Source organism: Ammospiza caudacuta, chromosome 1 (genome assembly GCF_027887145.1).
Source record: "Ammospiza caudacuta isolate bAmmCau1 chromosome 1, bAmmCau1.pri, whole genome shotgun sequence".
Taxonomy (NCBI): Eukaryota; Metazoa; Chordata; class Aves; order Passeriformes; family Passerellidae; genus Ammospiza; species Ammospiza caudacuta.
This window is the reverse complement of record NC_080593.1, coordinates 137,110,890-137,254,477: the sequence shown is the minus strand read 5'-3', so window position 1 is coordinate 137,254,477 and position 143,588 is coordinate 137,110,890. Positions and strand designations below refer to the sequence as shown.

At 39.8% G+C, this 143,588-nt stretch overlaps 6 protein-coding genes across 8 annotated transcripts; 3 read left to right on the top strand and 3 right to left on the bottom strand.

Annotated features, from left to right (window-relative positions):
- Positions 1-43,608: 43,608 nt before the first annotated feature.
- On the bottom strand, positions 43,609-62,544 carry LOC131559408 (ATPase family AAA domain-containing protein 2B-like). The gene is made up of 15 exons (XM_058807783.1): positions 62,508-62,544; positions 62,085-62,183; positions 60,938-61,016; positions 60,008-60,176; positions 59,677-59,792; positions 56,133-56,307; positions 55,482-55,570; positions 55,011-55,170; positions 53,767-53,857; positions 53,019-53,324; positions 51,184-51,299; positions 46,640-46,775; positions 46,296-46,414; positions 43,916-44,044; positions 43,609-43,713 (listed from the first exon to the last, which is right to left on the bottom strand). The coding sequence occupies exons 1-15, from the start codon at positions 62,542-62,544 to the stop codon at positions 43,609-43,611; spliced, it is 1,926 nt and encodes a 641-aa protein (XP_058663766.1).
- A 6,283-nt stretch (positions 62,545-68,827) lies between these two features.
- On the bottom strand, positions 68,828-76,309 carry SLC7A13 (solute carrier family 7 member 13). Its single transcript, XM_058818158.1, has 4 exons — positions 75,535-76,309; positions 72,975-73,106; positions 70,953-71,317; positions 68,828-70,210 (listed from the first exon to the last, which is right to left on the bottom strand). The coding sequence occupies exons 1-4, from the start codon at positions 76,256-76,258 to the stop codon at positions 69,965-69,967; spliced, it is 1,467 nt and encodes a 488-aa protein (XP_058674141.1). The 5' UTR covers positions 76,259-76,309; the 3' UTR covers positions 68,828-69,964.
- A 2,326-nt stretch (positions 76,310-78,635) lies between these two features.
- Positions 78,636-97,483, top strand: LRRCC1 (leucine rich repeat and coiled-coil centrosomal protein 1). The gene is made up of 19 exons (XM_058812089.1): positions 78,636-78,806; positions 78,888-79,093; positions 79,444-79,509; positions 80,264-80,431; positions 82,242-82,411; positions 82,512-82,721; positions 83,542-83,744; positions 84,454-84,625; positions 84,948-85,096; positions 86,136-86,340; positions 88,673-88,812; positions 90,092-90,293; positions 91,392-91,577; positions 92,753-92,927; positions 93,624-93,787; positions 94,626-94,834; positions 95,014-95,151; positions 96,484-96,619; positions 97,228-97,483. The coding sequence occupies exons 1-19, from the start codon at positions 78,730-78,732 to the stop codon at positions 97,357-97,359; spliced, it is 3,108 nt and encodes a 1,035-aa protein (XP_058668072.1). The 5' UTR covers positions 78,636-78,729; the 3' UTR covers positions 97,360-97,483.
- A 3,361-nt stretch (positions 97,484-100,844) lies between these two features.
- On the top strand, positions 100,845-115,391 carry E2F5 (E2F transcription factor 5). Of its 2 annotated transcripts, XM_058800722.1 has the most exons (9): positions 100,845-101,032; positions 106,910-107,019; positions 107,666-107,829; positions 109,070-109,111; positions 110,919-110,983; positions 111,928-112,195; positions 112,921-113,121; positions 113,555-113,599; positions 114,659-115,391. In XM_058800722.1, exons 1-9 carry the CDS (start codon positions 100,907-100,909, stop codon positions 114,766-114,768), a joined length of 1,131 nt encoding a protein of 376 aa, XP_058656705.1. In that variant the 5' UTR covers positions 100,845-100,906; the 3' UTR covers positions 114,769-115,391. The 2 variants fall into 2 exon arrangements, with proteins under 2 accessions (XP_058656705.1, XP_058656713.1); XM_058800730.1 differs by lacking the exon at positions 112,921-113,121.
- Positions 113,307-121,010, bottom strand: RBIS (ribosomal biogenesis factor). The gene is made up of 3 exons (XM_058800743.1): positions 120,866-121,010; positions 117,355-117,471; positions 113,307-115,514 (listed from the first exon to the last, which is right to left on the bottom strand). Exons 1-3 carry the CDS (start codon positions 120,983-120,985, stop codon positions 115,446-115,448), a joined length of 306 nt encoding a protein of 101 aa, XP_058656726.1. The 5' UTR covers positions 120,986-121,010; the 3' UTR covers positions 113,307-115,445.
- An 821-nt stretch (positions 121,011-121,831) lies between these two features.
- Positions 121,832-142,882, top strand: LOC131562170 (carbonic anhydrase 13-like). Of its 2 annotated transcripts, XM_058811747.1 has the most exons (8): positions 121,832-121,906; positions 129,210-129,407; positions 131,123-131,158; positions 133,119-133,237; positions 136,476-136,571; positions 137,712-137,774; positions 138,618-138,773; positions 140,847-142,882. In XM_058811747.1, the coding sequence occupies exons 1-8, from the start codon at positions 121,876-121,878 to the stop codon at positions 140,958-140,960; spliced, it is 813 nt and encodes a 270-aa protein (XP_058667730.1). In that variant the 5' UTR covers positions 121,832-121,875; the 3' UTR covers positions 140,961-142,882. The 2 variants fall into 2 exon arrangements, with proteins under 2 accessions (XP_058667730.1, XP_058667722.1); XM_058811739.1 differs by lacking the exon at positions 131,123-131,158.
- The last annotated feature ends 706 nt before the right edge of the window (positions 142,883-143,588 follow it).

Here is a 143,588-nt window from a genome sequence, read left to right as displayed (position 1 = left end):
ACAGAGAAGAAGGACTTACAAACATGCTGGAATGGTGATACCATCAAAGGAATTGCTATTAGAGGAGACAAAAAGAAAACTTGAGAAATTTAGTGACTCTAAGGAAATGGCCCGGGATTATATCAGCCGCAGTGCAAAGGACCAAAACATGCCAAAACTAAGCTCACAGATGTTGCAAAAGCAGAGGAAAATGTCAAGGAGGAAGTCACAACTTGGAGCGAAGATATGAGGGACATGGCATGGATACTTACAAAAGAGAAAAAATCTTTCCCAAAGTCAAAGACAACAAAATGCAGGCAGGCCATACGCCATCAAGTGCAGGCACATGCAGCAATGCTTGTGAAAATTGGTCCCCACTGAAGGCCAAAACAGAGAAAAAGGACTTACAAACATGCTGGAATGGAGATACCATCAAAGGAATTGCAGTTGGAGGAGAAAAAAATAAAATTTGGGAAATTTAGTGACTCTAAGGAAATGGCCCGGGATTATATCAGCCGCAGTGCAAAGGACCAAAACATGCCAAAACTAAGCTCACAGATGTTGCAAAAGCAGAGGAAAATGTCAAGGAGGAAGTCACAACTTGGAGCGAAGATATGAGGGACATGGCATGGATACTTACAAAAGAGAAAAAATCTTTCCCAAAGTCAAAGCCATCAAAAGGCATGGCATGCCAGCAAGGGCATGGACATGCACCAAAGATTCCTCTATTGGTCCCCATTGAAACCGCAAGATTCCTTTTCCCTTCCCGAAAGGAAATGAAATTTCCTTTCGGGAAGGGAAAAGGAATCTTGCGGACTCAAACAGAAAGGCTTACAAACACTCTGGAAAGGAGATAGGTTCAAATGAAATGCAATTGAAAAAAGCAGAAAATCGGGAATTTTAGTGTCTTCAAAAAATAGGCTGTCAGGAAATCAGCTGCATTGCAAATGACCACAACATGCCAAAACTAAGTTCACAGATGTTGAAAAGCAGGGGAAAAAGTCAAGCAGGAAGACATCACTTGCAGAGGAAGATATGAGGGACATGGCATGGATACTTAAAGAAAAGAAAAAAATCTTTCCCAAAGTCAAAGACAACAAAATGCAAGCAGGCCATACGCCATCAAGTGCAGGCACATGCAGCAATGCTTGTGAAAATTGGTCCCCACTGAAGGCCAAAACAGAGAAGAAGGACTTACAAACATGCTGGAATGGAGATACCATCAAAGGAATTGCAGTTGGAGGAGAAAAAAAGAAAATTTGGGAAATTGAGTGACTCTAAGGAAAGGGCCCAGGATTATATCAGCCGCAGTGCAAAGGACCAAAACATGCCAAAACTAAGCTCACAGATGTTGCAAAAGCAGAGGAAAATGTCAAGGAGGAAGTCACAACTTGGAGCGAAGATATGAGGGACATGGCATGGATACTTACAAAAGAGAAAAAATCTTTCCCAAAGTCAAAGCCATCAAAAGGCATGGCATGCCAGCAAGGGCATGGACATGCACCAAAGATTCCTCTATTGGTCCCCATTGAAATCGCAAGATTCCTTTCCCCTTCCCGAAAGGAAATGAAATTTCCTTTCGGGAAGGGAAAAGGAATCTTGCGGACTCAAACAGAAAGGCTTACAAACACTCTGGAAAGGAGATAGGTTCAAATGAAATGCAATTGAAAAAAGCAGAAAATCGGGAATTTTAGTGTCTTCAAAAAATGGGCTGTCAGGAAATCAGCTGCATTGCAAATGACCATAACATGCCAAAACCAAGCTCACAGATGTTGCAAAAGCAGGGGAAAAAGTCAAGGAGGAAGGCACAACTTGCAGAGGAAGATATGAGGGACATGGCATGGATACTTAAAAAAAAGAAAAAAAATCTTTCCCAAAGTCAAAGCCATCAAAATGCAGGCTGGATATACGCCATCAAGTGAAGGCACATGCAACAATGCTTGTGAAAATTGGTCCCCACTGAAGGCCAAAACAGAGAAAAAGGACTTACAAACATGCTGGAATGGAGATACCATCAAAGGAATTGCAGTTGGAGGAGAAAAAAATAAAATTTGGGAAATTTAGTGACTCTAAGAAAATGGCCCGGGATTATATCAGCCGCAGTGAAAAGGACCAAAACATGCCAAAACTAAGCTCACAGATGTTGCAAAAGCAGAGGAAAATGTCAAGGAGGAAGACACAACTTGGAGCGAAGATATGAGGGACATGGCATGGATACTTACAAAAGAGAAAAAATCTTTCCCAAAGTGAAAGCCATCAAAAGGCATGGCATGCCAGCAAGGGCATGGACATGCACCAAAGATTCCTCTATTGGTCCCCATTGAAATCGCAAGATTCCTTTTCCCTTCCCGAAAGGAAATGAAATTTCCTTTCGGGAAGGGAAAAGGAATCTTGCGGACTCAAACAGAAAGGCTTACAAACACTCTGGAAAGGAGATAGGTTCAAATGAAATGCAATTGAAAAAAGCAGAAAATCGGGAATTTTAGTGTCTTCAAAAAATAGGCTGTCAGGAAATCAGCTGCATTGCAAATGACCACAACATGCCAAAATAAGTTCACAGATGTTGCAAAAGCAGGGGAAAAAGTCAAGGAGGAAGACATCACTTGCAGAGGAAGATATGAGGGACATGGCATGGATACTTAAAAAAAAGAAAAAAAATCTTTCCCAAAGTCAAAGCCATCAAAATGCAGGCTGGATATACGCCATCAAGTGAAGGCACATGCAGCAATGCTTGTGAAAATTGGTCCCCACTGAAGGCCAAAACAGAGAAGAAGGACTTACAAACATGCTGGAATGGAGATACCATCAAAGGAATTGCAGTTGGAGGAGAAAAAAATAAAATTTGGGAAATTTAGTGACTCTAAGGAAATGGCACGGGATTATATCAGCCGCAGTGAAAAGGACCAAAACATGCCAAAACTAAGCTCACAGATGTTGCAAAAGCAGAGGAAAATGTCAAGGAGGAAGACACAACTTGGAGCGAAGATATGAGGGACATGGCATGGATACTTACAAAAGAGAAAAAATCTTTCCCAAAGTCAAAGCCATCAAAAGGCATGGCATGCCAGCAAGGGCATGGACATGCACCAAAGATTCCTCTATTGGTCCCCATTGAAATCGCAAGATTCCTTTTCCCTTCCCGAAAGGAAATGAAATTTCCTTTCGGGAAGGGAAAAGGAATCTTGCGGACTCAAACAAAAAGGCTTACAAACACTCTGGAAAGGAGATAGGTTCAAATGAAATGCAATTGAAAAAAGCAGAAAATCGGGAATTTTAGTGTCTTCAAAAAATAGGCTGTCAGGAAATCAGCTGCATTGCAAATGACCACAACATGCCAAAACTAAGTTCACAGATGTTGCAAAAGCAGGGGAAAAAGTCAAGAGGAAGGCACAACTTGCAGAGGAAGATATGAGGGACATGGCATGGATACTTACAAAAAAGAAAAATAATCTTTCCCAAACTCAAAGCCAGTAAATGCAGGCAGGCCATATGCCATCAAGTGCAGGCACATGCAGCAATGCTTGTGAAAATTGGTCCCCACTGAAGGCCAAAACCGAGAAGAAGGACTTACAAGCATGATGGAATGGTGATACCATGAAAAGAATTGCAATTGGAGGAGGAAAAAAAAAAATTTGGGAAATTTAGTGACTCTAAGGAAAGGGCCCGGGGTTATATTAGCCGCAGTGCAAAGGACCAAAACATGCCAAATCTAAGCTCACAGATGTTGCAAAAGCAGAGGAAAATGTCAAGGAGGAAGATACAACTTGGAGCGAAGATATGTTGGACATGGCATGGATACTTAAAGAAAAGAAAAAAATCTTTCCCAAAGTCAGAGTCAAAAAAATGCAGGCGGGCCATACGCCATCAAGTGCAGGCACATGCAGCAATGCTTGTGAAAATTGGTCCCCACTGAAGGCCAAAACAGAGAAGAAGGACTTACAAACATGCTGGAGTGGTGATACCATCAAAGGAATTGCTATTAGAGGAGACAAAAAGAAAACTTGAGAAATTTAGTGACTCTAAGGAAATGGCCCGGGATTATATCAGCCGCAGTGCAAAGGACCGAAACATACCAAAACTAATCTCACAGATGTTGCAAAAGCAGAGGAAAATGTCAAGGAGGAAGTCACAACTTGGAGCGAAGATATGAGGGACATGGCATGGATACTTACAAAAGAGAAAAAATCTTTCCCAAAGTCAAAGACAACAAAATGCAGGCAGGCCATATGCCATCAAGTGCAGGCACATGCAGCAATGCTTGTGAAAATTGGTCCCCACTGAAAGCCAAAACAGAGAAAAAGGACTTACAAACATGCTGGAATGGAGATACCATCAAAGGAATTGCAGTTGGAGGAGAAAAAAATAAAATTTGGGAAATTTAGTGACTCTAAGGAAATGGCCCGGGATTATATCAGCCGCAGTGCAAAGGACCAAAACATGCCAAAACTAAGCTCACAGATGTTGCAAAAGCAGAGGAAAATGTCAAGGAGGAAGGCACAACTTGCAGAGGAAGATATGAGGGACATGGCATGGATACTTACAAAAGAGAAAAAAATCTTTCCCAAAGTCAAAGCCATCAAAAGGCATGGCATGCCAGCAAGGGCATGGACATGCACCAAAGATTCCTCTATTGGTCCCCATTGAAATCGCAAGATTCCTTTTCCCTTCCCGAAAGGAAATGAAATTTCCTTTCGGGAAGGGAAAAGGAATCTTGCGGACTCAAACAGAAAGGATTACAAACACTCTGGGAAGGAGATAGGTTCAAATGAAATGCAATTGAAAAAAGCAGAAAATCGGGAATTTTAGTGTCTTCAAAAAATAGGCTGTCAGGAAATCAGCTGCATTGCAAATGACCACAACATGCCAAAACTAAGTTCACAGATGTTGAAAAGCAGGGGAAAAAGTCAAGCAGGAAGACATCACTTGCAGAGGAAGATATGAGGGACATGGCATGGATACTTAAAGAAAAGAAAAAAATCTTTCCCAAAGTCAAAGACAACAAAATGCAAGCAGGCCATACGCCATCAAGTGCAGGCACATGCAGCAATGCTTGTGAAAATTGGTCCCCACTGAAGGCCAAAACAGAGAAGAAGGACTTACAAACATGCTGGAATGGAGATACCATCAAAGGAATTGCAGTTGGAGGAGAAAAAAAGAAAATTTGGGAAATTGAGTGACTCTAAGGAAAGGGCCCAGGATTATATCAGCCGCAGTGCAAAGGACCAAAACATGCCAAAACTAAGCTCACAGATGTTGCAAAAGCAGAGGAAAATGTCAAGGAGGAAGTCACAACTTGGAGCGAAGATATGAGGGACATGGCATGGATACTTACAAAAGAGAAAAAATCTTTCCCAAAGTCAAAGCCATCAAAAGGCATGGCATGCCAGCAAGGGCATGGACATGCACCAAAGATTCCTCTATTGGTCCCCATTGAAATCGCAAGATTCCTTTCCCCTTCCCGAAAGGAAATGAAATTTCCTTTCGGGAAGGGAAAAGGAATCTTGCGGACTCAAACAGAAAGGCTTACAAACACTCTGGAAAGGAGATAGGTTCAAATGAAATGCAATTGAAAAAAGCAGAAAATCGGGAATTTTAGTGTCTTCAAAAAATGGGCTGTCAGGAAATCAGCTGCATTGCAAATGACCATAACATGCCAAAACCAAGCTCACAGATGTTGCAAAAGCAGGGGAAAAAGTCAAGGAGGAAGGCACAACTTGCAGAGGAAGATATGAGGGACATGGCATGGATACTTAAAAAAAAGAAAAAAAATCTTTCCCAAAGTCAAAGCCATCAAAATGCAGGCTGGATATACGCCATCAAGTGAAGGCACATGCAACAATGCTTGTGAAAATTGGTCCCCACTGAAGGCCAAAACAGAGAAAAAGGACTTACAAACATGCTGGAATGGAGATACCATCAAAGGAATTGCAGTTGGAGGAGAAAAAAATAAAATTTGGGAAATTTAGTGACTCTAAGAAAATGGCCCGGGATTATATCAGCCGCAGTGAAAAGGACCAAAACATGCCAAAACTAAGCTCACAGATGTTGCAAAAGCAGAGGAAAATGTCAAGGAGGAAGACACAACTTGGAGCGAAGATATGAGGGACATGGCATGGATACTTACAAAAGAGAAAAAATCTTTCCCAAAGTGAAAGCCATCAAAAGGCATGGCATGCCAGCAAGGGCATGGACATGCACCAAAGATTCCTCTATTGGTCCCCATTGAAATCGCAAGATTCCTTTTCCCTTCCCGAAAGGAAATGAAATTTCCTTTCGGGAAGGGAAAAGGAATCTTGCGGACTCAAACAGAAAGGCTTACAAACACTCTGGAAAGGAGATAGGTTCAAATGAAATGCAATTGAAAAAAGCAGAAAATCGGGAATTTTAGTGTCTTCAAAAAATAGGCTGTCAGGAAATCAGCTGCATTGCAAATGACCACAACATGCCAAAATAAGTTCACAGATGTTGCAAAAGCAGGGGAAAAAGTCAAGGAGGAAGACATCACTTGCAGAGGAAGATATGAGGGACATGGCATGGATACTTAAAAAAAAGAAAAAAAATCTTTCCCAAAGTCAAAGCCATCAAAATGCAGGCTGGATATACGCCATCAAGTGCAGGCACATGCAGCAATGCTTGTGAAAATTGGTCCCCACTGAAGGCCAAAACAGAGAAGAAGGACTTACAAACATGCTGGAGTGGTGATACCATCAAAGGAATTGCTATTAGAGGAGACAAAAAGAAAACTTGAGAAATTTAGTGACTCTAAGGAAATGGCCCGGGATTATATCAGCCGCAGTGCAAAGGACCGAAACATGCCAAAACTAAGCTCACAGATGTTGCAAAAGCAGAGGAAAATGTCAAGGAGGAAGTCACAACTTGGAGCGAAGATATGAGGGACATGGCATGGATACTTACAAAAGAGAAAAAATCTTTCCCAAAGTCAAAGACAACAAAATGCAGGCAGGCCATACGCCATCAAGTGCAGGCACATGCAGCAATGCTTGTGAAAATTGGTCCCCACTGAAGGCCAAAACAGAGAAAAAGGACTTACAAACATGCTGGAATGGAGATACCATCAAAGGAATTGCAGTTGGAGGAGAAAAAAATAAAATTTGGGAAATTTAGTGACTCTAAGGAAATGGCCCGGGATTATATCAGCCGCAGTGAAAAGGACCAAAACATGCCAAAACTAAGCTCACAGATGTTGCAAAAGCAGAGGAAAATGTCAAGGAGGAAGACACAACTTGGAGCGAAGATATGAGGGACATGGCATGGATACTTACAAAAGAGAAAAAATCTTTCCCAAAGTCAAAGCCATCAAAAGGCATGGCATGCCAGCAAGGGCATGGACATGCACCAAAGATTCCTCTATTGGTCCCCATTGAAATCGCAAGATTCCTTTTCCCTTCCCGAAAGGAAATGAAATTTCCTTTCGGGAAGGGAAAAGGAATCTTGCGGACTCAAACAAAAAGGCTTACAAACACTCTGGAAAGGAGATAGGTTCAAATGAAATGCAATTGAAAAAAGCAGAAAATCGGGAATTTTAGTGTCTTCAAAAAATAGGCTGTCAGGAAATCAGCTGCATTGCAAATGACCACAACATGCCAAAACTAAGTTCACAGATGTTGCAAAAGCAGGGGAAAAAGTCAAGAGGAAGGCACAACTTGCAGAGGAAGATATGAGGGACATGGCATGGATACTTACAAAAAAGAAAAATAATCTTTCCCAAACTCAAAGCCAGTAAATGCAGGCAGGCCATATGCCATCAAGTGCAGGCACATGCAGCAATGCTTGTGAAAATTGGTCCCCACTGAAGGCCAAAACAGAGAAGAAGGACTTACAAGCATGCTGGAATGGTGATACCATGAAAAGAATTGCAATTGGAGGAGGAAAAAAAAAAATTTGGGAAATTTAGTGACTCTAAGGAAATGGCCCGGGGTTATATTAGCCGCAGTGCAAAGGACCAAAACATGCCAAAACTAAGCTCACAGATGTTGCAAAAGCAGAGGAAAATGTCAAGGAGGAAGATACAACTTGGAGCGAAGATATGTTGGACATGGCATGGATACTTAAAGAAAAGAAAAAAATCTTTCCCAAAGTCAGAGTGAAAAAAATGCAGGCGGGCCATACGCCATCAAGTGCAGGCACATGCAGCAATGCTTGTGAAAATTGGTCCCCACTGAAGGCCAAAACAGAGAAGAAGGACTTCCAAACATGCTGGAGTGGTGATACCATCAAAGGAATTGCTATTAGAGGAGACAAAAAGAAAACTTGAGAAATTTAGTGACTCTAAGGAAATGGCCCGGGATTATATCAGCCGCAGTGCAAAGGACCGAAACATGCCAAAACTAATCTCACAGATGTTGCAAAAGCAGAGGAAAATGTCAAGGAGGAAGTCACAACTTGGAGCGAAGATATGAGGGACATGGCATGGATACTTACAAAAGAGAAAAAATCTTTCCCAAAGTCAAAGACAACAAAATGCAGGCAGGCCATACGCCATCAAGTGCAGGCACATGCAGCAATGCTTGTGAAAATTGGTCCCCACTGAAAGCCAAAACAGAGAAAAAGGACTTACAAACATGCTGGAATGGAGATACCATCAAAGGAATTGCAGTTGGAGGAGAAAAAAATAAAATTTGGGAAATTTAGTGACTCTAAGGAAATGGCCCGGGATTATATCAGCCGCAGTGCAAAGGACCGAAACATGCCAAAACTAAGCTCACAGATGTTGCAAAAGCAGAGGAAAATGTCAAGGAGGAAGGCACAACTTGCAGAGGAAGATATGAGGGACATGGCATGGATACTTACAAAAAAGAAAAAAATCTTTCCCAAAGTCAAAGCCATCAAAAGGCATGGCATGCCAGCAAGGGCATGGACATGCACCAAAGATTCCTCTATTGGTCCCCATTGAAATCGCAAGAATCCTTTTCCATTCCCGAAAGGAAATGAAATTTCCTTTCGGGAAGGGAAAAGGAATCTTGCGGACTCAAACAGAAAGGCTTACAAACACTCTGGAAAGGAGATAGGTTCAAATGAAATGCAATTGAAAAAAGCAGAAAATCGGGAATTTTAGTGTCTTCAAAAAATAGGCTGTCAGGAAATCAGCTGCATTGCAAATGACCACAACATGCCAAAACTAAGTTCACAGATGTTGAAAAGCAGGGGAAAAAGTCAAGCAGGAAGACATCACTTGCAGAGGAAGATATGAGGGACATGGCATGGATACTTAAAGAAAAGAAAAAAATCTTTCCCAAAGTCAAAGACAACAAAATGCAAGCAGGCCATACGCCATCAAGTGCAGGCACATGCAGCAATGCTTGTGAAAATTGGTCCCCACTGAAGGCCAAAACAGAGAAGAAGGACTTACAAACATGCTGGAATGGAGATACCATCAAAGGAATTGCAGTTGGAGGAGAAAAAAAGAAAATTTGGGAAATTGAGTGACTCTAAGGAAAGGGCCCAGGATTATATCAGCCGCAGTGCAAAGGACCAAAACATGCCAAAACTAAGCTCACAGATGTTGCAAAAGCAGAGGAAAATGTCAAGGAGGAAGTCACAACTTGGAGCGAAGATATGAGGGACATGGCATGGATACTTACAAAAGAGAAAAAATCTTTCCCAAAGTCAAAGCCATCAAAAGGCATGGCATGCCAGCAAGGGCATGGACATGCACCAAAGATTCCTCTATTGGTCCCCATTGAAATCGCAAGATTCCTTTCCCCTTCCCGAAAGGAAATGAAATTTCCTTTCGGGAAGGGAAAAGGAATCTTGCGGACTCAAACAGAAAGGCTTACAAACACTCTGGAAAGGAGATAGGTTCAAATGAAATGCAATTGAAAAAAGCAGAAAATCGGGAATTTTAGTGTCTTCAAAAAATGGGCTGTCAGGAAATCAGCTGCATTGCAAATGACCATAACATGCCAAAACCAAGCTCACAGATGTTGCAAAAGCAGGGGAAAAAGTCAAGGAGGAAGGCACAACTTGCAGAGGAAGATATGAGGGACATGGCATGGATACTTAAAAAAAAGAAAAAAAATCTTTCCCAAAGTCAAAGCCATCAAAATGCAGGCTGGATATACGCCATCAAGTGAAGGCACATGCAACAATGCTTGTGAAAATTGGTCCCCACTGAAGGCCAAAACAGAGAAAAAGGACTTACAAACATGCTGGAATGGAGATACCATCAAAGGAATTGCAGTTGGAGGAGAAAAAAATAAAATTTGGGAAATTTAGTGACTCTAAGAAAATGGCCCGGGATTATATCAGCCGCAGTGAAAAGGACCAAAACATGCCAAAACTAAGCTCACAGATGTTGCAAAAGCAGAGGAAAATGTCAAGGAGGAAGACACAACTTGGAGCGAAGATATGAGGGACATGGCATGGATACTTACAAAAGAGAAAAAATCTTTCCCAAAGTGAAAGCCATCAAAAGGCATGGCATGCCAGCAAGGGCATGGACATGCACCAAAGATTCCTCTATTGGTCCCCATTGAAATCGCAAGATTCCTTTTCCCTTCCCGAAAGGAAATTTCATTTCCTTTCGGGAAGGGAAAAGGAATCTTGCGGACTCAAACAGAAAGGCTTACAAACACTCTGGAAAGGAGATAGGTTCAAATGAAATGCAATTGAAAAAAGCAGAAAATCGGGAATTTTAGTGTCTTCAAAAAATAGGCTGTCAGGAAATCAGCTGCATTGCAAATGACCACAACATGCCAAAATAAGTTCACAGATGTTGCAAAAGCAGGGGAAAAAGTCAAGGAGGAAGACATCACTTGCAGAGGAAGATATGAGGGACATGGCATGGATACTTAAAAAAAAGAAAAAAAATCTTTCCCAAAGTCAAAGCCATCAAAATGCAGGCTGGATATACGCCATCAAGTGCAGGCACATGCAGCAATGCTTGTGAAAATTGGTCCCCACTGAAGGCCAAAACAGAGAAGAAGGACTTACAAACATGCTGGAGTGGTGATACCATCAAAGGAATTGCTATTAGAGGAGACAAAAAGAAAACTTGAGAAATTTAGTGACTCTAAGGAAATGGCCCGGGATTATATCAGCCGCAGTGCAAAGGACCGAAACATGCCAAAACTAAGCTCACAGATGTTGCAAAAGCAGAGGAAAATGTCAAGGAGGAAGTCACAACTTGGAGCGAAGATATGAGGGACATGGCATGGATACTTACAAAAGAGAAAAAATCTTTCCCAAAGTCAAAGACAACAAAATGCAGGCAGGCCATACGCCATCAAGTGCAGGCACATGCAGCAATGCTTGTGAAAATTGGTCCCCACTGAAGGCCAAAACAGAGAAAAAGGACTTACAAACATGCTGGAATGGAGATACCATCAAAGGAATTGCAGTTGGAGGAGAAAAAAATAAAATTTGGGAAATTTAGTGACTCTAAGGAAATGGCCCGGGATTATATCAGCCGCAGTGAAAAGGACCAAAACATGCCAAAACTAAGCTCACAGATGTTGCAAAAGCAGAGGAAAATGTCAAGGAGGAAGACACAACTTGGAGCGAAGATATGAGGGACATGGCATGGATACTTACAAAAGAGAAAAAATCTTTCCCAAAGTCAAAGCCATCAAAAGGCATGGCATGCCAGCAAGGGCATGGACATGCACCAAAGATTCCTCTATTGGTCCCCATTGAAATCGCAAGATTCCTTTTCCCTTCCCGAAAGGAAATGAAATTTCCTTTCGGGAAGGGAAAAGGAATCTTGCGGACTCAAACAGAAAGGCTTACAAACACTCTGGAAAGGAGATAGGTTCAAATGAAATGCAATTGAAAAAAGCAGAAAATCGGGAATTTTAGTGTCTTCAAAAAATGGGCTGTCAGGAAATCAGCTGCATTGCAAATGACCATAACATGCCAAAACTAAGTTCACAGATGTTGCAAAAGCAGGGGAAAAAGTCAAGGAGGAAGACATCACTTGCAGAGGAAGATATGAGGGACATGGCATGGATACTTAAAAAAAAAAGAAAAAAATCTTTCCCAAAGTCAAAGCCATCAAAATGCAGGCAGGCCATGCGCCATAAAGTGAAGGCACATGCAGCAATGCTTCTGAAAATTGGTCCCCACTGAAGGCCAAAACAGAGAAGAAGGACTTACAAACATGCTGGAATGGAGATACCATCAAAGGAATTGCAGTTGGAGGAGGAAAAAAAAAAATTTGGGAAATTTAGTGACTCTAAGGAAATGGCCCGGGATTATATTAGCCGCAGTGCAAAGGACCAAAACATGCCAAAACTAAGCTCACAGATGTTGCAAAAGCAGAGGAAAATGTCAAGGAGGAAGATACAACTTGGAGCGAAGATATGTTGGACATGGCATGGATACTTAAAGAAAAGAAAAACATCTTTCCCAAAGTCAGAGCCAAAAAAATGCAGGCGGGCCATACGCCATCAAGTGCAGGCACATGCAGCAATGCTTGTGAAAATTGGTCCCCACTGAAGGCCAAAACAGAGAAGAAGGACTTACAAACATGCTGGAATGGAGATACCATCAAAGGAATTGCAGTTGGAGGAGAAAAAAATAAAATTTGGGAAATTTAGTGACTCTAAGGAAACGGCCCAGGATTATATCAGCCGCAGTGCAAAGGACCAAAACATGCCAAAACTAAGCTCACAGATATTGCAAAAGCAGAGGAAAATGTCAAGGAGGAAGGCACAACTTGGAGCGAAGATATGTTGGACATGGCATGGATACTTAAAGAAAAGAAAAAAATCTTTCCCAAAGTCAGAGCCAAAAAAATGCAGGCGGGCCATACGCCATCAAGTTCAGGCACATGCAGCAATGCTTGTGAAAATTGGTCCCCACTGAAGGCCAAAACAGAGAAGAAGGACTTACAAACATGCTGGAATGGAGATACCATCAAAGGAATTGCAGTTGGAGGAGAAAAAAATAAAATTTGGGAGATTGAGTGACTGTAAGGAAATGGCCCGGGATGATACCAGTCAAAGGGCAAAGGACCAAAACATGCCAAAACTAAGCTCACAGATGTTGCAAAAGCAGAGGAAAATCTCAAGGAGGAAGACACAACTTGCAGAGGAAGATAAGAGGGACATGGCATGGATACTTACAAATAAGAAAAAAATCTTTCCCAAAGTCAAAGCCATCAAAAGGCATGGCATGCCAGCAAGGGCATGGACATGCACCAAAGATTCCTCTATTGGTCCCCATTGAAATCGCAAGAATCCTTTTCCATTCCCGAAAGGAAATGAAATTTCCTTTCGGGAAGGGAAAAGGAATCTTGCGGACTCAAACAGAAAGGCTTACAAACACTCTGGAAAGGAGATAGGTTCAAATGAAATGCAATTGAAAAAAGCAGAAAATCGGGAATTTTAGTGTCTTCAAAAAATAGGCTGTCAGGAAATCAGCTGCATTGCAAATGACCACAACATGCCAAAACTAAGTTCACAGATGTTGCAAAAGCAGGGGAAAAAGTCAAGCAGGAAGACATCACTTGCAGAGGAAGATATGAGGGACATGGCATGGATACTTACAAAAAAGAAAAAAAATCTTTCCCAAAGTCAAAGCCATCAAAATGCAGGCAGGCCATACGCCATCAAGTGAAGGCACATGCAGCAATGCTTGTGAAAATTGGTCCCCAATGAAGGCCAAAACAGAGAAGAAGGACTTACAAACATGCTGGAATGGAGATACCATCAAAGGAATTGCAGTTGGAGGAGACAAAAAGAAAATTTGGGAAATTTAGTGACTCTAAGGAAACGGCCCAGGATTATATCAGCCGCAGTGCACAGGAAAAGGAATCTTGCAGACTCAAACAGAAAGGCTTACAAACACTCTGGAAAGGAGATAGGTTCAAATGAAATGCAATTGAAAAAAGCAGAAAATCGGGAATTTTAGTGTCTTCAAAAAATGGGCTGTCAGGAAATCAGCTGCATTGCAAATGACCACAACATGCCAAAACTAAGTTCACAGATGTTGCAAAAGCAGGGGAAAAAGTCAAGAGGAAGGCACAACTTGCAGAGGAAGATATGAGGGACATGGCATGGATACTTACAAAAAAGAAAAAAAATCTTTCCCAAACTCGAAGCCAGTAAATGCAGGCAGGCCATATGCCATCAAGTGCAGGCACATGCAGCAATGCTTGTGAAAATTGGTCCCCACTGAAGGCCAAAACACAGAAGAAGGACTTACAAGCATGCTGGAATGGTGATACCATGAAAAGAATTGCAATTGGAGGAGGAAAAAAAAAAATTTGGGAAATTTAGTGACTCTAAGGAAATGGCCCGGGATTATATCAGCCGCAGTGCAAAGGACCAGAACATGCCAAAACTAAGCTCACAGATGTTGCAAAAGCAGAGGAAAATGTCAAGGAGGAAGATACAACTTGGAGCGAAGATATGTTGGACATGGCATGGATACTTAAAGAAAAGAAAAAAATCTTTCCCAAAGTCAAAGACAACAAAATGCAGGCAGGCCATACGCCATTACGAGCAGGCACATGCAGCAATGCTTGTGAAAATTGGTCCCCACTGAAGGCCAAAACAGAGAAAAGGACTTACAAACATGCTGGAATGGAGATACCATCAAAGGAATTGCAGTTGGAGGAGAAAAAAATAAAATTTGGGAAATTTAGTGACTCTAAGGAAATGGCCCGGGATTATATCAGCCGCAGTGCAAAGGACCAAAACATGCCAAAACTAAGCTCACAGATGTTGCAAAAGCAGAGGAAAATGTCAAGGAGGAAGACACAACTTGGAGCGAAGATATGAGGGACATGGCATGGATACTTACAAATAAGAAAAAAATCTTTCCCAAAGTCACAGCCATCAAAAGGCATGGCATGCCAGCAAGGGCATGGACATGCACCAAAGATTCCTCTATTGGTCCCCATTGAAATCGCAAGATTCCTTTTCCCTTCCCGAAAGGAAATGAAATTTCCTTTCGGGAAGGGAAAAGGAATCTTGCGGACTCAAACAGAAAGGCTTACAAACACTCTGGAAAGGAGATAGGTTCAAATGAAATGCAATTGAAAAAAGCAGAAAATCGGGAATTTTAGTGTCTTCAAAAAATGGGCTGTCAGGAAATCAGCTGCATTGCAAATGACCACAACATGCCAAAACTAAGCTCACAGATGTTGCAAAAGCAGAGGAAAAAGTCAAGGAGGAAGGCACAACTTGCAGAGGAAGATATGAGGGACATGGCATGGATACTTACAAAAAAGAAAAAAAATCTTTCCCAAACTCAAAGCCAGTAAATGCAGGCAGGCCATATGCCATCAAGTGCAGGCACATGCAGCAATGCTTGTGAAAATTGGTCCCCACTGAAGGCCAAAACAGAGAAGAAGGACTTACAAGCATGCTGGAATGGTGATACCATCAAAAGAATTGCAATTGGAGGAGGAAAAAATAAAATTTGGGAAATTTAGTGACTCTAAGGAAATGGCCCGGGATTATATCAGCCGCAGTGCAAAGGACCAAAACATGCCAAAACTAAGCTCACAGATGTTGCAAAAGCAGAGGAAAATGTCAAGGAGGAAGATACAACTTGGAGCGAAGATATGTTGGACATGGCATGGATACTTAAAGAAAAGAAAAAAATCTTTCCCAAAGTCAAAGACAACAAAATGCAGGCAGGCCATACGCCATTACGTGCAGGCACATGCAGCAATGCTTGTGAAAATTGGTCCCCACTGAAGGCCAAAACAGAGAAAAGGACTTACAAACATGCTGGAATGGAGATACCATCAAAGGAATTGCAGTTGGAGGAGAAAAAAATAAAATTTGGGAAATTTAGTGACTCTAAGGAAATGGCCCGGGATTATATCAGCCGCAGTGCAAAGGACCAAAACATGCCAAAACTAAGCTCACAGATGTTGCAAAAGCAGAGGAAAATGTCAAGGAGGAAGACACAACTTGGAGCGAAGATATGAGGGACATGGCATGGATACTTACAAATAAGAAAAAAATCTTTCCCAAAGTCAAAGCCATCAAAAGGCATGGCATGCCAGCAAGGGCATGGACATGCACCAAAGATTCCTCTATTGGTCCCCATTGAAATCGCAAGAATCCTTTTCCATTCCCGAAAGGAAATGAAATTTCCTTTCGGGAAGGGAAAAGGAATCTTGCGGACTCAAACAGAAAGGCTTACAAACACTCTGGAAAGGAGATAGGTTCAAATGAAATGCAATTGAAAAAAGCAGAAAATCGGGAATTTTAGTGTCTTCAAAAAATAGGCTGTCAGGAAATCAGCTGCATTGCAAATGACCACAACATGCCAAAACTAAGTTCACAGATGTTGAAAAGCAGGGGAAAAAGTCAAGCAGGAAGACATCACTTGCAGAGGAAGATATGAGGGACATGGCATGGATACTTAAAGAAAAGAAAAAAATCTTTCCCAAAGTCAAAGACAACAAAATGCAAGCAGGCCATACGCCATCAAGTGCAGGCACATGCAGCAATGCTTGTGAAAATTGGTCCCCACTGAAGGCCAAAACAGAGAAGAAGGACTTACAAACATGCTGGAATGGAGATACCATCAAAGGAATTGCAGTTGGAGGAGAAAAAAAGAAAATTTGGGAAATTGAGTGACTCTAAGGAAAGGGCCCAGGATTATATCAGCCGCAGTGCAAAGGACCAAAACATGCCAAAACTAAGCTCACAGATGTTGCAAAAGCAGAGGAAAATGTCAAGGAGGAAGTCACAACTTGGAGCGAAGATATGAGGGACATGGCATGGATACTTACAAAAGAGAAAAAATCTTTCCCAAAGTCAAAGCCATCAAAAGGCATGGCATGCCAGCAAGGGCATGGACATGCACCAAAGATTCCTCTATTGGTCCCCATTGAAATCGCAAGATTCCTTTCCCCTTCCCGAAAGGAAATGAAATTTCCTTTCGGGAAGGGAAAAGGAATCTTGCGGACTCAAACAGAAAGGCTTACAAACACTCTGGAAAGGAGATAGGTTCAAATGAAATGCAATTGAAAAAAGCAGAAAATCGGGAATTTTAGTGTCTTCAAAAAATGGGCTGTCAGGAAATCAGCTGCATTGCAAATGACCATAACATGCCAAAACCAAGCTCACAGATGTTGCAAAAGCAGGGGAAAAAGTCAAGGAGGAAGGCACAACTTGCAGAGGAAGATATGAGGGACATGGCATGGATACTTAAAAAAAAGAAAAAAAATCTTTCCCAAAGTCAAAGCCATCAAAATGCAGGCTGGATATACGCCATCAAGTGAAGGCACATGCAACAATGCTTGTGAAAATTGGTCCCCACTGAAGGCCAAAACAGAGAAAAAGGACTTACAAACATGCTGGAATGGAGATACCATCAAAGGAATTGCAGTTGGAGGAGAAAAAAATAAAATTTGGGAAATTTAGTGACTCTAAGAAAATGGCCCGGGATTATATCAGCCGCAGTGAAAAGGACCAAAACATGCCAAAACTAAGCTCACAGATGTTGCAAAAGCAGAGGAAAATGTCAAGGAGGAAGACACAACTTGGAGCGAAGATATGAGGGACATGGCATGGATACTTACAAAAGAGAAAAAATCTTTCCCAAAGTGAAAGCCATCAAAAGGCATGGCATGCCAGCAAGGGCATGGACATGCACCAAAGATTCCTCTATTGGTCCCCATTGAAATCGCAAGATTCCTTTTCCCTTCCCGAAAGGAATTTTCATTTCCTTTCGGGAACGGAAAAGGAATCTTGCGGACTCAAACAGAAAGGCTTACAAACACTCTGGAAAGGAGATAGGTTCAAATGAAATGCAATTGAAAAAAGCAGAAAATCGGGAATTTTAGTGTCTTCAAAAAATAGGCTGTCAGGAAATCAGCTGCATTGCAAATGACCACAACATGCCAAAATAAGTTCACAGATGTTGCAAAAGCAGGGGAAAAAGTCAAGGAGGAAGACATCACTTGCAGAGGAAGATATGAGGGACATGGCATGGATACTTAAAAAAAAGAAAAAAAATCTTTCCCAAAGTCAAAGCCATCAAAATGCAGGCTGGATATACGCCATCAAGTGCAGGCACATGCAGCAATGCTTGTGAAAATTGGTCCCCACTGAAGGCCAAAACAGAGAAGAAGGACTTACAAACATGCTGGAGTGGTGATACCATCAAAGGAATTGCTATTAGAGGAGACAAAAAGAAAACTTGAGAAATTTAGTGACTCTAAGGAAATGGCCCGGGATTATATCAGCCGCAGTGCAAAGGACCGAAACATGCCAAAACTAAGCTCACAGATGTTGCAAAAGCAGAGGAAAATGTCAAGGAGGAAGTCACAACTTGGAGCGAAGATATGAGGGACATGGCATGGATACTTACAAAAGAGAAAAAATCTTTCCCAAAGTCAAAGACAACAAAATGCAGGCAGGCCATACGCCATCAAGTGCAGGCACATGCAGCAATGCTTGTGAAAATTGGTCCCCACTGAAGGCCAAAACAGAGAAAAAGGACTTACAAACATGCTGGAATGGAGATACCATCAAAGGAATTGCAGTTGGAGGAGAAAAAAATAAAATTTGGGAAATTTAGTGACTCTAAGGAAATGGCCCGGGATTATATCAGCCGCAGTGAAAAGGACCAAAACATGCCAAAACTAAGCTCACAGATGTTGCAAAAGCAGAGGAAAATGTCAAGGAGGAAGACACAACTTGGAGCGAAGATATGAGGGACATGGCATGGATACTTACAAAAGAGAAAAAATCTTTCCCAAAGTCAAAGCCATCAAAAGGCATGGCATGCCAGCAAGGGCATGGACATGCACCAAAGATTCCTCTATTGGTCCCCATTGAAATCGCAAGATTCCTTTTCCCTTCCCGAAAGGAAATGAAATTTCCTTTCGGGAAGGGAAAAGGAATCTTGCGGACTCAAACAAAAAGGCTTACAAACACTCTGGAAAGGAGATAGGTTCAAATGAAATGCAATTGAAAAAAGCAGAAAATCGGGAATTTTAGTGTCTTCAAAAAATAGGCTGTCAGGAAATCAGCTGCATTGCAAATGACCACAACATGCCAAAATAAGTTCACAGATGTTGCAAAAGCAGGGGAAAAAGTCAAGGAGGAAGACATCACTTGCAGAGGAAGATATGAGGGACATGGCATGGATACTTACAAAAAAGAAAAATAATCTTTCCCAAACTCAAAGCCAGTAAATGCAGGCAGGCCATATGCCATCAAGTGCAGGCACATGCAGCAATGCTTGTGAAAATTGGTCCCCACTGAAGGCCAAAACAGAGAAGAAGGACTTACAAGCATGCTGGAATGGTGATACCATGAAAAGAATTGCAATTGGAGGAGGAAAAAAAAAAATTTGGGAAATTTAGTGACTCTAAGGAAATGGCCCGGGGTTATATTAGCCGCAGTGCAAAGGACCAAAACATGCCAAAACTAAGCTCACAGATGTTGCAAAAGCAGAGGAAAATGTCAAGGAGGAAGATACAACTTGGAGCGAAGATATGTTGGACATGGCATGGATACTTAAAGAAAAGAAAAAAATCTTTCCCAAAGTCAGAGTGAAAAAAATGCAGGCGGGCCATACGCCATCAAGTGCAGGCACATGCAGCAATGCTTGTGAAAATTGGTCCCCACTGAAGGCCAAAACAGAGAAGAAGGACTTCCAAACATGCTGGAGTGGTGATACCATCAAAGGAATTGCTATTAGAGGAGACAAAAAGAAAACTTGAGAAATTTAGTGACTCTAAGGAAATGGCCCGGGATTATATCAGCCGCAGTGCAAAGGACCGAAACATGCCAAAACTAATCTCACAGATGTTGCAAAAGCAGAGGAAAATGTCAAGGAGGAAGTCACAACTTGGAGCGAAGATATGAGGGACATGGCATGGATACTTACAAAAGAGAAAAAATCTTTCCCAAAGTCAAAGACAACAAAATGCAGGCAGGCCATACGCCATCAAGTGCAGGCACATGCAGCAATGCTTGTGAAAATTGGTCCCCACTGAAAGCCAAAACAGAGAAAAAGGACTTACAAACATGCTGGAATGGAGATACCATCAAAGGAATTGCAGTTGGAGGAGAAAAAAATAAAATTTGGGAAATTTAGTGACTCTAAGGAAATGGCCCGGGATTATATCAGCCGCAGTGCAAAGGACCGAAACATGCCAAAACTAAGCTCACAGATGTTGCAAAAGCAGAGGAAAATGTCAAGGAGGAAGGCACAACTTGCAGAGGAAGATATGAGGGACATGGCATGGATACTTACAAAAAAGAAAAAAATCTTTCCCAAAGTCAAAGCCATCAAAAGGCATGGCATGCCAGCAAGGGCATGGACATGCACCAAAGATTCCTCTATTGGTCCCCATTGAAATCGCAAGAATCCTTTTCCATTCCCGAAAGGAAATGAAATTTCCTTTCGGGAAGGGAAAAGGAATCTTGCGGACTCAAACAGAAAGGCTTACAAACACTCTGGAAAGGAGATAGGTTCAAATGAAATGCAATTGAAAAAAGCAGAAAATCGGGAATTTTAGTGTCTTCAAAAAATAGGCTGTCAGGAAATCAGCTGCATTGCAAATGACCACAACATGCCAAAACTAAGTTCACAGATGTTGAAAAGCAGGGGAAAAAGTCAAGCAGGAAGACATCACTTGCAGAGGAAGATATGAGGGACATGGCATGGATACTTAAAGAAAAGAAAAAAATCTTTCCCAAAGTCAAAGACAACAAAATGCAAGCAGGCCATACGCCATCAAGTGCAGGCACATGCAGCAATGCTTGTGAAAATTGGTCCCCACTGAAGGCCAAAACAGAGAAGAAGGACTTACAAACATGCTGGAATGGAGATACCATCAAAGGAATTGCAGTTGGAGGAGAAAAAAAGAAAATTTGGGAAATTGAGTGACTCTAAGGAAAGGGCCCAGGATTATATCAGCCGCAGTGCAAAGGACCAAAACATGCCAAAACTAAGCTCACAGATGTTGCAAAAGCAGAGGAAAATGTCAAGGAGGAAGTCACAACTTGGAGCGAAGATATGAGGGACATGGCATGGATACTTACAAAAGAGAAAAAATCTTTCCCAAAGTCAAAGCCATCAAAAGGCATGGCATGCCAGCAAGGGCATGGACATGCACCAAAGATTCCTCTATTGGTCCCCATTGAAATCGCAAGATTCCTTTCCCCTTCCCGAAAGGAAATGAAATTTCCTTTCGGGAAGGGAAAAGGAATCTTGCGGACTCAAACAGAAAGGCTTACAAACACTCTGGAAAGGAGATAGGTTCAAATGAAATGCAATTGAAAAAAGCAGAAAATCGGGAATTTTAGTGTCTTCAAAAAATGGGCTGTCAGGAAATCAGCTGCATTGCAAATGACCATAACATGCCAAAACCAAGCTCACAGATGTTGCAAAAGCAGGGGAAAAAGTCAAGGAGGAAGGCACAACTTGCAGAGGAAGATATGAGGGACATGGCATGGATACTTAAAAAAAAGAAAAAAAATCTTTCCCAAAGTCAAAGCCATCAAAATGCAGGCTGGATATACGCCATCAAGTGAAGGCACATGCAACAATGCTTGTGAAAATTGGTCCCCACTGAAGGCCAAAACAGAGAAAAAGGACTTACAAACATGCTGGAATGGAGATACCATCAAAGGAATTGCAGTTGGAGGAGAAAAAAATAAAATTTGGGAAATTTAGTGACTCTAAGAAAATGGCCCGGGATTATATCAGCCGCAGTGAAAAGGACCAAAACATGCCAAAACTAAGCTCACAGATGTTGCAAAAGCAGAGGAAAATGTCAAGGAGGAAGACACAACTTGGAGCGAAGATATGAGGGACATGGCATGGATACTTACAAAAGAGAAAAAATCTTTCCCAAAGTGAAAGCCATCAAAAGGCATGGCATGCCAGCAAGGGCATGGACATGCACCAAAGATTCCTCTATTGGTCCCCATTGAAATCGCAAGATTCCTTTTCCCTTCCCGAAAGGAAATTTCATTTCCTTTCGGGAAGGGAAAAGGAATCTTGCGGACTCAAACAGAAAGGCTTACAAACACTCTGGAAAGGAGATAGGTTCAAATGAAATGCAATTGAAAAAAGCAGAAAATCGGGAATTTTAGTGTCTTCAAAAAATAGGCTGTCAGGAAATCAGCTGCATTGCAAATGACCACAACATGCCAAAATAAGTTCACAGATGTTGCAAAAGCAGGGGAAAAAGTCAAGGAGGAAGACATCACTTGCAGAGGAAGATATGAGGGACATGGCATGGATACTTAAAAAAAAGAAAAAAAATCTTTCCCAAAGTCAAAGCCATCAAAATGCAGGCTGGATATACGCCATCAAGTGCAGGCACATGCAGCAATGCTTGTGAAAATTGGTCCCCACTGAAGGCCAAAACAGAGAAGAAGGACTTACAAACATGCTGGAGTGGTGATACCATCAAAGGAATTGCTATTAGAGGAGACAAAAAGAAAACTTGAGAAATTTAGTGACTCTAAGGAAATGGCCCGGGATTATATCAGCCGCAGTGCAAAGGACCGAAACATGCCAAAACTAAGCTCACAGATGTTGCAAAAGCAGAGGAAAATGTCAAGGAGGAAGTCACAACTTGGAGCGAAGATATGAGGGACATGGCATGGATACTTACAAAAGAGAAAAAATCTTTCCCAAAGTCAAAGACAACAAAATGCAGGCAGGCCATACGCCATCAAGTGCAGGCACATGCAGCAATGCTTGTGAAAATTGGTCCCCACTGAAGGCCAAAACAGAGAAAAAGGACTTACAAACATGCTGGAATGGAGATACCATCAAAGGAATTGCAGTTGGAGGAGAAAAAAATAAAATTTGGGAAATTTAGTGACTCTAAGGAAATGGCCCGGGATTATATCAGCCGCAGTGAAAAGGACCAAAACATGCCAAAACTAAGCTCACAGATGTTGCAAAAGCAGAGGAAAATGTCAAGGAGGAAGACACAACTTGGAGCGAAGATATGAGGGACATGGCATGGATACTTACAAAAGAGAAAAAATCTTTCCCAAAGTCAAAGCCATCAAAAGGCATGGCATGCCAGCAAGGGCATGGACATGCACCAAAGATTCCTCTATTGGTCCCCATTGAAATCGCAAGATTCCTTTTCCCTTCCCGAAAGGAAATGAAATTTCCTTTCGGGAAGGGAAAAGGAATCTTGCGGACTCAAACAGAAAGGCTTACAAACACTCTGGAAAGGAGATAGGTTCAAATGAAATGCAATTGAAAAAAGCAGAAAATCGGGAATTTTAGTGTCTTCAAAAAATGGGCTGTCAGGAAATCAGCTGCATTGCAAATGACCATAACATGCCAAAACTAAGTTCACAGATGTTGCAAAAGCAGGGGAAAAAGTCAAGGAGGAAGACATCACTTGCAGAGGAAGATATGAGGGACATGGCATGGATACTTAAAAAAAAAAGAAAAAAATCTTTCCCAAAGTCAAAGCCATCAAAATGCAGGCAGGCCATGCGCCATAAAGTGAAGGCACATGCAGCAATGCTTCTGAAAATTGGTCCCCACTGAAGGCCAAAACAGAGAAGAAGGACTTACAAACATGCTGGAATGGAGATACCATCAAAGGAATTGCAGTTGGAGGAGGAAAAAAAAAAATTTGGGAAATTTAGTGACTCTAAGGAAATGGCCCGGGATTATATTAGCCGCAGTGCAAAGGACCAAAACATGCCAAAACTAAGCTCACAGATGTTGCAAAAGCAGAGGAAAATGTCAAGGAGGAAGATACAACTTGGAGCGAAGATATGTTGGACATGGCATGGATACTTAAAGAAAAGAAAAACATCTTTCCCAAAGTCAGAGCCAAAAAAATGCAGGCGGGCCATACGCCATCAAGTGCAGGCACATGCAGCAATGCTTGTGAAAATTGGTCCCCACTGAAGGCCAAAACAGAGAAGAAGGACTTACAAACATGCTGGAATGGAGATACCATCAAAGGAATTGCAGTTGGAGGAGAAAAAAATAAAATTTGGGAAATTTAGTGACTCTAAGGAAACGGCCCAGGATTATATCAGCCGCAGTGCAAAGGACCAAAACATGCCAAAACTAAGCTCACAGATATTGCAAAAGCAGAGGAAAATGTCAAGGAGGAAGGCACAACTTGGAGCGAAGATATGTTGGACATGGCATGGATACTTAAAGAAAAGAAAAAAATCTTTCCCAAAGTCAGAGCCAAAAAAATGCAGGCGGGCCATACGCCATCAAGTTCAGGCACATGCAGCAATGCTTGTGAAAATTGGTCCCCACTGAAGGCCAAAACAGAGAAGAAGGACTTACAAACATGCTGGAATGGAGATACCATCAAAGGAATTGCAGTTGGAGGAGAAAAAAATAAAATTTGGGAGATTGAGTGACTGTAAGGAAATGGCCCGGGATGATACCAGTCAAAGGGCAAAGGACCAAAACATGCCAAAACTAAGCTCACAGATGTTGCAAAAGCAGAGGAAAATCTCAAGGAGGAAGACACAACTTGCAGAGGAAGATAAGAGGGACATGGCATGGATACTTACAAATAAGAAAAAAATCTTTCCCAAAGTCAAAGCCATCAAAAGGCATGGCATGCCAGCAAGGGCATGGACATGCACCAAAGATTCCTCTATTGGTCCCCATTGAAATCGCAAGAATCCTTTTCCATTCCCGAAAGGAAATGAAATTTCCTTTCGGGAAGGGAAAAGGAATCTTGCGGACTCAAACAGAAAGGCTTACAAACACTCTGGAAAGGAGATAGGTTCAAATGAAATGCAATTGAAAAAAGCAGAAAATCGGGAATTTTAGTGTCTTCAAAAAATAGGCTGTCAGGAAATCAGCTGCATTGCAAATGACCACAACATGCCAAAACTAAGTTCACAGATGTTGCAAAAGCAGGGGAAAAAGTCAAGCAGGAAGACATCACTTGCAGAGGAAGATATGAGGGACATGGCATGGATACTTACAAAAAAGAAAAAAAATCTTTCCCAAAGTCAAAGCCATCAAAATGCAGGCAGGCCATACGCCATCAAGTGAAGGCACATGCAGCAATGCTTGTGAAAATTGGTCCCCAATGAAGGCCAAAACAGAGAAGAAGGACTTACAAACATGCTGGAATGGAGATACCATCAAAGGAATTGCAGTTGGAGGAGACAAAAAGAAAATTTGGGAAATTTAGTGACTCTAAGGAAACGGCCCAGGATTATATCAGCCGCAGTGCACAGGAAAAGGAATCTTGCAGACTCAAACAGAAAGGCTTACAAACACTCTGGAAAGGAGATAGGTTCAAATGAAATGCAATTGAAAAAAGCAGAAAATCGGGAATTTTAGTGTCTTCAAAAAATGGGCTGTCAGGAAATCAGCTGCATTGCAAATGACCACAACATGCCAAAACTAAGTTCACAGATGTTGCAAAAGCAGGGGAAAAAGTCAAGAGGAAGGCACAACTTGCAGAGGAAGATATGAGGGACATGGCATGGATACTTACAAAAAAGAAAAAAAATCTTTCCCAAACTCAAAGCCAGTAAATGCAGGCAGGCCATATGCCATCAAGTGCAGGCACATGCAGCAATGCTTGTGAAAATTGGTCCCCACTGAAGGCCAAAACACAGAAGAAGGACTTACAAGCATGCTGGAATGGTGATACCATGAAAAGAATTGCAATTGGAGGAGGAAAAAAAAAAATTTGGGAAATTTAGTGACTCTAAGGAAATGGCCCGGGATTATATCAGCCGCAGTGCAAAGGACCAGAACATGCCAAAACTAAGCTCACAGATGTTGCAAAAGCAGAGGAAAATGTCAAGGAGGAAGATACAACTTGGAGCGAAGATATGTTGGACATGGCATGGATACTTAAAGAAAAGAAAAAAATCTTTCCCAAAGTCAAAGACAACAAAATGCAGGCAGGCCATACGCCATTACGAGCAGGCACATGCAGCAATGCTTGTGAAAATTGGTCCCCACTGAAGGCCAAAACAGAGAAAAGGACTTACAAACATGCTGGAATGGAGATACCATCAAAGGAATTGCAGTTGGAGGAGAAAAAAATAAAATTTGGGAAATTTAGTGACTCTAAGGAAATGGCCCGGGATTATATCAGCCGCAGTGCAAAGGACCAAAACATGCCAAAACTAAGCTCACAGATGTTGCAAAAGCAGAGGAAAATGTCAAGGAGGAAGACACAACTTGGAGCGAAGATATGAGGGACATGGCATGGATACTTACAAATAAGAAAAAAATCTTTCCCAAAGTCACAGCCATCAAAAGGCATGGCATGCCAGCAAGGGCATGGACATGCACCAAAGATTCCTCTATTGGTCCCCATTGAAATCGCAAGATTCCTTTTCCCTTCCCGAAAGGAAATGAAATTTCCTTTCGGGAAGGGAAAAGGAATCTTGCGGACTCAAACAGAAAGGCTTACAAACACTCTGGAAAGGAGATAGGTTCAAATGAAATGCAATTGAAAAAAGCAGAAAATCGGGAATTTTAGTGTCTTCAAAAAATGGGCTGTCAGGAAATCAGCTGCATTGCAAATGACCACAACATGCCAAAACTAAGCTCACAGATGTTGCAAAAGCAGAGGAAAAAGTCAAGGAGGAAGGCACAACTTGCAGAGGAAGATATGAGGGACATGGCATGGATACTTACAAAAAAGAAAAAAAATCTTTCCCAAACTCAAAGCCAGTAAATGCAGGCAGGCCATATGCCATCAAGTGCAGGCACATGCAGCAATGCTTGTGAAAATTGGTCCCCACTGAAGGCCAAAACAGAGAAGAAGGACTTACAAGCATGCTGGAATGGTGATACCATCAAAAGAATTGCAATTGGAGGAGGAAAAAATAAAATTTGGGAAATTTAGTGACTCTAAGGAAATGGCCCGGGATTATATCAGCCGCAGTGCAAAGGACCAAAACATGCCAAAACTAAGCTCACAGATGTTGCAAAAGCAGAGGAAAATGTCAAGGAGGAAGATACAACTTGGAGCGAAGATATGTTGGACATGGCATGGATACTTAAAGAAAAGAAAAAAATCTTTCCCAAAGTCAAAGACAACAAAATGCAGGCAGGCCATACGCCATTACGTGCAGGCACATGCAGCAATGCTTGTGAAAATTGGTCCCCACTGAAGGCCAAAACAGAGAAAAGGACTTACAAACATGCTGGAATGGAGATACCATCAAAGGAATTGCAGTTGGAGGAGAAAAAAATAAAATTTGGGAAATTTAGTGACTCTAAGGAAATGGCCCGGGATTATATCAGCCGCAGTGCAAAGGACCAAAACATGCCAAAACTAAGCTCACAGATGTTGCAAAAGCAGAGGAAAATGTCAAGGAGGAAGACACAACTTGGAGCGAAGATATGAGGGACATGGCATGGATACTTACAAATAAGAAAAAAATCTTTCCCAAAGTCAAAGCCATCAAAAGGCATGGCATGCCAGCAAGGGCATGGACATGCACCAAAGATTCCTCTATTGGTCCCCATTGAAATCTCAAGAATCCTTTTCCATTCCCGAAAGGAAATGAAATTTCCTTTCGGGAAGGGAAAAGGAATCTTGCGGACTCAAACAGAAAGGCTTACAAACACTCTGGAAAGGAGATAGGTTCAAATGAAATGCAATTGAAAAAAGCAGAAAATCGGGAATTTTAGTGTCTTCAAAAAATAGGCTGTCAGGAAATCAGCTGCATTGCAAATGACCACAACATGCCAAAACTAAGTTCACAGATGTTGCAAAAGCAGGGGAAAAAGTCAAGCAGGAAGACATCACTTGCAGAGGAAGATATGAGGGACATGGCATGGATACTTACAAAAAAGAAAAAAAATCTTTCCCAAAGTCAAAGCCATCAAAATGCAGGCAGGCCATACGCCATCAAGTGAAGGCACATGCAGCAATGCTTGTGAAAATTGGTCCCCAATGAAGGCCAAAACAGAGAAGAAGGACTTACAAACATGCTGGAATGGAGATACCATCAAAGGAATTGCAGTTGGAGGAGACAAAAAGAAAATTTGGGAAATTTAGTGACTCTAAGGAAACGGCCCAGGATTATATCAGCCGCAGTGCACAGGAAAAGGAATCTTGCAGACTCAAACAGAAAGGCTTACAAACACTCTGGAAAGGAGATAGGTTCAAATGAAATGCAATTGAAAAAAGCAGAAAATCGGGAATTTTAGTGTCTTCAAAAAATGGGCTGTCAGGAAATCAGCTGCATTGCAAATGACCACAACATGCCAAAACTAAGTTCACAGATGTTGCAAAAGCAGGGGAAAAAGTCAAGAGGAAGGCACAACTTGCAGAGGAAGATATGAGGGACATGGCATGGATACTTACAAAAAAGAAAAAAAATCTTTCCCAAACTCAAAGCCAGTAAATGCAGGCAGGCCATATGCCATCAAGTGCAGGCACATGCAGCAATGCTTGTGAAAATTGGTCCCCACTGAAGGCCAAAACAGAGAAGAAGGACTTACAAGCATGCTGGAATGGTGATACCATGAAAAGAATTGCAATTGGAGGAGGAAAAAAAAAAATTTGGGAAATTTAGTGACTCTAAGGAAATGGCCCGGGATTATATCAGCCGCAGTGCAAAGGACCAGAACATGCCAAAACTAAGCTCACAGATGTTGCAAAAGCAGAGGAAAATGTCAAGGAGGAAGATACAACTTGGAGCGAAGATATGTTGGACATGGCATGGATACTTAAAGAAAAGAAAAAAATCTTTCCCAAAGTCAAAGACAACAAAATGCAGGCAGGCCATACGCCATTACGTGCAGGCACATGCAGCAATGCTTGTGAAAATTGGTCCCCACTGAAGGCCAAAACAGAGAAAAGGACTTACAAACATGCTGGAATGGAGATACCATCAAAGGAATTGCAGTTGGAGGAGAAAAAAATAAAATTTGGGAAATTTAGTGACTCTAAGGAAATGGCCCGGGATTATATCAGCCGCAGTGAAAAGGACCAAAACATGCCAAAACTAAGCTCACAGATGTTGCAAAAGCAGAGGAAAATGTCAAGGAGGAAGACACAACTTGGAGCGAAGATATGAGGGACATGGCATGGATACTTACAAATAAGAAAAAAATCTTTCCCAAAGTCACAGCCATCAAAAGGCATGGCATGCCAGCAAGGGCATGGACATGCACCAAAGATTCCTCTATTGGTCCCCATTGAAATCGCAAGATTCCTTTTCCCTTCCTGAAAGGAAATGAAATTTCCTTTCGGGAAGGGAAAAGGAATCTTGCGGACTCAAACAGAAAGGCTTACAAACACTCTGGAAAGGAGATAGGTTCAAATGAAATGCAATTGAAAAAAGCAGAAAATCGGGAATTTTAGTGTCTTCAAAAAATGGGCTGTCAGGAAATCAGCTGCATTGCAAATGACCACAACATGCCAAAACTAAGCTCACAGATGTTGCAAAAGCAGAGGAAAAAGTCAAGGAGGAAGGCACAACTTGCAGAGGAAGATATGAGGGACATGGCATGGATACTTACAAAAAAGAAAAAAAATCTTTCCCAAACTCAAAGCCAGTAAATGCAGGCAGGCCATATGCCATCAAGTGCAGGCACATGCAGCAATGCTTGTGAAAATTGGTCCCCACTGAAGGCCAAAACAGAGAAGAAGGACTTACAAGCATGCTGGAATGGTGATACCATCAAAAGAATTGCAATTGGAGGAGGAAAAAATAAAATTTGGGAAATTTAGTGACTCTAAGGAAATGGCCCGGGATTATATCAGCCGCAGTGCAAAGGACCAAAACATGCCAAAACTAAGCTCACAGATGTTGCAAAAGCAGAGGAAAATGTCAAGGAGGAAGATACAACTTGGAGCGAAGATATGTTGGACATGGCATGGATACTTAAAGAAAAGAAAAAAATCTTTCCCAAAGTCAAAGACAACAAAATGCAGGCAGGCCATACGCCATTACGTGCAGGCACATGCAGCAATGCTTGTGAAAATTGGTCCCCACTGAAGGCCAAAACAGAGAAAAGGACTTACAAACATGCTGGAATGGAGATACCATCAAAGGAATTGCAGTTGGAGGAGAAAAAAATAAAATTTGGGAAATTTAGTGACTCTAAGGAAATGGCCCGGGATTATATCAGCCGCAGTGCAAAGGACCAAAACATGCCAAAACTAAGCTCACAGATGTTGCAAAAGCAGAGGAAAATGTCAAGGAGGAAGACACAACTTGGAGCGAAGATATGAGGGACATGGCATGGATACTTACAAATAAGAAAAAAATCTTTCCCAAAGTCACAGCCATCAAAAGGCATGGCATGCCAGCAAGGGCATGGACATGCACCAAAGATTCCTCTATTGGTCCCCATTGAAATCGCAAGATTCCTTTTCCCTTCCCGAAAGGAAATGAAATTTCCTTTCGGGAAGGGAAAAGGAATCTTGCGGACTCAAACAGAAAGGCTTACAAACACTCTGGAAAGGAGATAGGTTCAAATGAAATGCAATTGAAAAAAGCAGAAAATCGGGAATTTTAGTGTCTTCAAAAAATGGGCTGTCAGGAAATCAGCTGCATTGCAAATGACCACAACATGCCAAAACTAAGCTCACAGATGTTGCAAAAGCAGAGGAAAAAGTCAAGGAGGAAGGCACAACTTGCAGAGGAAGATATGAGGGACATGGCATGGATACTTACAAAAAAGAAAAAAAATCTTTCCCAAAGTCAAAGCCATCAAAATGCAGGAAGGCCATATGCCATCAAGCGCAGGCACATGCCACAGGGCTTGTGAAAATTGGTCCCCACTGAAGGCCAAAACAGAGAAGAAGGACTTACAAACATGCTGGAATGGAGATACCATCAAAGGAATTGCAGTTGGAGGAGAAAAAATAAAATTTGGGAAATTTAGTGACTCTAAGGAAACGGCCCAGGATTATATCAGCCGCAGTGCAAATGACCACAACATGCCAAAACTAAGTTCACAGATGTTGCAAAAGCAGGGGAAAAAGTCAAGCAGGAAGACATCACTTGCAGAGGAAGATATGAGGGACATGGCATGGATACTTAAAAAAAAGAAAAAAAATCTTTCCCAAAGTCAAAGACAACAAAATGCAGGCGGGCCATACGCCATCAAGTGAAGGCACATGCAGCAATGCTTGTGAAAATTGGTCCCCAATGAAGGCCAAAACAGAGAAGAAGGACTTACAAACATGCTGGAATGGAGATACCATCAAAGGAATTGCAGTTGGAGGAGAAAAAAATAAAATTTGGGACATTTAGTGACTCTAAGGAAATATTCCTGGATTATATCAGCCGCAGGGCAAAGGACCAAAACATGCCAAAACTAAGCTCACAGATGTTGCAAAAGCAGACGAAAATGTCAAGGAGGAAGACACAACTTGGAGCGAAGATATGTTGGACGTGGCATGGATACTTAAAGAAAAGAAAAAAATCTTTCCCAAAGTCAAAGCTAACAAAATGCAGGCAGGCCATACGCCATCAAGTGCAGGCACATGCAGCAATGCTTGTGAAAATTGGTCCCCACTGAAGGCCAAAACAGAGAAGAAGGACTTACAAACATGCTGGAATGGAGATACCATCAAAGGAATTGCAGTTGGAGGAGAAAAAAATAAAATTTGGGAAATTTAGTGACTCAAAATATTGCCTGGGATTATATCATCTGCAGGGAAATGAACAAACCATGTGAAAACTATGCTCACAGATGTTGTTAAAACAAAGGGAAAAAGCCACAGAGGAAGACACAACTTGGAGAGGAAGATATGATGGACATGCCATGGACACTTTGAAAAAAAAAAAAAGAAAAAATCTTCCACAAAATGAAGTCCATCAAAAGCATATGCCAACAACTTTAGGCATATGCAGCAAAGCCTGCCTAAATCGATCCCTACTGATGGCCAAACTCAAAAAGGAGTACTTAGAAACACTGTGGAATGGAGATTCCATCCAAGCAAGTGGAATTCGAGGAGAAAAAAACCAAATATGGGAAATTTGGGAAATTCTTGGACTACAAGGAAATGGACTGGGATTCTATCAGGTGCAGTGCAAAGGACTAAAACATGCCAAAACTAAGCTCACAGATGTTGCAAAAGCAGGGGAAAATGTCAAGGAGGAAGACACAACTTGGAAGGGAAGATATGAGGGACATGCCACGGATACTTATGGAAAAAAAAAAACCACAAAGATCTTGTGCATAGTCAAAGCCATGAAAAGGCTTGGCATGCCATCTAGTGCAGGGACATGCACCAAAGATTCCTGTATTGGTCCCATTTGAAATCGCAAGATTCCGTTTCCCTTCCCGAAAGGAAACGGAATCTTGCGAACCCGAAAAGAAAGGCTAACAAACACTCTGGAAAGGGGATAGGATCAAAGGAATTGCAATTGAAAAAAACCAGAAAATCGGGAAATTTATTGTCTTCAAAATCGGTCTGTGAAAAATGAGCTGCATTGCAAAGCACCAAAACATGCTAAAACTATACTCACAGATGTTGCAGAAACAAGGGAAAAGTCAAGGAGGAAGACACAACTTGGAGGTGAAGATATGACGGACACGGCATGGATACTTTGGAAAAAGAAAAAATCAAAAAAATCTTCCACAAAATCAAATGCCATGAAGAGCATATGCCAACAACTGTAGGCAGATGCAGCAATGCCTGCCTAAATCGATCCCCGCTGAAGGCCAAAGCAAATAAGAAGGACTTACAAAGACTCTGGAATGGAGATTCCATCAAGCAATTTCAATTGGAGGTTAAGAAAAGCAAATGTGGGAAATTTGGGAAATTTAGTGACTACAATAAATTGGTCCAGGATTCTATCAGGTGCAATGAAAAGGACCAAAACATGACAAAGCTAAGCTCACAGATGTTGCAAAAGCAGGGGAAAAAGTCAAGGAGGATGACACAACTTGGAGGGGAAGATATGATGGACATGCCATGGATAATTAGGGAAAAAAGAGAAAAAACCCACAAAGATCTTCCTCAATGTCCAAGCCATGAAAAGGCATGGTATGCCATCTAGTGCAGGGACATGCACCCAAGATTCCTCTATTTGTCCCCATTGAAACCGCAAGATTTGTGAAGAGTGCGAACTCGAAAAGAAAGGCTTAGAAACATTTTGGAACTAGATAGGATCATATCAAATGTAATTGAACAAAACAGAAAATCGGGGGATTTATTGTCTTCATAAAACGGTCTGTGAGTAAATGCGCTGCAATGCAACGGACCAAAACATGCCAAAACTATGCTCACAGTTATTGCAAAAGCAGGAAAAAAGGTCAAACAGGAAGACACATCTTGGAGGGGAAGATATGAGGGACATGCCTTTGATACTTAGGAAAAAAATAAAAAAACTAAGAGAAAGAAAAATCTTTCCTAGAGTGAAAGCCATGAAAAGGCATGGCATGCCATCTAGTGCAGGGACATGCACCAAAGATCCCTCTATTTGTCCCCATTGAAAAGGAAATTTCATTTCCTTTCCGGAAGGGAAACGGAATCTCGCAAACCCAAAAAGAAAGGCTTAGAAACTTTCTGGAAAGGAGATTGAATCAAATGAAATGAAACTGAAAATCACCCCAAAAAATCCAGAAATTGGGGAGTTTTAGTGTCTTCAAAAAACAGTCAGTGAGGAAATGAGGTGAAGTGCAAAGGACCAAAGGAGGTAAAAACTAAGCTTACAGATGTTGCAACAGTTGGGGTAAAAGTCAACGAGGAAGACACGACTTGGAGGGGAAGATATGAGGGACATGCCATGGATTTAAAAAAAAAAAATTATCTAAATTAAAAAGCATTGAAAATACCTTTATGTCATCAAGAGCAGGAACATGGACTAAAGCTTGCCAAAATTGGTCCCCGGCTGAACCTGAATTAAGGACTTAGGACCACTCTGGAACGGAGATATCATCAAAGAAATTTATTTGATGGAGAAAAAAATAAATTTAGTGACTATAGTGAGTATAAGAAAGTGTTTGCAAGTGTTTCCTGAAGAAAAGCAAGTGCAGTCTGCATGCTGAGCCAATGTAAAGGGAGATCTCCACTGTCAGGCACCCAGGGATGATGTTTTGGGATTGATCTACAAGCACGTCTAGGGCCATCAGAGCCACACCAAAGCTTCTGTTTCACTGTATTCTCTAAAATACCCTGTATGTAGATACAGGGAGTGGATGATGCAAAACTAGCACATTCAGCTTTTTTTACCAGAGGCTGTGCCCAGTGTGGCACAAGTGTCTGCTCCCTTAGCAGCAGACTTCCATCTGCTTTACAGCAATGAAGCAGTGTGATGCACCTGCAATGGACACTTAAGGGACTGAAAGGACACCAAATTCTGGGACAAAGGAAAACTCAGATAAATCTGCTTCTCCAATTCCAGCTCAGGCTGCTGACACAGTAAGAGAGGCCATGAGAGAAAAAGAGTCATTCCCATTTCCTAGTTGTATTGATTGGTGTGCTTTATCACAGACTTTCAGTTCATCCTGAGACTCCTATGCTGTCACACAGTTGCCTTTTCTTGGGAACACATCCAGGATGCTTGAAAACTCCCATTTTTTCTTCCAGAAGAGTAGATTACTGCAGCTACTGGTAGCATGAGGATGTGCAAGAGCAGTGGCAGAGTACAAAACACTGCAGCAGTTACTGGGGGTTTTCAGTGCACAAAGAAAGAGACTGGAAAGAAGAGATGTTATGTCCGAGTACAATCAGAGGAAAAAACCTGAAAAGTCTCAAAAAATACATTAAGGGAAATTTTCAAGGGATCAGTTTTGGTGATTAATTTTAAATAATGTCATTTGGATCAATACAGTGTATAGGGACAAGTGTTTCTTTTCAACATGTGAAAATGTTTTAAGAGATGCATTTTAATAAATTTAAAAAGAATTTTTGGGAAACAAGAAAAACACACTCAAAGGATCTTCAAGGAGTTGAAAGGTAGTGGGGTGTTCTTAAATGCATTAACGTTTACATGAAATGGAAGTTCAAACAAGACCCTTCAATTTTATATATGATTTATGCCAATAGAAAACAAAACCCTGGTATGTTAATGGGAGTCATTGCTTTCACTGGGATTGCTGCAAGCCTCATGATAGTCCTACTTTAATTTAAAGTTGTATGTACAACTTTTAATTTAAAGTTGTAATTTGCTCAAATTAGGACTTTTTATTTGAGGAAGATTTCGTAAGCTATATTGAAATTCAGCAGACGAAGATGAATACTGCTTCCCTGCCCATCTCCCAGCTTCTCAATTTTCATGTGTTTCAGATCATCTCACAGACAGCTATTCACTGATTAGCATCATGCTGCAGCTACCTGCAGGTGTATTTCTACCTGTTCCTCTGCCAGATCACTGATCTCTGTTTTGTACTGCTAGTATGCAGTTCATAATACAGTATATAATTCACCATATACAGTATATAATGCACCTTACTCCAGCTTGGGTCTGGAGCATAAAAGCCTTCTGGCTCTGAAGGAATTAACCTTCCACTTGTCAGCCTGCTAGAGCACCTCAGCTGATGTTGTAGCGCAAACAGGAAAGTTACATTTCTTATAATAAATGCACAGGGGATGGGATCAGCCACGGTGATGGCAGTGTTTACCTGGAGCTGCTGGTTCCTGACCCTTTCACTGGTGTGAGGAAAACCCCTCTCACAGGGCTCCACTACCATCTTGGCGCAGATGAACACTGCCTGGCCCTCAAAGTCACTGATAAGGAAGATGCAAGTAGCAGTACCCACTCAGATTTCAGCTAAAGTGGCTGGAAAGGTATGGGGGGGTTGGAGAAGTAGTAACTCTGTCTTTTACCTGTGTAATAAGTGTCTAGAGCACTTAGACTAAAGCACAACTAAATGCTGCAAGACTAATACATAAATCACTGGTCTTTCCTACTAGTGAAGAGAGATACCAGAGGGAAAGAGAGGCTTCTCTGCTCCCAGTAGAGCTTGAAAGTGACTTTCTCTTCTACCCTCATCTAGTTGTTAAAGGACTTCTCTGATGATAGACTTTCAGAATTTAATCAAAGACTGTTTTGTTAACCATGGGTGAAGGGAGATACTTCCACTGGACCAGACTAAAGCAACTATGATCTGAGACATATTCTTGCATTTGAAGGTTTCTGCTCACACCCCCTACCTCAAGTGCTTGTTTGTGTGGCTTTCAGTGGAAGATGGCTAAATGGAACCATAGACCATGCAGAAATCATGGTGACAGGTAATTTAAAATTTTTTCAGGCATCTCCACATGATGGTGAGATACCTTTCCAAAAATTAACTCTTATGTCTGCATTATATGATCAATATTTTTAGAAGAAATACTGTGACATGATCAATGGCTGGATGCACTTTAGCCAGGTCCCAGTTAAGGTTATGAACCTGATACCAGCTGCTACAAGGCTCACTGAATAATCTGCACTAAAAAAAAGAAATAGGAAATTTTGTATCACCCATCAAGAACAAGAAATGCAAGTCGTCTCCAGGACTTAGAAGTCTCCTGGGAATTACTGCTTTGGAACAGGCACTAGCAGCCTTGGCAAACAAGTGGCTGAAAATAACTCCTTGGAGTGACACTGTGGTCTAACCTGGAATCTAAATTATGCAGTCTGAATGAAAATTCCCCTTTTCACATATAAAATATCTGCATTACTTCTTTTGTGTGACTGCATTTCAGATACAAATTCCAGTTTCAGTGTCGTCAGAGAATGCTGACAGAGGTCTCTTAAGAGAAAATGAAGAAAGAATCACATTAAACACACTTTTGAACCCCTTAATTTTAGTGAAGATTTCCCTTCTGACCAGGGCAGGTTTTGAAATGTCTTGGTCAGTCTAATAATATATATATGATGAACAGAAATTCAGTAACAGAAAGTAAGGAAAAAGGCAAAATCAATCCAGAAAGTGAAGAGAGACAAATTCAGAGAGGAAATACTTTTAGAAATGCATTTTTAGACATCAGAACACATACTAAGGCCTGTCCATTAGTGGAACAACAAACGTCATCAAGCAGCAAGTGTAAGATAGCAAGCATGGAAATGAACACCCAGAGGAGATGCCATTTCTGACACCAAATTTGAAAGCTTCTTCTTCTGGAGACAAAATTCAAGACACTAATTCCATGTCCTGAATGTTTTCACATTTGGGTGACATTTTGATATTTTGCATGTACTTCAATTCTGCTGAACTAGTCCAACCACTGACTGCAGCAAGAATAAACTAAAGATGAGAAAAGAGTGAAATGATAAAACTCACATTTTGGCAGATGTGTTTTTCCCTCAGCAGCTTCTGAAAGTAAATTCAAAACAGTGCCATAATTTTTTTTCTCTTAGAATGAGCTCAAGACCACAAATTGAGATTATTAGACAATTCAGGGGAAAAAATTGAAGCAGAACAGAAAGGTCTAAACATAACAGAAAGAGCTTCAACAGAAATTTCTGTTGGAAATAATGTCAAAGTCTGCAACTTACTTGTTGCAAAAAGGGACTAAGGAGAAATGGGAGAAATAACTTATTCTCCTGTTTTCCGAATACATTTTTTCCTGTAGCTTTTGTGAAAGCTCTGGTCTTCACTGTTCTGGCAACTAAAGTATAATGCAGTATAAAGTCTTTGAGACAGAAAGTATATTATTCCCCTTATTTGATGTTGCTCTAGCAAAATGTAAAAGTATGTACAGTGGGTGGAGTTTTTTTCTTTAAATACTGAATTGAAAGTCATTGTCATTACCACAGCATTCAACTTAAAATACTTAAGCTTAAACTACCTATTTAAAAGCCTAATTTGTCCAGCAACTTTTAAATAGACTGGAAGGCCATGATTGTGACAGTGTTCACAGGGTTTCTTGGATGAGGGAAGAGATGAGGATCTGCCTCCTTGTTTCAGAAAGCTTGATTTATTATCTTATGATATATATTACATTAAAACTATACTAAAAGAATAGAAGAAAAGGTTTCATCAGAAGGCTAGCTAAGAATAGAACAGCAAAGAATGATAACAAAGGTTTGCAGCTTGGTTCTCTGTCCGAGCCAGCTGGGATATGATTGGCCATTAATTACAAACATCCAACATGGGCCAATCCCAGATGCACCTGTTGCATTCCACAGCAGCAGATAGCCATTGTTTACATTTTTTTTCTGAGGCCTCCCAGATTCTCAGGAGGAAAAATCCTAAGGAAAGGATTTTCCATAAAAGATGTCTGTGACACATGATGACAACAAACATCCAACTTCTGTTCCATGTGGGGTCAAATTTATTCCAGTTACTTCTGTCTGGAAAAGTGGAAACAACAAAGTAATAGACACATCGCCATGTTAGTTTAAGTGCAGCTAGGCTTTGATCTCATAATCCCAAATATAAAACTAATTGTGAGCTCAGTAAATAACAATTAATATTGCACAAGAAGAACTTAAGGGCATTTCATGCCCATTTCCACATTCAGCCCAAGACTGGCAGGATGCTGCCTGGAGCTACTGGATTTTCCCAGCTTCCAGCAAGCAGCCTCATGGCACCAAGCCTGCTTGTGTACTCAGCACAGCAATTTGGTTCCATGCAGTGGGTTTGTGCATCTTATGAACAAATTAATTTTCCCATATGTTACAATACTGCAATATTTCCTCATTCTTCAAGAATGATTTACAATTAATCTTTGTCCTGCAGTCTCCAAAAAATCCAAGTTACAAATAAATCTGAGCTAAAGAACAGATTCTCTAGTGCCTGAGAGCAGGCAGGAATTCACACTGCATTCTTCCCAATCATTAAATGAATCAATAGCATCCCCTCCTGTTTGCACCGACATCTTTTCATGAAATTCCAAGGAAATTCATTATGTTTGTGGTATCCTCACAACTTCAGTTGATTTTAACTGATGAGCTCAGAAGTTTTTGGAGCCAAGTTAAATAGACAAAGTGACCAAATGCAATCCTTCTCAGAAACCAGACTAAAAGGGACACCTAAGAGATTACTAATACTTATCTTTATAATCTTCCTTTTTTGGACCCAATTTTGGCTTTACCAACGGGCTACATTAAGAAAGAGGACAGAGGAAAAGAGAAAAGGATTGCTGAATTAAAAGTGTTGTACACAAATCTTGCATTGCATTGCATTGTACACTTCCCCAAGACTGAGGAGGTTTACCAGGTTTATAATCTGATGCTGTACATCATGCAAAGAAAAGCCTGTGGGCCCCAAGGAGACTCTGAGTCTGCTGCATACCATACACACACAGTACTCAAAGGACAGACATTTCCTAACCATAGACTTGATACTCCATAGGACAACTAGCATGTCAGTAACCAAAGAGGAGGGGAGATCTCAAAGGAATTGCGAAGAAATACATAGGTTTTATGCAAGAAGTTGTTTACTAAGAAGAGTGATTCTGGTTTTGAGACACTGGTACTGACATTAACATACTCATATTCCCCTGTGGACTTTTAGCTGTAGATTTGCCATTACATGTCTCATTGTGCATGCTTTCTCTTTTCATTGCATAAATTGAACAGGAATTGAACACATAGAAATAGAATACATTGTAAAACATCAACTGACATTTTCCCTTAGTATTTTCATGCTTTTGTCAAAACTAGAGTCTAAAACAGATGCCATGTTTTTCACATTGATCTTACACAGTGTTCACTGAAACACTCAATGTTGTCAGACAGAAATTCCTAGGACAAGAAGCAAGAGCATATTTATGTGAACAATGTATATTGACTCTAATCAGAATTCAAGACCAGCCATACCCAGCCCCTCTGAAGACCAGCTGGGACAAAAGGCTGTTTGTGTTCTGCCAAACTTTTATGTCCTTAATGCAGCAGAAAAACACCTTGTCCTGGGAGTAAAGTCTAATTAGGAGAGTTTTCCTCCGGTATCTCTTCCATTTATGACAGTATTGAGAGGAACATTAAAAGATTTCTTTCAGAAGGATGGCATTTACCCACAGAAACCCAAAGGGAACCAAAGATAGACCTTTTCATGGCTGTTGATCTTGTTCATATTGGTGTTTCCGCAAGGTGTATGATACTATTCACATTTACTATGTGAGGAAATCTCTGATGGCCATGGGACAGGGCTTGTTCAGTTTAGAATCCAAAGTTTCATAACAAGTACACCAAACTAAATCTCATGCTGAAAGCAGCAGAAACCAGACCAGATTCTTCTACTTCACCATGGTAATGCTACTAAGACATAAGTCAATGATGAAGAGGACAGAAGTATGAAGAAGTACACAAGGACTACAAAGATGTGAGGAAGTTATTCAGGGAGAAAATTAATAGGCCAAAGTTCAAGTACAACTTTGTTAGGGCCATAAAAGGCAAGAGAAAATGTTTTTACAAATATATCAGCAACAAAAGGAGAGCTATGGAGAATCTCCATTCTTTACTTGACACAAAAGGAAACATAGAAATCGCAGACTTCAGGGTACTCACCCCTTACCCTGGAAGACAGGGACTGGAAGCAGAATACAGCCTATATAATTCAGGAGAAAATGGTTAGTAAACTGCTACATCACTTAAAACACCCATAAATCTATGGGCTCTAATGGGGTACACCAAAGGGTACTGAGGGAGCAGGCAGAAGAACTTGCCAAGCCACTTTCAATCATTTACCAGCAGTCCTGATTAACTGGAATTGACTGGAAGCTGACAAATACAACATTCATCTACAGGAAGGGTTGGAAGGAGCATCCCAGAAGCTACAGGCCTGTCAGTCTGACCTTGGTCCAGAGGATGTTGAGTGCCATCATACAGAACATAAAAGACAAACATGGGCTCAGGATCAGCCAGCATGGGTTTATGAGAGGTAGGTGCTACCTGCCTGATCTCCTTTTACAACATGGTGTTCCTGCTTGGTGGATGAGGGGAAGTCTGTGGATATTTTCTACTTGGACATGAGTAAAATCTTTGATACTGTCACCCATGGCATTCTCCAAAAGAAACTGTCACTGTCTGCTCATGGCTTAGACTGCAAAAGCAAAGCAGCAATTTTAAAGCAGATTCCTCAATCCTTTGCAAGGAAAAAAAACCCACCAAAAAACATCAATGCACCACTCCAAGGATTTCTTCTTTCTTAGTTCAGTAGTTTTGAAACTGATGGATAAAGAAAATAATAAAAAAACACCCTAATCCATGTAGCTGAAACTCCTGAAAGTGTTCCTTGGGAAGGAAACAGAGTCCATGACAAGCCTCACTCCAAGGCAGGGCAGACCATTTCTGAGTTGGATTTGGTCTGTGTTTCCCATGGAAATGCAAGACAGTCTGGAAAGAAGAGCCTGACTTGGAAAGATAAGAATTTTAGCTTTTGAAAGCTATGTTAAAAATACTGAACTCCTGCAAGTTGAATTATCCAGTCATTGAAGTAGCAACACTGAGATGCAGAAAGCATGGGCTACATGACATGCTTTATAGTCATGTAAGTTGTCTCTTTTTTACTAAGCTAGACCAAGATTATAAATAGTTTAAGTAACATTTTCACCAGTTTAGATTATGAGTTTTAATTAAGCACAAATGAGTCCTGATATCTAAACAGAGTTTTGTTTTTAAAGCATCTAAAGTAAAACATACAAACACTTGACTAAAGAGTATTTCACAGGTACTTGAGGCCAGCTAAAATGCACTCAGAGGTTATGTATTTTTGTCTTAAGCACTGGTCCTGATGCCTTTTTGTCATCAAAATATGGGCACTCTCTGTGTGACCATTATTAAAAAAAGACCAAAGCAGTGTCTAAGATAATCTTTGTAAGATAACTTCACAGGTAAGAAACTGAATCAAAATAAACAGGAAGAACAAATAAATCAGCACATCCAGATGCATCAGCTACTGAGGGAGGAGGATCAAAGGAGCTGAACTCGGAGCTGGAGCCCTGGAGGAGGCTGCACCACAGCTGCCTACGAGGCGGCAGTGCCACCCCAGCCTGCCTGCTTCTGCACCCTGGGCACTCAGGTGCCTCCTGACCCATCCCCGTGAGGTGACAGGGCAGCCAGAGCCACAAGTGTGTCCTACTCCTGGCCCCTCAGCTTCTCTTCACTAGAAATAAACTTGAAGCAAAGAAAAAAATAAGCTATTCCAGTGTCTTCCAGTGATAAAAAATATTTGGAAGGTTTGAGACAACAGCAGGAATCAGAATCAAAACACTTTAGAAGAATTCTATGCTGTTCTCTTGAAAAGAAAACACTGTTGTTGTGAAACGGGTTCTTTCACCCTGTGTGCAAAAGACTGAGCCATACAAAGTAGAGGTATTGGATTTATTTTCAGTTCTGTGCAGAAAAGGGTGGTAGGCAGTGAATCCACAAAGCCAGCATACTGATTATCAAAACTTTCCAGACACTAACGTTGATTGGCTCCCAATTACACAATCTTCCTATTCATTAATATTCAATCTTCTATTGGTTGAATGATTCTCTTGCTTCATATGCTAATTAGCCCACATGCTCCATCTTTTTTCAAGCTGGTGCCTGCTTTTCTCCAGCTGATGCCTTCCCTTCTTCAGACAGATCCTTTCTCAATCCAGTGGGCATGATCTACTTCTGTAACTACCCAGTTGAATAAACTTGGCTTGTTTTGTTCCTCATACTCTGGCATTATATTGGTCATTTCACCAAGTGTCACTGGTTCAGCACTCCGTTATGTCTGGTGTCAGTTACATACTTAGCTTCTTTCTTCTCATCTTTTTTCCTATAGCTGTTACAATTAGTGAGACATGCTAAATATAACTTATCTATTTGGGAGCCATATATTACAGTGTGTCAAGTACACTGACGCCAAGTATCACAGCCAACTCAGGGCTGCAATTTCTTTCTTCATTTCCTAATAACAGAAAAAAAAAGACAAATTAGAAGTCAGTGCAAATACAAGCCTGAGAACCCTGATAACTTCTTCATCAAAAGAATCAAGAATCTGTACATATGTGTTAGTGATATTTAGCCAATATATGTGCTACCACCATCACAATTCCTTTCTAGCCCCACTAGCTTCAAACAAGTCCTTAGGCACCCAAAGCAGAGAGTAGGCCAGAGAAACTGCAGGGATCTATCTCAAGGAACAATGGATCTCTATCAAGGTGCTTTCTACAATAAAAAAGAATACAGTTCCTGAAGAGCCACTACTGAAAGCTGGAACTAAAGCTAAAAGTAGACACAGAAAATGAACAAAAAAGTCAAGTCCAGTCACAAGAGCCCACAAGCCCTGGTATAACATAAACAAATCCTTCCTCATACTAAAACACATTATTTTGCTAGATGAGAGAAGGGCACATTTTCCAGGAATGGTCTCCTTGACTAAAGAGAAGAGGCTTCCTCTTTTTTTTTTCCTTGAGGCAGACTTAGAAGCATAAATAATTTTACGTAATTTCATGCATAAACATCTGAAAGACAAATGGATTCAAGGATCTTAAAGACTGAATACTCAATCTATCTAAAACAACTTAATACTGAGAATGCCTGCCTGGGACCATGGATGCCTGTGGAAGATTTCTGCTGAGCTCCACAACTCGGAAATACTCTCTCAGTGGAGGAGATTAGAGCATTGGACTCAGTAGCATCAAAGCATTGTAGGCAGAAAGTTCCCCACATATCATATTAAAGATGCTTGAGCCATGCCAAGTTAAAAAGGAAGTCTATTGAGCCTACAGAAAATACTGAAATTCTTGTAATGTTTCATATTTAATTTCTTTTCAAGAATGGAATGAGTGCTATCCAAGTGTTACCCTATGTGCCTGCCTGCAAGGGAAGAAATAGGAAGTGGCAGACTGAGAAAAGTGCTCTCCTTTCACAGCCCCCCATCTTCTTTATAGAGCTGGAAAAGTTCTTCAGAAAGACTAGTGACAGACAAACTGGTTTGAGAGGCCTGTGTAGGTGAACCCATTGCCTTTTTCTACCAAAATTACCAACAATTATGCAAAAGTCAATAATGGGTTTGCAATATGAGTCGATGTCTTCTATCCAGAAATTAAAGTCTTGTAACACAGGCAACTAAGCAGTAAAGAGTGATAAATAATTGTGAGCACATACATATGCATAACATACATATACATAATACTATGTGACAGAAAGTGCTATAAGACAAAAACAATTACCTCCACTAATTTGGTTTTGTCTGGATTTTCCCGCTGTTGATAAATGCACATGCTAAGAACAGAATATAGTTTTGCCATGCTCGATATACTGACATTCTCAGTTGCTGTGACGACAGCATCCAACAATTTCTGAAGACAAAAAAAGTGGAAACTACAATTCAGAATAGGACAAGGTATGTCCTACTTTCGTATCTTGTGAAATAAAAGTGGCACTTTGGAGAGCTGATTAAATATCTCACAAGATTTAACTGGAGAAAACAATTTCTCACACTTCAGACAAAAGGAAGGTTTAAAGTTCAGACAATATTTTCTTACTCATCAATCTATGACATCAATGATCCTAACTGCCAATCAACTGCCTCCAGAACAGAGGGGAATGACACAATCCACTTTGTTATAGAGTAGCTGCAACTGAGAAGCCACGGTTGTATTTCATTAGAAATGCAATACAGGGCCCTGGAAAATATGTCTTTGGAAGACAAGTTACAGATCTTCCACGTACAACTGTGCCAGCTGGAAATAGCAGCTCCTTAGGCACTCACCCCTATCCATTAGCTGGATGTTACTGTGCCAAACACCAGCTAGCTCCTATCTTTCAACTCAGAAGTGGATGAACTAGCAGAATGACCACCTGTAGCAAATTGCCAATCTGGCATACAGTTCCTTCTGTTGTGGAGATGTGAATGTGATAATCTGTGGAAATGCAACACTACCAAGCCAGTGGCACCACTGCTGTCCAGTAACTGTGGTGTGTGAGGTTGTGAAGATATAGCTTAAGAAAACAGCTGCATCAAATGAAAATATTACTGCCTCACAGCTGCTTGCCATTAACTCAGCCCTTTTCAGATTAGCTAGGACAACATTTGAGTATTTCCCTGAACTTCCTTCTATCCAACGTGCAGCTAGGAGGCACAAAACCCACACAGCTTTCAGCTGCTGCAAGCAAAACACGTAGGACATGACAGCGGTGCATGGCCAACATCTCCAGTGAAATGACCTCTAATTGCTGCCACACAGGTGAGTGCATGCTTTGCTATTTGTTCATCAAGTTGTATGCCTATTACCAAGCAAATAAACAAACAGAAACTGCCACTAATCAAACCAACTTAACAAACCCAAACAAATAATAAAAAAAAATCCTATCCCATACAAAACCAAGCGGATATATTTTGGAGGTTCATGCAGCTTAATGACTTCAGGAAAGTTCCAATGAGGTTCTCTGGTACAAGTGTCAAGTTCCAGTGACACTCATGTTAAGGAAATAAGTTTTCTAAACAGACATGTTTCATGACTGTAGCTTTCTCCTCACAGCTGAAAATATATATAAGCTGAAATATCTTACCCTTTCTCCAGCTGGAAATAACTTTGGAGCACATGCTATTAGCACTCTCACTCTAGAAAAACCTATGTGGTTTCTCTCCATATGCAGGCAGATGTGAACAACAAAATCCCCTAAAATTTGCTTCCTTAGGACACCAGCCTTAGAATGCTAGTTTCACTTCTACAAACTATGTCACAGCTTAAAAATGTGACAGAAATTGTTTGGATAAGCCCCTTCATCAGAGGAGATACCACTCTGGTCATATTATCCCCATACAGAGGAAACATCCAAACAACACTCCCTTTCTCAGACAGATAAACACTGGCCTCCTCTGCCTTGACCAAACTCCAGGAGTTCAGCCAGCAACTGCCCCAATTTTTGCCCAACCAATATTCCCTGAAAGTCAGGTCCTTCTTTTATACCCTCTCCAGTTCAAGCAAAGGAACCTCTTTTACCCCCAGCAGCTAGGCCCACTTTTGACCCTTTCCCCAGCTATAGCCTAGGATAACAACTCCTCTCCTATAGGGGATTATAAAAACCTTATAACTCTGTAACTGTAAGAACATAAAATTCTAACACTGGATTTTGAAAGAATTCTGCAAAAGTGGGTATTAGTATTTTATCCAGGATGTGCTTTAGGTCAACTGGCTAATTTCAGGTTTAAAGCCACAACTGCTAAAAATCAACGTCTTTTTCTGGTTCCAAATACATGAAAACATGCAAACAGAAAAACAAAACAACCTTACCAGAATCCATCATAAAAACTGCATTAATAACTAACAGTAATAAAAGGTTGTCATTGGGCTATATTAAAATCTAACAAGCCCTTTTACATTAAAAATTAGGACGAGAACCCCATCTTCTAAAAATACAGCAAGAGCAGCAGTTTACACCAGCTGCAGAAACAACTGTCATAGTCCCTTACAGGCTGAATTATTTCACAAGCTATATATCCCTCTTGTAAATTGTTTGAACTGGCATTGGTTAACAACTGACTTAATTCACAACCATAAAGAAAATGTCCTACTTCAGAATTAACAAAATTGAAGTTAGACTTACTCTGAGCTCAGAGTAATCTACAAACACTCCTCGTTTTAGAATTTTGATTGCTTTCTTGTCCAATACTTGTGGTTGCCCATCCACCTGAGAACATCTTGCAGAAGGGTGTGCCTGTGAATCTGGAATAATGTAAATTTAAGTCAGGATTTCTCGTAATGTGGAAGAGAGTATCAGCTAAGTATCCTGTACCTGAAATAGGGTACCTCTCTGCAATAACAAAGAAAAATTTTAGTCAATTCATGGTGCTCAAATGCAAGTACATGAAAAATGATTGATAGAGAATTATCACCAAAGCAAATACTGTATTAGCTGTTAACAAAGTTGTATAGGTAGAAAATCCTTACCTGCATTGTTTCTTGATGCAGGGGGTTCAGCAGCTTGCTTCATAATCAAGTTCTCATAAAACCCTCTCCTTTCAGCACAGGTAGGCCGCGGGATATTGAAAACTTCTTCACGATTAGTATTAAACAATGTTTTTATCTAGACCATGAGAAGAAAAGAGATTTCAGATATAAGGCCACAAAGACTTTTTGTTTTCTATTCCAAACAGATGAGTGTATTTCTAAATTACACTGAATACTCATCTAGATAAAACAAGCTTTAAACTCAACTTCTTGGCCTTAAAAGGCTGGATTCCCATAGCACTGCAGACTAAAATACCTTCTCTAATCAACCTTCTCAAGTTTAAGATCCATGAGAAGAAGTATGATAAACCAATCAGAAAGGGGTGACATTTACCTCCCCAAATACTGCTTATTGTACATTTACCCAGCTTGATGTCCTTCAGCTTGAATATTTATGACAGTTATAGAGGGAAGAGGCAAGGATTGGCAGACAAGTGACAACTTTTGGTAATGTGGGATTCTTGTTTTTTTTTATTTTTTATTTTATTTTAGAAGGTACTTAATAATTTTATAAAAACTTTGCTACTTATACAAAACAATCAGAGCAACATATTAATATTTTAAACACCTTCCTTTAATGAACACTCTCAGATTCTAGAAAACACAGCATGTGTTCTTAATTAATTTCATTAAGAAATACAACTAAAAATTGTTTTCCAAGTTGCTTAAACAGAAGTTTGTCCTTAGCTTTTTAATTTGCCAAGTTTCCACCCAAATGAAGACATTGATTTTTTGTGAAATAATTTAAATTAGAAATTACATTCTATCACTAACAGTATGACCACAGCACTTTTTCAGTAAAAATGTTTTCAGAAAAACAATCTTTTTCCGAGCTATCTTTCAAGCACTGTGTATTCTTCACTAAGTACACACCAAACAATCTCAAAGCTACTGAACTGGCTGTCTGAAGTGTATCTATTTGTCTGTCTAGTAAGCACAAGTGTGTGAGAAGGGAAAAAAAAATTGGGTCAAAGTCAATCTCTTCACTCAGAAAACACTTTAGACAAATGCTTTCAGCATTTTTTATTCTAAGAAAATTTTAAGAGGTTCTGGTGCCTGAGTAATAACAGCATAAATTGGCTTAAGAGCAGCAGAATACTCGAGCATTTCAAGAAGTTGTAAATTAGCAAGAAACTGAGTAACAAAGAAAGAAAAGTATTGGCAGAAATACCTCCTCAGGGAGATCTTCATGTGGCACATCAGATGTTGCCAGGAGCAAAACTGGAGCGAAGTATGGAATGTTATTCAGCAATCCTGTAAAACCAGCTTTCAGTGTAGGTCCAACAGCCTCCCACCACAAAGAGATTTGTGGGATATAAATGATACTTGGTGCTGTCCTTTGAGCTTCTCTTATCAACTAGTAAAATGAAAGCTTGGATAAGAAAATTGCATAATGTAGAACAAGCCACTGAGTAACTACGTATCAGTCAGACTATCTTGTGAAATAGGAGTGCATAAAGCCAAGACATCAAGACAAACCAATGAATGAACAATTCCTTAACAATAAGGTAACATTTTCACTTTGAGTCAAACATAGACATTGCTATGCAGACAGAAACAGAACTGAATCAGATTTCAAAACTACTTAGGGGTAAGGTAACTCCTAAAGAGCCTCAAAACTCAGATGATGTGATGATGTGCCTGAAAAATCAAGACTAATCCTTCAGCAAGATGTATTAGCCTGGAGAAATCAATACATAACTGTGCCTGCACCATTTCCATTTCAGTTCATTTGCCCGTACCCATGTTAGACTGGAGCACAGCCTGAACAAAGACCTATGTGAAAAGATGAGGGCTAGCACAGTAAAATAAGACTGGTCACAAATCATAATTTCAAGAACATTTTATAAGAGGTCACTAGTCCTTAGCCTGCCTGAAGAGTTAAATCACTCAGAGCCTCTCATTCCTCTCATTATCAAAGCATCCACCAGACCAGATGATGTGCTTTGAAAGACCACAAACCACTGCTGACAAACAGCATTTCAATCACAGAAGAGGACACAAATCTACTTCATGAGGGAAGTGCAACAGTCCTTTCACATGGCAATTTCTCCATGCATCATTTCGCAGTAAGAATATGTAGGGAGTCCCTGTCACAAATGTGCGATATATCCATGCAGCAGTCAGGGTATTTACATAGCCATAGGTGCAACCATGACATAAAAAAAAGATAATTGCTCCTTCTGTATGGCAAACGAGTATCGAGTCACATGATGAGTCTGTCCTGACTTGTACAGCTCTAAAATGCTGCTAACAAAGATAAACATATTTTAATACAGCAATGCCAAGTAATTAAATTGATTTCCTGCCTAAAAGTAAAAAAATCAAAACTGCAGTAATCTGCTTATATTTTTTTTCTAGTTAAGGGACACACATCGGTTTGCACATTTAAGCATTCCATTAATTGGAATGCTTTCATTGCATTTCACTGCAGTAGTACAGACTGCATATGTATATTCAAAAAAAACTTCTTTTCACAAAAACTTTGGCTGCCTTACAAATACAATAAAAAAAAGGTTACAAAAAGTGCATGACACCATCAGGCTGATGCAGAGCCAGCTACTGGGAGCAGAGAGACCTAAGAAGTAACAAAACCAACTTTCTGGATCCCATCAAGACAAGCAGGATCACTTGCCACAAAGAGGGGCTTATTAGCAGCACCTCTCACCTTCCCAAGCTGCTAGCAACATCCTCCCTCTTTCATTTCAAATAGAAATGAAACATGGCTATGTAAAAATCTCCTTATTCAGTATCATTCCATCTACAAGAAAAGTGAATTTTCAGACAAAAGTCAACACATAACAGCAAATTCAAATCAGGCCAACTCCATTAACAGTGATTTGTGCTTATGTTACTAGTTTATATACAGTTCAAGAATCCTATGAGAACAACAACAGCAGCAAAAAAAGATACCTGTGAACATGTTTCTTCCTGTGATGTGGTGCTAACAAACAAGGTGGGTAGATCTAGTGTATAAGCTGGAAACTTTTCCAGGGCATGTAATATGGCAGGTGCCAAATCAAAAGCCTGCCCACATCCTGGCTCTTCAACTAGTAAGAACCGTGGCCTGAAAGATGTTGGCTGGTAAGAAGGACTTCTACAACAGTAAGAAGAAAACAAGTTTAAAAAAGTGTGATGAAGATGCACAGAGATGTTAAATACTTTTCCCTTTTTTTTTTTTTTTTTTGGTAAATATGTTCCATGTTCCACTAAATAATAAGCTGCTCTGTGATTCTGTGATCAAGAAGACCAGTCTATTTATCAAAGTCTATTTTCTCAAAAACTGGTATCACTCCTCTGCTAAAACATCCTGCCAGTTCCCAGCATGTCTATTATTTCTTTGGCTGGGTTAAGTAACAGTTCTTAAATCCCACAGGGGGAATGTCCAGACAAACACACACAAAACAGCTGGTCAGTAACCTGATAACAGGGCAAAATAACAATTCTTACAGCTCAAACCAGTCTGAGTCTCTTTACTGTCCATACACAGCCATTTTCTGGGTGTCTTTACTGTCCATACACAGCTTGTCTTGACTTTAAGTGAGATCTCTACACCTGTCAAATTTAGCTAAAATTTGGCCACAGTTCCTGGAGATGGTGGGAAGAAAGGGGCAAAACCACATTTCTAGGAAAAAAATGAATGTGGTTAGTGAAATACATTATATGTATCTGAAGAAGAACATGACTTGATTGCTTAAATTACAGCACTACACTAAATATGTGTAAGATTTATATTAATTTTATTCAGTATTCTAGTTGTTTCATATTTGTCTTGGATATTAATTTCCTAGTCATCTTGCTTTACTTGCATGAAATACACTTGTGAAGAGGTTTGTGCATTTTCCCACCACATTACTATTGTACCTTTACTTGCTGAAGTAAAAGACCCTAGAAACCTAACCAACCTCAGCAAGTCATATTTCCTGGGCAGCACAGCCATAGGAAGGGAGAAAAATATCTGACAATAATCTATTTTTAAAGCTATTGGACTACACGACTTCGACAATTAAAATGTCGAAAGTTCACAAAAAATCAGTAGGGTAAAGGTAAAAATGGAGGCATCATTTAAATTTTTCTCCCAGTGATTTAACAAACTACTTCTTGATTTTGTTTCTGATACATAATTTGCTACTGGTTCAACCATCTTGGAAGGTAAAAGATGGCTACATAAATCCATGGAGGTTTTTTAAGCTAAAAGGACAGAATGAGCATTTTTTTTGGTCTTTGAAGGAATACTATGGATTAAACCAGCTTGCTTTAATGGTATGTGAACCAGTTTGACTCAGTAAAAGAAGGCTGGGCTGATCTGTTTTACAAGTTAGGGCACTATAGTCAGAACAGTTAGATCTAGTACCCAGCTGGATCTTCATGGTTGAATTCTTGCAAATATTGATCACCCCGCCACACACTCTTAACTCCTTCATCTAGCAGCCCTCAAATATTTACATAACATTTTACAGATGCAGCCATCTCAAAAATGTCACCATAAAGAGGACAAACATGTACCGGCTCAAAGTGCGGAATTCTGCCTTTTTGCTCTCAGGCTTCTTTTCAGAGACTGATGGTGAGTCATCATCATCACAGTCAATCCCATAACTCCCTAAAATAGTATTTAAAGACAAGAGAAATTTGTTATCTTTACTGAATAGTTCATATTTCGCTCTTGCTTTAATACACCTTTGAAACCAGTGCTGGAAAACATTTCTCTTGCATTTTGTTATTTGAATGCTATTATCTGAAGGGTACATCCTACCACAGATCTAAGGGCATTGCACAAACTTATGCAAAGCTGTCCCATGTCCTATGATTTGCATCAGGTATTATCTCTGTATTGACAAACACTTGGGAAGTTTTTTCCTTAGAATGAAGATGATCAGGAACAATTTCTGTAGTTGTTAGGTATCAGAAAAACCCTTCTCCCCTCATTTAAGCATTTATTTACTATATTTATAATAACTATTGATTATATCAGTGGACAAAGAAAGGGTTACAGATGTCATTTATCTGGACTTCTGTGAAGTTTTCATTTTCATCATTCCCCACAGTGTCCTTCTCTTTAAATTGGAGACAGACGGGTAAGTGATTAAGTGGACTATTAAACGGATAAGAAAGTGGTTGGATGGTCACATCCAGAAGGTAGTAATCAATTGCTCAGAGTTCCAGTTGACATCAATGACAAGTGGTGTCCCTCAGGGGTGCCTACTGGGACTAGTGTTATTTAATATCTTCATTAATGACATAGATAAGGGAATTGAGTGTAACCTCAGTAAATTTGCAGATGACACTAGGCTGAGTGATGCAGTTGACACACCTGAAGGATGGGATGCCATCCAGAGGGACCTGGACAAGCTCAAGAACTGCAACAATGGGAATCTCATGAGGTTCAACAGGTCCAAGTTCAAGGTGCTGCACCTGAGTCAGGGCAATTCCCAGTATCAACACAAGCTGGGGATGAATAGATCGGGAGCAGTCCTGCCAAGAATGACTTAGGGCTGCTGGTGGCTGAGAGGCTGGACATGACCCAGAAATGTGCTCTTGCAACCTAGAAAGGCAATTGTGTCCTTGCCTCCATCCAAAGCAGTATGGGCAGGAGGCCAAGGGAGGGGATTCTGCCCTCTGCTCTGGTGAGACCCCACCTGAGGGCTGCATCAGCTCTGGGGTCCCAGCAAAGAAAGGACATTGACCTATTGGAGCAAGTCCACAGGAGCACCACCAAGATGATGAGAGCGATGGAGACCTTTCCTCTGAGGAAAGACTGGGAAAATTGTGTTTGTTTAACCTGGAAAAGACAAAGCTTCAGGTTGACCTACTTTTGAATTTTCAGTACCTGAAGAGAACCTACAGGAAAGATAAGGACTCCTTACAAGAGCATGTGGTGGGAGGACAAGGGGAAATGGATTCAGACTAAAAGAAAGTTAGTTAAGATTGGATAATTGCAAAAAATTCTTTACTCTGAGAGTGGTGAGGCATTGAAACAGGTTGCCCAGAGAAGTCATGGATGCCTAGTTCTTGGAAGTGTTCAAAGCCAGGCTGGATGGAGCTCTGAGCAACCTGGTCTAGTGGAAGGTGTCCTTGTCCAAGGCAGGGGGGTTGGAACTAGATTACCTTTAAGGTCCCTCCAATGCAAATCATTCTATGATGCTACAATTTGGAAAGAAGTGCCTCATATGTGAAACCTTAGATCCATCTCTGAGATTACAATGGGATGTGAGCTACTGTCAGTAATAGGGGGCTCCAGTAGAGAACTCAGAGCTCTCCACTGAAACACAGCTCCCACTCTGCACATGCAAAGTATAACAATTAGATGTTATTGTAATACCTTGAGTCTTCAGTGCAAGCTTTGCATGGGGAAATGGTCTCTGCAAGGCTTGTAAAATTCTTTCCAGGGTGTTTTCTAACAGAGGCTTTGAAATAGATGGTAGTGCTCTCCCAGGTGAAGCCCCAGCTCTCTGTGATGCTGGAACAATCTTCTGCATGGCCATGGCAAAATCCTTTGCTGTTACTTTAATCGATCTGGCATCTATCTTCAGTCTTTTGTCACTTTCATGTATCTGTGGATAGCGGCGGCGCAAAGCACAGAGCCCAGCTTCAACACACAAGGCTTTAATATCAGCACCACAGAATCCTGACAAACAAAACAAGAACCAAATGTTACATCAACATATATTTGTGTTATATAGGTTAAAAACTGCCTGGATGGCCTGGCCAGGAGTGTTGGTGAATGATGCTACATCCAGTTGGCAGAGAGTTCACTAGTGGTGTTCTCCAAAGCTCAGTACCGAGTCCAGTCCTTTTTAATATCTTTATCCATGATGTGGATGAGTGGATTGAGTACACTCTCAGTAAGATTGTGGACAACACTACGCTGGTTGGGAGTGTTGATCTGCTGGAGAGCAGGAAGGCTCTGCAGGGGGATCTGGACAGGCTGGATCAATGAGCATGAGGTTCAGCAAAGCCAGGTGCCAGCTCCTGCACCTCTGTCACAGCCCCATGCAGTGATACAGGCTGGGGGCAGAGCGGTTGAACACTGGCCAGGGGAAAAGCACCCACACTGCTTTCAAACTCACCAACACATTTCTCAGCCAGGTCTTCAAGTATGTTGTCTGACGGCTTCAGGGTCCAGTCTCGTGTGTGAATTTTGAAAATTTCTAATCTTGCCTAGAAACAAAATAGTTGCATTTAGTTTGCCTTAAGTTTTCTCTTAAGAAAACAACCACAACACAAAACCCCCAAACCTCTCACAATATTACAAATACTTTTGTCTGCTAAACTTCTAAGTATTTTAAACATCAGTTATTAATACATTCGCTGCTTCTTCAAGCAGGAAATTTAATCATTCTTAAATTCTTACATCAAACTCTTGTAGGAGAAAAAAGGCAGGTGCATCTTCCATAAAAAGTGAGTTTTATAAGCATGAGACCTAATGATTTTGAAGAACAAATTGTAGTAAAAGCCTCATCTGTAAATGGACATTTTGCATCGAAGAAAATTCTCTCAAATTTAGCAAAATTTCACAGTGAGGTTTCAGTAGTTCATCAAATTTGCTTTTCTGCCAGTTGATTCAAAGAAAACAGTCCTATTTAAAATTGGTACAGTTGCTACCAAGAACAAAAACTATGACTCAGACTACTGTCACTCATCCAGAAAATGTCAAACATGGCCCATTATCATCTCTGATCCGAGCAAGACTTTCAGTGAAGTATCTTCTGGTTCACAGATTAATTATGGCACACTTCTAGAATTCTTCCACAGCAGGGAATTGTGTATTAGATCTGTTTCATGGCACCTTGTCTCTTGTTCCTGAAAGCACATAGATACTGTATACAAAGGTTTGTGCTAAATGCAGTGTTTCATGCACTTTTGCTAGCCTTCAATACAACTAGCCTTTTATCTTCACTCCAAAAATTGCCAAGAAATACCAGTGATAGTCAGAGAAAAAACACAAAAGTAGGGTTACAATTTTGTACACCATCTCTCCCCCAAACATCCCCATCCCAATATTTTTGTTGCTATAAAACAAATTTCTTCATTGCTTAGCTATTGCCACTGAACTCAAAGTGCTGCCCCTGTGCAGTGTACTTCATATCTTTGTCCAAGAGATAAGTAACTACTTGTTGACATCATCTTACTCCTATATATATTCAGTACCAGGTTTGCCCTTCACAGTACAATGGAAAGTCTCCAGATATCCCTCTTGTATCCAAGCTGTACACTACAGATGGAGACTTGCACTCCTCCACGATGCTGCCTTGTTAAAGGGGGTTGGTACAAAGATGGACTTTGTCACATAAGACTGATTTGAAGTTCTGACCTCTTTGTTTGGCAAGTTGAAGCGGAATTCTCGTTCAAAGCGCCCAGGTCTTCGTAAGGCAGGATCTATGGAATCCAGTCTATTGGTCGCTCCTATTACCACAACCTCTCCTCTGCTGGCTAAGCCATCCATGAGTGTCAGAAGTGTCCCCACAACAGAGCTAACAGAAAAACATAATTTTCATTCACTGGTATAGTAAATTTTCTTGAGTCCCACATAGTGATCATTCAAAAACGACAGGTTTCTATTGACAAGACACTGATCAGTGAAAGAATTATTTTAGTACAGCAAAATACAGGTAAGGTAACACAGACCTTGAACTGATATCAAGCTTAGTGAATTGTTTCCATTTATTGTTTAAAAATCATCTGAAATTCACTAGCTCTGAATTACTAGTTTTCAGGTAAAATGAAGGTGTCACATCAAGATAAACAGGTTGTGGTCTTTTCACAAAGATCAAACATGTCCTACCTGTGAACCTGATCTTGCTTGCTGGACCGTACAGGAGCAAGAGCATCGATCTCATCAAAGAAAATAATTGAAGGTCGCATCTGGTAGGCCTACAAATAAAACACAGGAACACGGACATCAGGAAAACATTACTACTTGAAAGAGAAGAAAGACATTATGGTTGGAAAGGCAATGGAACTAGATTTTTTAAATCTAGTTAATTAGCCTAATGTGAAACAGCAGCTTGTCAACAGAAAACAGCAGCTTGTCAACCCACTGAGACTGGGTGACAGAAAAAAATCATACCAGATTTTTTTACTGCTATTTGGCAACCATGAGGACAGGGCTCAAAGTTTCTGGAAGTGACTTGCCATTACTAATTTGAATGAACATGTGCATCTGTTTCCCTGTCACGTAAAGCTACCATCTCTTGCTTCTTGAGACCATTTTTATGACTGAGTTGTGTACATGGTGAAGGGTTTTTCAGGGTGGTGGTGATTTTCTTGTTTGCTTTAGTAATCTTTTCAATACATCTCAAGAGACTCCACTGAGAAAGGGAACACTGGTAATCCCATTTCAGTGGAAGATTACAAAACATGAAAAAGAGTGAGTTCTTGACCACAAAAAGTTAGCTACAATTCCAACAGAACACATGGCATATTTCAACCTTACCTGCTCAAACACTAAACGCAGCTGTCGTTCAGATTCTCCTACCCATTTACTCATGCAGTCGGCAGCACTTCTCATAAAAAAGGTCACTTTCCTGTCACCTCTGCTACATTCATTAGCAAGTGCACGAGCAACCAGGGTCTTTCCAGTACCTGGTGGACCATAGAATAAACAGCCTCTACAATTTAAAAGAAAGAATTTTTTTAAAAATTCACATAAGAAAAAATGTAATGGCAAAGTATTTATTTCAACCCCCATCCCTAAAATACACAACTCTGCACTCCTAGGCTGAACACTTCATGGATATTTTAGTAACAGCTGAAGTGCGAGAAAAGTCAAAAGTGTTCCTACACAATTCTGCAAGACAAAGGAAACAAAATTAATACAGAGAATAATGCAGATGTACAAAAAGATAGTAGCATCCCAGTTCTGACAAACCAACAGAGATGGTTGCAGTAGAGTGAAGCAAAACAAGAGCAAATTTCCAATGCAGAATCTAAGACTGAGCTATCTTAGGAATCATCAGTTCATTTTTTCAGAGATAAACTGCATATTCGTTCTTGTTTTCATAAAAGTCGAGATTCGAGAGCAAAGCATTTCATTCCCCCTTAAAAAGCTTTGAGTTACTGGATTTGGTCTCCCTTTGCTGGTGATTAAGGAAGAAGAAGTAGTCTAAAAATGGGAAGGTATTCTGCATTTCTGTATTTCCATCAACTAGAAGAGTCAATGCACTGCTGCTTCAAAAAGAATTTCAACGAATAAAGAAGCAAAACACAGATTTTCTTTTGTTTGTAATACTTTTAAATTCACTGGAAGCAAATAATTTAAAGTCCTATTTCAATATACCATGAGCAAAGATACATAAAGCCAATTAATCTCCAATAATTTCATTTCATAAACACAGAACTGGCTTAGCTGTGTAAGAAGGGGACATGTGGAGGGATACAATGTAAGAAAATAGTGCAGGAGGTAGTCTCACACCTGAGGAGTTGCAGCTGTACTAATCACCAAAGATTAGGAACAGGCCTGCCCTTAATAGACCACAGCTGTGTCCCATAAGAAGCGAGTGCTACAAAGAGTGGTTTAGCTGGTTGAGGAGGGAGTTGGAGTTTGTTGGTTGCGCTGTGAAGAAGAGTTAGTGCTGTGAGGAACTGCACATGAGAAATCACCGAGAAGGTATGGGAGCTTTGCAATAAGATGACAACAATTGGTGAGACTGATTTGATTCTGACATAATCCTGTAGTGATTCAGGTAGAGAACTGTAGAGAGAGCAGTAAGGAGGTGATCCTGTGGTGGTTTGGGAAAGAGGACTTAAATATTAAACAATGTGATCCCAAGGTGATTCAGGAAGATGACTGCAGACCTAAGAGAAATTAGATGGTGGAGTCAGGCAGACCTGGGAGCCTAGAAGTCTGGACAATGTATGAGATACCACCCCCAAGAAGAAGAGTGCTGGATATGAGGAGTGGATGCTACACACTTTGCTTGTTTGGTGCATTGGAGCAAGCCCTGTGGCCCCTGCCAAGGTATGGCTGCAGTCCAGAGGGGACCCAGGACAGTGCCAGGTTCCCCCTGAAGGGCAGTATGTGCAGCAGGACACAGGAATGGCACCATAGAAGCGGCAAATGGCCTGGCCACAGCAGCAGCAGCCGGTGCCTCAGCAATAGCATGGCCCCTGAGGAGCACAGGGGGAGGTTTGCTCAGTTGCTGCTGCATGAGCACTGGAACAAAAGCAACATAGAGCTCTGACAGGCAGAGTCAGAGCTGCACAGACAATATGTAAGAGAAGCCTCCTAAAACTGTTTAGTGGCCATCTCCACAGCAACCCAATGTCATTTGGGATTGGGCTGTAGGGCGAGATGCAGCTGGAGATGGAGCCCAGTGTAGCACTGAGAGCAGCAGGGGAGACTGCTTGGTCCAGACCTGACAGATTTTGATACCTGGAGCACAGGTGAGCCGCTGGGGACACAATGAGAAATAACATATCAAGTGAAGAACAGATTGTTTCATCTACATGGAAAACAGAGCAGGGCAAGAGAGGCTTGCAGTGACCAACTAATACAACAAAAAACTGTAAAAGGAAGAAGAGAATTATTAAAACAGCAGTTGGAACTGGGGACAGAGTAGCTCTATCATTCAGTATAGTGTATTTGTTTGCTGATGAAACGTGTGTTTTGTTTGTGAATTGTAGCTATTAATCTTCAATTAGGCATAAGTGAAAAAGTTTATATTCCATAAGCATAAGTACACCTGACAGATACTGGATTGATGTTGTTCAAGTTGTATAGCTATTGATAAAATGATGTAACTGTTGATTTGTTACTATCCTAATATATATAGCCTTTAGCTTATTCTTGTGAGTTGGCTTATGAAGGTATACAGCTATTGATACTGTCAATATTCTAGAAGTGTAAGTATAAGAGTTTCTGATAATATGTAATGTAAGTTTGAGTAATGAATCAAGGAGATGGAGATGCATTCCAAAGTTAAATGGAAGTTACGCAAAAGATGATTGTACTGGGTTTACTGTCTTTTGCAAAGGGCCCTGCAAAAGACAGTAAACACAACATTTGTTTATGAAAAGCCTTAGGTTGATGCTCTAGACTGTGAAAAGCAAAACTAAATCAGAACTTAGAAACATATGTTCCTAGTGACGTGTTGCCTGAACATTTGTATATAGTTAGTCCTAAGTGAGATATGTGAATATGTTATAATATCAATTTACTCAAACATATCTTTCCAGACATGTTGCAACTTTGTAATTAAAAGAAAAGGGGGAATTGTGGAGGGACAGAATGTAAGAAAATTGTGCATAAGATAGTCTTGCACCTGAGGAGTTGCAGCTGCACTAATCACTGAAGATTAGGAACAGGCCTGCCCTTAACAGGCCACAACTGTGTCCAATAAGAAGAGAGTGCTACAAAAGAGTGGGTTAGCTGGGTGAGGAGATGTTGGAGTTTGTTGGTTGTGCTGTGAGGGGAGCTGCAGTTTGTTGGCTATGCTGTGAAGAAAAAGGACTAAGTGTTATGAGGACCTGCCCATGAGAAATCACTGAGAAGGTGTGGGAGCTTTGCAATAAGATGACAACAGGTACAGATTGTTATTTCAGCTCAAACATAAAAAACACTGCAAAGTTCTAGCTGCAAGTCCCATCAATTGTAAAACTAATACCTGAAATACTTGAGGGAAAAAAAAGAGTTGGTGTAAGACAAAACTGGGCTTCCACAAAACAAATTACAGTCAACCAGCAGCAGATATTGCCCTCCTACTCACAAACTGATCAAGTCCACTTGCATGCCAGACTCCAAAAAAAAATAAAAAATCTCCAACTCCACCTTTTAAAGACTAGTTTTGACACAGTAAATCTCTGAACATACATATATGCTATATTCTATCCTTTCTTTTAAATTACTTTTTATTAGTGCCTAAAAGAATCTTAAACACTGCTGAAAACTTTGAAGCATAGAAACATGTTGATACCCCAGCTGGATATTCTCCTGAAAATAACTGAGTTAAGAACTTACAGTTTTAAATGGTGTCTCTTACCTTGGAGGCTTAAATTTCAATATCTCAAAGACGTCAGGATAAAGCAACGGCAAAATGACCATCTCTTTTAAAGCTGAAATGTGGTCAGAGAGACCACCCACACCATGAAATTGTGCCTAAAGATGAAGTCAACAGAACGCATGTTAAAGAAAGCTGCAATAGCTGTAAGGTTCCATCACAAATTAGATGTCAGCACAAAGAAAATGTTAGTGGCAATTTGAAATTGCTTTAGAGAAAACTGTAAGTCAAAGGAGCTGCAGAGAGCCCATTACTGGAAGCTTCCATAAATACTGCAAATGTCCCACTGACACCATGAGGTAAAAATACTTACTGAACCATCTATTTGCATTTGCTCCACACCAGCCAGGCTTGCTCCAATTTTCAAGTGATCCTTGTGAACTTCATTGAAGTTGCCTTTCCGAGTTGCTTCTGTTTTTATGTGATCATTCAGAGGTCCCTTTATTCGGAGCTCATCTTTCTGAGAGTTGGCTGAAGGAGACCTAATTTGAATTAAGGAAAAAGAAAAAAGTGCTTCCTAATTTATGATGCAGTTAGATAATTTTTGATTTTCTAATGATACCAAGTAAATCCAAAAGACCTTATAAATGAGCATAAACTTCCTAAATAGTTATTCATTCCAACAGTTTTATGTTTAATGGCCATGACTAAATAAACAACTTTAAACTGAGCTAATTATTTTAACAACTCTTAGCACCTACAAATATGAGTATTGCAACTTATAATTTAGAATTTCATTAGGCATTTTTCTTGTTTAAAGATAGTTTTGTAAAGAAATGTGAACTCTCTTGAGTAATTGAATAAAAAATCCATTTAAACTTCCATACAGGCTCTCCTTGTAAGTTGTCCTCAGTTTTAATAAATTGTACCCTTGAAGATTAAGTCTTAAATCTTAATTTGTGCACTCTTCAAGTCTAAGATTTTCAGAGAGACGTTATGGCTTCCATTCCAGAAAAATGAAATTTCAGTTACACAATCTTAGCCACAAGTCCCATCACCACCTCATTAGTGACCAAAAAATACAGCATTTTCAAATAAAATCTAAGGACTAGTAAAAAGGATGTCCTCCCCTGCAGTGTATGTTTTCCTTATACCCTCAGACTACTACAGTAGTAATCTGCAATTATATTAATCTCTAATTATCACCAGTCCAAAAAGCCTTGAAAGTATTATTCAGTCATATGAACAGCACAACACATATCAACAGCAGTCTTATAAAGGAAAACTATCATAAACCACCAACCTTTTAGGTTTTTTGCTGGAATCTCTCTCTTTGACAGGTGGAGTATAGTTGGATGAGCTTACATTACGTTTTCTTAGATCTGATAAAAGCAAAAAACTTAGAATTTGTTACAAACAAGTTTGAGAGAAACCAGGATAGTCAAAGGCAAAAAATGGGACATGTATTATCCATCTCTAAGTTCAGGGAAAGTTTCAAGGAGGGGATGTTGGGTGGTTTAATCAGTGCACAATAGAAATAAAAAGACACACCTGATTTTTAAGAAACATTGAAAACCACAAGAGTAAGACTATTAAATCTCTTTGTTATTTTTTTAAGCACGGATAGGTAATTTTTTAAATTGAAAAGCAACAATAAGGATGCCAAATTGCAAGAAAAAAAACAGAATGCACACAGGATACATGCATTCAATAAAATTTACTGGCAGAATGAAGTAAGAAATATAGAGAAGTTGTGTGCATGTATTTTCATTTAGAAATAAAAAGGAAACCTAAATCAACAACCCCTCACTTTCATACAAGAAATTAGCTCTCAAGAGAAACTGTATAATATATAGTATTGTACAACATACTGTATTGGGTCAGGCTGGGATAGAGGTAATTTTCCCCCCAGCGGCTCCCACAGTGCTGTGCTGTGCCTTGGTAGCTGGAAATGTGTTGAACACACCGGTGTTTTGGCTACTGCTGAGCAGTGCTGGCACTGCATCAGGGCTGTCTCCCCAGCATTCCACTCCCAAGCAGTAGGCTGGCAAGATCCTGGGAGGGGGACACAGCTGGGATAGTTGACCCAAATTAACCAAAGGGATTTTCCATACCATATGACGTGAGCTTAGCTATAAAAGTTAAGAAAATTAGGAGGAAGGAGGAGTATTTGTTTTTTCAAATGTTTGCGTTCTGGAGCAATCACTACCACGTGCTGAAGCCCTGCTTCCTGAGAAGTGGCCAGACATCGCTTGCTGATGGGAAGCAGAAAACAAAACCTCTTTTTTTAGTTTGTTTGTGCACAACCTTATTTTTTTGCTTTGGTGACCTGCTTTAACCTACAGATTGCCTTCCATCTTATTTTCTCTCCCCAGTTCAGCTGAGAAGCGAGGGTGATAGAGCAGGTTGGTGAGCACAGGTGTCCAGCCAAGGCAGCCCAGCACACCTACTTTCCAAGGGAGATTCGTAGCGCTCAACAGCTTTCCTCTGCCGGAAGGAGCGGCGCAGGCCATCACCTTGTCTTCCTTCACTTCCTTCTGGTGAAACCACTGCACATCAACACAATGGTAAGTTATGTAAGTACTGTTGCAAATGTGATGTATTCAAAACACACTATATGACACATTCCCACCTGTCCACAACTTTTTATCTTGTAAGCATTTCAGAAAAACAAGTGGATTTTCTTTTTCCTCTGAATACCTGTTCTAAGCTCACTACTGTACAGCCCTAGAGTTTGTAATGGCAATAGCAACATAAATTCTTTAATAGATGAAAAACAACAAGTAGTTCAGCCCATCTCAATTGTTAAAGACAAGGCTTTTGGCTAGCGTGTAGTCAAGAAAATTTAAAGCAGAAATAGCCTGCAATGCTACCTGGATCATCAGGATTTTCATTGTTAGTTCTTTCCATATTGAGGCTTTCCTAATACAGAGAAACAAGAAAGATCAGTCAGAATTATGCAAAAAAACTGTGGGCATATTTGGTATTTATATAGTAACATTTTCAAGGCACTCTATATACACAAAAGATTGAATTAGGCACACGAGTAGAGAATGGGAGCATCTCTCTGGTACCCAGGATTAACAACAAGTATTTCTGCTCTAAAATCGGGTTTAGTACATGTGATAGTTAAACACTTCACCAGATGCAAAAAATTATGCATCAATTAATCCCAGGTAAATAATCCAAGAGTGTAGCAGAATCTAGGACAAAGCAATTGCTAGCAGGCAAAAAAAAAATCATCCTGGTATTTTGGAGATGATAAACAAAGTACTGTGGAAAAATCTGATTTCATTAAAAAACAAACAAACAAACCAAAGAAAACATAAAGGAATTCACATCTAAACAAAAAAAGACCTATCAAAGCAGGCTATGAAGATGTTCAAAAAACAAAGCACCTGTAATAGAGGAAAACTAAGAGGGAATTTGGCTGCTGAATATAATTTTAACATGAGTTCCTCTCACAGCAGAGGACTACTTGAGCTCACAGGCAAGGCCGGCACAAAACCAAACACAGATACAGTAGTCATCAGTTTTTAGTAGGATTTGAAGTGAAATCTCAAGCCCTGAAACAGTTATTCATAAGTAGAGTCCATTCAAAAGTCATACGGCAATTCAGAAAGCATAGTTTATGGCATGTTTGCAGCATTTCACTGCTATTTTTGAGTTTCTTCTGAAGAAGATATTCCTTCACCCTTAGAGCATAGAGATGTGCCATGACTGTAAGGTATTAAACTATAACTGGAGAGCAAAAATAAATAGTTTTCTAGACTAAAATGTGCTTTGGAAGAGGTTTGTTGAGCTAAATTAAAAATACAACTAAATAATTCCTCTACATGAAATACCCTACAAATCTTTTCCCTGCCATCCACTTTTTTGCAAGACTGCTTCTGAAGTACTATGATACAGAATTGATATGTAAGAACAAAGATAGCCAGGTACAAAAAACTTCATTGAAACCAGCACACATAATCATATGATGTTTCAATACAGCGTGCACAAAGCAAGTCTTTGACCTCCAGCCAAGTTCTTCATCACTACATAAAATTAGGTCCAAAAGTTCATTTTTTTACAGAAAGATTTAAGAACAAGTGGTTAAGCATTTGCAAACATGTGCCATTTTCAGGTCTACTTTCCCCTCTTGCTGAGCACAATTAAAAAAATCTAACTTAGCAATTTAAAAATGAATTCTGAAGATCATATTAAGATAACAAAGAAACTATGGAAGTTTGTCATCACAGTTAGGTTGGTCTGCATGACGGCATTAAGTCATTTTTATTTCACAGCCTTCCTCAGACAGTAGACTCACAGAGTGTGTTGGGAGGAAGTGACGAGGACCATCGACTTCAACTCTTAAGATTGATTATTCTTCTTGTAACTGGAATTAAGGTCTTACACTGATTTTCTATGATTGTATATGGTGGAAAAAACATCTCATTGCTGTTACACTTTGCAAGCCTTTCTGAAAACAATGTCAGTGTGGGCTTCACAAAGGGAATTAAGATACAGACACACAGACAGAAACACTAGTACTGCTTCACTTTGTATCCAACTTTCCACCATGTCTTAACTCGACCTGGCATTACAAAATTAGTTTTAAGCATGAAAGAAAAATTAATTAAACATCAAGATGCTTCTGATGCAAGAAAAATGATTTAGAGGAAAAGTTAAATCTACTCAGTCACAACATAAAGTCACTGTTTTGGAACATAAGAACCAGCCTACACATAACAGAGGCTCAGGTGTGATCTCTCTGCAACAGGCAATCCCAAAATGAGGACACCAGCAGCCAATTAAAACTTAGCTGTGCTCAAATTCTTTACACATGAAACACCTGCTAAATATATCCTTCTGAACATACTTTCAAGTCTTAAACAACCTCAAGAACCTGTTGCCAAAAAAACCTCAGGTTCAGAAGAGCTTGGCTGCAAAGTACAAAGGCCAACACTTTATATAAACTAACACTTTAACAATAACAACAGGACATACCCATGCAGGCAGAGTGAAAGAGAGGGACCCTATGTGCCAACTGCAGCGGAATGTTTACAGAAGGGCTGTGAGGTTGCTGAGCAACAGCCCCTCGCCAAAGTTCCAGCCTTGGCCACACCCAGTCCTGCTGCGACTCTACTGTGGAAAGTCCCACTTGCAGCCTAGAACTTGGCAATTACAGAATCTTGGAAAGGTTTGGGTTGGTGAGAACCTTTAAAGATCATTTGATTTCAACCCCTCTGTCATGAGCAGGGACCCCTTTCACTAGACCAAGTGGCCCATCCAAGCTGGCCTACAACAGGGCATTCACAGCTTCTGAGGGCAGCCTGTTCCAGTGCCTCACCACCCTCACACTAAAGCACACGGTACATGTGGTGGCACCTTGGAAAGTCTCAGCCCAAACACATTTATCCCTTCCCGCCAGGAACAATACCTTTTACTGTTGTCAAAAGACAGGGAATATCCCTAGCCAATATTATGCGCAAAGCCTTGCTAATAGGGCTAATTTAAGTAGCTTTGCAAGATGATGAAAAACCCTAGTCACTTTTAAATCTGCCAAACAAAACATTGATTTGTAGTGGTGTAACTACTTCGTCAAGTCTGCAGCTTTGGTGGACCTCAAAATCACCTTTTCTTCAGCTTTTATCCCAACCCATACTATAGAAAGTATAATGTGATACTGGTTTCGTAGGATTTTTTTCCATACATACAAATGAACTGGCATTAATTCTGCTACTCGCTTTTAATTCATTATTAATTCAGTTTCATGTTATCTGTTCCATTACTTTTTCCAAGGAATTATGTGACACTGTCAAGTCTATAATTTCCTGGTTAATTTCTTTTATTCTGTTTAAATATCAGCATGTTACCCTTCCTTTGCAATGCAATCCTGAAATTTCCCGTGTAGCAAGAGTTACTGAAAATCGACAGTAACAGTCCAGCTCTTCAACAGTGCCTCTAAACCTGTAGGATACAGCTTATTCAAACCTGCTCATTTAAAATGTTTCATTTCCTGTTCCAAAGTAAAAATAGTTCCTGAAGCAGATACAGCTCTTATCCCTCCAAATCAAGCCAGTAAGAATGGGAATGCCCAGGATCCCCCATCACTTGAAATAAACCATAGAAGACAATGACAGGAATAACTTCTGTGATACAGAGAACACCACAAGTGAATGCTCTTTGACCTGTTAGTTGTTAAAACACAGTTGTTTCTGGTTTGGCATATGTGGAAACTGAGATATAGGGAACCTTACCAATATCCACAGTGCACGTAGTAAACACAAGAACAGAAGTTGGGAGGTCGGAACAACTCATGGCCTAACAGCTACAGGCAGCTCTTCATACATCCTTCACTATTAACCTAGAGATTCCAACCAAGTATCACCACATCAAAGCACAAAACATCATGTAGAGCTGTTCAGTGTTAGCTCTGATTCCATCTTTTATTGGAATCGCAGTTAACATTAACTATGAAAAGGAAAGTAAAACAAGTAATTGCCGGGGTTTTTCTTTCTTTGTACAATTTCTGGGGTTTGCCTCAGGGCGATTTATTTTTTGTAACGCAGTCAGCACATGTGGAATAAGCATGATGTATAATTGCAAGTAATTTATTTTATAATATTGATAGTAATTTTGTATTTTACATTGTCTTTTTAAGAAGATAAAGGAGCAAAAAAAAAACAAACGGCAGTGCAAATATACATACAAATATTGTGTTAGAAATCTAGAAAAACATATAGGGAGATTAAATGTCAAAATGGACCAGTCAGTACAATATTGATAAAAAATTTATTTAATTGTTGTAAGGCTGAAGTTCTGAAATATGCAAGCATGCATAAGCAAAAAAGAATTATGAAGTCAAAGACAAAAAAAATTAAAAATGTGAATAAATGTCTGATATAGTCTAGTAATAAAAGTCAACTTCTATATAGCATTTTCTGGGATATATTCAAGTAGGAAAGCAGCTGAGACCAACTGAAACAAGCTATAATGTTAAAATATTGATTTGCTCTTGACCAGAGTAGCTAACATGAGTTATAAATTTGAATTCTATTCCTTTATGCTTACTGCTTGGAGATGTGGAATGAGCCAGCAACAATAAGAAATCTTTATACATTTAATAGTGTATTTGCCTCTTTGTGATTTAGCATTCTGCAACACTCAGACAAAAGAAAATCTGCATTAAGAGAACATCAGTGACTCAAATTCAGGGGATGGGCAATACCATATCTGGGATTGCTTTTTATGATGCTAATTCAGCTCAGGTGTGTGAGTCCCTTTCCAACAGGGGTCATTTAATATGAGCATTCTTTTTCAGAAAATCCTGTCTCTTTTGGATCTGGGAATAAGTCAACATTTGTGTTGAAGAAGATGCTAAATGTGAGGTGGCCAATCCCTCATTTACTGTAGAAGAGGAGGAATTTGATGTAATGAATGATGTAGCACTTTAGGAATTAAGTATTGCCCAGAATACACATTAATCTTTCTCTATAAAATTCCATGGACATACTGGAATAATTTAGATCACAATTTTTGAAAATTGAAATTAATTCTGTATTCCCCATTTTCTATACCAAACTTTAAATCCTCATGCTTAATTTGTGGAATTTAAAAAATCTCACAGTTGTAATTTAATCTCAGGGAACATCACAAAACTGATTTCTTGCGCAACCTACACATCAGCTTAACTTACTTTCAGCAAGCAAAGATGATACCACTGACACAGCTCATAACAGTCCAGAGAAATTAGTGGTTGTTTGTGAAGGGCCTAGGTGCTGACATGAGGAACACCATAGAAAAGTCTGTAAGATATCAACAATGTCTGTCAAGAGCAGCATTTGAGCATAGAGTGATAAACAAAATGCAAGATCACATGCTGAAATGGGGAGAATATGATAGTGAATTATTTGGCACCATCCATTCATTCCAATAAATGAGGTAAGGGTATATAGAAAGAACAGTTTATGATCTAATAATGCAAGGCCATTGAAAGATGCCTTTGCAGAGGGGCTTAAACTTGCATGGACATTTTTAATTCTGATCTATTCTAAATCTTCTCATCTTGTACATTTATGTGCCATTTCCTAGATTTTTGTTAAAAAAAAAACTATCTACTTCATATTCCAGAAAGATACATAAAAGCAATTTATTTCATATTAAATTTCATTGGGACTTTTGAGTTCCCTGATTGACTGGAACTGCTAAACCTTTATATTTGAAGTTTGTATCATTAACAAATACATGCTCCAATTACACAAACATACCCTGACATATGTTATCAGTGGGTACCCAACTCATTAGGGAATTAAATAGATAGTTGACAAACTATCTATTTAAGAAGATAAGAAATAACATGGAAATAACACACCCAAGTGAGTAATTTCCCCCGATGCTTGCTTTTTCTAATAATTTGGTGTACAATATATTATTATTGTTACATAAACATTTTTTCCTTACAACTTCCACTTTTCTTTTACATATTAAAATATAGATTTAAATAAATTACTTGAAAGTTCATTTGAAAATCTGTGGCATTGCCACACCTGTATTTACAAATCACTGATGGATGCTTTAGTCACAGTACAATTAATTTCTTCCATTTACAATTCAGTTTTTAAAATATAACTCCTCTACAATGTTGATGAGTCTCATGATGTTTTGAATTTAAACAGCAAGAGAAATGTTTTTCCAATAGCACTATTAAGTGAAATTAAACATTGATTCCTTTCTTGCATTCAGCAGAATCCAGTCTCCAGTTCAGCTGTATACATTGCAGTCCTCATTTGTATGAACTTCTCTTCATAGAGCTTGTTAAAAGGTATAATGTTTTCTTCAAATTTTCATTCTGTGTCCATTATCACCTTGAGAAAAGCCGCTTGCTACATATATTTGTTTTAATTTGGGGGCTCATTCCAGTGCAAAGTCAAATCCTCTTAAACCTTCAGTTGATTCCTGGTTTTATTGATGGCCACCCTAGACTTTGGGTAGCTATGAAGAATTCTTTATTTGTCATTGTTATTTCCAAAATTGTTATACATTAGTGAATCGAGTATTATAGCAAGATTTTTTCATTCCACTGTGTTATAATACAGTGCCCTGTAAGACAGTTTCACCAATACAACATCCATCAGACCAGAGAGATCACGGTGGAGAGTGATCAGCTGGGGCCATCTGCTGGTTGTGTTGCTGATCTTTCATTGCCAGATTTGGAAAATCACTTTATATTTGTAATTCTATTGTAATTATTAAAATAGCAGCATATATTAATAATCACCTCCAAATGATGGTTTGTGTGTACTTTTAATTTATTTTTAAGATTAAATATTCCATGAACTTTATATGGCCCAATTATAAGAAGAAAAAAGAATTCAGTTATCTTGTTTTCATAAACAAAATTTAAATGGAGGGAAGGGGGCTAAAAAAAGCTTTTACTTCTCAATAACACCAAAACTAAAACAAGGAATAAAGTAATATTGATGCTAAGATGTAAATGATTTAATAAAGGAATCTACATATCTTTAGCTATTATTTCTGTGATGAAAAGGATAAATAATTTTTATTGTCTTGATGCATTGTAAGATTTCACCTTGAATTTTTGTGTTGTTCTAAAATAGCTAAGATGCACCATGTCCAATTTTCTTGCTATTTAAAATGATCAGTCAACTTTATGATAGTCTTCAAAGTCTTTTATTAAAAATAAATTAATGCCAAAAAAAGTAGCAGATGAAGAAAATATAAAGTCTTTAAAACCAAAAGTTCTAATCAATGAGCTACTGCAAACTAAGAATAATCCAGACAATTTAGTTCAAAGTGTGAGTGTATTTTTATAATTATGCTATTATGTATTTATTCACTTATTGTATGATAATACTGATAATTATTTGTGTTTGTGTGATTGAGTCTTATTTCCATTTTTGCAAGACTGTAAGCAACTTTTAACTGTGTTTTCAGGAGCAGCAGAGAGCATTTTACAGATTTTGCAAGTTTAAGAGAGATCCTTTGGACATATTAAAATAGTATACATATATATTTATGTATTTATACAAACATATACATATTAACTTATACTAATGCCATGATTTATTTGATGAGGAGGTGTTTGGTCATAGGTTGGACTTGATGGTGTCAAAGGTCTTTTCCAACCTAGTTCGTTCTGTGATTCTGTGCCCATACATACATGTGTGGGCATGTTTGCAATATATGTGTATACATCTATAAATGTATATGCATGCATGCACACCTATGTATCACACATCACAACATCTAAATTGTACTGTTTATAGCCTCAGTTAAACAAAATCCTCTGTTGGCTCTTAGTTGTACTGAGATTAACTATCTGCCATTATTCACATTTGCCCTCAGCAGGTCCATCAGCAGGACAGACTTCTAACAGGAGCTGTAGGTGGCAAGTAATTTTATCAAGAAATGGAAAACGCAATTTAAAATGTATAAAAGGCAGATAAATAATGAAACTTCCAAGCATAAACAGGAAAGCGTAAACATATTGCATGTTTGGAGACCAGACTATGGGAGCTAGAACTAGGAAGAAAGACATTGCCACCATCATAAATGGAACTGGTAAAAACACCTGTAAGAGAAAGGAAAAAAAAGTGGGTTAGGAAATAAACGAACCAACTTGACTTTTCTGCCTCATTCATTAGAGTAACAATGTGTTTGTCACAGTACAGTACCACCTCTCATGCTGCTATAAATTCACCCAGGACAAGAGTCATCTGACTCAAATTGCCTATAAGAGAGGAATCTTTTTAAAAATATTTGTTTAGGCTTCTTCTTTTGTCAAGGGGGAGAGACAGGCAGTATTGGGAATCCATTTTTATCACATATGATAATGTGGGTTCCTATAAGACACTCAGGGCTGGGTGCCTGGAAGCCTTCACAATGAACATGCACTTCTAACCCAAGCTTTCTGACTGCTGGAGTAAGAAGAAATTCAACCTATCTTTAATGCCTGCGATTATGTCAAGGAAGATGAGAGCAGATCGAAGTTTAATGAACTAAAGGGCAATGGGTCCTAAACTGTTTTTGTTATTGCTCCACACTGGTATGGTTCCACATTGTTTGCACATCTCCCCCATTCTGCAAAGAACCATCTCATGTGTTCACCTTCTCTGGGGCAGAGACCATCTGTTTGTTTCTCTTCTTTTTACAGTGAAGCAAAATTTTCAAATTAGGCTCAAATGAGGCATTGAGATTATTATTTGTAATTTTGTGACTATCCACTTTAGATTTGCACTTCTTCTATAACTTTTGCATGCTACCCAGGACTCAAAAAATAATATATAAAATATTTTTAATTTAGGTCCATTTACTTTGTATGGTCGGTGTAGATGAGGTTCCCGGTATCGAAGTACAATCAGGCTTGCACAAGTCAATCCAGTCATGAGCCAGGCAGAAAATCCAAAGTAATTTGTTAGCATAATAAGGTCAGAGGGGATGATAAAAATGGATGCAATGGTGGTTGAAAAAATCATGGCTGGTGCTGGCGTACAGGAGTGGACATTAAGCATGGATATTAAAAGAGGTAAATGTCCTGACTGACTTCCAGCATAGCTTAATCGACCGAGTGTGAACATGCTGCAGTTGAGGGCACCAAATATTGAGACAGCAACAGAGAGAGGAATGATCCAGGCAACAGAGGGGATCACTCGATCAGCCCAGGTGACTGCCACAGCAACTGCAAGAAAGCAAAGAATTTGTGTAGTACAAAGACCATCTTCTGAATAAGTGACAGACTCAACAGGAAAAAAACTTAAAATACAAGAAGCACCTATTATTTACCAGCAATGCCTGCTTTTTCATTGCAGTAGTCAAACACTAATCCAATCCTAAAGGTATTTCATTCAGGAACTAAACATTTCCTGGGAGGATGACAGCAATGAGTGCTGCCTGCCAGAGCAAGCCAGGGAAACCTGCTGGGGCCAATACCACAGTCATGGACTGCCCAGCAGGAGTGAGTCACATCTCACATCCTTCATCACAAGCACAGACACCTGGGCAAGGAAAGAAAATTAACTCCTTGATCCCTGACATAACCATGGTGCTGACACAATCTGCTGTTACAGGAAACTGCCAACAAGAGCACATCTACAGTCAGAGATGAGTCAACAAATGTGCTATTAATGAGATTTTGCTTTGGGTGGAACTGGGAAATGTGAAAGATTGTTTCTAAACAAGAGGTATTCAATATTGCTTGGAGATTAGCTACAGCTGATATTGTAGTGAGAACAATATTTAGTGGGTCTATAATCAAATGCCATGAGGAACATGGGTCTTGCAGTGTCCTGTGCAGTGTAGGAAGTAGTTAGAGATGGAGAAAACAGTGCCCCCAAACTCAAAAAAAAAAAAAAAAAATAGTGAAGGAACAAGAAATATTTTAAAAAGTGCTATAATTTTAAGGTTATCTTCTGAGCTGGCATAGGTAAACACAGTTCCCCTGGTATGCATGAAGCTGGTCATGCCAGCTGGCAGCTGCAGTTCATGGATAGTCTGGTATTTGCTGCCTCCTTCATTGTAACATACAAATGATCCAACTCTCCCAGCAGACAGCCTGACAGTGGCTGAGCGACAATATGAGGTTACTGAGTGACTGGTACACTGTTCTCATTTATATTAGTGAGCTTTTATCATAGGAAAAAAAAAAGATTGATCCATTCAAATGAGGTATGGTTTTTGTCAGGCCTGTAGGCAAGGTCTGACAGCTCAGTGTCATTACCGTGGAATTTTAAATGTGCTGCTTGGACAGTCAAGGAGAAATATAGTTCCCTTTGGAGCCTTACATGGCCAGTTTATTGATACAGGATCTGAGAAAGGGTTTATACACACTGGATTTTGTATAGACTCTTCTGAGAAGTCACAGTATTTATCATGAATAATACACACCCAAAATGGCTACATTTTTATGTCCATAGTCTTTTCTATACTCTTGAACATGTCAGACTTGTCCACCTCCTAAAGAGTGATGGCTTTAGTCTGAGACTCAATGAGACAGAGAAAGAAGGAAGAGATAGGATTAAAACTATCTCTTTATGAAACAAAGGAAAACAAAGATCATCTCTATACTTGGCACCTGACTTTCACCTTATTTTTCAGGTTTTAATACACTTCTGATTTCTTTTTAGACAGTGTAGGATAAAGCCAACAATTTCAACAATCTGCCTGCATTCATCCAATTTGTGTCATACAATAAAATTAAAGAATTCTCTGTTAAAGGAAAATGAACCCAAATTTCTGGACTGGGAAGTTAGGTGAGCAGAAGTAACCCAGGGCATTGACATCAGATGGATATGTCAATGGGCCAGTTCTTTTTAATTAAAAAAATATTAAATACATACCTGAGGAGACAATTTCCTTAGGTGTGAGGACAGTCAGATATGAGATGTTCACTAGTAGATAAAAAACAATTACTGCAGGAACAGCAGTCATCACAGTTAAGGGGATATTTCTGCTGGGACGTTTCATCTCCTCTGAAAAATACAATTTAAAACAACAAATGAAGCAAGCAGTGTAGCTTCTGCAAGTGTTTTTCAGTGGTGAAGCTGTGCAGTTTGACAAACTGATGCCAAAGTCCTGCCCCAATCCCTAATCATGGCTGCTAAATTCTCTGCTTGTGAAGTCCTACAGTGGTTCTCAAACAGGTTAATATCACAGATTCTTAAACAATATTGTTTTACTTAGCTATTTAGAACTATTTTGGAAGGAGGGCTGGATGAAGAGCTGATTGATTCACAAAGTGATAAAAATGAGTGATAATTTCCCTTTGATTTATCACGTCTTTGACTTATATTAGAAAAGTGATTTGGTAGAAAATTTTCAAGTAGCCTTACCTGAAAATCACTAGCTTAAACATGAGACTCTTAAGTCACATTATTTATTCTCATATCACCTCATGAATACTGATCTTAAACTTAGAGAGCATATTTGCATATTTCTACTCAAAACCTTTCTCTTTGCTTTTATATCAGAAGTAACAGAAAAAACCAAAGGTATAGACATAAGAGCAATAATGCAGTGGCTTTAAAAGAGGGCCATTCCCAGATGGATTTTGATTATTGTCATCTTTTCCAGGGAAAAGATGGTGGAGGAAAACTGTTTAGTGCTAAGCCTGATAGCTTAGAACTACTCTTACCAAACAAGAAAAAAGCTGAATTTTGCAGGTATATAACTCAGACACAGGCACACATTCTTGGGCATGTCACAGTCCCAGCAAAAGATGGAGCTGGTTTCCAGAAGCTTAATCTCAATCACCCTCATCTCAATCAGAAAGTTTAGTTTAAATTTCTTTCACTCCTTCCTCTTGTTCCTTCACCACTTCCCACTTCCCTCAGCATTTACAGACAATTTCCTAAGTATTACCAGCAAATAACTGATAAGAGGGAAGAAGTGAAAAGTGAAATGTGCAGCTTACTTAAACTCTTTTTAGGAGACAGAAATCTGCTTCCTGCTTTACATTTGATTTCTATCTTCTGCTCAGGACATCAGCCTTGAGCCATGATCCCTGTGCTGGCTGTAGTGCATGGAGACAAGACTGAAGGACCATCTGAACAGTGAAATTCAGATACTATAAGAAAATTTGGGATTTATTTCAGATATAAAAAATACACTTAGTAATTTTGAACTCAGAAGAGAATAATAACCAAAATATCCAATTTACATTTATCTTGCCATTTGTTTTGTTGTTTATTGCAGTCTTGCCAGCCAGCTGACACCTGATGCATCAGCTGAAGCTCACAGAAATGAAGGTATTGTTGAAGCATAGGAAACTCAGGTCAGTTTGAAAAAATTGCATATGTTACATCTGTCTAAACAGCTGTGCTGCCCAATGTATGGCATTTATTAGTACTGCTAACTGATCAGAATAAATCTGTATTTTACCAGAAGTCTTGCATTTTCGCAGGCTTACAAAGCCAAGTACTTGTCTTTAAGGAATACCTCAGGTTTCAAAACCACACTTTACTGATTTATATACATTTTTTTAAACTGCAACCTATTTTTAAAGCTGGAGTACCTGGATTATAAAGACAACAGTCAGGTTTTTAAACATTAACCAAATTTTCACACTGTCCTCACCACTGAACTTTGTGGTATGCATTTAACACATTCCATTTATTTAATATTTTACATGACAAAGGTCAATGGACACAAATGGTTAAAGATATAACAGCAATATCCGCTTGCTTACAATATAATTCCATGAATCTGATGATACTATAAAACTCTATTTATTTAACTTGTGATGTGAATACCTAACATAATGAACATCATCTCTGTAGCTTTAATGAAAAAGTTTATTACTGCCATATGTCAGCAGATACAGAATAGGGAAGTAAACAGATATTCAAAAACCTTTTGAATTTTAAAATGGAGTACAAATTCTATGAAAAAATCTATGCCAACTTGCACAGACCTCTCTTTACCCTCTACTGGACTTCAATATTTCCCAGGAAAATATATCCCATAAAATTACTACATTCTAACAAAACTCAAAATTAATTTGACCATGTTCAAACCAGCTGCATAACCACAGATAAGGCACAGATATTTAAACAGAAATTACCTATTCACACGTAGTTTGGCATGGATAACCTGATACTTTCCTAAAAATATGCTACATGGACGCTGAGAAAGACAAAATGCAAATATTTAATGTATGAAAAAAAAATTAACTATTATGATTTCTCTTGTACTTTCTTGAAAATGTCAGCTTCATTCTGCACAAAAAGCAGGAATTTTCCCTGGAGAGGAACAACGCCTCTTCTACCAGCCCAAACAAACACTTACGTAAAATGAGAAGGACCCTGTGGTCTTGAAGCAGAGACAAGTTCTCCCAAAACAAGCTAAGGAACACAAGAATGAGAACTGCAGAATTAAATCTAAAGAAGAGGAGCAGAATACCTGCCATGTAGTTGAGGGACCACCAGCCGCCGTACGCGTACAGCCCCTGGAAGAAGGCTTCAGCAATCTGTGAGGCGTTGGGGATCTCTGAGCTGAACATGTCCTCAAACCTGGCCAGACTCTCCTTTTGCCTGGTAACAAGGAGAACTATGCCACCAACAGCAATCACTGACAAGGCCATCATCTTCAGCAGAGTGAAAACTGTCTGCACCCACGCAGACATTTTGACGCTGAGGCCATTTAAAATCCCCAGGGACCAGAGAACGGCCAAGGCCAAGCACTTCTTCAGCACATCTGGTGCAGGACAAATGCCATAGAATGGCTGTGTGGCATATTCAGCAAACAGCAAGGCTCGAGCAGCATTTGATGCTGGCTTGGTGAACGTTGCTGTCCAGATAAACACGAAGGCGGGTAGGGATCCAAGGCCTCTTTTAATGTGGCTGTACTCTCCTCCAGAGAAGGGCAGAGCGGTTCCCAGCTCCGCATAGCAGAGGGCACCCATCAGAGAAACCAGCCCAGACGCGGTCCAGATCGTTAGTGCAACGCCAACATTGAGTAAGGAATGTTTTAACACCCCTGTGGGAGACACAAAGATCCCAGCTCCAACAATTGATCCTATAATAAAACTTACCCCATCAAAATAACCTATATTTCTTTTGAGTTGAATCTTGGCTTTTCCTTTTCTTTGCACATCTTTGGGGTCATTGTTTTCTTCTTTTCCCATTTTTTTGTGGTTTTTTTTTCACAGCAAATTTCACTTTGTTGTCAGCAGTCTGTCATAGCCCTGCTTGCTCGTGAAATGTTATGGGAAGCTTGGCTTAATCATTCAGAAAAGAAAGCATACTTTGGGTTTGATGTCTCCTGTGTGAAGATAATTAACCAAATACTTCAAGAAACACTGGCAAATCATGTACATGTTGGTTTAATATGTACTTCAGAAATTATAAGGCCTGCAGGTATTTTTAAAGAAAACAACTTTAAAATTAATGCATGGCAAATGCTCATTTCTCAGATGATTTTCATCAACAGATTTCATTTTGTTTAATGTACATCTTCAGAGACAACCACAGAGGTGAGTAAATGTGACTTCTACATCAACCTTAGGGAAAGAGTTAGGATATGGCAACATGAGGAAAGAAATCAACCTTCCATATATTATTGACAGTGACATGGATGTTAGATGAACAGCCTGCCACTATTTTTCCACCATCTACTCAGAAAAGGGACAGTGATAACCAATAATCACCAGTATGCTTTGCCAAAATCTCATCAGTCACTGGGTATATTGGAGCTTGTTTATACTTCACTCATTAAACATTGCCCTAGAAAGAAAATTACCAGTTTTATTCCCAGTTTTTTTCTGAGCACACACGGATAGACTAGTACTCAAACATGTCCTAAGATGGCTTTAATCTTCAGACATTGATGTGAGGGAAGGAAAGAAGCTGTATCATAATTTTCATTTCTGCATGGGACCTGTGGAACAGAAAGAAGAAGATTGGAAGTTCCCACTAGTGTGGCATGTGTCTTTTAAGGTGTGACTGCTGATTTTTCTACATACTTATCTGTTGCATATGTTGTGTTAGGAACTTCTCTTCAATCAGATGTGGAGATGCCACAAACAAATTACTTTTGTACCAAAAATGTAATTTTTTTTTTTTTTAAGATGCAGAGAAAAATGGGCAGAAAGAAGAAAACTAACTGAAAAGAAGCTCAGCATGGACCCTAAGGGCTGTGTAAGTGCCCAAACTCCTAACTGCAAAGTTCTTACTTTTTGTCAGTAAAGTGGCAGAACCAGTTTTCTCCTGCAGGTCAAAGCTCAGCAGTGCAGTGAACAAAACTCATGCTTTCACAGGGGCCAACTTGAAAAGACAGAGTGGTTCACACCAGTCTTGAACAGCAGGATTTCCACTCAAATACAAAATAAATTCATCTGAAAATTAGTTTATATAATATGCCATCATGTAAGAAACCTATGGCTAAAATAGGCATGTGCATGGACTGCTCTTTTAATTGTTTCAATGACCTGAAGTGAGTTTCCTTCACCACAAAGAAGCTCTACAGCGTGGTCAGTGACAGAATCTACAGCCCCAGAGCAGCCTCTAACCATAAGAAAATTCTTCCATTTTCTCCAAATCCCTGCAGCACTCTCCAAATACTTTCATCTAACAGACTACAAAAACTGTAGTTCTACAAGAAGCACACCTGTACTTACTAAAACTTGCATACATTTTAAACTGCATTTATTAATTTCCTAAATTGTAGTATGTATTTAGGTATGCATTTACCATGCATGATTAAAATTCATAATTAAAATATTAATAATCTAGCATTCATGATTGGGAAATTCAGCATAGCATATGTTTTACATGGCTGAAATAAGTAATTTCTTTTTTTATTTTCTGAGTCTCCTTCTCTGTGAATGCACACATATTATGTGATATCCAGCAATCTTCCAACTCTCTTATTCTGCCATGTACAGCTGGATTTGGATTACTATTTTAGAACAAATCAATGTTACGCTCAATGGAATCCTAAAGTACAGATGCAACTTTTTTCACTGATCATCCTAGCGTTTGATTTCTAGTACAAGAAAAGCATTCACAGAATCTCCCAAACAGCATCTTAATAAGGATTTTTTTTTTTTTTTTTTATTCCTGACAAAGCTGCCTAATCTCAAAATCCTCACTGACATTATCCCTTTGTGGCTGGGCACGGGACCAGGCTCCCCAGGCAGGTAGCCACAGTTCCAGGCCCAGTTCCTGAGAGTTGCACAGCGCTCTCAGGCACACGGTGTGACTCCTGGCGATGGCCGCCGATGATCCCTGTGCGTTTCTTCCATCTCAGGATGTTCTGTGATTCTGTGACACTCTTAAGCGCTAAAAAACACCAAGGCCCCCTCCGTGTCCCCTCGAGAAGAACGCAAAGCAGTCCAGTCTCTAAACCCGGCCCCTTCCTGGGCCCATGGCAGGAAGCGGCAGGAGAGCGGCAGGGAGCAGCAGGAGAGCGGCTGGGAGCGCAGTGGAAGCACGGAGCTCGTCCCCCGCTACCCCGCGTGCTCCGGCAGCGCTCCCTCCCCGCGGCCGCGCCTGCCCGCGGCGGGAGCGGACGCGGCGGCGGCGGGGCCGTGAGGCGTTTTGTCCCGGCCCAAGGCGGGCAGTGCTGCCGTGGGAGACGAGGGAGCAGTGAAGCGAGATGCAGTCAGCGCGGGGGCCCGGCGGCATGGCAGGGATCCCCGGCGAGCTCAGCCTCATGGATAAGGGCGTTAAGAGGTGAGTGCGGAGGGGCCGGGAGAGGGGAGGCCGCGGCGCAGGGCCGAGCTGCCGGCTGACGGTGGGCTCCTCTCTCCGCAGCCTGAGGGATGTGTCTCTGAGCTCGGACCTGCACACGCTCAACGCCCACTGTAACCTCATCGCCAGGATCCAAGGGCTCGACCACCTCCGGAATCTGCGGCACTTGGATCTGTCATCAAACCAGATCCGCCGCATCGAGGGGCTCGGTTCCCTGGCTAAGCTGCGCACCCTGAGCTTGTCCTGCAACCTGCTAACCAAAGTGGAGGGTCTGCAGTGTTCATTTCTGTCCATTTAGCAAGTTACGAAGGTTTTTCTAAGAGTCGCATTAAGGTTTACTTCTGGAATGTTAGCTTATAATTAAAGTTATACCGAGTTAGTATGCTAGCCATTTTATAAAGTGAATTTTAAGATGAGTATGTGTAGTCTTCATTAGCCTTATCATAGCAAAATGCCTTAACTTAGAATTAAAACCTGTTTTTTGTAATATGATTATAGATTAATGTCATAACTTGTAGTTATGATCTTTAAAGGTTCGCTTTGCAAGTTTTGAATTTGATGAAAAAAATGCATTTTTCTGAAAATCTTCCTGTTTCTACTTTTCCCCACATTTTTTTAGGACTGGAAAAACTCTTTAATTTAACTATGCTGAACTTGTCATATAATCGCATACATGATCTGTCTGGTAAGTGATGTTGCCATGTGCTGTGCAATACAAAGCGTTTGTCTCACTTTAATTTTGAAACACTTGACCAAGTGTATTTTGAGAAGTTTCTAGCACTTCAAGTGCCAGTTCACTGAATAATACTAATACAGGTGGCAATTGCTGCTCTTCTCAGCTTTAAAGTTTTTAACACCAAAGGTTGCTCTGAACTGGAATTTATTCTTCTATGTTTGGTGAGGCCAAGCTTGTCCAGGAAGTAGTACAGTAAACATTTCAGACTTAGTTTCAAAATATTCATATCTTTCATTTTTATAGAACAAAAATGCAATTTTCCATATGATATGGACGTTCTCATATATCTCTGTTGAAGTGGTCAGTTGTTCTTACGATTTCATGCTACAAAATCATGAGAACTTGTAATGGAAAATCAAAAGAACATTGGTATCAATTTTGTTATTGAGCTTGTGTTTTAAAATGAAACTTGAAGGAAAAGGTTTATTTTTACATGCTTTTTAACAGTCAGAGATTAATCTGTTTATTTAAAATTAGCTCACATAAGTAGCTTAAGTGTTGTACTCTGTGGTAGAGTAGCATAGGTAATTAACATGTAGAGAAGGAATATGGAGCAAGTGTAGTTCTCTCATTTCTAGTTATGATATATTATTTACTGAATATTTTTCAACAAGATGCCATTTGTTCTAAACCTCATAGTCTAGGACTGTAGCAGAAAACATGACTTTGTGGTTGTTTGGGTATTTTTTCCTGAAATTTCCAGGATTTCGATCCCTTCATGGAACCAGACATAAGATTAGCCACATTGACCTTCACAGCAACTGTGTAAGCAATATTAATCACTTACTGCAGTGCGCAAAGGGGCTGCGCTGTTTGGCAAACCTCACGCTGGAAAGAAATGGAAAAGCCAATCCAGTTTGTCACATAGCAGGTATGGATCTGGTCTTATGTAGGTAATTTGTGCTCATTAGCTCAGTGATTTCCTTTAAGCTGTGAGCTGTTTTCTGAAGCTTCCAAATTCATTCATAAACTGGCCAGCCTGCAGAAATCTAAATTCTGTCAAAATGAATTCAATATCCATTTTAAAAAATCCTTTTTTTCCTGACAGCATATTCTCAAAATTGTAAATTGTATGCTTTGATAAGGCTCAACATTTTCACCTGTGAGCCCAGAGGAGGGCCACCAGCATGATTAGAGGGATGGAGCACCTCTCCTGTGAGGAGAGGCTGAGAGAATTGGGATTGTTCAGCCTGGTGAAGAGAAGGTTTCAGGGTGACCTAATTGTGTCTTTGCAGTATCTGAGAGGAGTCTAAAAGAAGGAAGGAGAGAGACTCTTTCCAAGGGCATGTAGTGGCAGGACAAGGAGGAATGGCTTCAAACTGGAGTACGTTTAGATTAGTATTAGGGAAAAATTCTTTACTGTGAAGGGTGGTGAGGCACTGGAGCAGGTTGCCCAGAGTAGCTGTGGATACCCCATCCCTGGAAGTGTTCAAGGACAGGTTGGATGGGGATCTGAGCCACGTGGTCTCGTGAAAGAACGATGGAATTAATATTATAAGCTGGAAAGGTGGAGAACTCAAAGAATGTATGTAGAGATACTGAACTTTTAGGCAGAGGGCAGACACAGGAAATAGGTAGTCTGCTACTGCTAGAGACTGCAAGAGAAAGATAAGTACCAGTTAGCTTTTCCTTCTTTTCCCCCAGCTTTGGTTAGCAGTGACAAACTCTGGATACTCTGCACTAGGCAACTTGGAGGCAAGTTAGAGAATGCATGTGGATGCATCACTTTCAGTTGCATTTGAGCTTCTGCTTTGGGGGTAGGTTTTTCAGGCCATTAAAATGTTATGGTTCATTAAAATGTCTAAGTTCAAACAAGTTAAATTGTAGCATTTTATATTTTCTTTGTGTGTAAGAGAGGAAAGTCTCTTACAGGAAGGTGGAAGTGGAGGATTGATGCTTTTGCAAGAGTTCAAATGTAATTTGAAAGAGTGGGACAGTAGGAATTACAGCCATACAAAATAGCAATCATATGAGCATACAACTGATACAGGTGTAATGTATGTACAGTTAAAAAGAAACACCAGGTTTGAGGAAAGCCAAATAAGGTTTTAAGTAATGCTTTTAAATGCACTCATCATGTTTTACAAATACATTGAGACACTACAGAAACAGTAACAGGACTATTAAAGTTATCTGATTAACTTAGAAAATGCCACTAGTTTTCTTCTGCAAGTGTTTACGTACCTCTTCATATCTTTGTCTTCGGTGACACTTTCAAAACTGTAGTGTTCAGCAGCCCAAATTCTAATCAATTAAAAGTGCTAACTTTGGTGCTTTACGGTTTCATAACACTTTACGTCATTCACTGACAAAGGATGAAGTTGTTTAAGCCCTTTCAGAACTTGTTTCTCTATTACATTTATCTACCCTTCCCTTGGTACAACTGTTTGGGTGCAGTAGGCTGATGTTGAAACCTTGTCTGTGCAATTGCAGTGTGCTGATGGTGGCTGGGAAATCCCTGTGTAGATCAGGACTAGGCAGGCAGCTTCCCAGTTGATTTAATTTGTAATGTTGTCTGTTGAAAGCCTTGGGAGGGGAAAGGTGAGACAATTGTAGATAACTCACCACTTTTTTATTACCTCAAAAATGCAGTGAATCATTTAAGATTATGAGGTACCTAAAATACACCAGGTGTCTTCTTGGAAGGTTGATTTCAATTTAAATGTGGTCTTTTTCTCAAGGTTATAGAGAAACTGTTCTTCAGTCCTTGCCCCAGCTAACAGTTCTGGATGGAAGAAATACTTCTGGTGAACCAGTGGACCTGGCAGAAGAGAACCGTTCGGATTTGCAGTGTTTAGAAGACATTTTGGGCTCTTTGGTTTCATCTGGGTGCCCTTCCACCCGAGATCAGGTGCCATAGTTTGTGTGCATTAGTTTTAAAATTGACACATTCTATTTTTATATTGCATGCAGCATATTAATGCTACAAGAGTTGTCTTATCTTCTGATAGAGCAATGTTCCCTTACCGCTGGCAACACCACACATTGACCAGGCGCTGGCTCAGTTTCGGCAGCGTTCAAGGGTACCAGTGCAAGGTGCCACCAGCTCCTCCACAGAGCTTCTCTCATCTTCTGAACCTGAGAAGACCCAGCTTGATAAAATACACAGTGAAATGAGGATTAAAAAAATAGAAGATCAGATTTTACAGATACTGCAAAAGGTGATTTTTTTTTTAATTTCTGTGATTGCACAGCAAGTTTTGTTTGTAAGATAAGGTGTGCCTTTCTGATCATGAAAAACTTGCTGAACCAGATTAGAGCATTTCTACTGGTATTATGGGCTGACTGTGCTAATGTGTTCTTAATCATTTTGAGGAGCTGGGAATAAAATAAAAATGAGTGTTTAAAATTGAAGATTGCATTTTGTATCATGAATCCTAAATCATTCCATACAGAATAAAAACCAAAGTGTATGGGACTAGCAGAGCTATCCGATCATGTTGTATTAGAAAATTATTTTTATGTTGTTTTTTTTTTAAATCCTGAAACCATCCATGTACTTGCTGAACCAGAGTAAAACATGAAGTGCACCAAAGTGCCTGGATTATACAGTTGGTGAAAATTAATTTCACCAATAGGTCAACTTGGTCTGATATGCTTCTCATGTATTAGTTTCTGTTGTTAACATAGACAACATAAGTTTGTCAGGTTTGCTTGGTATTGGTGTTTGCAAGGCTTTTTCGGTTTTAAGTGCTGTGTTTGTTTCACATTTTTCCCCAACTGCCTAAGGATTTTACCAAATTTCAGGTATTTCAAATGGAAACAACTATATGTTCTCAAGCATCCTGGGTTTACTTTAGCTTTAAAACAATAAAATATTTCAGCAAGGAGGGAAGGGATTGTAAAAGTAAAGAACTGGAAGCAATTGTTCAGTTTTTGTCAAAATTATTTTGTATGAACTTTTTTAAAAATTGCACCTGAATAAGTGTTAGCCAATCAAAAATTGTAAAATTTGTATCTAAAACTTTGATCTCTTCTTAGGTATCTGATAGTTCAAGACAGGAAGCTGCTCCAAGTGCTCTCAAAGCTAAGAGAGACACAGATCCAACTTCTGAGAGTGACAATGAAAGTGGAAAAGAGAACAACAGAAAGGTCATGAAAAGAAGCAAGATCCCCACTTACCGTAAAACTGCCTTATCTACAAAAGGTCATGCAAGTCATCTAAAGAAAAAAAATACTGGCAGGTATCTCAGTGTTTACTATATAAAGCCAAAATTAATGAAACTGAATATTGTCAGCGTGAACACTGAAAATTGAAACATTTCACTGAAAGTGGTAGGTTGAGTAAATTAAGTCAGTTAATAGTACCCTGAAAATGAGTAGCTACTGAGGCTTCATTCAGTTGTTTCTCCACATGAGCTGTTACTTTCTTCAGGTGAGAAGGAAATTGAACTGAAGATTCCTAAACACTTTCGAAATCCTAACAGCTTATGTTTCCGTCTTTATTTTAAATTGTGGTGGCAAAAGAATTCTCCACAGATGGAACTGAGTAATTAAAAGATTCATGATATCAGAACAGTAGTCAAGAATATATATTTTTGATGAAGCTGAGGATGCCATAGTGATTAGTTTGATTTGTACAGTAAATATCAGAAGTGATGAGTAGAAGACAATACAAATTGGAATATATTTGTTCAGTCAGCCACTGCAGCTCTACAGCTACTCTACTCTTCTAAAGTTATTTTGTGACTGTGTGGTCATGAGATGGCTTTAGGCAGCATCTGCTAGTTCTAAGTATCTTTTTAGAGCTGAATATTTGAATTTAGCTGTTTCTGTGGTCTGATTGCAAATTATTTTCTAAATCGTTTTGAACTCTTTAGTATTTAACTGCTGCACTAAACTGTAATTTTTTTTTTCATTTAAAAGTGTCTGAATCCACTGTTACTCTTTAAGCTCTACATATAGGGAAGAGAAGAAAAGTTCCTCAAAGTGTTCATGCTCCAGTGAGAATGACTCTCATTTTAAAGTAGTGGGAAGAAAAGCTGAAATACTAACTGGAAGACAGAGCAATATGGAAAAAGTAGAAGAATGTAATTCAAATCACATAGAGGAATCAACATACCGAGTAGGTTTTGCATCATTTCCAGTTAAATATATCTTCATCTGAAGCCAAACATATGTCTCCTGGTCAAACTAAAACTGTAGGTTACGAAAATAATTGCATGTAGATATTATCAAAAATAGTGGAGTTCTTGTAGTGCCAGCTTGGGAGATGTGTTTTATTTCACTTTTATGGGAGTTTTTGGCCTGGTCACTTGGACTTTCTTCTGTCATCCATGAATTCCAGAAAGACAAAGTCTTTTTCTACAATTATATATATTGTTTATCATTTTTGGCTATGTTTGAATGTTGCCTAGTAAGTTGATGCTTGTCACATTCTTGCTAAGGCACTGATTCAAGAACTGGATCAAGAGAAAGAAAAGAGGTGGAAAGCAGAGCAAGCAGAGAAGAAATTATTAGAGCATGTCAGTGAGCTACAGAAGCATGCAAAAGAAGAAAAGAATATTCAGAGTATGGCTTTATTCACTAGAGACAGGTAGGGAAATAATGCTATAGTCTAAGAGTTGGTTATGGTGGGTTTTTTTAGTTTCCAATAATTCATTTTGTAGGCTTAAGAAACAAGGACAGCTTTAAACAATATACTGGAAAATAAGGCATCAAGAAGTAGTGCTAAAATTTCTCTGAGTATTACCTAGTGAAATTCTCTTCTGCACCTTTCTTCCTGTTCTTGTCACAGAACAGTATCAGTATGGCACTTTCCTCTGTTTCTAGCCATTACTTTGCAAACAACCTGTATCATAACTATACCTTCAGTTCAAACTCTAGTAGCTGTCCCATATCATACTTCTGCCTTCTGTGTCCCAGTCTCCCTTTCCACATACATCTAGAGCATTCTTTGCTTTTTTCTGCACAGCACATTAGAACAAAAATGTTTCTGGCAGGCCTAGAGTTAGCCCATAGGCAATGTATTGTGCAGGGCAGGCCTAGCACATCGTCAGAGAGAGGAAGATGTCGTCATCCTTGGGTGTTCTGAGTGGCAGCCTTTGTTTTCCAAAGATCTCCTTATTCTTGGAGATGTCTGCTCCACTTGGCTTTTTCTTCACCGTATTGTATTTATCAAAGCCTCATTTTCTTTTAGGAAGAACTAAATCATGTGCTTCCTGAGTTACCATCCATGACTGACTGTGAATATTTCCCTTTTTTCCCTTTTTGTTTTAGGTTCACTTCCTACCTTTATTTTATACCTATCTACATTTATACCATCTTCTCTAAGAGGCTTATTATGTTCCTGTAAAGAAATGTAATACTGGAATGTAATTTCCTAAAAGATACATCTATGAGGTTGTCCCCCTCTCAGGTTTTTGAAAATGAATCTCCATATAGTAATGCTACACATGACTCTATTAATAGTTTTATCTCTTTAAACAGTTTTAAATGACAGTGATATAAATAGTAAAACAGTAGAAAACAAGATGTGTAGCTACAACAGCTACGAATGCCTTTTTCTCAATGTATTTGGCATGAAACTTACAAGTAAAACATTTATAATACAACTTCGCTGCATTTATTCTCAGGTTAAAGGAATTGATATTGAAAGAGAGAGATGCCAAAGCAAGACTGCAAGAAGATGTCCAACAGTTGAAAGGTGAAACTGAAAGGCTTACTAATGAGCTAAATCAGGCAAGAAATAAAGAAGCAGAATATCAGAAGGCCATGCAAGCTTTAGAAGAAACACTATCCAAGATGGAGACACAGAGGTTGCAGCAGCGAGCAGCAGAGGTAAATATTTTTCATGAGTAAATTATGCAATGGCAATAGGGTGGCTACCATAGTCCTGAATACAAAGAAGTACTAGATTTTACCAACATTGAGTCTGAGTTTTCCAAAATAAAACCTGGGACTTCTTTTTCTGCATAGTAGTAGTTAGTAACAGGTATCCATTTTAACTGTCCATTGATGTATTTTATAAATATTAATGTTAAATATAAATTTTATGGTGGCCTTAAGATAAAGGAGAACAAATCCTATGTACTTAACACTAAGAGTTGGTATTTTCTGAAAACAGAGTGATAAAGACAAGTTTTTAAAGTTGCTAAAATCAACAGACGTCTTACTACTGGGATGGAAATATGGTGGTTCTGTTTGTTTCACTGGCCTAAAGAATTAGATGTTTTTAATTGCAACCAGATCAAAACAGTAATTGCTGAGAACATGAAAGATTCTGGTTAGTTTTTGTGATGTTTTGTGTTTGTTTGTTTGTTTGGGATTTTTTTTGTTTTATTTTTACAGCTGGAGAAGATAATGATGCTTTTGTAGTCCGAGGCTCTTTGTTAAGTATACAAATATATAAGATCAAGATGCTGGACCAGATACTGCCACTATTTCTTTGTAGGAAATTAATTGTTGAATTTTCAGTGTCCTCCAATACTCCTTTTGTTTGTTTATATTCCTATGTTAGTCCATTCCTATGTCACTTAATTTAGAGAAAATGAATCTTAACACATCCATCCTGAAAAGTCTTTGAACTGATGGTGTAGTGCTCTAGGAAGTGTTGATGTTTAGGTTCCCTGAAAGGAATGAAAATCAGGGAGTGTCCTGACAAACCCATCCAAGCACCCTCTACTTCAGGCTCCTGGTTGGGGACTTGAGTGGCTCTTCCATTTCTTCCTTAGCTGTAGACACCCTGGAGCTATAATAGAATCTAGAAGTGACCTTCAGTTTAGATCAGGTGTCTGCCTGTCAGTTTAAAATGTACTAAATTTAGTGTGTGTGTGATTTTTTCTATCCCATAAGAATGCAAACACCTCATTAATGTATGAGGCTTTTTATTTTTCTTTTGATGAGTTTGTAGAAATAAGTCATCTCTTTTGGTGGTAGTAACATTGTTTTTATTAAGGGAAGATCTTTTTTTCCTGTCCTTAAGATCCTGTAGCAAATACTCCTTAATAATTATGTTTCAAAGAATAATCATGATGCTCTCAAAACTAAATCCTCTTTTTGAATGTTCAGATTTAATATACCTTTGGCCTATTCTATCAATTCCAAGATTAAGAAATTCTAGAATATTCCAGAGAGCTTTCTCATTGTATATCCCAGCAATTACTTTCAGAGGTAAATTATGGTTACTCCATGTAGCCACCACTATTTAAGGCCTTCAGTCAGCATTACCAGATGACTTCTTGAAGAGATTCAAGATGAGTAAGTTTACTATGCATCTAAATGTGTACCCTATTCCCTTGTACTTCCTTGACATTTTTGTCAAAATGTGTTCTTGCTTGTCATTTTTAAGTGCTTCAGTTTGGGAGAGAATTCCTTCACTTCTTCCACAAAACAAAGGAATACAGTGTGATGTGTCTAAAAGTTACTCATTAAATTATTAATGAAAAGGGTTGACATGTAGAATATAAAAACTTAGCCTTCTGAATTGTCCTGATTTTGAATTACCATTTAATGAGTAATAAAAACCTTTTTTATAACTTTTTTTCATATCTTTTTTCTTCATGTTGAATCAGAAAAGAGTTTCGTATTTAAAAGGCTTAAGTCTATAAAATAGAATTACTCATAAAAGCTTGCATCGAATGGAAAAGTGGAGTATGCCATCTGCTGTTTGTACCAATTCTACATTTTTTGTAAAATCATTAGAAAGCAGCTCTGTTCAGCAGCTCTAAACTGTACAAATCAGAAAGATGGAGATTTTTGACAAAAGCGGAGTGTTAAAATGAAGTTAATGCTGAATACATCTAAAAATGTTTTGTTTGAAACTAATACAAGTACTACAATAAAAGAGTTTCCAATTGCAGAAATTGTTCTGCCAATGCCCTTCTTCTTCCACTTCTGCAGGACACCTTGAAGTTCTTTACAAATTAAGTAAATGCCATTGGTTCTTTATCAAGGTTGCTGTTTGAGTTGTAAGAAGTTAAGACTTTATTTTAAACATCTTATCTTAGATTTCTTCAAGTGTTACAATATATTAAGAAAAAACAAAACAAAATCAAACAAAAACACCCAAGCAAAAACTCTTAGAAGGCACCTGTTCCTTTGTGTTCTAGTAAAAAACATGACAATTAGATTACAGTTTTAAGAAAATCTTGCTCTTGTCTTTTTGACATAGATGAAACAGTTGCAAGAAGCAGAGCTTAAAGCATCAGCAAATGAAAGAGAAGTACAGTTACTTCGAATATCTGTCCGACAACAGAAGGAGAAGGTAAAACAACTCCATGAGCTTCTTGTACTAAGAGAGCAAGAGCAAAGGTATGGGGTCATTATTTTCTTTTCACAAGTTAGTAGAGATGTTTGTGTTGCCAGCATGGTTTTTTGAATGTGTTCTAAAGTATGGATGTGTTTCTGTTTGGGTTTGGTTTGTTTTGGGTTTTTTGATTAGTGGGAGAGATGGTCATTGTGAAAACGTAGATGTCTTCCTACACATTTTCTTGCTCATTTAGGAATATCTTGTAGATTCCTGACTCATAAGTTCATGTAGGCAACTTCCAGCCTTTCATGTGAAAGGTTTTTCTCTTACAATATGGCCAAATTCTTTATTTTAAATACTTGATCTGTAATCCAGGAATAATCAGATAAAAATAAAATCATATTTGAATTACTGACTGAAGAGCTGCATATGCTACAATAACACAAAGTATTCTGCGGCCTCTGCAGAACCTTGCTTGTTGGGTGGCATGTGAGTTACTTGCCTGGCTGTTTTCCTCTTTGAAAATTTCTCTTTTTTGGAGAATACTTGAGGCTAAGTTCTGTGGTGTTCAGCTAATACAATCAGATGTGTGTAAAAACTATATCAAGAATACCATGAAGTATAGTATTATATAAGGGAGGTTATTAATAAAATAAGCTAGTTAAATTTGCTGAATTGTACAAGGGAAAATGTACTGTCACCATGAAAATGGTAGGTTTAGATAGGAAGAATCTTACAGCTTTATTTTGAGAACTTAAAATAATTACCTCATAAAACTCCAAAAGATATAATGTGAAGGACAGTGGATATTTTTCTTTTGCTTTAAAGTAGATGAACAGAGTAGCATTGAAGTACAGGGTACATTTTTTTCAACATTGTCCTTTTAGGTCCCTGTTGCTGCTGCTTTGCAGGTTTTGGGTCTGAGTAAATAGCAGCAGTTGTTGGGTGAAGGTGAAAGGAATGACTGACTGCAGAGTAGGGCATCTGGCTGTACAGGGCTTTCCCTTATTCCAATGTCAGTTCCAGACATGCTGTTTGTTAACAGCAAAGCATACAAGTGCTAAAGCCCAGCAAAAGCACAATTGAATAATTTCTACAAATGTTTGAATTAAAAAGTAAGGATATTCCTTTGGGTGTTTTTAACAGTAGTCAACAGAATTTTCCTCATGCTAGGGCCATTGTCAGAGAAGACTGAAGGCTGTCTGTGAGATGACAGCCTTTATTATGTATTTATTTATTATGTAATTCATTATCCTTGTTCAGTAAGACCAAGGAAATGAATTAAAACAGCATTGTGAGATCCTGCAGTTCATATCTCAAGTGTATGCTTGGTAATTTCAGGAAAGAACTTAGAACCCGAGTTGCTTTGAATGGACCTGAATTTCAAGATGCTTTGTCAAAAGAAATGGCTAAAGAGGAGCAGAGGCATGAACAGTGTGTTAGAGAATTGCAGGAGAAAATTAACATGTCAAACCAGAAGTACAGAGAGTTAGAAGATGAATTTCGTTTAGCTTTAACTATGGAAACAAAAAGGTTTAAAGAGGTAAGACTAAGAGAACATTTTATCTCACACTAGGTGGGGTTGTAGTTCTCTTAAATGTGTTGGGTTTGGGTGGATATTCTGGGTGTGGTTTTTTGGTGTTTTGTTGGGTTGGTTGTTTATTCCTGTGATCTTTGCTCCAAGGATTCATGCAAGAATACTGGTAGAAAGATTTGAAATATCAGTGATTAGAACAATGACAGCAAATGCCAAGTCAGCATTCAAAAACCCCAACATTTTTGTTCATATGAAGAACTTAATCACTTAATCAAAAGAAATTTTAAGAACCCCTTCTGTCTGATGTTACTAATTTCTTTTAAAATATGTTGACCTTCAATTAGAATATGTTCAATTACAGTAAAACCTCTTTATTTGTTTGTGTTTTGATAAGGTTATCATTAAATATATATATACAAGTGTATTTAGTAATATAGTTCCTTATTGTGTAAATTTTCAAAATTGAATTTTGGATATATATTTTGAAACTCAAATTCAAAACTTGCTTGCTAAATTCCTCAAGGAATTCATTTCTGTGGCTAGTATTTACATTTTTTCATATGTTAAATAAAATATTAAATTCTTCACCTTAAACTTGGTTTTCTTTGATTTAAATAGATGGGAAATTGGGAAAAGACAGGGGTTTTACCCTTCAAAACTTTCTGTTGCAAGAAAGAAAAGTCTTGAATTAACTTTGTCCTTCTTTTGTGATTTTAATGTCAGTTTTAACAATGAGATTAAATCAAGGCATTGGTTTTAGCTCCCAAGTATGGTTTTTCTGCTCTGCTTCCCATCCACCCATAATTTTTTTTTTCTGTGTGTTGGGTTTTTTTTTTTTTGTTTGTTTGTTTGTTTGGAGTTTTTTGTTATGTTTTGTTGGGTTTGGGGTCTTTTTACAAGTACGCAGCTGGGCAGAACCAGTTTTTCAAGTTGTAGGTTCACAAATAAACCAGGAGAAAACTGGTTCCAGACTATCACTAATTTCCTATAGAGTTGATGAATTTCTGTGTCTTCACTTGAAATTCGAGTGTCAGTTATGTTTATATATGCACCTTTTTTTTCCACATAGTAGCATTTTTCAAGTCTTGTATTCTAAAATTTTAGGTAAAACAGGGGTTTGAAAAAGCTTCTGCTGATTTAGTTGAACACAAACAAGCCCTGTTTGAGTTGGAACAAAGGGAAAAAGACATGGCAAGTCTGATCCAAGACCTGACAAATTTAGTGGAAGAACAGAAAGCAAAAATTGCAGAATTAACAAAATCAAATGAAGAAGCTACAGCAAACCTAAAGGTATTTGTTTCAAAACATTTCAATTACCCAGATTATTTTTTGTGATGTTTCATCTGTAAAAGTTAATGATTCCATACAAGCTTGATTAACTAAAACACACAGGTTTCCTATTGCACTTAAATGCAGTAGTGCACACCAGCCTTTATTCTTGCATCTTGCACTTCTGTTTCTCAGAAACACTGCTCCCCATATAGAACAATGTCAACTCACTCATGTTTTGGAAAGTGAACTCCTTGCCCTTTGAGCAGTAGAAGTTTTTACATATCAGTTGGGCTACATTAATAGCCCTGACCCCTTATAAATTCAAAGAAATGGAACATGCTTCTGCACTGGTCACTTATATGAAGTAAAACTGTAATTGAACAAATAATGCAATGTAGTTATTAGCAGCTTAGTACCTCCTAGTTGTATAATATTAGTATTATTTGTTATCTACTGAGTGTCAGATTTTAATCTTAAATCCTGTGGGCACAGTTGTTTTGTGATAACATATTCTAGCACTATTATCTGTAAATATTTTTTTTAAATTCAAAGGACATAACTTTTGAATGGTTGTGTGATCCAGTCTAGCTTTGTGCTAAAACTTGGGTGGAATACAACCCCTACACAGCTGCTTCTAATCTCCCCTCTACATGTTGTTGTTGCTAGGGTGCCCAAACATTTTGTTGTTGTACAGAATATGATTCTGCCAGTCAGTGATGCTTTCAAGAATAACATTGAAAAGTACCTATATTAAATAGCTGTAATCTGTAAAACAACATGTGGCTGGGCTAATTGAAGATACATATTTATCTTTGGAAATGAAAGTATGTCGCAGCTTCTGTCTTCTTCTGATTCAGTTTTTAATATCTTTACTTTACTTTACTTTGCTTTTCTTGACTTATGCATTTATAATTCTAAACTGCTTTTTATTATGACATTAATACTTTAGAGTGAGTATTTAGAAGTCAGCTTTACAGTTTTCTGGGACTGAAGTATGTCTGTTTGAAGAAAATATTTGTGTTTCACTACTGGAATGAGGTGCAGATAGAGCCCTGAATGCAAGCAGAATATTTCTCAGTTAACTTAATTTGGTGTATATAAGGATTACTTTCCTAATCCCTTAGTATTGATTTGAAATTTTGCATATTGTTTTAAATGATCTTCCTGTCTTTTCCCAATGTTTGTTTGTACAGTGTCGAACTGGAGAACTTGAAACTGTGATTGAGGAGGACAAACAAAAGGCTGTTCAAGTTGAACTTCTAAAAAAGGAAAATGTTAAACTTGTTTCCCAGCTGACAGCCCAGGAATCTGTGATTGATGGATTAAAAATGGAAAGAAAAATATGGGGGCAGGAGTTGGCAGAACAGGGTAAAATAGTGTTTTCTTTTCTTTTGCAGGAGAAAAAAAAGGTGTTCAATATCTTATGTTTCAGATAAACACTCCAATAGAGTTTTAATCATGACAAGGTCCTTGGATGCCTTCCTGATCTTACCCAATTGTAAAGATGATGTGCAACAATAAATGTTCTGTGGCACATGGGCTGATACAGGATCTGTAACGGCGCTTGTGGGAGTCAGCTGTGAATACAGTTTATCTGTTTCCTGAAAATGTGAAAATGCCATGAAGTTGTACAAAGAACTTTTAAACATGAAACTAGAAAAACAAGGATCTGTAAATAATGTTATGTAATACTTCTTGTCTAGCAGGGAAATCTAATATGGAAATTTCAGTATATCTCTTAAAACAGTGTTAAATGCTAGGAGAAAAAATGTTTGGGCATTTTTCATTTTTCTCTATTCCTGTGATTCAGCACCACCTTGTGGTCTTTAGGGGTCTGTACTAATTATTGTCAACTATTTTTAGAGAAGTTTTCATAAAGGATAAAACACAGACCTTCAGTTCTACATTTCCTCTTAAGTGTTACCTACCTACAGAGTAAATACCTACAGTGTTTCCAGTGGGAAAAACAGTCAAACCTTTGGTTTGTAAGGTTCTTACCTTTGCCTCCCCCAGCCCAATCTCCCAACATTCCACATCTTGACATCAATATCCTGTTTTGTCCAGGAGCTCATCTTGCACAAGATCGGGGGAGACTGGAGGCAAAAATTGAAGTTTTAACAAATGAGATTGACACATTAAAAAAGCAAAAGGAACAGGACAGTGATACCATAAAAATTAAAAACAAAATAGTGGATGATCAGACAGAAACAATTAGGAGACTAAAAGAAGTAAGTAAATCTGACAATTTGTGTGCTTAACTTTCACTGCAAGTCTTAGTTTTAGCTATGATAAACCCTTTGATAAAAGCTGGGTCTGCAGTTAGAGTTTTCTGACTCACCAATGACAATCAGGCTGTCAGTGGCAATTCATTTCACTGAGAGCAGAAGAGGGCTTTTTATTAAATAGATGCACAGTGATATTACTTTGAATCTCTCATTGAACCATATTTATGTACAGACTTTCTTCTCTTTGCTTCAGTGTATTCTTGATAATTTTGCGAAGGGTGAAAATAGGATAGCATAATTCTGAGTGTTTAAAAGAAAAGGAAAAATAATTTTTAAAAGTTTGCTTCACATTTATTTTACAACATAAATATTTTTTATTTAGTTAGTTCTTGTAAAATAGTATTTTGGCATCAGAAGTAATATGTTTTGTCCCAATAATTCCATTTGTCTCATTTAGAGATTTAAAACTTTAGCTTAATAATCAAAGTTTTATAGCATGTTATGCCCAAGTTAGATGCATTAGTAATTGTTACACAGATTTGTGTAGATTACATATAAGTTGTTTATTCAACTCTTATGTAGAATAAGAGTTCAAAATAACTTTTTCCTTATCTTGCTTTCAACTTCAGATTTATGTTTTGATGACTTTTTTTAAAATTCAGACTTCTTTCAGATGAAGATGAAGTAACTGACTATCACTTTACTAAGTGTTCTTCATAGATTCAGAAGACTAAACTTTTATGTTCTTTGCTTTATTCCATCATAGACTAAACACATACTCTTAAGGGGTAACAATAAAGTTAAGGAAGTTTATGTGTTCTAAAATATTTGTCTTCTAAAGGGCTTACAAGAAAAAGATAAACAAATCAAAAAACACCATGAAGAAAATCGGGAAGCTCAGAAATTGCTTCAAATACAGTTGGATGAAAAAGCTGCTGAATGTGAAAACCTAATGAAAAAATTAGAAAGGCAAAATGAAAGAAAAGAGGAATTAAAGCAACTGCTAGAAGAAAAAGAAGTAGAACTTGATGACATTAAGAATGCACACAGGTAATACATAAATATCACAATAATTCTTTGGGATCATTGTATGCAACACTGCTCTGAAGTTATTCTTGCTTGCTATTAAAACCCACAGAAATGAGGAAAAATGGAAGCATGTGAAACTCTTCTGCCTTCCTAACAAGTGGTATTTACATTCATTGTAAGTATGTGCATTTTTTTTTCAGTGCACTGAAAAAGAGGTGGCAAGGTAAAGGAGAGCTGTTAAGCCAGCTGGAGATGCAGGTTAAACAAATGAAGGAGAACTTTGATTTCAAAGAGAAGAAGCTGATTGAAGAAAAAAATAAAAGTCTTCAAACTCAAAGGTAAACACTAATAATTTATTTTGTGACTACTCAGTTACTGTAGAGTTACACTATTAATAACTGTGCAGAAGTGCTTGATTATGGGGTGAAACAATATGTAATACCTTTTTAACTACCTGGTGAGCCCAGTTACAAACTGGGCCTAGAAGGAATTCTTGCTGTAGAGGTGGAATGGAATTGGCATTCAGTTAGAGCAACTCTATGGAATTGGCATTCAGTTAGAGCATTTGGCATCTGAACATCATTATTTCCATTTTCTTTGAAAATGACCTCATACAATTGGCCTTGTCCCATCAATCCAAGCTGCCCTGATCCCTTCTGTAGAGCCTTCCTGCCCTCCAGCAGATCAACACTCCTGCCCAAGTTGGTGTCTGTTAATCACTGTTTCAGTCTGTGACAGACTGTTTCTAAATTACCTATCATTCTTTTCCCATACAAATAGCAAGATTAAAAATTTATTTTCTTGTTCCTCTTACTGTCAATTTCTTCAATTAATTAATAGTTAAATATGAGATGATACAGAAACTAGTACTCATAATCTGAAAAATTATTTCATATGCTTCTGGAATGATGGAGAAGTTTACTAAACTGATGATTTTCACTTTATTCTTTGGCCCCCTTCTCATGTTTTTCTTCCTGCCTCCCAACTGTTCTTGAAAAAATACCAGCTAGTTAATAAGACTGCATAAAAATTAAAAAAAAACAGAACCACAACAAATCAACAACAATAACAAAAAAGCCAAACAAAACAAACCACCTCAAACAGTCAGTAGTATTGGGGTTTGAAACTTGCCGAAGATCAATAGTGAAAATGACATTTTTGTTCTAAATAATTCTGGTTTGTTTCAGAATTTTCTTGTAAATTAATTGTATAAAATTGCCTTGCATTTTGTTCCTGCATATTTAAGAATTATCCCTTATGAACAGAATTTGCTTGCAGTTAAAGAAATGCTTCTTTGTGGTGAAGGAGACACTTTTCTATTTCTGTGAGACACAGGCTCACAGGCTGTTCACAGGATCACACAGTTCATTCACTTCTTGGGAACCAAAAGCAGAAGGAGATATTTGAAAATACGTGGAGTTCTTGTCCATGTTGACAGTAGCAAGCCCCAATCTTCATATCCTTTGCTAGTGATTAAGTGTCTCTCCTTAGAGAATGCCAGAGTGCATAAAGCTAGAAATTGTACTTGAACAAAACAGGACACTTCTGATGCCAATATGTAATTGTATTCATGCTTATGTTATTAAAATCTTATCAAAGGCAGAACTGGACAGAGCAAAATACTTCAGTTGTTTGCAGGACCGTGATTTTTTTTTCAATAATTTTTTTAGGATTGCTGTGGAAAAGCTTCATAAAATGGATAATGCCTTCAGAAAAAAACTTGAGTCAGTTTTGGCAGCACATCAGGAAGAACTCTTGCACCTGGAAAATGAAAAGGAAAAACAAATTGAAGCAGCAAATGAAAAAGTAACACTCAATTTATACATTTTTATTGTATTTGCATTTTTATTATACAGCTGCTACAAGAGTGGTGCTTGGAAGTCTCCTGTTTGAATCTGTCAGGCTGACTGGATGGAAACAGTCCTGGTTTAGTACTCAATCTTTGCACAGCAAGAAAATCTCTAGATTTGTGCCTTTGTAATGTTTTATATTCAAGCAGAGTAAAGCTCCATGCTATGCAGCTATTATGAATTAATAGCTAAACATTTCCTTATCCATACAGGCAAGAGTTGTGTTGACTATGCCAGATAATCCATTTAACTCACCTGTACCAACCTTAACTGTAACTGTTTCTGTCATCTACTCCATTCTTCCTTAGCATGACAGCTGGTGCTTTTTTTCCTTAATAAGTTTTCTGTATTGATACAGTACTTGCTACCTCCTAGCAGATTAATAATTTTTTTGAAGAAAAAATTCTGCTTTTGAATCCAGTATCAAGAGTAATGCATTGCATATTCAAACATAAGCATGTAACTCTTGCATTGCTTATCAGTGTTAAAAATTGCCAAGATTATATGGGTTTAGGTGTATTAAGAAAAGCAAGAATTCTACTTCATCTCTGTGTGCTCTTTCAGGTCTATTCCGTCGAAGAAGAAATGCGGGAGCTTCTGCAAGAAATGGCAAACAATAAAAAAGCCATGGAAAATAAAATACGACGACTTACAAGTGCACTGAATGATATTCAACAAGACTTTGAGGATTATTGATATTTATATTAAAATGTATGTTACTGTTTCATATTCCCCAACAATTACACAAGCAGTTTCATCCACTACAATGCATTTGTCCTTGTTTTCTAGAGAATTAAGTCTTTGTTGTATGTTTATTAGTTCAGGGAGCAAACAAGTGTTTTTACATTATTTTCATAATAAATAGTTATTTCTAACCTTGGTTTATTTTTAACTGCTTTCAAAATGGGTCAAAACACATATAGATGAAAAGCATCATATGAAATTAGGAATTAGCATGTTTAATAAGAGAAAAGAAACTTGGAAAGTTCTAAGCCAAAAGCTTGAAGCTTTGCTTCAGTGAGGTAGATTATTGTAATAGGAGAACCAAGAATACTGAATCACAGACGGTCTTGTTTTGAAAGGGACCTTAAAGATCATCCAGTTCCAACATCCCTGTCATGGGCAGAGATACCTTCCACTAGACCAGATTGCTCAGAGCCCCATCCTTCCTGGCCTTGAATACTTCCAGAGATGGGGCATTCACAGCCTTTTTGGACAACCTGTTCCAGTGCTTCACCACCCACACAGTAAGGTTTTTTTTTTCCTATCAGGTAATCTCAACCTGCTGTCTTTCAGTTTAAAACCATTCTCCCTTGTCCAGTCACAACACGCCCTTGTAAATAGACTCCATCTTTCTTGTACCTGAAAATGTCTTTAATTTGCCACTGCTGAAGAATGTGCAACTCCTGCACTTTAGAGTGGCTTTTCTGGAAGTGTAGTTTGGTTTTCTCCACAGCAATAGGCTCTCTACCAGGCTTTTGAAATAGAGAAGATAATAACCTAAGAGCTTCTTAAGGAAGCAAAATATAAGGGTTATGTTAATATATTGTTAGACTTATTTCATGGTGGAGTTTTTACCATCTCTGCAGTACTCAGGTGTTTACTTCATTTGCTTGTTCCCAGAAGATCCTAAACTGCTACTGAACAACCCCATCCTCAAGCACTTTCATGCTGCTGAAGTGAAGGGAGCCGTGAGCAGTAAAATCACGGGAACACGCCGGTACACCAGGTGGAGCTATTTCCTCGCCCCTTGCACCTCGCTGTAGCTGCAGCAGAGTCCGGTTGCTCCAGTGACCGTAGCAGCCCCTAAGCTGACTTTGCCATCAGTCGTTTAGAACCCAAGCTTCAGCGCATTAGCACATTGGCACAGTGCAACTGATGGTGCATTTCGGTGCACAGCAGCCCTTTAAAAGTACTTTATTTAGTGCTAGTAAAAAGCCCTGGCCTTTGGGTAACTGTGTTAGGCCTGCTGGCTTTGTTATTAATTTGTTAATGAAAGGTTGCTGTGTGAACCAGAGCTTGATACCAGCTGCTTCTTGTTATGAGGTGCAGCTTAAGGGACGACAAAGGCCTTGAAAACATGGCCACAAGTTAAAAGCAGAAGCCATGGCAGTGAAAACAACATCCTGATGATCAGTAACTAGTCTTTAACAAAGCACAACATTGAAATCCAGGAACAAACTCTGATTTAAAAATGGAAGTAGCAGTAGCAAAGCAAAATTTTAAAAATGGCAGCCTGACAACAGAATGAAGTGCCTGCAAGAGCCTGGGAAAACACCCCCCACTGCTTTGCATGGGGGGAGGTGTGTCTGTAGGGCTGGGACTTGGCTAGAGATTGCAGCATCTTAGAAAAGGGTAAACTTCAAAATTTGTGGAAGGGACAGAAAGCAGACACCTGCTTCAGCTCTGACTCCCTGCATGGAGTTCCCACACCTCACCCATGAAAACACCAGGAGCGAGCCATCAGTAATAATGGGGTGTCTGCACTGTGGTATTCTCAGGTAAGGTAGAAGAGAGCTGTTAAGCTGTTAAGCGAGCTTGGAATCTGTGCCATTAGTTTATAATATATGAAAATTAAGAAATACTGGTTATGGTTAGCAGAGTGTAAGAACAAATCCTAACTATAAGTTTTCTAAAAACAGAAGAATTATTTCTTACTGTTGTACTCTATATACTCCATCCACAATATGTGAGGGAAATGCTCACCTGGAAAGCTGTTCAATAGTACTTTCATGGTTATCATTGGTGCAGAAATCATGCACCACTTCAGAGTGCTTTTCTGGCATGTTGATCAAGTGTTTCCTGGGGAACTTCTTTTTCTTTGTTTATTATTTGACCAAGCACTTTGGGTGAAGTAATTGAATACCTGGAATGCACCAGGAAGTTAAAAGAACTTATTCTTGCCCTGATTCAATTTCTTAACATCTCTCCTGAGTTTTAACTCCAAAATTGTTGTTCTTAAACTTTCTGATTTCATCATGGGGAGTTGTTAATAGTTTTAACATGAATTCTTTCTATTCCTTGCTCTTGGCTCTGGAATTTCATATTACAGTACTTGGGAACATGCATTTGTTAGTAGTGCTTGGAACATTTGTTTTCCTTGCAGATGACTCCATCTTTGGTATTGTTTCCCTCTTTATGCTTACATGGCTTCCTTAGCGCTTTTTAATAAGTGTTGAAATGATTTTTACCTTCAAAATGGTAAAATAATAAAGATACGGTGTAGGTGAAGGCTGCACTGAATTTACCTAATCACAATTTCAACCCAGCATAACTGAAAGAGATAACTTAATAAAATCAATAAATAAATTTAATTCAACTTAATAAAATCAATAAATAAATTTAATTCAATAAAAATATAAACAAAATGCGAACACTGATCTCGTCAGATGCAAAGCATGCTCTTATGCATTAATCGTGACAATTTAAAATGAATTCCATTACTAGACTTTGTTTGCATTTCTCGACTAGAGAATGATCTGTTTCAATCAATGTGAGTATGGAATCAAGAAATCCTTGGTTACTTGAGACCAGCAGGGCTGTGGTTCCAGGTCCAGAGTGTGTTACCACGCACATGTTGCCCTGAACACGGGATTGCCTGTGCAGCTCATGCGTGCCGTGGCACACGCAGGGTACCGTGCCCCACTGCCGTGTGTGATGGTAGCTGCGCGTCTGCTCTTCTTGTACATCCCCGAAGTTCTTACACAGTACAGACTTTAAATTTTCTTTTATTCGACACTAAATGAGGGAAAGAGGTGGAAGGGGCTAGGTAAGCATCCAAAATTCCCTGTTCCCCTGGCCAGATCATCAGCGTGTCTTGTACCTGGTCTGGGAGTTGTGAAGAACAGCGTCTGCAATTAATCTGTTTTTATATCAAATGCAAACGGTGAAATGAGGGACAAAGAGCTATCGAGGCGGGGATAGGCAGACTCGCGGTACGTATCTGGCCGACTCCAGGCCTGCGCTACCCGTCCGGGGGCCCTGAGCGAGAGCCGGGAGCAGCCCGAGCCAGCCAAGGGCTGCAGTCCCTCTCTCGCAGGCCGCGGGGCCGCCCACCCCGCTACGGCCGGAGGGGGCCGGGCCCGTCCGCAGCCGCAGCCCCGCGGCCGGACCGCGCCGGTGTCCAGGCAACGGCGGCGCCGTCACTTCCTGCGGGCCGCCCCTCCCGCCGCCGCGCTGGGCCGGGGGCCGCGCTCCCGCTCGGGCCGTTGCGGCGGTCGCGACACGTGGCCCCGCCGGCGGCATGGCCGCGGCGGCCGAGGCGGCGGGCGGCGGCAGCAGCCGCCACGAGAAGAGCCTGGGGCTGCTGACCACCAAGTTCGTGTCGCTGCTGCAGGAGGCCAAGGACGGCGTGCTGGACCTCAAAGCGGTGCGAGGGCGGGGGGGCGGCCGGCGGCACCGCCGGGCCCGGCCGGGCACAGGGCCCGCCGCGCTGCAGCCGGGGCGGCGCAGCGCTGGGGCCGGGCAGGGCCGCCCGCTCCCTCCTTCCTTCCTCCCTTCCTTCTCCCCCTACCGCCCGCCCGGCGTGGTGGGGCCTCCCCCGGCCGCTGACGGGCTGCGGGTGCCCGGTGATGGCTGACAGCCGCCGCGGTCGGCTAAAACACGCGTTCCGGCTTTTTATAAAGGGATGTAAGGGGCACCGTGTGTTAAGTTTAACTTGCTGAGAGCGGTCTTATTTACTATGCCCTGTTCTGGGCTCTTCAGTAGAAAAAAGACACGGAGCTACTGCAGAGGGTCCAGCGGAGGGCTGCAAAGGTGATGTGGGGTCTGGAGCATCTCTTATGAGAAGAGACTGCGGGAGCTGGGCCCGTTTTGTCTGAAAAGAAAACACTGAGAACAGGTCTCATTAGTGCATATATATATCGGTGCATGCCAAGAGGATGGTGCCAGATTCTTTCATAGTGCCCAGTGACAGGACGAGGAGCAATGACCATTAACTAAAGCACAGAAGTTTCGCCTCAACATGAGGAAGAACTTCTCTATGTTAAGGGTGGCAGAGCACTGGAACAAGCTGCCCAGGGAGGTTGTGGAGTCTCCCTGTCTGGAGACATTGAGAACCCACCTGGATGAGTTCCTGTGCACCTGCTCCAGGAGACTCTACCTTGGTGGGGGTTGGACTAAATGATTTCCAGAGGTCCCTTCCTGCCCTAACAATACTGCGATTTCTTTGACTGCCCTGTGTTGCTGTCTGCACTGACTCAGTGTATGGGCTGCTGTTTAAACCTGTTTCTGGCCCACCCCCCTCCTTTAAGCAAGAGAAAACCATGTTAAAAAACAGACCATAGCCACCTTATGCTTTCTATTATGTGTAAATGAAAGACGCTGAATTGGCATAGGAGTGACAAATGATTGTCACCCAGCTCTGCAGCCAGCCTACTGCCCTTCAAGGCATGCCTTGGGGTGCAATGTCTGGAGCCTCTCCAGTGATGCCCTGGGACCAGCCCACCTTGGTGGGGCCCAGTGTTGCAGGAGGGATCCTTTCCGCTGTGTCCTGCCAGTTCCCTGGAGCTCGGGCCCTCTGGGCTGTCGGGTGTGCAGTGCATTGAAGCAAAGGTGTTAGCCTAAGTGGTTAAGGTCATCAGTGAACAGCTCAGGTGTTCAGCAAAGTGCAGCAAGAGGCTGGCTTGGTGCTCTGCTTGAAGTCCTTTCTGGAAAACTGACCTATTTTTTGATTACTCTGCATAGGCTCCAGGAGGTGAATGGTGTTCTCAGAGCTTTTTTTGCGCATCCCTGTTCAGAGCAGATGTACTTTGATGATGTTACTCTGGCTAATGAAACTTCAGGGTGTACGGGGAAGAACACTGATAGGTTTTATATTCTTCACTTAGTTATGCTGTGGTCTGGACAGGTTGATGAACTCCTTAATATTAGTTGTGTCTGTATCTAGCAAAACAGAATGAAGATGTCTAGATCTTTGGGATTGTTGTGCAGCTTCCTTTAGTGTCTGTCAAGTCCTGAGAGATATTCCAGGTCAATCTGAGAAGCAGAACTTCAGTTTGAAAGACATCAAGCCCAAAAGCTTGGCTTTAAGTGCCAAAGAGAATTGACTTGAACAATAAAGTTGGACTGTGTAGTGGGATGCAGCAATGCTTCTTGTTCTCTTTAGTGAGAAAGTTACCTGCTCACAGGGAATGAAAGGGTTGATAGCCACAGAAGAGTTAAGTGGGTATTGCAGCCAATCACAGGCATTTCTGCTCAGGACCTATTGGAGACTGGTTTCTGAATTAAATGTTACAATTTGTTGTGCATAAACTGTTGGTACTTTCATAAGCAGTGAGTCAGAATTTACATTTCTGAAACTGGTTTTCTCCTAAATAAGCCATATATCTAAGCAAAAATGAAGACCAGTTTGTGTGTTTGTGTTAAGCCAGTGTGCTCAGGAAACTGAAGAACAGGACAGCCTTGAAATGGAACAGAGCATTCCAAGAAATTATTCATGCAGTGGACACCTTTAAGTGTGTCCCTGCTGGCTGGTATTGACTGTCTGATGTTGTGCTGCTCATTGGTATTTCTGTAGCAAAACCATCACTAGAAAGAAAATAAAATTTGAAAACAGGTGGATTTCCAGCTTTGTGATTTAGCAATTGAGAAGGAAAATCTGTTCTATAGGACATTTTCTAGAGATTTTTAATACCTCTATAATTATAGTTTAGCAGGGTGTAAGAGGAAGCTGTGAAAATGTTTTAGTGCTGGACACTGGTAGCATCTGAGAAGTTGTGGGAATGGAAATGAGAATTTTCTTCACTTGAAATTTGAATTTTGTATTTACTTTAAAATCCAACAGCAGTTCTAAAATAATGATATACTTGTCATGGAATAGCCCTACATAAAGAGATTTAGTTATGGAATTAAGTGTAAAACGCTACGGGACGATATAGAAGGGAAAGAAAACTAGATTTCTATCTGCAGCAACCCATGAATTGCAGGGAAGAGAGAAGAAGAGCAAGATGAGTGAATAAGGGATAAGCTACCTGAATGGATGCTGTTCATACTGTACAATACTTGTGCCCTAATTTCTTAAGTGGGCTTCGTTTCTGTCATACCGTCCCTGCTCTAATGATGGTTAAATAGTGTTTCTGATCATGAGATAAAACTAAAATCTGCTTGTTTTAGAAGTGTGCTGGTCAGGAGCAAATAACTGCCTTACACTTGCTGTACTCCACGGAAGGAGTCTGTTTATTAGATTTTGCATTCCCTTAGTCTTTATGTTGCAATGACATTCAGTACTTCTACATGCAATTTGGCAAGAGCACCATTCAGTTTAAAACTCTTCACCAAACTGTTGACAGCCCTCTTAGGGAGAAAATGTTGTCCTGTGGTACAGGCAGAGTTCAGAAGATGCAGGAGCTCTTTCCTTTGACAGACACATGGAGAGAGCAAGCAGGCAGTGCTGGCCCTTGTGCTGTGTTAGGGTTCTCAGTAAGGACTCTGCCGTGGTGCTCCGAGTTCCTCCTCTCTCTAGGGCTAATGAAGCACATTGACAGCTGATGAGTTCTGCTGCCTTTTGTCAGCTCCCAGGGAGCAAACGACTTGGTGGGGGGGCTACAAGCCCTCAGTTTTCCTAGCCTTTCTTGCTTATTTCTGGGTATGTGTGCCTGCCTGCAGCTGAACCTGTGCTGTACAGTGTGTTTTCTGTATTCCAGGAGCTGCACGATTGGATGTATGCAGAACCATAGCTCTGTGCTTAGATACTTCATTCCAGCTCTGAACCTGTCTATGCACTCATGAGTGCTTGGCTTGAATGCATATTTAATCAAAGTATGAGGAGATATTAGAGCAATAAGGATAGACTTCAGCAGCTTAATATTAGAAGAATTTTATAAAAGAGCTCTGGATGTGGAAGCTATGTCCACCCATGTTAGCAGGGCCATTGTTGCAGATGTCCCTTTCTTGACACAGGCTAAGAAGATATGAGTTTTAACAGTGTTTTTTGACAGCAGATTTGTGTCATAAAGGTCTTTTAATTATTTAAATTATTACTGAATTGTTTCTGTGGAAGACTGCACTTAATTTCTGATCCATGTACCTGGCAGATGGTATCACACTGATAACTGCTAGGATGTCAAGGAGGAACTTCTCAATTGCTTTTTGAAATATCTGTGAAATTTTTAAAAGATAATTAGATTACAAGGTCTGTACCAGAAAGCTAGTGAATGTCTGGATTAAATTTCTCAGCTTGGGAACTGGCCCCAGCTTGTGTTGGAACTCTTGTTGTAAGTAGTTGAATTTCATAGAAGTGATTGAATTGTATACAGGGATAGTCGAGTCAAATACCTATGTAACTGTGTTCATTTTCCTATGACATGAGCCCCTGTCCTGGGGATCTGGAGCTGGTCGTGGTGAATCTGCTGCTGGTGTTCATGCATGGGAGCTGTGCTTTGGGCATACAAAATGCAGTAGCATTGAGTGGAACAATTACTTCAACTTTGAAACATTTGAAATTTGAAATTGGACACTCAGAAGAAATAACTTATTTTTTCTTTTTTTTTTCTTTTTTTTTTTTTTAATATCTTAAGCTTTGGTTTCATAGCTCCAGATTTGTACATTGGTATCTTTTGCTACCAGTACAGTTTGAAAATACATTAAGATTAGTAAAGCATTTATATTTTGTAGACAGGCCTTTGGGAAAATTTCAAGAGGTAATGAAATCTGTCTCCAGAGCTGTTTCTTTATTGTTCAAGCCATGAGTAATATACTAAGTTCTAGGTAAATATGTGGAGCAGTGGGAAAAAAGCAGGAAGTTGAATAGCATCTGTGTGTGCTGTCCATTCCTTGCACTGAATAATGTAAACAGCCTCTAGAATAACTGAAGGCTGTGAGATGTATGGGGTGCTGAGAGTGTACATATGCACTTGGAAGCAGTGTGTACATATGCAGCAGAAATAGCATACTAAGCTAGCAGGTGCATACCTACTGAAACAAGTGATCAAAGAGCCTGCTTCCTTGGAGGGAACTAAACTGCAATATGTGTGTGCATGCATCTTTTTTGTTAGTTAAGAAAATGTTTTAAAAGACTTATACAGAAGACCATACAAAAGATAAATGCTGCTAATGGTGTCAGTGGAAACAGTGTTTAGTGGGTACATTACTGTCAAGGAGGAAGAGCAGTGTTTATAATAACTTCATGGCTATAAGAGTATTTTTGATAATCTCTGTTCTTTCTTTTTATCCTTTCAACTTTATTTCAGTTGCAAAAGGTAATTGTACTATTAAGCAAAGAAATTTCATTTTCCTTCCAGGTTATGGCTGTCTCAAGCTGTACCTTTCACATATACTTACAAAAAGCGTACATTTATAGATTGTTGGGACAAACTGAAATAAATCATTATGTTCCTGTAGCAGAAATTATTTGCGTTTTTGCATTAGTTCAAATTCAGAAGTCTGCCTACTCTTCTCTTTATTTTTCTTCTATTTATTTAATATGTACAATCCTATGTAGTGTTTGTATTTAAGTGTCCCAAGTAACTACAGCTGTGGAAGGCATGAGTAGCTCACTTGCTTATTTTATCTTAACTCCTTGCATCAGTTACACAAAAGGAGAGAAGGAAGTAAAGCATGAAGTGGTTGCCTCTGCCTGATGCTGCTTTGCTCAGAGGGGCGAGGTGTGGCAGCCCTCAGACGCACTGCACAGCTGGCTGTGTGGCAGCAGCAGCATCCCTGGTGGCTGTACCAGGCTGCCAGTGCTCGGTGTGGCATCAGGTGAGCCCTTGCGCCCTGCAAGGGGCATTTGTGCAGGGACAATGCTGGCCTTAAATACTGCAGCTCTCCTGCAGCCACCTTGTGAAATTACAGCCCTGTTTCGTATCCTAGCACCACTGAATCCAAACAAAGGCTCTAATACCTTGAATGTCAGTGGAAGGAACGATAAACTTATTATGTCCTTCAAGCTTCAGAGGCTTGCCCCACTGCAAGGTGTTGCTGCCTGCCTTCCATACCTTTTCCTGCCCTCCAGAAAGAGCATGGCAGGCTCCTCCATGCAGTTGAATATGTTCCAGATACAGACCATGGTCTTTGCACCCCTGCGAGCTCCTTTCTCTGTTTGGGGATAGCCTATTGGCCTTCAGCCAGGGGACTGCTGCCTGTGCTTTGTAGCACTGCCTGCAGGTGCTGAACTTCAGAACTCATTGTTGGTGTTGGGCTCTTGTAGAATGGAGCCTTCTCCTTTTGAAATTACATTAGATGGCATTTTTCCAAGGGAGTGGCTTTCCCTCAGCATGCAAGTTGCTGATACTTGTTCTCTCAACAGGCTGCCGATACGCTTGCTGTGAGACAGAAGAGAAGGATCTATGATATCACCAACGTTCTGGAGGGGATTGATCTCATTGAGAAGAAGTCAAAAAACAGCATTCAGTGGAAGTAAGTTATGTCAGTTCTGCAAATTTTCACATACTTAAGAGCAACAAAAATTAACTCTACTTCTTCTGACTAGATATGACACCATAAAATTAACACTGCTAATCAATGAGCAATGTGATGTTGTAGAAGTACAATAAATTTGCAAATTAACTGTATTTGTTTTCCCTTTAACTTGTTTCTGTGATATATAAAATAAAATTTAAAGCACACAGAAGGGAATCTTTCAGAAATCTTGTAGTGCTACTGTATAACTAGCACTTGTAGCTGAAAAATTCTCCCTGAAGGAATTTGGGAGAGCTATCAAGACACACTGTCTCTGCCTACCTGCCCTACCACAGTCCATGCCTGTTTTCTCTTAGGTCCCTGAAGGTAAAAGCTCAAGATAAGGATTCTAGGAGAAGGAGCTAGGGCCTGCAAAACAGTTCCAAAAGAAGATAAGTTTTTGTAGAAGAAAATTCTAAATTTGATCTGAATTAAAGAATTTTCATTTTCCTGTCAAAAAACTACTGGGAGGTTAAATGTTCATTTCCTTCATATTTAATATTAGTAGATTTTCCAAATGTTGAAAATAGTCTTAAGAAATTATCATTGGATGTTTGCATTAGATTTTTACCTGTGGTTTCATGAACCCTTGTACTTTTTTAAGAGGAGTAGGTGCTGGCTGCAATACAAAAGAGGTCATAGACAGGCTGAGGTATCTGGAAGCTGAAATTGAAGATTTAGAGCTAAAAGAAAAAGAATTGGATCAGCAGAAATTGTGGCTTCAGCAAAGTATCAAGAACGTCATGGATGATTCTACAAACCACCAATATCCTTTTAAATTAATTGTGTGCATTTTGGATCTAGAATGAAAGCAACAGTTAAAGTGTAGGTAATGGATAAAGCATAATGTAACGCATTTAGCAAGGTAAGGCAAGTTTTTTTTCAGGTTTTTCTTCAACAAAAGAAGATATAAATCTTATTTATGTGACTTTTTAACTTCCATGACTGTGATTGGTAACATGAAAATAAGTTAGCGCATATATATATATATATATATATATATATATGTACAGCAGTAACTATTAAGTCAATAGCATAATCCTAGTGTCTTACTTGAAATTAGTGATACTGCTTTCCAGAACTTAAATTTATATTTTGTTACCAGTGCTTTACATTAATCTTTTTTGCTGCTTCATTCTTTTGAAAAGATTAAGCTATCACCCAAAGATAAATGGAGTTAACAAAGTCCTGAAGCTTGTTGGGTTTCAAACTGAAAAAAAAACATGCTGTATGTAAATACCAGAGAGTTGCAGCTGCATTGCTTGTAAGCATGTGTCTAGCTGTCTTGCATGTGTCTAGCTGTCTCAGACACCTGAGAATGGCAGCAGTAAAGTGCCCTTCCTATCTATAATACTACTGATAAGTACTTAAAAATTACTGGAGTTTCTGTTCAGAAACTGTTTCTGTAAAATGGATTTTGTAGCAAAGGAGACTGAAGTTATAGGTGAGGAAAAACTTCTGGTAGAGCTGACACTGGAATTGATCTGCCAGGGAGGTGGTAGAATATCTGTCACTGGAGGTTTTGCAGAAGAGGAAAGACAAACATCGGTCTGGAATGTCTGAACAGTGGATTGATCCTACCCTGAGGCAGAGGATGGTAGATGAACTCTGAAGGTCCCTCTAGCAGTATTTTTGTGTGATTCTGGGAAATGCTGATATATACCTGAATTCTGTGTTGTCAAAGTAGCCAGGTAAATGGTACTCTTCAAAACAAGGTTTTACATGTTCTTCTTTTTTAGAAAAATCTTTTCTTGTTCAAGCTACACAACTATTTTTCTTTCTGTATTTTATTTGCTGATACAGGTATTTTCTTTAAAACACAGAACTCTTGTTATTTGTAATGAGCCATTCTGAAAGTCAAAAATAATGCCTTGATTACACCTCTAACAATAATCCTCTAACCTTTAATAATGCTATAGTTTAGGCTTAGGTTGGACAAACTTCTGAAGGGCAGCAAATACTAGTTTTATATTGTTTTAAGAAAAATGTTCCTTGACATAAATTACATTTTCATATGTCACCCATGAAGATATCTGCAACTGCTTCAATGGTAAGTTGCTGCTAGGCTGTATTTCTAAAGTGAGCGATTTCTTAAAAAATAACTTGCTAACTAACTTGCTTTTTTCCTGCAAGTATTTTGAATTAAGAAATACTCAGTAGTGATCGTTACTAGGTTGAGGTGTCATAATGTTCATGGCTACCAAGTTCTGGCATTTTCTAATTGTAGTCATAGATTGAATAGAATGGAAGCTCAGCTGGAATCCTGGTTTTTGGTTTCTTTTTTGGTATTCATACTTTTCAGCAGCTTGCCATGGGCCATTAATGGAACCAGAGACAGGACTTGTTGGTCCAATCCTCCAGAAGAACCAGGAAGATCTAAATTTTGCATCATTTTCTGGTAGCAACTGTGGCCAGACAGAGCTTGTGATGGTGTATAAATAAGCCAGCAGAAGGTCAATGATGGGGCATTGCTACTAAATCTAAAGGATTCCTGTACAGGTGGTTGGAAGAAATTGCCGGGAAGTGCTGGCAGAGGTTACTTCCCTTGACATCATCTCCTGATCCTGGGGCAACCAAGGAAAGATTGTTGTTCAGCCTCCAGCTAGGCTCAAAACTGTCTTTTCTTTGCCACAAGGAAGACTTTTTTAAAATAAAAACACAAGATTAGAAAACTACTGCAGAATTTAACAGAAATGGCCCGTTACTGAAAAGGTGTTAGTCATTACAAAACATGGAGGCAGTTGGCACAATGCTCACATAGTACGTCACCTAAGTGTTTCTTAGGAAGCAGAGAAAGAAAAATGTTACTCCAAATTAGTTATGAACAAAGAGGAAATCATGTGCAGGTAAGCAAGTAACCTGCAGTATTGTGCCAGTGCTGTGCATGTCAGTGTGGTCCCCTAATTTTGACCAACACATTTTCATGTGCATAGTAAGCCACAGGTGAGTGTGACAGACAGCTGTTGGATCCCAGTTGTATGTGCTGTGGAAGCCATGAGCTTAGATATTTGGAAGTACTGGCACTGAAGATGAACATTAACCCCTCTTCTTCCTTTTGTTAAATCTCCGTGGTACCACCAGTCATCAAAGTCATAAACTGAGCTAGGCCAGAGGGCTGTTTTAGCTGAAGTTGTATGAGGAGTGGCTGAGGGAGCTGGGGTTGTTTACCCTGGTGAAAAGGAGGTTCAGGGGAGACCTTATCACTCTCTACAAGTACCTGAAAGGAGGCTGAAGCCAGGTGGGGGTCAGTCTCTTCTCCCAGGCAACCAGTGATAGGACAAGAGCATATGGCCTCAAGTTGCACCAGGGAGGTTCAGGTTGGACATCAGGAAAAATTTTTTCAAGAAACACTGATTAAGCATTGAATCAGGCTACCCAGGAAGGTGGTGGAGTCGCTATCCATGGAGGTATTCAAAGAACAACTGGACATGACACTTAGTGCTGTGGTCTAGTTGACAAGGTGGTGATCAGTCAAAGGTTGGACTCAATGATCTTGGAGGTCTTTTCCAACCTAAATGATTCTTTGGTTCTGTGAAAAAAGGAACTAGTTAAATATTTTCACCTTTTGTTATATGTACAACTAGAAGACAAATGGGTAAAGAGTATGGTAAATCTTGTACTGTTGTGAGAAAAGGTTTTTGCAACTATGATCTTAGTGTTGGAATTCCCTGATTTATACTATGCAATGTACTTGGATCTTAGAGGGGCTGCACATGTCCTACCACAAGTTTACATATGCTAAATAACACCGTACTTTAAGTGACCTTACACAATTTCCAGATCTCATTTGAGTGGATACTATACAAGACTTAAGAAAAATACACTTAACACTTTCTTTAAAATTGCTGTTCAACCAGGAGATACACTTCTAGCAATTCAAGCACCTTGTGGTACACAATTAGAAGTACCTAGACCTGAAATGGTATGTACTGGTTTCTCGTTTACCTAAGTTTTCCTAAGTGTTTACCTAAGTGTTCTAGAGCAATAGTGGCAAAGAAGAGTTGTTTCAGAGCAGAGGATTTATCTCTATCCATGTCCAAGAGGAGGGGAGAAAGCAGTAGCATTGTTTAAGTTGAGAAGAGGGAGGCCAGACAGAGAAAAGTGAGTTTTGTACACTTAGATAGACTAATGGTAACCCTGCCTTCTATTAAAACCAAAATACACAAGTGGGTTTCTTCTTCTCTCTTGCTTTTAAAATGTTGCAGCTTTCAAAATAATGCATAGTTGTTATGAATTCTCCTGAGAACTCAGTGACTTTTATGTGTCAAGTTTCTCTGTTATATTGTTAAAATTGATCTCTTTATGGAAAACGCCTTTTTGATTTAGTTTTAATATAATTTAGATTTAGTCTCATGGTACTAGACTGGATAGAGAAACAGATTGCAATCTCACTTTAGCCAAAAGGATTAAATTGGCAAGATTAAAGTAGGAGGCCAAATTATTTACTTCTGTCCATCTTTAACTTTTTTTGTTGTTGTTGCAGTGCTTGATTTTAAATAGTGTTTACATAGCTGGGAAAGAGCATGGTAGGAAGCGTGATAGCCACTGTGCTTATAGAAGGCTGAAATTCACTTGAGAAGTTTCACAAGCTATTTTTAGCGAGGCTAAGCACAGTCTTAATATCAGTAAAAGCATTCAAGGCTAGAGCCATGAAGCTGATCAGTGGTACTGTCTTTGTCCATCTCTGCTAAATCAGTTCAGGCAATGGTAAGGTTCTCTGCAGGACCCACGTTAGCAGCTGTGATGTTGGATTTTGTTTTTTTTTCTTTTTGTTGAGGACTAAAACAGCTGATCTTAATCTTCATCACTTTGTAGAGTTCCAAGTTCTCAAAGAACACTAACTTTCATAATACACCATTTTTACAGGGACAGAATGGACAGAATAAATACCAGATCAATCTTAAAAGTAGTTCAGGACCTATCCATGTGCTGCTTATAAACAAAGAATCAAGCTCCTCCGAGCCCACGGTGTTTCCAGTTCCTCCACCTGATGACCTTGCACAGCCCCCATCTCAGCCTGCAGCTCCAGTGACGCCACTTAAATCAGCTGCAGCTCCTCCAAATCCCCCAGAACAACGTGAGCTGAACCAAGGGCAGGAGTTACCACCAGCAGCAGCTGCGGACACACCATCAGGTGGATCCCCAGGTTTTCCTGTCTCTGGTGGGTGGGGGAGGAAGGCAGCTGGAGGGAAAAAAGAAAGTGTTAAGAAAGGTGGTAGACAAAGATCAGGAATTTACATAGGATAGCAGCTGTCCATTAAAAAACTACTCCAGGGCCTTTGTAACAGCTCTCAGGAGGTTACAGACACCTCTTCTGTCTGATGAAAGAGATGCTTCCCTCACATCTTACCATCTTACACTGAACAGGTTTTGGATGTAATCCTGTTAATTATTCTGAGGTGCTTCTCCAGAATGCATTATGAAGCAAAATTGCAAACCTCTTGAGGAGGATATGATTTGAACGCGTACCTTTTAATGAGATTGATAATGCAGGCACCAGTTCCAGCTATTGTACCACAAGGTCGCTTACCTTCTTCCACATAGCCACAGTAAGAGGCTGCCTGAATATCAGGTACTTTTCTCACAGTAATAGTAAATTAATAGGTAATAGGAAAAGATTTAAGAAAATGCTGTATTACAACTGCATTCCTGAGGGGTCCTGATTACCTTCACTGACCTTTAATTGACCTTCAATTAATTGACAATTAATTAAATTGTGACTGTGACTGTAGAAGGGGAAGACTCCTCTCACCTAATCTCAGACATTGGCCATGTTCTCCCTCAAAAGACAAAGCTGGGGGCAGGTGCTGCGTTCTGTTTCACTGTAACAGACTTTAACATGCCTTCCTGTCCGCGTAGATGGCAGCACCCAGCAGGACAGCACAGCCCCTGCCGCCCCTTATTCCAGCCTTCCGGAGCCAGAGCTCTATCCCAGCCTGTCTGGAGACAGTGCCCAAGCCTCAGCCAGCTCCAGTGACTACCAGAGCTTGCTGCCTCTGGATGTCAACTGCATTCTCAAGCCAAACTCATTTGACATTGCAAAGATGGAGGAGCCTGCAGGTAGGAAGCAGTAGTTCCTGTTTAAAGATTTCCCTGGTTCCCTGAGCCCTTCTTTGTGACCAAATTACCAGTGAGTTACACAGAGGAAAAAACCAGGTCTCTGTTTATCTTCTAATGAAGCAACTGGGGAGCATACTAATTTTGAACAATTGAGTTTCTTTGCCACCAGATAAGCCTCATGGTACACCATGATATATATAGTTCTTGAGTTTTAAAGAGTTAAGTCAGAAAAATGTATTGGGGGCAAAAACTGAGGGAGACAAAGATAAGTATATTTTACATGTACATGGCATACTTTCTCTGCAGCTCCTACACTGCACAAGCCATAGTGTACTTGTCAATTCAGTGTTTTAATGCAAAGAATGTTTTGACTGCTATAAACACTTAGCAAAAAACCCCACATACATAAAGCATGTGCTCCTGTCTTTCACAGGAAATATCAGCGGAGATATTATTGATGAACTCATGTCTTCTGATGGTAAGTATTTAGCATCTTTTCTAATAATGACAAGTAGCAGTCTGATTTTTGTGTGAACAGCACTTAGAAGGCATCTGTTAAATCTGATGCCAAGAGTCAGTATGAAACTACTTCTTTCCCATGTTGCCTCCTCTGTCACTCTTGTCTTTGCTCCCCTTTCTATTCCCTGCAAGTTTTATTTAACAGACAAAACAGGAAAACCTTAATCCAAAAGCACTTACTTGCATGAATAACCCACCAGTACTTAATTTAGGGAAAAAGAAAGAACAAGCTGATGACTAGTGTGCTGCCTTAAAATATAAACCTGGTTTAATTCTATTCTGCCTAAAGCTTTGTGCTTTGAATAAGTATTTCAGAATATAGTTCTGGATGCAGACTGATACATGTCCATCTGTGGTACACTAACAGAACAAGTGTCACTCATTTCTGTTCTTGCACGTTTTTGGCCATGAGTGCAGCAATGAACCACAGCTACCACAGAATTCATGTGCTCCTACCTCTCTGCCACTCTCACTGATGTGGCAGGCAAAGAGGTGAACTGAACTTGCTTTTGCTCCTTTTGCCCTGTATTCTTTAAGGCCTGTAATAATATCTGCCCCCTCAAGCAGACCACTTCTGGGCTCATCCAGAAAGAGATGTGGTTGTAAGATCCAAGGGGCAAGATGGGATTCTGTGAACGTGCCAGTATGTGGTTAACATGGAAAGAGGCTGTGCTTCTAGAGCAGGGATATAGATAAAGAAATATAAATTATGGCTTGATGGTTAAAGTTTTCAAAAGCTCCTCAGGAACTCCGTTGCTGAAATTAAACCCATATTCCACAGCTATCACTCCACTTCAGCAAACTGACCTAAAATACCAAGCCAAAAATGGCAGATAGATCACTTACTGCCTTAGTTTGAATGCAGTACAGGTTTTCATGGTATGTATCTCAGTGAGCTTGTCAGATTATCAAGATTATTTTTATTATTAAGACTAACCCTTATGACAAACATACTGAAATGTGATAGGGCTGATTTTCCAAGTGTTTTAATTTAAACTAAACTGTTCCTGCTTTACAGTTTTTCCTCTCTTACGACTCTCTCCTACTCCCGGAGATGACTACAACTTTAACCTGGATGATAATGAAGGAGTCTGTGATCTCTTTGATGTGCAGATACTAAATTATTAGATATTATGTCAACCAGACTACTTATCTACCTCTAACTGTAACAATCTAGACTTCTTCATAACCTAAGTATTTGAATAATGAATGTATAACTTCTTAGTTCACTGACTCTGGGAGTATATTTCCTTTTGCTTCCTTTAACTACTTCACAAAACAAATTCAAGAACATTAAAAAAGGGCTCTTATCGAAAATTCTGGCACTTTTTCACCTGAGTGTGTTTCTGTCTAAGCCAACTGTTTGGAGCTTTCTCTAGTAAGAAAAGTGAAAATACTTCATACCTTTTTGATTATTTTTTAAAAAATGATTAGTCTTCTTGATCACAGTTAACAGCATTTTCTTTGAAGCTTTACTGCCAAGAAGCTTTCTATTTTTTAACTTTTCAAACAATTTTGAAGCTTTCACTGCCAAGTTGAAAAGTGAAGGGTATCAACTTGAGTTATGCTAAACTGTTTCAGTGAACCAATTTTGTGAAGTGCCTTCTGTTTTAGCACTTTAAGTTTCTCACACTGACTTCTGACATTCCACTTTCCTAGATTATAGGAAAGGTCTGTTTGTAGTTTGTACTGAAGTGTGCCAATACTTGTATATTAACAAGATTTTTTTAATAAAATTGTGCAAACAAAGCCATCGGTATTTGTGGTCTTTTGTTTCTTGCAACCCCTTCATTGTCCATTTTGCATTACAACTGAGATAACAGGTTTGTGGCAGCATCCACGTTTGCTGGTTCCTCTTCCAGATTTGTGGAAACCTGGAAAAAAAAAGAGTTTCAGTTTAAAGCAGAAAACAACTTCTTTTTATTCTGCTTGGAAAAAAAAAAACCAAACCAGACTAAATAAATATCCATTGGCCAGAAGATTAGACTTTTATATATTTAATTTCACCTAATTTTGCAGTTATACTTCAATAACTTGGGGGGATTGCAGGATACACTGAAGTTGATATGTAAGCAGAAAATGCTTTGTGCTTTGGGAGCGTTGTACCAGTAACACACACAGCCCAACTGAGACAGGCTCAGCTTTTAGAACACAACTGCTCTCAACAACACTTCTACAACTTTGGAGAAAGTACTGTAACAGCCTGAGTGGTGTAGAGCCCTACTAGCACAGGAGCAGTAGTACAGTCTGAATTCTTGGAGGAATAAATAACAAGCCAGCAGGGACAGGACCACTGGCTCCAACAGCCTTGAAATCCTGGCTTGGCTTCATCCTGTGCTGGCAGCACTGTCACTTATGTTTCATTTTTCCCTCAGCCTCTCCTTAAGGTATTTGACACTTGTTTAGTTGCTCCCAGCTGTACAGAAACTTGATCACCTCAGGCATACTGACAACTCATGTCCACTTCTCCAAATTCCAGCTTCCCCCAACAGCAGGATGGATTCATCTGCATCTCATCCTGAAGGACTGCTTTCTCTCCCTGAAACTGTGCCTAGAGCATCAGTCAGCAGAAGGAGTTTACATGGAGGAACTTGTCAGGCATTAAACTTTTATGAATTAATTCTTGTGTAAGACTGCAGGTAGGCCTGCATTAAAAAAAAACTAGACAAAGGCAAGAGAAATACTGTCTTGAACCCCAAGTGCTGCAGGCAAAACCTCTACTACAGAAATTGCTGCTTCAGGTGTTGGTCCTTCTGATGAGGTAATACAAGGCTTAGGAATCAGGAACAAAGAGAGGCAGAACTGTTTGTTTCAAAGCACTGTCAGGAGCTTCAGGTAGGGAACAACCAGGTTCATCCTCCTTGTGTGTATTCATGTAGAGATACAAGTTTCAAATCAAGGGGATGGAGTTGGGACTAACTTAAAAAAACAGTAAGAAATCAGCTAGAATGTAATTTTAAAATATGCTTTTGAATTGTGCTTCAGCATGGCTGCCACCCTCTTCTTGCTCTACTTTAGTAGTTTTGTAGAATTTGAACATGCTAACTAGGTTTCAGCATTGCCACACAAATGAAATTCATAAAACTGAGATTCTAGCTTTAAATCAATTGCATGAATTCACAGAATATTCTGATGTGGAAGGGACCCACAAGGATCATCAAGTCCAACTCTTAAGTAAATGGCCTTTAAAAGGGTTGAACTCAGCACCTTGGTATTACCAGCACTGTCACAGACATCCTTTGTGGAAAATCCTTTCTTTAGGATTTTTCCCTCTTCTGGGAACCCCAGAAAGAGAATGTAAACAATGGTTATCTGCTGCTGTGGAATGCAACAGGTGCACCTGTGATTGGCCCATGTTCCATGTTTACAATTAAGGGCCAATCAGGGGCCAAGCTCTCTCTGGGACAGATCAGAGAGAGCTCTGTTGTTGATTCATTCCTATTTTTTTCTTAGACAGCAAGCTTCTGAACTTTCCTCTCTATTCCTTTTAGTATAGTTTTAATGTATTATATATCATAAATTAATAAATCCAGCCTTCTGATCATGAAGTCAAGATTCTCGTCTATCTCTTCACCCCTGAGGAACCCTTGCAAGCCCTGTAACACAGCACCACACAGACCACCTGAGCTATTGCCTGCAGCCTAAGAGACACATTATAATGCTTTAAACACACATTCTTTTCATTCTGTTCAGATTTTTACAAAGGGAAATTACCTGCTGAGTGTTCTGAGGTTCTGCTGTGGTACCTTTTGATAGCTGCCTGATTTCTTTCTGAACTTCAGCAAATGCTTTATTTATTGTGCTAACTTTTTCAGCATTTTTAATGTTTATCTGGGAGAGAAAAAAATACATACGTTAGTATTTTTAGCAAAAATTCCACTGATGTGAAACTGCCCCGTTTTTGTGCAATTATTATGCGGCCAGTGTTACATGCTTTTTGGTGTGTTTTACCTGTTACTTCATTAGGTCATCTAGCTGTGTACTAATAAATTCAAAATTAAGAGTTAAACTTGCTCTACAGGAATGGGAGCCCATAGTGATCCAGAAGGAGAACACAAAGAAAACAAAAGTCTACACTGCTACACCAGCCTCAGCTCCTCTTAGCTGGAATGAAGTCCCAGGAAGGGTTCCTTCTTTCCTCTCTTTGGTGAACTGACCCTGGCTGGATGCCAGGTGCCCACCAAAGCCACTCCATCGCTGCCTTCTCCAGCTGGACAGGGGACAGGAAATATAATGGAAGGCTCATGGGTAGAGATAAGGGCAGAGAAAGATCACTCACCAGTTGCCATCACAGGCAGAACAGACTCAACTGAACTCGGGGAAAATGAATTTAATTTGTTGTCAAACAAATGCTGCAGAGGAATCTCAGCTCAGACACCTGGAGCAGCTCTTCCCACTCCTTCTTCACTGACCTTGGTGTTTGCAGGGCTGTTTCTTTAAAAAATTCTCACTCCCCTATTCTGACTGCTGCTGGTGGTATGCTTCAGAACTACATCAACCCAGAGGCACTGCCAGTACCTGATGGGCTCTGCCTTGGCCAGCAGCATGTCCATCCTGAAGCCAGCTGGCATTGGCCCTTTCAGACATAAGGGAAGCTTCTGGCAGCTTTTTAGAGAAGCCAAGCCTGTAGCCCCTCAAACCAAATACAATTTATAAATTATTTTAGTATGCTGAATTTCTTCCAGTAGCTTACCTTCATCATCACACCTTGCATCCTAACTGTTCATACGGTAGGTCTGGCCAACAACGTCTACCAGGTTTTGCCACAGCATTGAAGGAAACTCTGCAGCTGTAGAGAGTGGAATGTGTATCTCTGGGCACCTCAGCCTCTCTTTTAGCCCAAGTCTGCCTTTATAAGTTATTTCATCAAAGATTTTACTTTCAGAGAGGAAGTGGTAGAATATGGACATGTGTTGCACTCTGGGGACAGCTGTCTGTGGTAGAAGAGCAGGGTGGATGCAAGAGGGCATAAACTCTCACTACTGCAGCAAAGGAAGATTCAGCTGATCTGAGCCCTAGCACCTGTTGCTTCCAAAGTTTGGAACAGGATCACAGCCAGGTAATAACCTATTGCAACCCCAAATCTCAGCATACCTACTGCTGTTCAATGGGCATCCCCATAGTTCATCTCTGAGCAATTTAAACAGGCAGGAGCAAACTGTGAATGGTTACACATATTCATTTTACTTTCAAAGCCTCCATAATTTCAGAGCACCTATACAGTAACAATTCCATTCTCACTGACCACAAAAACCAGTAATAAGAAGCAGTGGGCAATGAGGCTGATAGAACAGGCCTGCTCAGATGAACACTTTCACTGGGACAGTGACTGGAGAAATACAGCCCCAGCTCCCAGCTCTGATCAGAGTGGATGGACTGTTGGTAATATGATGTACAAAGACCACGTGTTCAGTCAGGGCTTGTCACCATCTTCCAGCTTCACAGGGGTTTTAGAAGGTTCCAGTCAGTTTTAATGGTGATATCCTCAAGCAGTCAGGCAGGACTTGTTCACAGGAAGAGGCTCTATAGCTAGCATGGTACCTACATCAAAAGTTGTCTGAACAGTTACAATGAGCTTATAGCTATTAATGAGTAAATTCATTTTAGCAACTTTTTTTTCTGAGCATCTTCTTATACTGCTTAACGATAAGTAAATCACATTAAGCCCAAAGGCTTAATGCATTAAAGAACACAGCTTCAAACACAGAGAATAAAATTTTACTCCTAATAAGCTTTTCAAGACTATGAAACTCAGACATTTCATGAATATGATTTTAAACCAGTTTCTCCCTTTGTTATACAGAACAGTCTAGACTAAGAGGAGATGTGACGCCAGCAACATGAAATTGTTTTTTGTAAAGTTTGTTCCTGTCTGTCCACCAGATTAATTTGTCAAGTGGAGCTTGCAGGAGAAAATCTGAAACGGCCTTTTTTTTAAAAGCCATTTACTTGTTTCCCTAGCAGACTGCAACTGCATCAAATGGAGAAAACAAGCCACTATCTGCTTTTATTATTTCTATTACCAGATGCTTTCCTAGAGGGACAGGTGAACTCTTGCAGAACATACACCTCAGGCTGGAGGCAGGCTTTGAGAAGAAAACATATAATGACTCACTGCTCACAACAGGAAAACTCTTGCTTAGATCACCCCCATCCCTCTTCCCCTGCACTGCTCCCTACTCCATGACCCACTCTCTCTCTCTTCTGGGCTGTGCTCTTCTACAGACACCAAAATAACAACATTATTTTTGCTTCTTTGTACTTCTATTGCTTTAATATGTTAAACTGGTGTACAGAAGCATCTACAGAGCACCACAGCCATATAAGGGGCAAAAAAGGGGCAGAGAGGAATTAAGAGCAAAACATCCAGCAATGCACACTCCTAGCTATGTTCACTGCATCTCACTGACAGTTTTACTTGACAGTTGAGGCAAATAAACAGCTACTGGATCAGAAAAGGCTCCATCCTTTCTGGTTCTTCCCCACCAAAATGCTTCTCTCTGCATTCATTCATTCAAAATTAACTTTGTTCAACTCACCAACCCAGCACATAAAAATGCAAAATGTATTTTTAATGCCTTTTACTGCTGATTTAGCGAGTTGAGTCACCTAGTGGGCGTAGAGTTCCTGAGCCAGCATCAAGGAGAGCTGTGGGAATGTAGCCCAGAGCCTGGCACAGGGATCCCTTCCTGGGACAAGGAACGTGATGGAAAGGAGCAGGACTTCCCCTTGTTAGTAGTACTAACTATGCCCAGTGGTTCGGATCAAGGCATTTTGTTAAACTCTACCCGGAATTACACCCTCAGCGACGCTGTGAATGCAGTCCGGTGAAGGCGAACTCGCTGAACTGCGGATGCGCCCTTCAGCATCGCGTTCCCGAGGACAAGGCGCGACACTATCAGACTCTTCCCAAACGGCACCCCTCAAGCACAGCCCGATGCCTCCTGTGGCATATGCCTGCGGATCAGTCAAATGAACTTCCTGTGACCCTCTTTTTCCAGATGACATCCACATACAAACCTAATTTTCGGGTGATAATCGTGCACTTTGCCGTTTTGTGCCGGGACGCACACTGCCCCTAAAACAGCTCGATTTATTCACTTCCGAGCGCTTGCTGCGCCGCGCACCGAGGTCGAAGGGGAGGAATCCCCGCCGGGCCGAGGCCTCCCGCGGCGCCGCAGCAGGGCAGGGGCCCTCCCCGTGGTGGGGCTGCCGCAGCACTCACCTGCTTCAGCCCGGTGGTGACGGGTCGCGCCTTGCCCTTGGCCTTGGCCTTGAGGACGCCGCTGCGGGCGATGCGGAACACACTGCCGGCCTTGGCGGCCCCGCCGCGGCTCTTGCCCATGGCGGCGGCAGCGGCGCGCGGGCGGGTGACGTCACAGGGGGCTGTGACGCAGGGAGCCACCAAAGGCCCACAGCGCCGCGCAGGGCCGCCAGGGGGCGTGTGCCGCCTCGGGAGGGCGCTGTGCAGCCGCACCGGGGAGCGGGAGTGGTGGAGTGGCGCTGTGCCTGTCCCTGTCCCTGTCTGGTCCCGGAGTCAGCCTCGCCCCGGCCCTGCTTGTCTCTCCCGCGCCTTCGCAGCCAGCTTTTCCAGCACGGGAAAGCTGACAGCTCCTTGGCGCGCGCCCGTAGCCCAAGCGCTGAGTCCAAAGCTCCGCGTTGCCTCAAGCACCTGCCCGCGGGCAGCTCCCGGCACACGCGGCGCATGGATAAATTCCCAGTGGGTAGTGGGACACCCTTCTGCCTTCACGGCCCCACTTCGGAAAACGTGAAATCTTCCTGCGACCTATTCCAAAGGGAATTTGGTTTACACCTCTGGGAGAAAATCGGGAGGGGATGCAGCGGTGCGGACTGGCTTTTCTTTCGGGAGTGGCGGGGGTGACCCCAGTAATGGGCACTGCCGCACAACTCGTGCTCTGGCGGGACGGGGGCTGGTGGAGCCACTTTCCCTCTGTTGGAGCGGGCTCTTGAGAGATGGCACTGCGTCCCCCGGGCCACCCCGACGGTGCTGGGGGGAGCCTGGGGAGAGCCTGGGTGACGAAGGGCTTGGGGCGACAACAGGCACGGACAGGCCAGGAGGCCGGAGCCCTGCAGGTCTCGTTATCAGCGCCCGAGGATCGGGGCGTCGCCGCCCCGTCGCCTTCAAATCGGGCGCAGCCGCCTCTCCCGCCCCATCCCGTCCCATCCCAGCCCGTCCTGTCCTGTCCCGTGCCGTGCCGGCAGGAGAGCAGAGCCATGCTGCACTGGGGATACGACGAGCACAACGGTAGGGAACAGCGGCCGGGGCCGAGCCGGGGCCGTCGGAGCGGGCAGCGGGGCCCGGCGGCCAGCGCTTGCCGCCGCCGGGCTCGGCAGCCCAGCGCCCTCGGGAGAGCTGGGTGAGCTGAAATGCTCTGCAGCGTGAGAGCGAGCCGATTTTTGTCTCGGCTTTCTGCAAGGCAGGCGGCTGAGAGGTGTCCATGCGTGCAGCATTGCCTGCAGAGCCGGGCCGGGCTTGGCTCCGGGTCCGGTCTGCCGCGTTCCCGCTTGGGATTTCGTTCGCTCCTTCAGCTGAACAGTTGCGTGCACAGATCGAGTACGTGGCTGACAGCTGCACTGATCGGAACTGCTATTCCAGCCGAGCTTTTCTGATTCCAGCTCTGTTCTGCTTCTACTACACGGTGGGAAATCCTAGTTACTTGACTGGGTTATTTAAATATATAACTATGCACCTAAGAGGAGATGCTTTTGGACTTTAGTTGTTCAGTGGTTTCATCTTGTCAGTCTTTGAAGTCCCAAGATGGGCTCATCTGCAGGCTTAAAGACTTGGCTCTGTTTTGCATCTTCAGTCATGCAAACGCTGCTCCAGTGTGCAGACGGTCTCACAAGTCATGCAAGTAGAAATAAAAGTGTTTTTGTAAATTGTAGGCTCAACTCTGATAAAATACATGGAATATCTTATATTGTCTGTACACAAAGAAATGAAATGCTGTGACAGCAAAGTGAGACAGCTATATATTTGCATATACTAATGCCTATAAGAATATGCTTTGTGCATATTCTTAGACTTTGTGCATATTACTTAGACTTTGGAATACTGTTTATGTGTAGAAAGTACTACCTTTCCTTCCTGGCCCTCATGTTCCATCTTTTCTGGATGGATGTACTTTTCCTGAAAAACTGGGTAGTGGTGGTGGATCACAAGGATGTTGCAATGATTGGGTGTGTTATCTGCTGTTGTGCAGTCTACCTTACCCCTCCCCTGAAGACGTAAATGGGTCTTGTTTTTCAATGTTTTTTTTCTCCATATGTTTCTATGCTTTGAGCTTCACCTGCACTGCCCAGATAAGAAGTCCACTTTCCCTCCCTTATCTTGTCTCTTCTTGTTTGCTATTCTCAACTTATAGAGAGGGGAAGCGACCAGAATTTCTACTGGGGTGGCCCTGGACCATGCTTGGGGCCCTGTCTCTCCTATAAAACTCTTTTTGCTGCCTGCCTGGTAACATATTTGAGGGGGAGTTTGCCTTTCACTCCTTTCTTGGAGCCCCAGAGCAGCTGTGGGGTGGATAGTTCCTCATCAGTCCATGCCCTTCACCACACCTTTCACAGGACATTAGAGGAGGGAGGCATGGATATCGAACACTTCAGTGCTCTTCCCTAGCATCAGTTTTATTTCTTAGCTTTTTCTCTTCTACTGCATTTATTTTACTGATTTTTCTTGTTATTATTGTTTGATTGAGTGGCAAGTGAAGGAAATTTCTCTGATTCTTGAAAATTTTGTTTGCCTTCGTGGCCCTGAAAATAGTTTCTCCGAAACTAAGATTACTTTTTGCAATTCAGACAGAAATAAAGCGAAATAAATTAAATGTGGTGCAGTTATATAGTGTGGTTGACTGCCTGAAGAGTTGAAAAGACATCTGTGTTCACTCTGAGTTCCACAATTGCTACTCACTACAGTCACAACATAAATCATTATGTGCATAAAGTAAACGGGCAAATATTAAAACATACATGTCTGCATATATGAAATATCTATGTTTAAGGACATGGGCTCACTGTTAGGTAAAGAATTAAAAGATTTAGGTATTGACACTGACTGGACACCGGGTGCCTGCCAAAGCCACTGTATCACTCCTCAGCTGGACAGGGCAGAGAAAATAGACTGAAATGCTCAGAGGTTAAGTAACTCTCCAGTTACTTTCATAAGCAAAACAGACTTGACTTGGGGAAATTAGTTTTATTTGTTGTTTATCAAATCAGAGCAAGACAATGAGAAAATAAAACACCTTCCCTCCAGCCCTCCCTTTATCCTCGGCCCAACTTCACTCCTTCACTCCATAGGATTTCTCTGTGTACTCTCCTGCACCAGCTGTGGTCAGTTCATCACGTGTTGTCTCTGCCTCTCCTTTCTCTTCAGCAGCAGGACTATTCACACTCTGCCCCTGCTCCAGCATAGGGTCCCACCCATGGAAACAGCCTTCCATGAATTTCTCCAGTGTGAGGGCTTCCCACAGGCTGTAGTTTTTCACAAACTGCTCCAGTGTGGATTCCCCAGGGGACCTCAAGTCCTGCCAGCAAACCTGCTCCAGCCTGGGCTTCCAATGGGCTCCTGCCAGGAGCCTGTTCCAGTGTAGGCTGTCCATGAGGTCAAAACTTCCTTCAAGACACATCCACCTTCTCCAGTTGTGACCCTCCATGGGCTGCAGGAGGATCTCTGCTTCACTGTGCACCTCCATACAGGGCACAGCTGCCTTCCCCTGGTCTTCACTATGGCTCAGGGAATCTGCTCTGGCTCTGGGACCATGTCCTCCCCTTCCTCATGGTGTCTGCAGAGCTGTTTCTCTCCCATATTCTCACTCCTCTCTTTCAGCTGCTGTTGCACAGTAACTTTTTCCCCTTCTTAAATCTGTTACCCAGGGGTGCTAGCGCTGTCCCTGACGGGCCCAGCCTTGTCCAGCAGTGGGTCCATCCTGGAGCAGCTGGCACTGGCCCTATTGGACATGGGGAAAGCTTCAGCAGCTTCTCACAGGAGCCACACCTGCAGCCTCCGTACTGCCAGTATCTTGTCACACACCCCTAATGCAGAAGTTCTCTTTACTTTGATTACTTTGGTTACTTTGATGCACCTATTTCTGAAATAAATGAAGGCATTATTTTATTTCTGTGAAAACCTTGGCCTTTGCTTTCTTGCCACTTTTATCTCACAGTTTTGATGTTGCTTATACGTAGAGGCATAATACTGAAATCTTGAAGACTGGCTTTAGTGTGGTATCATGCATGCTTTTCACTGTTGCTCAAGGTTCCTGTCAGGATGGGAATATTCTTGCCCCTTGACTCCTTTTTTGTTTACATGTTTAGTTAAAAGGCAAATCAAAGAGTGAGTAAAGTTGAAAGGGACCACAGTGGGAAAACAATTGACTTCAGTTTACTATTCATTTAATGAAATATATGGTAATTATTTACATGTATTGTCTGTTACAGCAAAAATTTCTCTTGATCTAGTTACTACAGTAATGCTGAGGCATTTTATAAATAAAAGGGATATTAATTCATAGAATCATTTAGATTGCAAATGACCTTTAAGATAATTCAGTTGAGCTATAACTCCTTATACTTTTTTTTCTGAGAATAATTACGTCATTTCAATATCTGCTTTTTAAAAGGTGCTTAATTTTACCCATAATGAATTTTTAATTGCTTTTGTTGGAGCTCATCTTCCTGTAACCTAATATGCAATTGTATTACTTGCAAACCTAAGTTTATAAATTTAAACACTCTGTGATTGACAAACTGGGCAGTGGATTCTCTTTAGAAATAAATGATGTGGTGGGAAAGAGGGAAGAGACAATCTTGACTCCATGTTTCAGAAGGCTGATTTATAATTTTATTATATACATGATATGATATATATTAAAAAAATGATATATTAACACTACTAAAAGAATAGAAGAAAGAATTTCATCAGAAGGCTAGCAAGGAAAAGGGAATGGAATGATAATAAAATCTTGGGACTGCTCACAGCCTCAACACAGGTGGCTGTCATTGGTCATCAAGTAAAAACAATTTTACATGCTGGGTAAACAACTCTCCAGATCACATTCCAAAGCAGCAAAACCTGGAGAAGCTGAAGCTTCTCAGCTTCTCAGGAGAAAAGATCCTGGCAAAAGGATTTTTCATAAAATATGTCTGCGACAAAATGAGGATATGATCCTGTCAAGGCCAGACCATTCTAAAATAATGAATTCTCTATATATAATAACAAACTGTGAAAAAAAAAAAAAACAAACCCAAACCCCTTTTCACCTGTACATGCTCCATTTATGCTCCATTTATGCACATATAGAGGCTCATTAGAATTCAGCTGTATCCTGTAGTGTGTTCACTAGGCTTGTCTCAAGTTGTCCTGTTGATGAAATTTTTAATATTTAGCTTTAGCTGGGTAAAAACACAGCACTGTGAGGTGCTGTAGTGAGTTCTGTTTCCTGCCAAATTCCTAACTGCCTTCACTGTGAGACCTGTTTCATGAATTGGCTGTGTGCAATGCTGGTGAGTGGTATGTGCAGTGATAGTCTGACCTAAAAGTGTCAGACAATTCATTGCCTGTGGTAATGGTGTGTAAAATAAAGGCATGAAATCTTCAGAGCAGATGGTTCAGGTTTTAGTCATAAATCTCAGTCACAATAGCTTTGATTGTTAAGAGCTACTAGAAAATTGCCTCTAGCAAGAGAACGTTTTCCCAACAGCAGGAGAGGATTTCATAAGTTCAAAAATTGGTATATTAATCACTTTCATTCAGTAAAGGAAAAAATGAAAGGAGGTGAATTAATGAGTTATACTCCCTGAAAGTGCATATTTAGAAAACTGAAGTGTACATTATTTTAATATGGAGGGATCTACTTCAGAAAAAATTTTCACCCTGGAGACCCCGCTGTCTTAAATCTGATTATAGACATGTATTTGAGTATCTCTTTCAACAGTAATGGCTTTTGTTTTACAACAGTCATACACAAAGTTTGCATTGGGCTGGGATCTGTAGAAATGAATTGAGTCACAGTTTTCCTAGAGGGACAAAAGCATGGTAATTGTACTAGATTGCTAATAGATTACATAGAAAGTAATACTTGTTGATATAACCTAGTGGTATAAAATGGGCTGAAGTTTCTTGATACCTTCCTGTATGTTTTGAAAGGTCAGATGCCTGGTAGTTTGGTTACTGGTAGATGTTTAATCACCACAGCAAACCAGTATTTTGGTCATCTGAGCCAAGAACAAGTGCCAAACCAACAATAATGTCATTTTAGAACTGAATATTGTATTACTGTTAAATAATTAGGCAGTGACAGAATCACAGCCTTGGGTCCTCTTTTTGGCAACTTTGTATTATTTCTGAATACAAGTTATCCATATAATTTAATTAAAGTAACTACAGTTATTTCTGAGACAGAGCAATAGGAGATCAAGTAGTTAAGCACATAAATATATTTTTGGCTTTTCTCAGTTAAGGATTGTTAGAATTATTAAAATTAAGTAGCAATAAACTTTTTCTAGGAGTTCCAAATCATGGTAGTGAGGTATAAATTATGGAGTAGGGCTTCTTCAAATAAAATTTTGTGTTGCATCCCTAACTACAGGGTATTAGGATCAAAACACAATTAAAATTATATTCTAAACTGTAAGTAGTTAGAATATTGAATAGCTTTGATGACCTTTTGTGAACTGAGAGGAATTAAGTTTAAACAGTGTTATGTTTCAAACCAGTAGGATTTTTATCTTCTGCCTTAGAATCTATTTATTTATTGAGTTTAGTTAATGAAGTAATTAAAAAAAGTACTTTTTTTAAAATCAGGACTGAAGGCCTTTGTCTTTGTTCTGAGGTTTAAGTCTTAGGCTATTCTTTAAAAGTTTTTCCCCCTTCTGTTTTTCAGTGCTGCTCAGAGGAGAATCATTCTCTGCCCAGGTGCTGTGCGAGCTGCAGCCCCCGGCGCTGTGGGCGCTTCCTCCTTGATTTACTGCCGGGGTGCATGGGTGCTTTTAGCACCTGTGAGTTTCACTTCTACTGAAGTCAAGGAAAGAAAAATACCTAACAGCTTTTGATGTTAGGCTATTAACCACTGCATCGTACGTTTTTGTCCTTTTTTGTCATGATTTTTATTTAAGTGCTAAGCCATGCAGAAAGACCCAAACCCAATTTTTGCACTGAGGTCAGTTATCTTCAGTATAGGGAGTTAGTTATGAGGATTTCCAGTGATACAGATTTTATTTGACCAGGTTCTGATGCTCATATTAAGTATTTCATATATCCAGTCTCTCAATTGATTTAATATGCTTTTTACCCATTATAAGCCTGGGGGAAAAACAAGTTCTGTGTTCTTCTTAATACTGAAAGATTGTTTGCCCTGCAGACTTTCACCTTTCTCTTTTTCCTTTCTTCTTTCCCCTTGCTGTCCTCTCCTTTCCATCCTAAACCTTATTTTCTGTCTTTATAGAATATATTCCCCAGGCTGTTCATATTTTTCTTTACCCTTTTATCCAAATATAGTTAAACAATGGCACATATACTCTAATTGTGAATTATTGGGAACTCTCTGATGCTTAGTAGGTAACAACAGATAACTCACACATCTTATCAGTGAAGATTTTCTTACTGTTTTAGGATGTTATTTGCTATTTTCTCATATCCATATTATTGATTTATTAACTTTTCAGGTTTGGCTGAAAAGTTGGCTTAGCCTCCTTGGAGAGAGGAAGGTTGAGATGACTGGTATTGATTAACAGTTTCTTTAGTCCTATAATTTCTACCCAAGTTGGGTCAATGGCTCTGTGTCTGGAAGATCTACTCTCATCAGCTGAAGGCAGTAGAAATACAAACCTCATGCAGACACCACTGTCCTGAGTGTTCCTGTTATTTGATTTTGGCAGTGCTACACTAGTGTGTGTGTGTGTATGTGTGCCTGTGTGCATGGACACTTCATGATTAGAGGGTGGCAATCTCTCTTCTTTGTGACAGCTGGTGTGCACAGTTGGTGGGCTGGGAGGAGATGATCAGAGGTGCAGCAGTGTGTTCAGGTTCCAGGCACTGCCATCAAGCTCCAGGAACCACTCAGCATTTTTTGACATCTCTCCATCTCATTCAGAGTGATTGGTGCAAGATGTGTTCTCAGGTCTTTTGCAGTAAATGAATAAGGCATAAAAATTTCTGCCTAGAAAAGAGGCAATCCTTAAAGACACAATGAGACGATATTTGGCAAAAATGGCATGTCAAAAATTTATTGGGACATAGTGCCCATGGATACAGGATGCCTGACTTGAGTGAGCATTTGTTGTGTCTTGTGCATAGCTGAGTCTTACCTGGGAATAATTGTCTACATACTGTGGCCTTTTTTAAAGGTGCATGCAAGGTACATGGAGGGGTCTGGAGACCTGCTATTGCAATATGATGCAGCAAAAGTAGCTGAATGTTTTATCTGTGTTTTCCTGATGCATCCTTTCTGAATTTAAAAGATGTAGATGAGGACAATTCAAGTAGAGTTTTCTTTCATAACAATGAGGTTGCTGTCAGCAATTTAGACTTCTCCTCCAATGCATTGCAGGGCCTGCCCACTGGAAGGAGGTTTTTCCTGTCGCTAATGGAGACCGTCAGTCACCCATTGACATCAAAACTGAGGAAACCAAGTATGATCCCTCCCTCCGTCCTCTAAATCCCAGTTATGATCCAGCTTCTGCTAAAATCATCCTTAACAACGGGCACTCCACCAGTGTGGAGTTTGATGACACCGTCAACAAATCAGGTTTGTTCCTTTACTCTTGCACTGTAATTTTCTCCACCAGTTCCTAAACAGAATGCCTACAGCCTGGACACGTCTCACTGCTGGGTGTGAACTCCTAATAAACAGTAAGGCTTTGCTCCTCTGGATGAGAGATTCCTTTTTCCCTGCCTTTCAGCATGATGCAGAGTGGGAACATATTTGGACACAAGTTCGAGGTTGTGTTTCTCAGAAAGTGTTGGGATTCCCTACTTACAGGAATGGTTTGATCCACCTGCACCAGCTGGATAGTGCCAGCTCCTGGTTTGAACAGTGTTGTGTACAATTTTTCAAATGCTGCTCTCTCTTTCTCACTGCAGATGAATCCTTTGTGTCTCATTACAGGTTCATTCCAACTGAATCACTCAAATCTCTTATTTAGCTGCAGGTTTGGTTATATGTTTTTCCCCTTTTTATCACCTATACTCGGCCTTCTTATGACAATAAGAGCGAATACAGAACAAGTGAAATAGATCCCAAGTAATCCCTTTTCTTCTCTGAAAAGTATTATTGCCCAAGTCTTTTCCAGGAGTATGTAGCTTCCCTTTTTGCAAACAATAATTCTTGTTTAGAAGTTCTCTGATGTATTATAGTCTTTGTAATGTTACTGCCTTCATCTTTGAAACCTTCTCTTGGATTTTGGGCAAGGTAGCATGCACCTCTTCAAGCTGTAGGAGTGCAGAATCTTCAAGCAATAAAATAATTTTGTGGCTGTGTGAGGCTTAGCTGAGGATTCAAGGCTATAGTGTTTTCATAAGCATCAAAGCCAGAGAGAGACTAATTTTTTGATGACCCCTTAGTCCTGAGGACTTATTAGCTCATAGTGGCAAGAGGGAGAGACATAGATGAAGACAGCATCATGTTTTTGTTTCCTGAACAGTCTTAGGTTTAAACTTTCTGTCAACATTGGATGTTGCCTGAAAGCCACCAGCTGACCATCAATGATCAGTCTGACCTTGTGTCAGATGCTGCGGAACTTCCCAGAATTAATCTCTGCTTCGAGCCTAGTAGATGCTGGTGAACTAAAGCACATCTCTTAGAAAAATACACAATCTTGATTTCAAATTTTCCAGCGATGCTGAACCTACCACAGCCTTTGGTAAGTTGTTCTAATTGTTAATTACCCTCACAGTTTAAAAGAAAAAAAAGTTAATGAATGTGAATACACCAAGAACCTCTTCCACTCTCTTAACTCCTTTCATGAAGTGACAGGGCCTGAGCAATATTTCTCTAGGCTTCTCCTGGTACCAAAGCAATGGTTATGCGGTCCTCCTCTCACTGCTTTCCCCAGGTCGTATCTCCATGAATGTAGTTCATATTGTGTCAAAGCACTGACAGATGTTGATCAGATAATTAACAGATGGAATACCCAGTCTCCTTCGCTAGACTCCATATCTTCTATGCATGGACCAGATTCTTCAGTCCACAAACATAAATTGAGTAATTCACTATTTCCCCTAGTATTTGTCACTGACAAACTTTATCAGTATTGTTTTTGTTTTCTTTCAGGTCATTGCTCAAAAAATACTGAATTTTCTAGGGTCCAAATTTGGCTTCTGGGGCACCTCTGTGAAGTAAGAACTCCTGCCATGTGTTGGTTTCATGAAAACAAAATCAAATTAATTGGTACTAAATACATTAGCATCTTCTAATGCATTATTAACTGACTCCCATACGAACCATTTCCTCACTTTGGTCAACATTGGAACTGGGCTTTGAAGTCTGTAACTGTTTGTGTAAGTCTGTTTATGCTGTTTGGTACCACATTAGCTCCATTCTTTGAAATTGCTCCATTGATCTTCTTCCAATATTTTTAAAAATTCAAGATACTGATATTTGCCTTAAAAAATTCTGAGTACCCTCTTCCTTAATTACTGTTGAAATTAAATGGTTTTACCATCGCTGTGTGATGCGGCACAAATAGATCAACAGGCCATTTTCCACAGTTTTCAGCATAAATATTTCATGCTGGTGCATTTCTACATAATAGTTTTTCCTCAGCCAGTTAGAACACTGATCTTTACACTTTTCTAGGATCATTTGCATCTAAGTTTACAGTCCTTAAAAGAAAGAATTTTAAACTGCCACTGCCCCATCTCCTCTGTTTGCTAAGTTTATAGGCTGTGTAAACGCATGTTTTTTGAGTTAAAGCTTTAAGGAAGTTAAATATTTTTCCCCAGAATAAACAGTCCTAGTTCTTTTTCATTATCCAAGCTACTTGTGTTAGCAAATAGGCAATTTAAAAATTCTTCTTTTATCCTTATTTGGTTGATTTTGTTCCTAAGAAAATGTAGGTTTTGCACTAAACCTAGAAGAGAAAAAATTGCTATTGTCATCCCTTCTGCTCTTAATTTAAAAAAAAACATCTGGTTAAATCTCCCCTAATTTCCCCTTAAAATTTCTGTGATGAGCCAGTAAACTATTCCAGACTGATCCCAAACACTCAGAGGACATACAGAGCTGGGCGAGTGAAGTGATTTGTTTTGCTGTGAATAAGGAATCTCTCTGGGTACTGTAATTCACATTCCAGGCTCTGTGAGGAGATATTTTGATTCTAAGTCTGACAAGAAAATTGTGAGTGCTTGCAAAAGCAAAATAATGAAAAACCCACCCATATGCGTGTTAGTTTGAATAGAATTAGAACAGAACAGAATAGAAATAGAAATAATAGAGTAGAGGAGAAGAGAAGAGAATTCTTTCAGTTGGAAGGGACCTGCAATGATCATGTTGTCCAACTGCCTGAGCAGTTCAGGGCTAACCAAAAGTTAAAGGATGTTGTTAAGGGCATTGTCCAAATGCCTCTTAAACTCTGATAAGCCTGGGGCTTTGACAGCCTTTCTAAGAAGCTTGTTCCAGTGTTTGACCATCATCATGGTAAAGAAATGCTTCCTAGCATCCAGTTTAAATCTTCCCTGGAACAGCTTTGAGCCTTACCCATGAGTCCTGTCACTGGATACTTGAGACAAGAGACCTGCAGCTCCCTCTCTGCTTGCCCTCCACAGAAGTAGAGAGCAGTGAGGACACCCCTCAGCCTCCTTTTCTCAAAACTAGAAAAACCCAAAGTACATAGCTGCTCCTCATAGGATATGCTTTCCAGCCCTGGCTAATTGTCAGTAATATTGCAGTTGTGTAATGCACATGTAGCATTGGCTTAATTTTATTTATGTTGATATAAACTCCTTTTCCTCAGACTTCAATCTGATATAACTGGATCTAGTTGCAAATGAAGGAAAGAGCCCTGAAAATTTAAGCTCCTCCTATTTTCCACCAAATTTCAAAGATTAAAATAAATTCTTTTGACATTAATTTTTTATGATCATGCTCCTTATTCATAAAACCTATATTTTGAGCTTAATTTCTTAGTGATTCTTTTGAATATAATCAAGAGAGGAAACTCTTGAGTGTTGAAAAATAGAAGTATTTTCCCATTCTCAGAGAAATATCCAACCTTGACAATAACAGCATACCCTTTAGTTGGCCATAACCCACTAATCTGCCCATAAATGCAATTTTCATAGTCATATCCTCGACAGGTGAGGGTTTCTGTAGCACTTCCAAGAAATGGAAAGCCGTCTGAGACAACTTATGAGCAGGAGCAGAGGAGTGTCCGAAGACTGAAGTCTGGTGTGAGGTTAGAGGATATGGATAGAGACTCCATTCTCTCAGTGAAGCCTTTTCCTCTGTTTGGATTTCTAGTGCTGACTGGGGGGCCACTCAGCGGGACCTACAGGCTGCGCCAGATCCACTTCCACTGGGGGTCCAATGATGAAGCTGGCTCCGAGCACACGGTGGATGGGATGAAGTATGCGGCAGAGGTAAGGCTTTACATGGAGTCATCTGTACCTCTAAGCTTGTGACTAGTTTTCCATTACAAGAGTAATGTTGCCCTTCCTCTTCCTGCTTTTCATCTTCCCCTCATTTTATTGAAAAGTGGTCTTCCTGAAGTGTTGCTTGTTTGGTCCTTTCTCAAAGGAGAACCTCTTTGAAAGCTTTGCAGAGGATTAAAAAAGGAGTACAGAAGACAAGAGCTCTATAAGAGCGAGACTTAATGTTCAAGAGTTATTTTAAACTTTGTCTTTCATTGTTTCCTCCTTGGAGAATATTTTCAAAGTCATCTTCAATGACAAACCACAGAATTATTGTATTTGGGGCCAATGTATTGTAAAGTTTATGCAAGACATAGGAATGTTGCATTTTGTCTTAGCAATGTGGTGGTTTTGACTTTGAGAACCATGGTTTAATATCTGTGGGATGCCTGCTGTCTGTGGGGATTGTGCTTCAGTGGAGGTGGTGCACCATCTGCTCTGGCATAGAGCATTCACTCCTGCTCTGTCTCCTTTGTATCTGAGTAATCTGCAGGAGGAAGTTCTCAGTATGACATTCCTCTTTGCAAATGGAAGTACCATGGAATATTTTCAGGAGATTGAGATCTTTAAAAACATGTGATTCAGACAGTGTCAGAGTTTTCTGGGGTTAAAAAGTAAAAAGTATAAAAATAAATGGCCAAATAAAAGGCATAATACTACAGAAGAAATAAATGTAATGTATGCACTGTGGTGTGATCAGATTTTACGGGAAATGCTATAAGAGATACTGGTCAGGAAAAAAAGATCAATTTTCTAACACTAATGGGGAAAAGTGACATTTGCAGTGTTTAAAGGCTTATGTTTTCCACAGGAACCAGGTGAGATGGAATATAAAGAATTAATAGAGGTGCTTTAAAACCATTAAGTACCAAACCCAAATTTCTAGCTGAGAAAATACATGTTTCCCATCTAAGAAACCAAATGGAAGGAGAAAATATCTCTGAATTTCTAGCCAGTCTAAAGGCCTTTCTGTTACCTGTTGGTTGGGTAACCCTCCACAAGAAGCTCTCTAGATGTCACTTTGGCTTTGGGATAAGAAACTCAGAATTAAAACCAAGGCTTCTGAATATTGTTCACACAAAAGAAAATACCTCAGAAGGAGACATGAAGATGTTTTCAGTGCTCACCTTTGTAAGGAAGATGTGCAAGGTTTGAAGAAAAAGCATTGACTGAATTGAAGAAAGAATTCATGTACAGGTAAAGAAGACTGCAAGGTTTGCCCCTTAAGCCCTCCAGGAAGCAGAAGAGACCCATGGCTCCATTCTCTGTGACAACATACGGGCTGATCAAAGTCTCTTCACAAGCTGCAGTGACACCACGGTGGTAAGACAGGATATATTCCTTAGAGAAGTCACAAGCCATTGAGAACGTGTCTGTACCCAGAAGTGTTTCACACTCTGTTTAGGGGCTCTGGTTTTTGGTGGGTTACCTTCTGTGGGTTTTTTTGGCAAAGCTATGAGGGAGTGGGCTTTTAGTAGCTGTGGGAATTTTGTTGGGTTGTTTTTGATGGTGTTTTTTTTTTTTTCCCAAATCCACAATAAAGGTAATTTCTGACTGAGAGTATCTGTTTCCTTTTTGTGTATGAGAAAATGTAATTGCTTAAAAGTTGTTCAGCATAGGTTCTGTGAATTTATAATAGGGAGCAGTGCAGACACTCTGAACTCCAGGATATTAATGCACTTAAGAAAGGTTTAGTGGACTATGTTCTCCTCCTGGCTTAGTGTATAATATTCGTAGCAACTTTCCTTCAAGGATTTCTAAAGCTGTGAGACAGCATGGGTGTCATCATCGCTGTACATGTATTATTATTGATGACAGTGGGATTCCTTACTTGCTGCAAGTAATGTTTCAGCACTTTAAAGCCCAAATGCTTAAAATATTGATGTCAAGTAAGACCAAGTAAGAGTTCCATTTTATAGATATGGAAATTTGAAACTTATAGAAGTTAAGCAAGAATTGATATTTAGAATAAAAATCTTCATACTTCTAGGTCCGTATTTCAGCCATACAGCCATGTTGCTTCATGTGGAAATCTTTTAAAGCAGATTTCAGTTTTCCTAAATTGTTCTTACTTTACTTGTCCTGTACATGCTGTATTCCAAAAGGAAGTCCTTTTTTTCATGGGTTTGTCCCAGTTTAAGTCATTCAATGAGTTGCTTTTCCTCATTCTTGAAGTTCAAAATCTGAAAAGATGGTCACCAATTTTAGAAAAGACAATCTCATGCCATGCTTCTGAGCATCTTTAACTAAAAATTATGTGTAATAAGATTTACTAATCCATTGAGGATTCGTGAAAGTAATTAATGTTTGTGAAATAGTCAGACCTAAGTGCTGTGTGAGTGTGCTCTCTCCAGTTTGGCAGCCAGACCATTGCTCAAGGCTGGAACAACCTGGAACTTCTTAGGAACCAGGAGCTCTCGTAATGAAGAGTGGTCAGGAATTAGGAAACCTAATTTTTAAACTTAAGTAGCATGGAAATAGACATCACAAGCTTTTCCTCTTCCCTCCTGGCTGGGTGGTGTTTAAGCTTCTTAGGCAAATATTATGGGACACTTCCAGAATAATGCATGTTGGAAATGCAAATGCTCAAACCTGAGATAGTCAAGCTGCTTGTAAGGGCATCACTACTAATAGTCATAGAAAATAACATCTGAAAAGTGTCAAAAATGAAATGCCGATGTTCCCTTAAGCTAAACAAGGGAAAAGGGGTCAGTGCAAGTTTTATGTGTATTTGCCTATTTTCTAGCTATTTATGTGGATGATTAATGCTGCTGAAAGCTTGATTAAAGAAAAAGAGTAAAATAATAATGACATCCTCATGAATTCCAATCATTTTTTAAAATCAGCTGTACTAAAAATGGATTTTAAACCTCCAGTTATATAATCATTGGCTTTTTTTGGTCTTAACTTCTCAGTTCAAAATCTGGGGACCCAACAGCAATTTGATAGGCACTGTGGTATGCCGATTGCTACTAAATTTTTAATAATCTTAGCCACTGGAAATGCTTTTGCCATTTGTGTGAACTACATATTTACTGATTTCATGAATTATCTGCATTTAGAACACTGAATGATTCTGCATACAAAAGAGTTAAATAGGATGTCAAACCCAGTAAAGTTGTAATATTTATTTGCCACTACTTGAGTTCAGTGAGCGTTGATGCTGTCTGTGTCTTTTGCTTTCCAGCTTCATGTGGTCCACTGGAATGCAGAGAAGTATTCCAGTTTTGTTGAAGCAGCTTGTCAGTCAGATGGACTAGCAGTTATGGCTGTATTTCTGAAGGTAAGAAGAGAATGCTTCAGCACTCATAATAAATCTGCGTTATAAGCTCAAAGAGATAACAGTGATGGTTTGTGTAAGCATCACTAAAGAGAAACTTGTTTTATATTTATTTCCTTCGTAGTGTTTATCTGCCAATATAGAAAGCTGGGGTTAAAAAGTGCTTCCTTTAAGAATAAAAATATCAGCTTAATAGATTTTTCAAGACAGTCAAACTCTTCAGTTTGCCTAGTCTGCAAGCCCAAACAACATTAGATGTGGAACTTTATTCAGCTGCCCCCATTTGGATCCCAGTAACTTGTTCTTGACTAACATGTTCATTTAGGGGGATAGCTTGATTTAAATAGTTTTTTAATGGCTTGTTTCTGAGCTGGTCATTTCTTCTAGAAAATAATAATAACTAAATAATGCAGACCCAGAAACTGGAGAATTTCCTAATAATTATTTTATACCTTTTTTGCCTTCTCTCCCTGTTCTAAGATTAGATTTGTGCAACAGCTTCACTGAATTCTGTATGAAGAAGCAGATGGGGAATTCTCACAATCTATGGCAAAGGACAGGGCTTTGGTAAATTCTGTGGTTTCTGGTGGCTGACACAGCTTCCTGAGAGCAGCTAGTACTGGTGCTGGCACAGTCAGAGAGCCATTCCGTGCCACAGTTGCAAAGAACTGCCTCAGCAGTTCAGTAATTCCGTCTTTCCAGTTTGCATTAAATGACTCAAAGGAAGTGTCACTGGATTTCTTAGCACGCAAATTCAGTTTGTAATGTTCTCACGTAAGAACATTGTTTTCAATGTCATAAGCAGTTTAAATTTCTGATGTCAGTCTGTAACTTTTAATGTCCCACATATTAAAACATGAAAGATAAATCATTTCTATACCCCTGTAGTGAAAAGTTTGTAATTCTTTTGTGGCTGAAGTAATTACTATGAGTAGCCAGAATACTATTAGCAAGGGAGTGAATCTTCTTTATGACCAGTATTATTTCTAAGGACCAGCTAGTCACGGGCTTGCACAGAAGATGCATCAGATATTTCAGTCACTCCAGTTATATAAAGCAGTTTCATTATGCAGTTGCTTTTTTATTAATTTTTATTGCTTTTCTCTAGAGCTCCAGTGTTTCTTTTTTCTTTGGTGTTAATAGATTGGTGAATGCAACCCTCAGCTGAACAAGATTACTGACCGCTTGGACACCATCAGAATCAAGGTGAGCAAGTGCTTCTAAAAGAATACTAGCTAATATTGGTAGTTGCTTTTGTTGGTCAGGTTTTTTGTTTTTTGAAACATGGCTGCTACTCCCTGTACCTTCATGTTTCCTTATCCCCAATGATTGATACCTAATTTGAGTCAGTTTATGTGCATTCTGTTTAAGTTGAAACTAAGTAGACAAAACATAGTTTTTACGCAGCAAAAGATCAGAGGAAACAGCGAATTCCTCACAGAACCCAGTCTCTGATATATCTGTTGCTATGAAGATAGTAACAGGGGAAAAACATACTTTATGGAAAGCTATAAAAAAGATGAGGAAAATACTTCCTTCCTTGTTTTGCTGAGGTACAGGATGAGAAATAACCTATTGCTTGTGCAAGAGAAATTAGCCAGACTCCCAACATGATGTTCAGACAGACATCTGTGGTCTGGTGTCCAGTACAGGGGGAAACAGAAGTAATCCCTTGGAGGAGCGAGGAGGGAAGCTAGTGGCAGTAACCTGTGGGGTTACTCTGCCAGCCCCACAGAGACCATGTTGAAAGTCTTACATCTTTTGTCTTCTCCCCACCACTTCCATCTCATGGTCATCTGTAACTTAGGGGAGCCTGTTCTAACATGACGCCTCTCATGGTGTCCTGCTGGCATCAAGGAAAGTCACAGCAAAGCTGTCTCTGAGGTAAGACCTCATCAGAAGGGCGGTGATGAGGACCTCCTGTCATCACCCAAGATGCTGCCAGCCCACCTGATAGTGGGACAAGCTCTACCTCCTTTGGTGTTATTTACCCTGGCCTCTTGCTTTTAAATAATATTGCCCTGGTATTTTTCTTTTATTTCTTTCCAGGGGAAAAAAGCACTATTCACAAACTTTGATCCCAGCTGTCTGCTTCCCAAGTCCCTGGACTACTGGACTTACTTTGGCTCTCTCACTGTTCCACCTCTTCTTGAGAGTGTCATCTGGATTGTTCTGAGAGAGCCCATAAGTGTTTGTTCTGAACAGGTATCTTTGGATTTTTCACTGCTATAGAAGTGTTGCTTTTGTAAGAATGGAAATTGTAAATGCCACCCAATATTATGGGTGGCACTGCAGATGTTACAAGATTTTCAAAAGTCAAAATTTTTCTATCAAATTTATTCTGACTAGTTGCCTTTCTTGCTGTAACAGCTATTTGTTATTAATTTTTAAAAAGAATCTGCATACACTAACAATTAGGAAACAAAAATAATCCATATGGAACCTATAAAAAGAGTTCAGATGATGCTTAGAAATTCTGGAATTCCAGTTGATTTAATTATTTGTATATCCAGCTCAAACCTCATCTTTGGCATTTTTATCTGGCAGACAAGTAGTAAATGTCTTCTTCCATTCTAAATACATAAAACTTGATGAATTTATGTAGAAGGAAAGTTGTTGTGATAAGTTGATGTTTTAGGAAAGCTGTGATTCCACAAAAAAGGGTCTATTTGCCATTCTTGTAAAAGCTTCATGCTGTATCTTAACTTGGCAACAGTGACACCCAGCGGGCTGATCCTCTTAGGTGTAAGGTATTTCTGAGTAGAGAACACATAGCAGAAATGGTGACTTCAGTCTTTGCTATAAGTGTTAAGACAGTTCCCTGAATGGGTTGCTGGTTGGGAAACCTCAAATTTCTGTTTACAACTGATTGGAAGTAATTTATTTGCTCAATGTGTGTATTTTTCTCACCTATATCTCTTCCTTACTCCTCTCAATCTGGTTTTGTAAGGCTTGCTGCAACTGTTTGGATCTAGGATTGGAAACTTGTGTTAAGGTATCAACTTTCCAAAGATAAGCCATTTCTCAGGTTAAAAGCTTCCTATTTGGGCAAATCTGTAATAAATACATTCTAAAATGTGAAATGCTGTATACAAACAGCCATGTAACAGGCTCAGGAACATGGTGTAGGAAAGTGTCCAGTATATCCTTTATTAGTAATTTTTCATAAACTTTAGCTATATCTTACGTATTAAAGTAGAAATTGCTATATTCTTGTCAATATAAACATGCATGCAGCTAAAGTGTTTCCACTAATGTCCACCACTGTGATTGTTCAGTCAGCACCTGACTGATACTGTTCTACCATTTAATTTTATTCCTCAAGTTTGGATTTCTTTAGGGCTTTAGAGTTTACTACAGACTTTTTGTTGCACTTTTCAGGTTGGAAGAAATTTAAAATAGATTTTAAGCTATTTAAAAACTTACAGGTCCCTGAATACAAACGTTAGCTTCAGAATGGGGTGAAGCAAGGTAGCATTGATATTTTTTGCTCTTTATGTCATTATGATGCAATGTGCCATTACGACTAAATGCTGTATTATAATGGAATGGTTTTGGTACTGTCCTACCATTGGTAACCTAGGAGGGAAGTAAAGTGATATATAGAAATAGTAACTATTGTAAAGATTAGGAATTAAACAAAATTCTATACTTAGGTCAGAAATCATCCTCAGATTTCCCAAGGTTTAGACATGGAGCTCTGATGGGGTTTCTGCTGAGAACAGCACATGCTGAGTTATGAGTAAGTGCTTGTCCTGGAAGTTATAAGTTCTTCACAATGAAAGAATTTAGAGTCTCTTTTGGTTTGAGTAACTGCTAGAGGCAGAAGCTTTCTGTAGCACCACACCTGCAATTCCAGGTTAATTGTGAATATCCTCTTTGAAGAAGGAAACATACACAGAATGTTTGTATGATAAAGAAACATAATCTTATCTTTTGGCAAAAAGCATTTCAGAATCTCCAAACTATGAAATCCAGCTAAAAAGGTATAAACACTCCCTGGTTTAGATCAGGTTGTGGAAGACAAAGTGTGAATAAAGGAAACAAGTAATCCTTATGCACAGTTTCATGTATTTTGGGATATTTTCTCAGTAGTAATCCCCCTTTTCATTTACAAGGATAGAAATGGTGAAATTGCCATTCCCCCATGACTTAATAAAATACAGTTCTGTTCTTTCAGGTGGAAAAAAGTGACAAGTGTCTTTATTATTTACATGCTTTTTCATGAGTATTTGCATGAGAGTTTTCTGCTGAACCTGATGTGTCTTTTGGTTACAGCTGGCCAAATTCCGCAGCCTCCTGAGCACTGCTGAGGATGAGGTCGCCTGCTGCTTGCTGAGAAACTTCCGGCCTCCCCAGCCCCTGAGGGGACGAGAAGTCAGAAGGAATTGAAGGAGTAAATCCAGAGTAGGCTCCCTCTGAAACCAAAGACCAAATTCGTTTTAGTAGTTAATATACTTTGTGATGTTTAATTTCTTTTTGTGAGTTGTTTTTAACCAATAGGTGTTGTTTTGTCAGTGGTTTCCATGCAGTCATTTCTCACACATGTATGTCTGGAATTGTCACACGTTCATTGATGTTAACAGGTCTGACTGGGTTTGAGTGCGTTGTCTTGGAAGTACTGAGGCATCAGCATTGCATACACAGAGGTCACTGCTAAAAAAATGGTGAAGGAGTTGCCCAAATTTTGCCACCAAATTACTGAACAGGATCCTTGGTATTATTGACAATTTGGGATGTTCTGGGATTATTCCTCTGGTCTCTAACATAACATTTAGCTTCTGTATAAACCTCACATTGCAGTTCTCAAGGAAAAAAGTTTCAAGGATGATGTAATTTCATTGCTGACTTCTGCAATACCATATTTACGTTCCTACAAAAAGTAGTAATGACTAGCAGCATTTAAGTAAGACAGATATTTATATGATCCTGTTATTCTGGCTGCTTCATAGCAGTAATCATGTAATGATTGATAGTTTTTTAAAAAGCAAATAGTAAAGATTTTGTATATTGCAAGATTATGTCAGGTAGATTAGGTATTCCTGAATTTCACAATGTCACAAGATGAAATTGTCCTGAAACCTGAAAACTGAAAGGTGGAAGGGCATAGAGGGAGCTGTTTGTGCCTAAATCCAGTTTGTTGCATTTGGTGAAACATAAGGGATTATTACACTATATCCATGTAGCATCACACTTTTGCCCCTTAAAATCAAGAGGCAGGGGTAGCTGTTGTTCCAGACCATTGCACGCTGCAGTGTGAACCACATGCTGCTTACCTCTCATCTCACTGTGCAGCACAGTACTGCCCAGGTATAGAATGTGTCAAGGTGCTGGCTGATGTTCTGCTGTCATAGGTGAACTTCAGTGGTTGCACTTATATTCCAAGACCAAAGAGAATAGTCAGAGACAGCCAAAGAAATTGGAATCAAGTCAACATCTAATAAAAAGCTCAGCCCTCGGTAGCTATATGTTGAAACTTCTGTCTCTATAAGTTGACTTGAGGCAGTGTTTCTCTCAGGACCCTTTTTTATCTGAATATGATTGGGGTGTTTTACACCAAATATTTTTATTAATGAACATGCCATAGGATGTAGCTTAGGATAGAATTAGATTTACTCTCAAACTGTGAGAACTATAGTGAAATCCAGTGAGTGATACCTGAAGAGGCAGCTAGAGGTTTTACTGGCAGCAACTAACACCAATCTCTGTAGTACTTATGATAAATTCATCTTCCATAACTGCTCTCCTTTAATTAATTTTTAAATAGGTTTTATATGCTCTGCCTTTTACCTCAATGGGTCATTTGATCTTTGATGAACAAACACGAGGGAAATCACAATTGGGATTGACTTTATATGCTGTTTTAGAACAATAAATTAGATATAGAGATATAGGTATTTTATCTTAGTTGAAGATATGTGGAATTCTTTGTTTTCTCCTCCCCAGAATATAGCTATTATATTCTGCAAGGCCTCCCTATGCCTTTTGAATATTTTCTGAAGAACACAAACTTGAAAGAAAAAAAAAGGCATTTAGCAGCACTAAAAAGAAAAGTGAGAGTGTGTTGTATAGTTTTCACTCTCTTTTTTGGACTTAGGATTGGATCTCATATGTTTCCCTGTTATGTGAGTAGCTACAGAATGTGGAAAAAATGTTTACAAATTGCAGGAAGGATACAAAGGATTTGTTGGTCTCAGAAGAGAAAGGAATAAGGCTACTTCTTCATATTGTGAACAGAAGTTTTACATATTTCTTACATATTGTAAACAGTGGAGTTGATTAATTCTTTTATATTTATAAGGGTTTTATCAAAATAAAATATGGATTTTATGAATGTGTCTTGTATTTTCTATTGAAGAACCTAAAGTTTTACAGAGAAGTCTATACTTTTATAATTAACAGCTGCAGCTTTAGGTTTGGAAAAAATTGTCACCCATCATTTGAAGCCTGTCTTTGGGTAGTGTACTATTAGGTATGTCTTTATGTTCCAAATAAAATATTTTTGGTAGTGGTAAGACATGTAATCCATTCTTCAAGTTTCTGATAGTGCATTTTTGAATTATTGATGATTTTTATAGTTATGCTAATAAGTCTTAGAGGAAGTCATCATTCAAGTAATTCCCCTTTTGTGGAGATGCCATGTTCACGTTAGATTGGCCTAGCTGAAAGTTAGTGGTGGCATCTGAAAAAGAGTAGAAATGCTCAGTTACCTGAAATCCTTTGGGAACAGCTTCTCAGGTTACCTGAAATCCTTTGGGAACAGCTTCTCAGGTTATCCATCCCCTACAACTGTAAAGTGAGAATTTGGACACAGTCTCAGCTCTGAGCCCTTGGTTGCACCTCAGTCACTAATTTCCTGTGTGCCCAAGCTACAACAAACATCAAGCAGACTACTCAGTGTGCTCCCAGAGAATCTTATCTCAAATACGAGCTCCACATTGTCCTCTACAGCACATGAGGCTGAAATATGTCATCACCCCCAAAACCCCTGCAGCCACATGTCCCTTTGATCAACTCTTA

Bases quoted from the DNA above. Each gene is read 5' to 3' on its own strand.
- LOC131559408 (XM_058807783.1), bottom strand. From the start codon at position 62,544: ATGGAAAGAACTAACAATGAAAATCCTGATGATCCAG. The intron at 59,793-60,007 runs GTAAGTATTTTT...CTTCATCTTTAG, and splicing joins AAATGCAAATAGATGGTTCA to GCACAATTTCATGGTGTGGG. The intron at 55,571-56,132 runs GTAAGGTTGAAA...TTTTATTTGTAG, and splicing joins TGCGTTTAGTGTTTGAGCAG to GCCTACCAGATGCGACCTTC.
- SLC7A13 (XM_058818158.1), bottom strand. From the start codon at position 76,258: ATGGGAAAAGAAGAAAACAATGACCCCAAAGATGTGCAAAGAAAAGGA. The intron at 73,107-75,534 runs GTATTCTGCTCC...TGTATTTTTCAG, and splicing joins GTCCCTCAACTACATGGCAG to AGGAGATGAAACGTCCCAGC. The intron at 70,211-70,952 runs GTAAATGGACCT...TTTCTCTTACAG, and splicing joins ATCTACACCGACCATACAAA to GTGTTTTTACCAGTTCCATT.
- LRRCC1 (XM_058812089.1), top strand. From the start codon at position 78,730: ATGCAGTCAGCGCGGGGGCCCGGCGGCATGGCAGGGATCCCCGGCGAG. The intron at 86,341-88,672 runs GTAAATATTTTT...TTTTTGACATAG, and splicing joins TGCAGCAGCGAGCAGCAGAG to ATGAAACAGTTGCAAGAAGC. The intron at 95,152-96,483 runs GTAAACACTAAT...TAATTTTTTTAG, and splicing joins AAAAGTCTTCAAACTCAAAG to GATTGCTGTGGAAAAGCTTC.
- E2F5 (XM_058800722.1), top strand. From the start codon at position 100,907: ATGGCCGCGGCGGCCGAGGCGGCGGGCGGCGGCAGCAGCCGCCACGAG. The intron at 109,112-110,918 runs GTAAGTTGCTGC...CTGTTCAACCAG, and splicing joins TATCTGCAACTGCTTCAATG to GAGATACACTTCTAGCAATT. The intron at 113,122-113,554 runs GTAGGAAGCAGT...TGTCTTTCACAG, and splicing joins AAAGATGGAGGAGCCTGCAG to GAAATATCAGCGGAGATATT.
- RBIS (XM_058800743.1), bottom strand. From the start codon at position 120,985: ATGGGCAAGAGCCGCGGCGGGGCCGCCAAGGCCGGCAGTGTGTTCCGC. The intron at 117,472-120,865 runs GTGAGTGCTGCG...TTTCTCTCCCAG, and splicing joins TCACCACCGGGCTGAAGCAG to ATAAACATTAAAAATGCTGA. The intron at 115,515-117,354 runs GTAATTTCCCTT...TTTTTTTTCCAG, and splicing joins AACCTCAGAACACTCAGCAG to GTTTCCACAAATCTGGAAGA.
- LOC131562170 (XM_058811747.1), top strand. From the start codon at position 121,876: ATGCTGCACTGGGGATACGACGAGCACAACG. The intron at 129,408-131,122 runs GTTTGTTCCTTT...CACTTTGGTCAA, and splicing joins TGACACCGTCAACAAATCAG to CATTGGAACTGGGCTTTGAA. The intron at 137,775-138,617 runs GTGAGCAAGTGC...ATTTCTTTCCAG, and splicing joins TGGACACCATCAGAATCAAG to GGGAAAAAAGCACTATTCAC.